We start from the raw sequence: 143,704 nt of genomic DNA, 5'->3' as shown, positions 1-143,704 counted from the left end.
TGGTCTGTGGTCCTCAAAGATGCCAGTGTCATAGTGGACAGAGACAGGAAGCTAGAGAGACGTGACAACTGAATGCCGCGTGTGATCTGGGATCCATTCCCTGGGAGCAGACAGGAGTCTCTTTAAAGGACATTAGAGGGACAAACGGGGCGTCTGTACACGGATCCAGCATTCGGTAAAAGCTTCAAGTCAATGTTGTAGCTCTTGAATTTGATCAATTGTTCAGGGGGAAGTGTCAGAAGATGGCCTGTGTGTGGGACATTCACCCTGAAGGAGTCAGGAGCACAGCAGCAAGAGGTCTCCCGCTCCTCCAAACACTTCAACAGTTAATTAAAAGAGCCCAAGAGTATATGGATGTGTGTGTGTGTGTGTGTGTGTGTGTGTGTTGTATGTTCTATATGTGGAAAGAGAGCAGAGTGCAAAACGTTAACAACTGGGAAATCTGGATGATTTTTTGTCCTGTTTTTATAAGTTTTCTGTGGAAGTATTTCAAAACAAAAAGTTTTAAGGAAAATACAGCGGAACATGAAAGCTGAGATTCATTCATTCAGCAGTTACTGCATCCCTACTACCTACCAGACTTCCAGGAGGTGGGATGCAGGGAACAAAGAACCCAGTCCAGAAGGCAGGACCAGGGCCAGGGGTGCCGAGGGCTCTGATGCATGCTCCCTACTCCTTGGACACGAGGGCTCTCATGTGCTAGAGGGGGCTGGGGCCTGCTGCCTGTGGGCCCTTCCTGGGAATCACCCTCACCTCAAGGTTACACCCTGTCCCGCATCTAACACCTGCTCACCTGGGGATGTGATTACAGACCTGGTTCCTTGCCTGGATTTAGGATAACTCTACAGGCCTCTGCCAAGGGCAGCTCAAACCCCCCGCCCCACCGCCCTGCCCTGAGACAACATCGAAGTTCAGGTTTTCCCTTTGCCCAAATCTCCCCTCCAAAACCTCCTCACACAACTCAGTTCTCCCAGTTTGTGTCCAATGAACCTGATCAATAATCAGAGCCCAACAGGAAAACAAATGTCATGGTCAGATGAGAGTCATTCAGGTGGGTGATAAAAGGGAGTATTTACAAAGGTGGGGGGTGTGTGGTGGGACCATGAGGGACAACATAGTGACCTGATGCTAGGAGCAACTAAGCTGTTATCACTTCTATGCCCTACGTACCAGAAGACAGGAATCTAAGGAAAGGGATTTTGGACGAAGGCCATCCTGAATGAGACCGGTCTTCCAATGAGGCACAAAGAGTCCAAGATGTCCCTGCTGGAAGGGAGCCATGGAATAAACACCCTCCTTCCTGCTCCTCCTCTCCCCTGACTCCCACAAGTGCTCTCTACCGGCTAACCCCAGCTCAAAGCCACCTGCATAAGCACTATTGATGTGCATGGTTTGTGGGTCAGCGCCTCAGGATACAAGGGGTAGCAATGGTGAGGTGGGTCTGGCAGCAGATGAAAGACACCGACCATAGGGTACAATGCTCCACCCCTTCCATAATCTGATGGAAGTTCTGAACTTCCCCAGGAAATGGAACATATTTTGCACCTAATTTTGAGGAACCCATGGATGCTCCCCCAGGGAAGCATGGCACCCCAGGTTAAACTACACAGTGCTGCGAAGGGGTCATAGTAGACCCACAAAACATGGAGGGAGATCAATGCATAAAGAAAGGGAGGGGTGACCATCTCCTTGTCTTACAAAACTGGAAATCAAGAGACTCCCAAAGTTAGGAATCAGCAACTGGTGTTGGAATAAGAGCTGTTCACAGAGGAACCAGAAATAGTAACAGAGAGTTACTATTCAAATGCCTGGGGGAGTGAGCTAAACCCTTCCCTTAGCCATCATGGAGTGAGTAGCTAGTGCCTAAAGATGGTAATTGAGGAGTGGAGGTAGAAGTTTGTGATTTGGAGTCTGGAGGAAAACCGTCAACAGGAACTGTTGAAAGATATTGTCTCTGGGATTCAGGACTGGGGGGTGAGTAGAGACAAGTAAGATGGGTAAGTGCAATTGCTTTCATTGTAGGCTTTTCTGATATATCTGAACTGTCGCCAGCATATTATGGCCATGTACTATTACTTTGATAAATATAAATATTTTAAAAACACAACAACCTTGCTTTATTGGTATCTGCCCTTACCTCTATGCCTACAAGCCCTGGGACCTCAGGTCTCCTTCCCTGATGGCTGGGTCCCTGATTCCAACGCCCAGTCTGGCTCCTGGGAATTTGATTGCTTCTCTCAGGAACTCCTAGCCTCAGGACTGGTAGAGTGGGAGCCAGTCTACCCACTGGCCTCATTGTTGACTACTGTCCACCATTGGGATATTTGACTTCTTTAGCTTGGCCCTGGGTTGGACCAGCCCTGGAAGTCCTTCCACTCCTACCCTAAGCCTGGCTCTGATGCCTTCTGCATGATATAAAAGATTCACAGGCGCATCCACACTCCACAAATATTTACTGAAAGCTTGTTATGTGTGAGGCACTGAGCCTAGTGCCCAAATTAGAACTGGTTCCTCCCTTCTGAGGCAAGGAGAGGGAACAAGGTGTCCTGAGAAGGCCTAACAGGAGATGTAATACTGCCCGGGATTTAGAGATGTGTTTTTGGAGGAAAGGGCTGGTAGATGAGACATGCAGCATGACAGGAAGCTGGTTAGGTGAAGAGGAACAGGCATGCTCTAGAGAGGGGGAATAGTACATGGCAGATAAGAGGAGTGGAAGGGAGGCCTCTGCGACAGGGTCCCTCTAGGTGAGAGTGGAGTGAGGTAGGCTGAGAGGAGCAGGGTCCAGAGCACCAGATCCTGTGGCCGTATAAGATCTTTCCAAGGTTTCTAGGCAAGCAAGGAACACAATCAGACAGACAGACACACACACACTGAACCACCCAGTTCAAGGTGTGCAAGCTACCCTGAGACATCTCCCTTGTGTTATCTGTGAAAGAGACACAGAAACCTGACACACTGTCTCCCAGAAGGGAAACTGGGTGTCTGCAGACAGGGGAAAGAGGGATACTCTTCAGTATATGCTTTCATACCTTCGGGGTTTTATTCATGTCACTGCATCAGCTATTCAAAAATAGAATAAAAATGAATCCTGCCCCTCCCCACCTGCCCCAAACCTGAATCTCCTCATGAGGAGCTCATTGGAGCAATCAGTCAAATCCAGATTGGGGGGCATTCTGCTAAACGAATGAATAAATACTAGTGTCACAAAAAACAAGGCAGACTGGAAGAAGGTTCCAGATCAGAAGAGACTGAGGAGACCCAACAGAGGGTGATGGCCTTGGTTAGGTCCAGGATCAAAGGAGGAAAGGATCATAATCAGGATAGCTGGCAAAATTTGAAGACAGACCATATAGAGAGAGACCAGATTTGTATCTATGCTAAATTCATTGGATGTGATAATGGTTTTGTCCTTATGAAGGAGAATATTCACCATCTTAGCAGACACATGCAGAAATATCTGGGTAAAATATCAGGATGCCTGTAACTTATTCTCAAATATTTCAGAAAAAAAAAGAAGGAAAGGAGGAAGGAAAGAAATATTGATATTTGTTTTGGACCAATGTATATGTTTCTAGAAAGAGAGATAAAGCAAATGTGGCAAAATGTCAGCTTGTCAGTGAGTCTCATAGCTACTATTGCAGGTTTCTGTGGTTTAAAATTTTTCTAATGACAAGTTGGGAAAACTAAGGTTAACATAAAATTAAAATTACATTTGGAGCACCCTCATGGCTCAGTCAGGTAAGCCTCCAACTCTCAGTTTCAGCTCGGGGGTCATGATCTCAGGGTTGTGAGATCCAGCCCCACATCGGGCTCTGCACTGTGTGTGGAGCCTACTTGAGATTCTCTTTCCCTCTCCCTCTTTTCTAAAAGAAAGAAAGAAAGAAAGAAAGAAAGAAAAGAAAGAAAGAAAGAAAGAAAGAAAGAAAGAAAGAAAGAAAGAAAGAAAGAAAGAAAAGAAAGAAGAAAGAAAGAAAGAGAAAGAAAGAAAGAAAGAAAGAAAGAAAGAAAGAAAGAAAGAAAGAAAGAAAGAAAAGAAAGAAAGAAAAAGAAAGGCCTAAACAACTGCTTACTTAAAACAACAACAACACAGAATGAGTTTGAAGCTTTCATATTTCAATCAAAAAGAGTCCCTCAGGACGCCTAGGTGGCTCAGTGGCTGAATGTCTGCCTTTGGCCCAGGGCGTGATCCTGGGGTCTTGGGATCGAGTCCCACATCGGGCTCCCCACAGTGAGCCTGCTTCTCTCTCTGCCTGTGTCTCGCCTCTCTCTGTGTGTTTCTCATGAATAAATAAAACCTTTAAAAAAATAAAACAAGTCCCTCCCCTTTATGATGGTGGCCAATTTATCTCTCATTGCACCTCTGGGTGATACCAGCAGTTAAAACGCTCATGCTTCCAGAGGCCCTTTGTAAAATACTTACTTTTGATGTCATAAAATGAGGGAAATGCCTCACCATGAAGGGGTGGAGGATACCACCTATTGAAAGAATTCTCAGTTCTTTTCAAGCTCATAAACATTTCCAACAGCATAATGTCGTAACCTTTTCCCCCTGCCAACCCAGTCATTTTTCTTTGAATAAGCTCATATTTAGAGAAAGAGAGCAATTATCCAGGTGGCCTTTAAAGAGTGAATGTTGTCATGAGAATTCCCAGCACTGTGATGAGAAGGGCTGGGGTGAGGGCTGCTGGCTTGGGCAGAGGGCAGAGGAAGCCCAGTGAGGACCCTCATGCAGGTAGTGGTCCGTGTTGCCAGTAGATCCAGAGCCTGGACTGGCCACATTGTTGCCTGTACTGTAGGAACTGGAGATAGTGATAAATAAAATTCATTACCTCCCATCGTTGCCCAGCAGCAAGTGGACCCAGTAGCCATGGGTCTCTGGAAAGTTCTGATGGTACCAGTGAGAACCTAGGAGAATGGGCTTTTGGCTAGCAGGGCAGAGCCTGCAGCGGGGAATCCCAAAATATGCAATGTGGTGTGGAGAACTGGGGATGCCAAAAACAACACTCTTGAGCTTGACCTTGCTCACTCGGGACCGCCCGGATCTCCCTTCGTGCAGCTGGAGCATCTTTGAGGCCCGTGGCTTACAGCTTTCTGATGACAGCATCGTAAGTAGCTAAGAGTTCAGGCCCCAGAGTCAGTGCTGGGTTCAAATCCTGCTATCCACAAGTGGCTTAATCTCTCCCAGTGTCATTTTCTTCTTCCCTAAAATGGGTGGTGTGAGAACCCACTGTGAAATGAGAGCTGATGATGAAATGAAATGAACCCTCTCAAACCCTCAGGATAGAGGAGCACAAAGTAGGAATCCCACAAGGGGTGGGTAGCCCACAGGGCTCTGGGCCAAGTGGATCAGGGTGGTGGAGGAGGGCGGCAAGCTGGAGGCTGGAGAGATGGAGCAGGCCGCATCCCCAGAGTGGGGGCAGCGTGGGGCACAACCAGGAGGCGCACACAGTGACCCGGTGGAGAAGGATCGGGAAGGTGGGACTGAGCAGTGCCAGGCACCATGGAGTTCGGCTGGAGAGAAGCCTCGTTAAGCGTGGGGCTTCTGCTTCCCTGAGTGGAAGTCTGGATTCTGGACTGAACTAGTGGAGAAAACAGAGCTGAGGCCCAGGCGTGCCAGCAGCCCGCCTGCCCTGGCCTCCCTGCTAAATATATGCCAAAGAAAGGGGTTTCATAACTCCTACCCCCGGAGGACAGACGGGTCATTCAAAAGATCGCGGTTCACTGGGACGCCGGGCGCCGCGGCCACGGGGGCAGGCGTCCCGCCAGGCCCGCTGAGCCGCGACCTCGAGGCCGGCCCCCTGCAGCTGGCCTGGGGTCCATTGTCTGCGCTCCGGGAACTCGAACTCGCGTCTCTCTGCCCCTGGGCTCCCCGCTGGGTCTCAGTTACGTGCTCCTCCTGGAAATTGGCATAGTGAAGGAGAAAGGCATTTTTCCCCGACCTCAGTCACAAATGTTGGCGTAGCTGGGGGGGGGGGGGGGGGTGACCTCAATGAGGAGGAGCAGGGGCGCTGCTGAGCTGGGCCAGCCTGGCCTGGGTGCCCACGGCCGAGCGGGGTCGCCTGCTCACCAGCTTGGCCTTCGGTCAGGGCCAAGCATCTCCTTCTCTGCCAGGCCTCCTTCCCCACCTCCCGGTTCCCCGCAGTAGGTGCTCCAAAGTCTCCCCCCCCCCCCCCCCCCCCCGCCCCCAGCTGGGTGGACAGGAGTACAGGCCACCGCCGACTCCCGCAGAGGACAGGAGGAAGAACGCTCTGGAATCCATCCTGGCTACAGCTGTTGAGAGAAAACTCTGAGGACGCTGAGCAAACACCCCAGGAGCCAGGGTCCCACGGGGCCTCCGGAGCCTCCTCTGCTCAGGGTCTGCAGAGCCTGGGCCCCACCTGGGCGCAGCCGCCCCATCTCAGGCCCCGACACAGCGTCTGCGGCCTCCCCGCTGCCTGCTTCCTCCTCCTGCGTGTTGACTTCCTGCCAAACCATTTCCCTCCTGGCTTCAAACTTTTGTCGGGAAAGAAATGAAATCAGCACTTGGAGACCTGGAAGGGAAAAAACAGCTGCTGTTAGCAAAATGGGATGGGGGAGGGGAAGCAGAGACACTGGATCTCGGCGGAAGGGCAAGAGTCCGGCGGGGAGTGGGCGCAAAGCTCCTAGCAGGAGAGGCTGGTGGGCCCAGCGGGCGCCATGAGGGAGGCTTCATCATGGCATCTTGGGCCACATTCATAAGACACAGACACATCCTGTGTCCACATTAATCATCCTTGGGCCCTGTATTTTCCTTCACTTCAGAGACGTGGGTACAAAAAAATCTCTCTCTCTTCTTAGCTCTCCGATAAGAAAAATAACAGTGTGCATGTTTGGGACACACGTAGAGAGTGGTGGGGACGTGGCATCAAGGCCACCAGGTAAAATTGCTCAAGTTGGGCAGACGCTATGATATCCACCAGTGACAGCCAGGTGGAGATGTGGGCCTCATAACAAATCTGACCTAGAGATTTGGATTTTTGTGTAAAGAAATAACCTGAGATTTAAATGTTGGCAACTAATTCAGGAGATTTAAGGCACCGAGAGGCAGCAGAGCATGGGCTAAGCAGAATGAATCTGTGGATGGAGCTGGGCGGGCAGGTCAAAGCCTGAGACCTCTGGTTTCTGAGTGAGCACTGATGTGTGGACCCCAGGCCAAGGCAGCTGGAGTGGGCAATGTCAGCCCTCCACCCACCCCTCAGATCTTTTTCTACCAGTTTATGCCCCTGACCCTTCCCAGCTCTGCAGTGCTTTTGCTTCCCAGAGTGTGTACCTGGTGATCCTCTTTGGAGGGCTTCCCTCAGGCTACGGGAGTCTCCCTGTCAGACAGTGAGCCAGAGGTGCCTGGGATTTTACATTGTCCTCTCATGCCCGCTGACCAAGGTGAAGGAGTAATGGCAGCAGGAATATGGGGGTCCAGCCCTCCTGCCTTAGATCAAGATAACCCTGAGCAGTGGCACCTGGGTGATTCAGTCAGTTAAGTCTCCAACTGGATATCGGCTCAGGTCATGGGTTCAAGCCCAGCAACTTGTGGGGGCTCTGCACTTAGTGGGGAGTCTGCTTCTCTCCTTCTCCCTTTGCCCCCTTAAATAAATTAATAAATCTTAAAAAAGATAACCCTAAGCATCCCTTATCACTAGAGCACCCCCAAAGGATCAAGCTGAAGCTGCTCTCTAGGGCTTTGCCTGAGATGGTCCCTGGTTCAGCCTCCTTCCTACCCAGACCTTCTTCCTTCATTCCCTCCCTAGTTTCTCCTGGGAGAACCTCCATAATAAATCATAGGCACCATGAGCCCCTGTCCCAGGATCTAATTCTGGAGGACACCTTCCATTCCCTTAGACACAGCCAAGGCCAATGGACACTCCTCTTGCAGTGCAGAAAAAAATACCTTTGCCAGGGGTTGATATAACAGTTTGAGAGCCTTAGAGGTCAACTCTGTAAGGAGATATTGTCTTGTCTGAGAATCAGTTTAGGATGTTGGGGCCCCTCCTACAGCCTCTCTACTCTCACACCCCACCTCAACCCTTCCTTTGCTTATCACCCATCATTTAGACTTGTGGTTGATCCCAAACATTCTCCTCCCCCACCACAAGGCAACTGTTCACAGTGTGTGTCCAGCCTTGCCCTAGGCCCAGGGTGAGACTTGACAAGTATCAGCCAGTTTGGGTAAGTCCTCATCCCCTTGCCTAGCCACTGATACAAGTAACCCAGGCCACCAGTCACCTAGCAAAAGGAATTCCTATGGAAAGTTACAGAGTGGTGTAGAGGTGATTTGGTTATCTCAAAACTAGAAATTATGGAACACAGATACAATCTAGCCAATGTGCAGGCTTAGAACAGGAAGGAAGCCTCTGAGAGTAAAGATGATCTACAAAAGAAGGCAAAGGAGAAAATTGAAGGGAAAGGAAGCCAGAGCCCAAACATGATTTCTGTTGCTTACAACCAAAAGCTTCCTGGTGCTTCCCAGGAGGTGAAGGTAACCAGTAGAGGCTGTTTATTAAGCCAGTTACTGCCATGGGCACCTGGGCAACCAGGGATAGAGATGACCCACAGGAGAGGGTCACATGCCTCAGAGTTAGCCCGACCAAGGGGAAGGGAGCTGGAGTATTTACCCGTCAGCTCCTACCAGCCACCAAGAAGTACCCCTGGGCCTGTGTGTCCAACCAGAGACATCAGGAGTTTTGTATTAAATAGTGATGTCTGGGCCCCACCTCCAGAGATCCTGAGTTAAGGAACCTGCGTTGGGGCCTGAGCACTGAGACCAGTAAAATCTCCCGAGGGAATGTGCGGGTGTGTGTGTGTGTGTGTGTGTGTGTGTGTGTGTGTGTGATAGTTTGAGAAGCCCTGGTCTAGCTGATTTCTCAGCTCCCTTTGAGCCTACAAATTTGGGGCCTCCCTGAACAAGTTCAGCTGAGGATGGAAACCCTGAGAAGGTCACCAGTGCAGCTGGAGAGAAATCACTTGTTGGCTGGGGTTGCAGCTGGTGGCAGCTTGAGAAATGAGGTTTTTGGCCTTAACTTCACTGTTCGTGCTCCCGTGACCATATTGAAGCCTGACCCGCAGACTTTCTTTTTAGAAAGGGGGAAAAATGTCAAGCATATTTTCCGAGGTTTAATTTCCTTCCAGTGTCCTGAAGAAACCTTCCTAAAAGCTTATACGGCCTCAACCCCAGTCTCTGGTAAGAACATCAAAGACTTTGAAACTGAGACCCAGTGTGACTTGGTTACAGTAAATAAAACCCAAGGGAGGAGGGAAATTAAAAAGAGTGTGGGTTTAGGAGAAACCAAACCTTGTCCAAGAGGATGAGAAAGAGAAGCTGGTTTGGGGCAGGGGAGGGAGGGGGGCCGAATTCTGAGTTGAAATTTCAGGAAAAGAAGGGAAACACATGAGGGGTGCCAGATTTAGCAACTAAAAATCTAGGATGACTAGTTCAATTTGCATTTCAGATGAACAATGAATAATTTTTTTAGTGCCTAGTGTGCCCTGTACAAAATTGGGGGCATATTTACATGAAATAGTGCATGGGGGCGCATACTTACACCACAAATATTATTCATTGCCTATCTGAAATTCAAATTGAAGTGGGCATCCCGGATTTTATCTGGCAATCCCCAGACACACAGACAGATAAACTGGTCTCAGCTGGTTAGAACGCCCTTCACCAGATGTCTGAGTTAAACTGAGCATCTCTGTGCTTAACTGGAGGTCTCCGGCCTTCTATCTGCGGCAGTGGAAGATGTTACGCCTGTTTGTAGGTGGAGTGAGGGATGTGGAAAGAGGTGAAAAGCGGTGGAGAAAGGAGGGCGTCCTTTGGGGTCGGGGTGAGGCTCCCAGCATCCGTCTGCCTGCTTCCCGCACCCCCATCCAGGGCGCCTCCCCACCACCTCGTGCTGTTCCGCCCTGAGAAGAGCTCCAGTCCCAGTCCACGGTGAGAGTTTGCCTTCCTTCCATAAACCAAGGAATCCGGTGGGGGAGGACTTGCAGCGCCCCGGCCCACAGGGACTGGAAAGGGGACCTCAGGCTTAACCAGCTCCCTCCCCAGCCCCCCATCGGGGCCACCCCCTTCCTGTCTCCCTGTCCCCAGCCCTACACTTTCCTCCCCAGGGCTGCCTCCCCCCACCCTCCTGTCTTTCCACCCCCTGCCCCCCATCGGGAGGCCGGAGAGGCCGCGGAGGGGGGCCTCGGGAGGGTGGGTGCCGCGGCTCCCCTCCCCTCCCCTCCCCTCCCCTCCGGGGACCCGCAGCCAGAGCGAGCCGAGCGCGCAGCTGGAAGCCCCGGCGGCGGCCCCGCCTGCCCGCGCCGGCCGAGGTCCGAGCCCGAGGCCGCCCGGCCTCCCCGCCTCCCCGCCTCCCGGCCCCGTCCAGGTGAGGAGAGCCCAGCGGGACTGCCGGGAACGGAGAGGTGGGAGGTGATTTGAGAGCGATCGCAGCGCCACAGGCTCGCGCCCAGGCGTCCAGCTCCCGGGAGCTGACCCAAAGAAAATAACCCAGACCAAGAAGGAGAGATGCGTCCGGATATATTCACAGCGGCATCGGGAAAAGGTTCAAAAAAATCTTGGTACATCAGCACAATGGAATTTTTTTTTAAATTTCTTCTGGCGTTAAGTGCTCACTTGGTGACCAGCACCCTAACAGCTACTGGGTACGCAAATGTGGGTATAAGTAGGTCTCTGCCCCACCCCACTGTCCCTGGGGTTTGCACACAGAATGCTGGCACTTGAGAGCACAGACTCTAGAACCTCGGAACAGAGGGTTTGAATACTGATCTGATTCCTCATCTGTGATTCCTCTTGGGGAAGAAAGGGTTCAATGAGGCAATGCCTGGGAGGCTCATGGCACAGTGCCTGGCACGTAGTTAAAGCTCTCAGCGGTTACCAACTGTTGTCGTTGCTATTACTATTACTGTAGAAATATGATTCGGTGCCAAATGGAAGGTCATCAAACCATAATCATGGAGGAAGTTGTGCTCAGTGCCGTAATAAAATGACACGTAAGCATTAGGAGTACACAGAAAAGGATGTGCTAAGTGCCACAAAAGAAGAAAGTGCAGGTTCTGAGAGCACGAAGAATGCTGTGTTTAGTTCTGCATGGCCGCCTGCAGATGTTAGCAGAAGCCACCCAGGTGCTAGCTTAGCTGGGTCCTGAAGAATGGGTAGAAGTTTGCTGGATGGACAAGAGATGAAAAGCCATTCCAGACAGAAGCAAATATGTGGCCAGAGAGGGGAGGAGAGAAGAGGCAGGGTGAGTTCCAAGAACGACTTCTAAGTGTCCTTTGGAGAATCAGAGTCTCAGGACTCTGCTTGCTCTTTACTCCTGCACACCTGTCCTCCATCACAAGCCGGCCCACCTGCTGTGGCCATCTAGACATTGGCTCTGCCCGCTCAAGACCTCACCAGGTGTATCCTTTATCCCTCGTGAGGCCCATATCCTTTTGGTGGCCTCTTGAAGCCACTCAAGATGCTTTGAAGCAGGGCACCTGGGTGGCTCAGCGGTTGAGCATCTTCCTTGGGCTCAGGTCGTGATCCTACTCCTGGGATCAAGTTCCACTTTGGGCTCCCCATGGGGAGCCTATATCTCTGCCTCTCTCTCTCTCTCTCTCTGTCTCTGTCTCTCATGAATAAATGAATAAAATTAAAAAAAAAAAAAGATGCTTTGAGGCCTACACCAAAAGGGACATTTCCAGGTCTTTATCCTTTTCTTCCTACAACGACTCTCAACCTCTTAAAAATTTGCCCACTCCCTTTCCAGCAACCTTCAAGCTCTTTATGTCAAAAGATGCCGGGAGAAATAGGGGTAAGCCATTGTTATGTCCACTGACTCAAATCCAAGTGAAAATATCCCAAGTTCTTGGAAGCAGAGACTGTGGCAATAATATTAATCATAATAGTTCCTCTCCCTCAAGCACTTTGCATACACCATCTCTACAAATTGCTATTCTTGTCCACTGGCTTTAGATAATGCAGCTGAATGGAAGTGATTTGCTTAGGGCAACCCAGCTAGTGACAGTGAATCTGAGATTCAAACCCAGGGCTGCCTTACTCCAGAGCTCATTTTCATACCACCAATCATGCTATTTGAGAAGCTAAACACGGGGGTGCCTGAGTGGTATAGTCAGTTGAACATCTGACTCTTGGTTCTAGCTCAGCTGGTGACCTGAGTCATGAGATAGAGCCCCGTGTGGGGCTCCACACTCCGCACAGAGTCTGCTTAAGACTCTCCCTGTGCCCCTCTCCCCACTTAAATAATTTTTTTATTTTTTTATTTTTATTTTTATTTTTATTTTTTTTTAGGGAAGCTAAACATGGCATGCCTGTGGCTCAGTTGAGCATCCAACTCCTGATTTCTACTCAGGTCATGATTTCAGGGTCCTGAGATTGAACCCCATGTCAAGCCCTATGTTCAGCAGGGAATCTGCTGGAGGGTTCTCTCTCTCCCTCTCCCTCTGCTCCCCTCCCCTCACTCACATGCTCTTCACATTAAGAGAGCTATAAAATAAATCTCTTTAAAAATCCTCTAAACAAGCCTAGTGAGGTTTTGATCAAGAGTACAGAGAAGGGGGCAGCCCAGGTAGCTCAGCCATTTAGGGCTGCCTTCAGCCCAGGGTGTGATCCTGGAGACCCGGGATCAAGTCCCACATCGGGCTCCCTGTATGGAGCCTGCTTCTCCCTCTGCCTGTGTCTCTACACCTCTCTCTCTCTGTGTCTTCTGTGGATAAATAAAATCTTAAAAAAAAAAAAAAAAGTACAGAGAAGGCACTACTCCTGACATCTTCACTTGGGAAAGGGGTTAGCTGGTGAGACTGTCACAAGCCCATAAGGGGCCACAGACCTGAGTGTCACACATTGAGTATCTTCTGTGTCAGACACTAACCCGCATGTCATGCCCGTATCAGTCAGGATTCCACACAAAACCAAAACCACATGAGGTCTTTCAACCAAGGGAATCTGTTTTGCAGCTTTGACTTGCTGAAGAGCCAAAGAGGGCGGTGAGGTGACCCAGAGGTTAGTAAGAGCAGGACGCCATTGCTGTCACCACTGGAGCCAGGACAGGAAGGGACAAAAGGAGAAGATAGGGTTACCAGAGCCTATGGTTGGAGGCTCCACAGTAGAAATGTAGTCACTGCTGGGGACACCACCAGATCTGTAACCCTGACAACCACCCCTCAAGGCCTTTATTTTTATCCTACTTTAGAGATTAAGAAAGTGAGAAAAGTGCAGAGGTTAAGAAACTAAACCAACCAAGACGAAGCACCTCTTCTAGATCAGTGAAGCCCTGGTTCAAACCCCGGTCAGTGTGTCTGTCTTCACAGCTCTGGCCAAACCAGTCACCTCAGGAACTTTGCGAACCATGAAGAATTCAACAACCAAAGAAGGCAGTTTCAGAGCTTCCAAAGCCTTGGCCACTGGGGGCTCAGGGATCAGGGGCCCTGGGGTGACAGCAGTGTTCACGTCTGCTTCCCCTCTTGCCCACCAAGTCCCAGATATAGCGGGATGGGAAAGTCAAATGAAGCCACAGCCAGGACTCTGGTGTTGGGACTAAGGGCGATTTCTCTTTTCTTCTTTATACTCTTCTGTGTTTTCCAGATTTTCCCTGAGGAACATGCACATCATCATCATCAATGAGAAGGACAGAAAATCTTCAGGTAAACCAAGCTGGTAGCAGGCTCCAGGTGAAGCCTTTAACAGGAAAAAGTTGGGGTGAAAGATGCTCGCAGGATGGCAGACTGGCCAGCACGGATGGCTTGCTGCCATCCTGCAGCCTTCTACCCTAGGAGGGGACAGAACCGGGACATGGTCTGGACAGAACGTGACCTGGGCTGTTCCTCACACTCACTTGTATACATGATACACATACATGTACACACGCACGGTCTTATATGCATAATACGCGTGCATAAATGTGTGTTTGCTCATGCACACACACGTGTACATGTGCCAAACAGCAGTCTCTCATACATCACATACATGTGCACACACATCACACCCGTGTACACATACAGACACATTACACACACACACACACCACATACACACAGCCATACACACATCACACACACAGGCTCATTCTGTTTTGCTTTTAAAATGGGACTTGGCAAAATTTTCCCAGCACAACCACCTCACGAGGCTCTCTCTGGACTCCGAGCGGCTCCGGTGACGACGCTTCCCAGGAGTGGGGATGCTTTCACATTTCAGCCTTAGCGCTGGCAACACGGCTGCCGTCTGAGGGATGGGATAGTCGGAGAAGCGCTCCGCGGAGCGCTTCTCCGACTATGGCCAGAGGCTCTGCCTGTGCGCTTGGACATGGAGCAGCCGTCAGTAGCTGGGCTCTCCCACCCAGAAGGGCCCGGGACCCACACCCTCCTAAGCAGCCCCACACTCGAAGGAGGGCCTGAAGTTTGCTTGCGGAGTCCACACTTGCCCGGGAGAAGCCTATGCGGCCAGAGCCACCTGGGCCCACAGAAAGGCCCTTCGAGTCAGAATGCTCGGGTCAAGCCCCTGCTTTTCTATGGGCCTCAGTTTCATCATCTTTGGTGGAAAGGGCCTCTCAACTCTAACATCCCAACACACATCTTCCTTGGGTGCTGCATGGACGGCTTGTAGTTCATGGTGCAGTCTGAGTCTCCTGACTTACAGACAGTGGGAGAGGGATTTAACTCAGAGCATGAAGCACACCCAAAGTCCTCAGCTTTATTTATTCCCCAGGCTCCCACAGTCACTGCCACTATAAATATGTATGTAGCTCACTCCACCAGAAAGCCCAGATGGCCTGGGGGCAGGACGGGGGTGGGGAATCCCCCAAGCAGCACATTGACTCCAGCGCCCCACAGGTTAACCACCACCGAGTGGTTTGCCAAAAACATCTGCCCACATGTTTCCTGGATGAAATATTGAACAGAAAAGGGTCTGGGATGGGAGGGGACTGCTGTGAGGCAAGGGCCTCCAGGGTGGTCAAGAACAGGAAGAGGGTGGCAGGCCCTGCACCTGCAGGTGTGGGGACAGGGTCACATGGGTGAGTCATGGGCCTGATGCTCTTGAGTATCAAGGCAACGGACCTGCTTGAGGCAGGTTAAGATGCCCCTCTGGAGCAAGGTAACCTTCCAAAGAGGATGCCACAGCAGAGACGGAATTTAGGAGCTTTGGTTCTTTAGACAAAGAGCTTGTCCATCACATCACAGGATGCTCAAGGACAGGAAATCAGCTTGACAGGACCTCAACTCAGGGGGAAAGAGCCCTCAATAGTCCAAGGAGTACAGAGTAGGCTCTGACTGAGAGCCACCCTGGCTCTCCGAGGCCATGTTCCTCCCTACAGGGTAAGGAATTGGTGAGGCCAAGAGAACACAATCAGCTGGATGATGCCACTCACCCCCTTCTCCTCGGGGAGCACCCATAGGCCCGAGGGGTGGAATGTCTGCAAGGTGTTTACTGTGGTAACTGCAGCACTCAGAGTCCCATTAGGAAAACAGAGCCCAGGCCAAGTGGTTTAATAGTGAATTAATACAAGAAAGAGAAAAATGACAGAAGAGCTGGAAACCTAAACAGGGGAGGGTAAAGCAACCCAGAGATTAGAAATAGCAAGAAACTGCTACTTCCCCAGGGTTGGAAGGACAAAGGAAGGGAGGGATTATCAGGGGCTGGAACCATGCCCAGCAGGAGCTAGGGCTGGAGAGGAAACACAGCCATTACTGGAGACACCACTTGAAGCAGAGAGGACCGGGGAGCCTTTCCCTGGCTTCTCCCTTCCTCCCAAATGCAGATTCTCACCAGGGCCTCCCATTGGCTGAACCTACAGGAAGCCAGAGTGCAGGGGAGCCTGGGAAATGTAGTCCATAGGGCCAGGCACCTGCCACACAGCAGAGCAGGAAAGGATGAGGCATGGATAGGACCGCCTGCAGGAAAATGACAGGCTCCACTGCCTTCACTTTATGATGGGGATGAAAAGATCCCCTGTGCCTACCCGAGGGGAGGAGATTGTCTCAGCTGACAGCTTTGAGTCTCTTCTCACCCACAGCAATGGAGGGGGTGAGCAGGGAGGGAGCAGGTTCTGTCTCCCGGGTCTCCATCAGGAGGGAGAGTGGGAGAATGACCGTAGGTGGGCTCTACGAGTCACTTGACCTGTGGCCTAGAGAGCCGGGATGTCTGGACTCCCAACATGACGTTCCCTGCACAACGCTTCTTGAGTGGCTCTGCCACCAGAGCTGAGGATCCGACTCCTTATTAGCAGGAGTGGCTGGCCAGCATTACCAGGAAGTAACAGTAGCAGCAGTCACTCTTAATGAAGCATCTACTTGTCTAGGCATTAAGCTTCATGCTTTAAGTGGATTATTTCATTTACTTCTTTTACTGACCCTCTAAGATAAACACCAAGGGTGTCTCCATAAAACCCAGAAAAAAATTATAGAAGAAGAAGGAGGAGGAGAAGGAGAAGAGAAGAAGAAGAAGGTCTCCCAGGTATCCACAAATAACTGAACAAAGTCAAAATCCTGAAACTGAAAAACGAGAACATCCCAGAAGGTCTGAATATGCAATGTGACTGCTTGAGGCCAAACGAGACCTTCAGGTCAACATAGTCTTTTATAGAAAACAGTTAACTTCTGGGTATGTTCTATGTAGTAAGACATGCATCATTACTACATATGTTTTCATTGAGTAGTTATTTGATATTGAATGTGATTCAACATTTTAAAAGTTTCACATGACATCACATAAAATCTGGAGGAAGAAGTGGAAGATCAGAGAGGTAGAGTAACCTGCCCAGGGTTGCACAGCTTGTCAATGAGACACATCGTATCACTCAGTGGAGTAACTGCTGATTAACCCTCTGCACACTATCGACACTTTCCCACCTGTCCAGTCAGGTTCAAAGCTCCTGATCCCCGGGCTGAGGTGGGTGGGGGAGGGAGGTGACGTTGGATGGGTATGTTCTGGCAGCATCCTGAGCCAAATACAAACTGGGAGAGAGTGTGGTGTTATCAGTGCATCCAGGTCAGTACAGTGAGTGTGCTGTGTGCTAACAATGTGGCCGCTGTGTTCCCCCAGTGGTACAGGGAACAGTCCATTGTCTGAAGTCTCTCCGGCTCTCCCTGGCTTTTCCCTTGAAACCAATAAAAAGACCACATTATAAAGAAACTGTGGAGCTCTTCGGTCTCCCTGGTCACACACAGGCCCAGAGGGGTTGGGTGACTTGCCCAAGGTCACACAGCTGGCCAAAGGGAAACCACCCAGCATCACCACAGGCACCTGCAAATCTGTTTCGGGGCCTGCTTCCTCTCTCCTTCTTCAGAAAGCCTCTTCGCTACTACCGAGTTTTGACGGTTTAAACCTAGAGGGTGGAATGGGTGAGATCTGATTTTTCACACACCCCTTCATGGGTTCTAAGCCAGGCTTTACCCTTGAACTGAAAAGTTTTAAGTTTAAAAAAGAAATTAAGTTTTAAGACATGGCTCTCTCCCCTCTCCCCACCCCAGATGCATTAGGACCTTCTTTTCCCAGCTCCCCCAAAACATATTTAATCTCTATGGTCAGAATATATTTCTATTCTATGGCCAGAAAAGACAAATGTGTGAGTTTCCCTGTTCCTGGTGGGACAGTTCCCAGGAAAGGCAGTCTTCACTGCTCAGGAGAAAAAGGGTAGCCCCCGCCCTGGGGCTGCATGGGATACACAAAGTCAGCAGGGGCAGGGGGTCTTGCTCATCTCAGCTCAGGTCTGCAGTGTTGGACACCAGGCCTCTTGTCTGGCCCTCTCATCCCCCAGACTCTATAGGAGCCCAGGCTGTGGTTCACTAAGGGGGATTAATACTCTGTCACAAATCCCTTGCCACGGGGGTCAGTGGTGCTGACACCTGGAGTTCTGACTCATGGCTAATAAGCTGCAGGGGACAGGAGGCTAATTCTACCTGACTCAGAGTTAGATGATCCAGACGAGAGCTAAGCTACTTCTGAATGCAAGCATGGTGTTCCATTGGTTAGCTTTTGCTAGGTAACAAACCACCCCAAAGCTTAGTGGTTTAAAACAACAACCATACATTCAGCTCATGAGTCTGCATGTTAGCCATCTAGGCTGGGCTCGGCTGAGTGACTCTTCTGGTCCCTGCTGAGCTTGCTCCTGCACCTTTGGCCAACTGCTGGGTTTGCTGAGCCTCACTGAGCAACAATGGCTGGGCTGCAACGGCATGTCTCTGCTCCATGTGGCCTCCTGAGTGCTCCAGCAGAGTACCCTGAGCTTTCTACATGCTGCTGGCTGGCAGGATCCAGGACAAGAGCAAAGGTACTCAAGGCCTCTTGAGGCTCAGGCTTAGAATGGTCATTTCCACCATATTCCGATGGCTATGTCAAGTCACAAGGCTAGGCCTGACTCAAGGATCAGGAAACTGGATGGGAGAAACTACAAGGTCATATTACAAAAGGGCCGGGATATAGGGAGGAAAGGAGGAGGGTTACTGTGCTCATAAGTGATCTGCCCCAGAGGTCCATCCTAAATTCTTCCATGAACAAAGTAGGCACTCAGGAAGAAAAAAAATCTGTATTTATACTGAATAGAATAGTCCATCCACGCAATGGCCCCAGCCTGGTGCTCCCCTACTAAGTGTAAGCCTTAAGCCTCAGCGGTGGGTAGAGGTGAGCTGGAACCCAGGAATACTGGTTCACAATGGTCAACTGCCAAATAGAGATGTTGTGAGCCTGTGTGAAGCCATCAGAGCTTGAAATTGGCCATGTGGGGTATTTCGACAGTAGAGCAATGGGTAACCACCACAAATCTAGGTGCTCATTCTCCCAGAGAGCCAGTGTGCCGGGACACCACCGCCTGTAAACCAAAACAAACATGTTCTCTTCCAGTCTCAGGGGTAAGGCAGGTGGACATACAGTGTTGGGGCATAGCACTGGAGTCAGCAAGTGACGTGTGCAGGACGGGAAAGCAAAGCGAGAGGCTGGGGACTTGGGGGAAGGGTCTCAGAGTGCCCCGCCCCTGCCCCAGGGAGATGGAGAATAAGTAAGGCATCCTGGAGGAGGTGACCTTTCAGCTGGGCCCTGAGGCATAAATAAAAGCTGCCATGGCCAGAGAGGGGGGCTGAGGCCACAAGTGTACCTACTACCATTTAGGTCCATTTGGCTTCCAGTGACAGAAAACCCTAAACACTGTGACTTAAGCAAGTCAAAAAGTCTGATTTTCTCCCCCATGGCAATCTTGGGAAGGCAGTGGCCCAGAGGCAGGCAGTGCCTCCTACCCTGCCCTTCAGCCCACCCCATGTTCTAGAATCTCAGAGAGCAGGTGCAGGACCTTCCCCCATCTCTCCCCTTCTTGGGATTAGGGAGTCATTTAACGGCCCTGGATTTGGGATCCAGCTTCCTCCCCTGCTGGCCAAGTGATCTCGGACAAGTTGCTTCATCTTTCTGACTCTTGGTTTCCACCTTGGTAAAATGGAGAGAATTCAATGCACGGGAACTCTGGGGCAGGGGTGGGGGGCATGTGTGCAGAACTCAGCACAGCAGCTGACCTAAGGAGGGCGCCCAGGGGAGACACGGTGTGAGTGAGAAAAAGACAGAGAGACAGAGACAGAGAGACTGGTTCTTCTTTCCAGACTTCAGCCAACCCCCCTCTTAGCTTCTCTCTCTCCTGTCTGAGAAGTGGGGCCACCCTTTTTGCCAGGCTTGGGTGGGTGGATGGTTGTGGTGGGAAGGCCCTGAGGGCCTGACCTTATGGAATTTGGTCTACGTGGGCAGCTTTGCTGAACCTTGACCACTTCCGTCTAGCCATTTCAAAAAAGGGTCCACGGGGGACGCCTGGCCCCAGCCTCCAGCCTGGCCACCTTCGCCTACAGCCTATGACCCCCATGAGGAGGTTAGTCCAGCCACACCTGCCTGCAAAGGCCTTTTTGGGAAACAGTGCCACCTCCTCCAGGGTCAAGACGTAAGGCAGGCTGGTTGTGGCAAGGCCCTCGTACAGCAGGGAAGGGGTGAGGACGGGAGCTCTGCTGGGTCAGTGATCCAAGCAAATATTTGGCAGATCGATGCTCAAGGTTGACCTTGACAGTTCATCACCTGGATCATCAGGAAGTGGCTTCCAGATGCTCTCCCCCACACTTCCCTTCGCTGCGGCCTTCGCCTTCCGGGACAGACATTTCTGGCTGGGGCCGGTGGCTCACCCATCCTCCCAGGCCCATTAAGCTAGAGCTCCTTGCTTCACCCACCTAACCATGGTGGTCCCAGGACAAATGACCTCCCCCAGAGTGAGCAGCCAGGGGTGGCAAGTGTCTGGCACCGCGCTGAGTCCCTCCCAGTGAAAGGCCAGCTTGCTTGCTCTCCCCAACCCACCCAGCCACACATCCTGGCCCCCCTCCATCTAGCAAGGACATCCCTTCCCCAGGCCCCAGAGGGATAGAGACTTTGAGGGAGCTGGACCCACATCTCCACTGTAGCTGGAGAGGGAGTCCGGTGCTTTCTCAGAAAGCTGCTGAGTGTTGCCTGGAGCCAAGAGCCAAGAGCACAGCGCTGCTTCTCAGAGCGCTTTGTTCCACTTACTGGAGGGCTAAAAATACCCTGGCACTGCCACAGGGAGCCCTCGAGAGCCCAGGGGAGCTGGCAGTGGAGACTAGGTATCTTGGCACCTGGCACAATTAGAAGGAGAAACACAGTCCCTCCTTTAACACAGAATTCACCAGCCCCACTAAGCCCCCGTGCCCATTTTGTCTCCAAGACTCTCCCTTCCTTTTCTTCTTGGACATGTGGGCTTCCCTGTACCCCCACTCCACCCCCTGCTTCCTTCCTCTTTCCCTAGCCTAGACCACCTTCATCCCTGGTGGGAGCCTGGGGCTGCCTACTTAACTGTGCTTTTACACATGTCAAGACAGCAGCTCTCCTGCAAAATGCCCAGGAAGCTTCAAATTCCTCTAGCAAAGCCACAATTAGCAGCAAGACTCAAAATGAAAATCTCCTTAGCAGGCAATGACCCAGCGGCTTAATTCAAGAACTATGTATTGACACCTGGCTTCAATTGGTTGTAATCTTTCCAGGACCTCAAGCCTCTTTGAGAATCTGGTGGAAGCTATGCACCCAAAAAAATTGCTCCTAAGCAGCATTCGCTGACCAATTTTAGGGTATTTATGAATAGCATAAGCTCTATCCAGGAGTCCGCCCCCCATCCCCTGTGCCACACACACACACACACACACACACACACACACACACACCTCCAAGCAAGGTACCCTTGGTTGCCTGGCAGCCAGGCCCTAAGCTGGACCCTGAGCTGGAAAGATAAGAGAGAGGGCTGACTTGCAGACACATAGCAGCCAACACCATGTATGTTCAGAGAGGCAGGAGCCAGGGGCCTTGGGATTGGGGAGTGGGGAGGAAAGCCAAGAGAATGGGGTATATCTGAATGGAGTTTTGAAGGACAAACAAGATTTTACCAGAAAGAAAATGCAGGGTTAGAGATTTGTATACAGAATTCGTGTTCTTAGCAGGACATGCAAAGGAAAATGTATTTGAAAGCTGGGTGGGCCTGAGGACTGGTAGAGGCAAGCAGGGCCAGTATGTTGGTTTTCTGTGGCTGTATAACAAACTACCACACACTTGGAGGCTTAACACAGCACATGCTAGGGATGCCTGGGTGGCTCAGCTGTTGAGCATCTACCTTAGGCTCAGGTCATGATCCCGGAGTTCTGGGATCGAGTTCCACATCGGGCTCCTTGCAGGGAGCCTGTTTCTCCCTATGCCTGTGTCTCTGCCTCTCTCTCCGTTACTGTCATGAATAAATAAATAAAATCTTAAAAAAAAAAAAACACACAGCACACTCTTTTTTTTTAATTTTTATTTATTTATGATAGTCACACACAGAGAGAGAGAGAGAGGCAGAGACATAGGCAGAGGGAGAAGCAGGCTCCACGCACCGGGAGCCCGACATGGGACTCGATCTTGGGTCTCCAGGATCGGGCCCTGGGCCAAAGGCAGGCGCTAAACCGCTGCGCCACCCAGGGATCCCATGTGCCACCCAGGGATCCCTACAGCACACTCTAATGATCTTACAGTTTCTGTGGGTCAGGAGTGAGCATAGCTATGTTGAGGTCTTCACTCACTCACTGCAAGAAGTGTCATCGGGAGCTGTGATCCCATCTGATGCTTAATGAGGGGGAAAAGGTGCTTCCCAGTTCACACACAGATGGTGGGCAGGATTCATTTCCTTGCAAGTCTGGGACCGAGAGCCCCAACTTCCTCCTGCCTGGGGCTGGAGGCTTTCCCCAGCTCCTCACCTCATGGCTCTCTCCATAGGCAGTTCACAGCACAGCTATGGCTTTTTCAAGGCCAAAGTCAACTAAGACAGACTCTTCTATAACATAACCTGATCGAGGGAATGACGTCCCCCCACCTTTGCCATATTCTATTGGCTAGCTGCAAGTCACAGGTTCTAAGGCACGTAAGGGGAGAAGACTATACAGGGGGCCACAAAAAGAGTGGGGGTTTATGGGGAATTCTCAGAATTCGGCCAACCACAGTAAGACTTAGTTGGAAAGAGGGGTAGAGCCCAATGGCGAAGGTCCTTGTAGACTGAAGTAAGGACTAAGAACTTTATTCTGGAGACATAGGAAGCCACTAGAAGGGGTGGAGAAGAATGATAAGAGCAGAGGCAGAGAGGCCATTGCCCTTTTGCAAGGTGATTACCTTGCCTCAGAGGCAGAAAATGAGGAGCTGTGGTCACAGGGATGGAGAAGAAAGACCCGATACCCGCCTGGCTGACCCTCATTTACTTGTGGTTTCAACTCACACATCACCTGATTGGTAAGGCTGTCCCTGTCCACCTAACATAAGGTAACTACCTTCCCTCCTCTCCCGACCCCTGGCCCAGGCCTATTGGCTCACAGCACTTACCACCATTTGTCATATTACGCACTTACCTATTTACCTATTTGTGGTCTTTCTCTCCCTTGTAGAACGTAGGACTCTGTTTGGCTTACTACTGTATCTCCAGCCATTAGAACAGTGCCTGGGGTGTAGTGTGGGTTCTTAAATGTCTGCTAACTAAAAAGATGAATAAACAAACAAACGAATGTGTTCAACAGATACTCTGGTCATAGGCCTGCTAACCTCCGTACAATGAAAATGTGGTAGCAGAGGAAGGATGTGTTAGTGATGTTCTCAGTTTTCTGCCTTGACAGACTGGGTGGTGGCCCAGTGACCTGTGAATGAGTAGCTCAACACAGGAAGGGGACACTGAGTGAGTTTCACTTTGGTTTAATGGTTCCTAGCTGGTTATGGATCAGCCACTTTGGGATATCTGGTGGGAAGTTGGAAAAGTGAGATTCAGAGCCCGTGAGGTAAGGAGGAAACAAGAAAATAGATCCCACAGTCGGTGCTAATAGGGGTAGATGAAGTAATGGGCTTAAATGAGAAAAGAGAACCAAGGAGCCAGGCTGAGAGGTAGAAGATGTGGAGGTGCCACAGGAAGAGTGCCAACAAGGAAGGCAGGTCATATTCAACGCTACAGTGAGGCAGAGCAAACAAGATGAGAATGTACAGGACAGACTTTGGTGATGACCTCGTGAGAGCAATCTCAGAGGGGTAGGGTTTCCAGGTCAATGAGAGGCTGCAGAGGATCGATCACTCCTTTGAGAAGGAACATGGTAATTCTGAGAGCACATTTGAGGGCGAGGAAGGGAGGAGAAGGAGAAGAATATTCCCTTCCCTACTTTGCCCCAACCCTCCCCTCAGTGGAATGGTGAGCAGGCCCAAGAGGAGCTGATGGAGGAAGAGACTGGGGAAGAGAACACGTTGGGGCCCCTTGAACCTGCCCCTGACCTTGGGCTTCTCCTAGCTGTTGAGAGAAGCTTAAAAGGGAAAACTCATTGGGAACCAAGGCAGTGGTGAGAGTTTCTGCAGGGCACATGGAGCATTCTACCATCACCTTTTCTCTGGGAGTGGAACTCAACATGGCCCTGTGGCAAGTGGCATTTCCTCAAAACAACGTCACCAGTATTTCCCACCACAAATGCTCATCTGCAATGTGGCTTTGATACTCTCTCATCGAGAAGTGGGGTCTGTGTCCCTTCACCTTGAACCTGATGGGCCTTTGTGACCTCCTCAACTAGTAAAGTCTGGCAGAAATGAGGTTGAGGGGCAGCCCCGGGTGGCTCAGCAGTTTAGCGCCACCTTCAGCCCAGGGCATGATCCTGGAAACCCGGGATCAAGTCCCACGTCGGGCTCCCTGCATGGGCCTGCTTCTCCCTCTGCCTATGTCTCTGCATGTCTCTCTCTCTCATGAATAAATAAATAAAATATTAAAAAAAAAAAGAAAGAAAGAAAGAAATGAGGTTGGGTGACTTCATCCTCATGATGGGACCTCACAGTTGGATGGGCCATGCAGCCTCCACAGGCCTCTCTCTCCTGAGACATGTATCTTTGAAGCCCTGAGCCATGGTGAAATACATCCAGTTATCCTAAAGCCACCACAAAAAGACAACCCCAGCCCAGCCTCAGTGAGTTCCCAGGCAACACCTGGGCTTTCAGGCCACACCTTTTACTATGACTCTTGGCTATAGTCTGCCTTGTTCTCTGGAGGTTTTCACAAGGGCCTGCCCCATCACCCCTGCTATGCATTCCCTGAGAAGGCCAACTTTATCCCCCCACATACACCCTGCCCAAGCTCCAGAGTAAGTGATAAGCAAACAGGCCATGGGAGGAGTTCACCCTGAGCAAGTCCTGGTGGTGGTGAGCCCAGGTCACCTGCCCAGCTCCCAGATCCCCACCCACTCCACTCCAGGAAACATGGAAAATCCAGAGACCATCCCAGGCCCAGCTGCACTCCAGGAAGAAACTGGGCAGGCAGCCCAGAATTGCACAAAATGGACTTTGGGCTGGTTGCCCAAGCTGGACTAACACCCCCACCTTCTTAGAAAGGGCACTGTTTCTGGAATCAAGGCCACGGCTTGTCACAAAAGCCAGATGTTGGCGGAGCAGGACTGATGGGGGTGGAGGGGCCCCTTGGGGTAGATGAGGCACATCTCTGATGCTTCCCACAGCCTGCCAATCAGGAGGGGGGAAGGAGACCCTCACACACATGAAACACAGATAATCCTCATTGTTGCAAGCAACCCAGCTGCTTCTTCTTCTTCTTTTTTTTTTTTTAAGATTTATTTATTTATTTATTCATGATAGACATAGAGAGAGAGAGAGAGAGAGAGAGAGAGAGAGAGAGAGAGAGTCAGAGACACAAGAGGAGGGAGAAGCAGGCTCCATGCCGGGACCCCGACGTGGGACTCGATCCCGGGACTCCAGTATCGTGCCCTGGGCCAAAGGCAGGCTCTAAACTGCTGAGCCCCAAGCCCAGCTGCTTCTAGGAATGGACTCTAAGGCATTGGAACTCATCCCCCTCATCCCAGCCATTGGCAGTGAGTCAGTTTGGAAGCATAACAAGATGGTGCTCCTTAGAGCAAAACTAATAAGTAAGAACCAGGAAAAAATTACTTCATATTTTGTATTTGTGTTAGGATACATGTAACCTGTACCCCTGAGGCATTTAAGATAGGATTTGACCGATCACTTAAGTTGCTTTATTCTCAGTTATCCATTTTTTTTAAGTTATCCATTTTTCAAGCAAAAATTCATTAAGCATCTACTATGTGCCAAGCACCACAAGTAAAAAACACAGTTTCATAAATAAATATGCATGTGGATATGCAAAGGATGCCTTTAGAATGGTGGTTCTCATCCAGGGCCCCTGGGAACATTTCTCAATGTCCTTGGCCATTTTTGACACCTAGTGAGCCAGGGATGCTGTTGAACATCCTAGTGCACAGGATAGCCCCACACAACAAAGAATCATTTGGCCTCAAATCTTGTTACTGCTAAGATGGAGAAACCTGATCTAGAAGGAGACACAAAAAACAGGTGTACAGTGGTTACCTGGTGGGGGAGGGGGACAGGGCCACCAGGCCTCATGGATGATCACTTTGCACTGCGTGCCCTTTTGAAGCATTTTGTGGTGTGCAGGTATTACTTTTTTTTTTCTTTTTTTAAAGAATAACCATGACTTGAGCCATAATTATTTACTGGTCTTCTCCTGACTACAGAGAGAAAAAAATTTGAAGAGGAGGGAAAAACAAGCACTGCCCAATGCCTGCTGCCTGCAGCCTGTGACCCTACCCAGCCTCCTCTAAACCAGGGTTTCTCGACATTGGCACCTCTGACACTAGAGACCAGATCATTTTTCCTTATGGGAGCTGTCCTGCACGCTGTAGCATGTTCAGCAGCTTCTACCCTGGCTTCTACCCACCAGATGCTAGTAGCACCCTCCCCCAGTCGTAGCAAAAAAAAAAAAAAAAAAAAAAAAAAAAAAAAAAAAAATATATATATATATATATATATATATATATATATATATATATATATATATATTTCCAGATTTTTCCAAATGTCCCATGGGTGCAAAATCACCCCTGGTGGGGAACCACCGTGCTAGGCCCACTCTGTGCAAATCCAAACATGAAGAAGTTTCCATTCACTGACTTACTGAACTTAGAGTCCAGCTGGTCCCTCAACTGGACACATAACCACACAAACAAGCCCCAGGACGTGGAGTGAGCAGACAGTATGCAGAGCAAAGGGTTGGGGGGTGCAAGCAGCCTGTGGGAAATGTTGCTCATGGATCTCTGAGTATAGGAAGGGGCCTCAGGGCTCCTCTGAACCATCATCTGCCCATTTCACAGAGGAGGGAATAGGGCATGGGGTGATGTGGCCAAAGTCACACAGTGAATATGGCCAGGTGAAGCCGGGATGACTCTATTCCCTGTAGCATCCCAAGATGTCCCTTGGAGATTTTCCTTGTTCCTCATCTACTCCCTGGCCCCGTGGTTACCCCAGGGTCTCCTGGTGTACCCCTCTTGAAAGTGATCACCTATGATGGCACATAACTAGCATCATGTGTCTTTGGCATTCACCCTGTCTTTCTAGATAAGCAATCTCTCAGCTGTTCCCTAGCACTGCAGCGGGCTCCTGCAGGAACCAGCTTGTTTATGGGCACACAGAGATGTCGTCTATGGGCTGGAGTATCACTCCAGCAGCTGGCTGCAGCAGACCCAAACGTGTAAATGTCCATCACTGTGGCTGTGGCCCCTTCTGCAGCCACAGGCAGCTAAGACCTGGGGAAACCCGGTTGACAAAACTCTCTGACTTCTCCACAGAAGAGAGCAGCAAGGAGTGGCATGAGAATCAAAATCCACCTTGTTTCAACTCCTTGGGAAAGGCAGGGCAGAGTGAGCCTGGCTTGAGGCAATGAAGCCAGTTAGTCCCTTCCTTCCTTATATTGTGAAAAGCTGGGTTGCCCTTCCCATAGTTAAAAACTCAGCCCAGACTGCCTGGGCTTGTAGCCCCATCCTCCTATTTGCGTGGTCTCAGACAAATTACTTAACCTCTCTAAGCCTGAGTAACAGCATCAATAAAATAGACATAGTAACAGTGAGCTCTTCATACTATCATTATAGTCAGCTGAGATGCAACATGTGATGTTCTTAGCATGGTGACGATCACATGGTAACTCAAGTTAACATGATTTCTGCTGCTATTATTTTATTACTAATGATAAATATAGTAATAAATACCTATTATGGCTCATGAGCTGATGAGTGGAGCCTGATACAAATTTACACAAATGAATTTCAGTCTGAGGTCAAAAGGGTCAAAAAACCAATGAGAATTTTGTATTGGTCATTTGTATAATATTCTCCTTCCCCCCTCCTCACTGACATTCCATGTTGGAAAATAAAAGGATTTTTAAAAAACACATTTAAATGGTGTTTTAGCTCATCTGAACAGCTAAGACATGAGGGCCATGTTCTCGGTTTCGGCTCTTTTCCAGTTGCGGTGTTTTTCTCATTGATTAGAGAGAAATCCCCAAGGTCTGGCAAAGGAAGCTTTTAATTGCTCTGGATGGACTGATTTTTGGCATAGCTGCTCAAGCATATAATTGAATGAGAGAGAGAGAGGGAAGAAGAATGAATCACTTTGAGATTGCTTTGAGATAAATACATAGTCAGATCTCTTTCTGACCAGACCTAAAAGACACCCCAGCCCAGCTCCCAGGAGCTCTGGGGGAACACGAGTGAGCTAGCACAAAGAGGGAAGTGCATTTTCCTGATTCTTATCAAAACAACAATGGGTGGTAGCAACTGTAGCTATCCTTTGTCATTTGTCCTTGCCATTGTTGAATTTCCCCAGAAGCAGACCCTGAGACAAGTGTTGCGGCCAATCTAGTTGACTTGGAGGGAATCTTGGAAGCACCAAGAAGGGAATAAGAAAGTGATGCAGAGAAGGAAAGTCAGCCAGTAAAGGATGCGTTATGAAGCAGGTTACTGCCAGGAACCTGGACCTTAGTCCCCTAGGAACTGTGGGGGCCTGAAGGATTTATACCCCAAGCCCTATGAGTCATTGAGTGAGGGCTGCTCCCAAAGGGTATTTATTCCAGCCATCACAGCACAGAAAGCCCTGGGGTAAAGAGTTGCAAGGAATATCAGGGCCTTCTAGAAAGGGGATGTTGCAGGGGGAGGGCACCAACAGTGCCCAAATAAAAGACAGTCTCTGAATGAGATGACTCCCCAATATCCCCATTCAAAATATCCGAAGGATTTATGACCTAATTGAATATATAATCTTTTTTAAAGTAGATGGAATAAATACCTGTCTTTTTTTTTTTTTAAGATTTTATGAGTTTATTCATGAGAGAGAGAGAGAGAGATTGAGAGAGAGAGAAGCAGAGACACAGGAAGAGGGAGAAGCGGGCTCCCTGGGGGAACCTGATGTGGGACTTGATCCCAGGACCCCAGGATCATGACCTGAGCCAAAGGCAGACACTCAACCACTGAGCCACCCAGGCATCCCTAAATATCTGTCTCTAATAATTAATTTATTATTTACTGTGCATGCCTACGATCACATATGTTATAATACGTTAATTCACAAGAGTTGCTTCCTTCACCATCATTCTCTGACTCTACTTTTTGCCAGTTCCTCCAACCTGTCTTGGTGCTCAGGGTCTTCATCATCATCAAAACTCCCTTCTGAGTCATCTGAGTGTCTGAGCACATCTTCCCTTCCCTCTTGGCTCTTGGCAATACAGCATTTTTGGAATCTGGAGGATGCTTTCAATGAAATTCTTTTTTTTTTTTTAAGACTGTATTTATTTATTCATGAGAGACACACAGAGAGAGGCAGAGACACAGGCAGAGGGAGAAGCAGGCTCCCTACAGAGAACCCATGTGGAACTGATCCTGGCACCCCAGGATATGGCCTTAGGCAAAGGCAGACGCTCAACAGCTGAGCCACCCAGGCGTCCTGAAATTCTTCATCCTAAACCTAGAGCACCTCTTTGCACACCATTAGGGCAGTTGGTTGTTCCATTCATCCTGGAGATGTTAACGCGCCATCTTCATAATGTAACCACTGACGGGATGGCTTTCCTAAGTGTCCTTAAAAGACTTGTTTACACTCCCCTTGCAAAGCTATGATGCCACACCTTTAGGAATTTAGGAACTAGTTCCAAATCTGGGTTAAACTTCTTAGCCTCCTTTTATCAGTTCCTTCAGATGACCTCAGTAAGAGGCCAGAGCGACCGCCAAGGGAGGTTGATTCAAGTTACATGTCTCACCCAAACAGCACATGGCTGTTCAACATAAAATAACTGAGAGCACCCCATGACATGAAAGACCTTGTGAGATAATTTTCTAAAGTCAAGAGCTTCTTATCCCAGGGATCATCCGAGGAATGGGGAGCTTCACAGAGAATCCAAGATAGTGGTCTTGGCGTAATGCACAAACTCATCCAATCTTTACAACCACACCACAAGGTGGGTTCTTTTACCATTCTCGTGTCACAGATGGAGAAACTGAGGCTCTATGTGGCTCAGACAGCTGTGGAATGACAGTGGTGGATATGACTCCAGCACATGTGTCAGCCCTCTCACTGCACTGCCAGCCCTGCCAGGTGAGCGTAGCTATACCCGTGCACTTAACTAGTAGACTCCCTTGCCCATCAAGAAACCCTCAGCAGACACAGCAGTGTGGCAAGGTCCTCTCTCTCTTCTCCCTGGTCTTCCAGGGAGAGCTAGAGAAGCAAGAGGCAACTTCCACCACATCAGCTGAAAACTTCTGTGAGGAAATGCAAGGATGGTTTTCTATCTGCAGGGATCTGGTCTCCTTCCAAAAATGAGGCCCAAGACCATTTCAAATGGGCAAGCAAATGTCCACAAGGGTTTTAAAAATAAGACAAAACAGAAAAACCTCGATTCCCCCTTTTGTTTCTGTCTTGTTGGTCAGTCGGTCACTGAGTGACAGAGTGACACTCTGTGACAGAGCAAAGGACAGGGAAGGATTGTGACAGGGAGATGGAACTCAGCGTGATGTCATAGGAAGACTGCGGGCCTTGGAGCCCCACAGGGTTGGATTCACCACCTTCTGGCTCGCTCAGCTTTAGTTTTGCCATCTGTAAAATGGGTACTAACCCCTACTTTGAAGACATGATGACTATTAAAATAGAAGGCAGGGACGCCTGGGTGTCTCAGCGGTTTAGCGCCTACCATCAGCCCAGGGCATGATCCTAGAGTCCTGGGATCGAATCCCACGTCGGGCTCCCTGCGTGGAAACTGCTTCTCTCTCTGCCTATGTCTCTGCCTCTCTCTCTATGTCTCTCATGAATAAATAAAACCTCTAAGACATGAAGGAATTTTCCTGGGGTCACACTGAAGTGGCAGTGGGGTGATTTGAACCCAGGTCTGGCTGGAAACAGAAGAGAGAAGGGAGGGATAGTGAGGGCCACCTACAGGCTGCATGGCACAGGCTGGGTCCCTTGAGCTGGGGGGTCGGGAGGTGTGCCTAGATGGAGTGAAGAAAGCCATTTCAGGAGTAACAGGGAGCCAGACACCTGGCTTCCTGCCCATGCCCTGGCAGGGGCATCTCTGCCAAACCCTAAGAGTCTCCCTTGGGTGGCCGACGATGTGCCTGTCTGCCAGAACTCCTCCTCCTCACTCCGCTGGGGAGCAGTCCAGTCCAGGCTGGGTACCAACAGTCAGGTTGTGTTGCGGGGGGGCACCCTGGTATCCCCAGGCCTGGGGATCGGGGATGTCCAATGAACTCACTTGCACCCCCAGGCAGAGCTTCTCACCTTCTGGAAACCGAAATGCATTGGGGCCACAGGCCTATGAACCCCCACACAGAGCTGTGGGCGTCCCAGGGGACCCGGAGTTCCCACTGGAAGGCTGCCCCTCACCTTGCTCTCACATCTCTTCACAGCTGTGATGTGCAGAGGCTTCTTAAGGGCAGGGTTTCAATTTTGCAAATGGATCCTCAGAAAATTGTTGCCTCCCAGCTCCCCGCAGCCGGCCACGTCAGCAAAACATACCCCTGGAAAGCGGTCTGCTGCCAGCAAAGCTGGGAAGTGGCCCAGAAGCCGAAGGCGACTCAGGCTGCTCTGTTTTAAATTAGCCGATGGCCGTGCCCTCCCCCTGGTGACAATAACCAGATTCGAGGGGGAGCAGGAGTGCCCTGTTTTATGAACGACTTAAGGGCAGTCCCCAAGGCACACTGTGAGACCGGGACCGTCTCACAGGCCACACAGAACCTGAAGCTCACACACAGCTCAGTGTCCTCAAGAGGAACCTAAGAGGATCATGTGAGGTGGCTTCTGGGACCCTGCCCCCTTCAGACACTCTCTACTTCCAGCTTTTCCCTCAGCCTCCTTTGTACTATCTCCACAAGGTCTGCCAGGCTGATGCCAGAGACGCCCTCGCCATCTAAACAAAGCAGTATGTGTACTTCACGGTGATGGCACTTAGGGACGTCATGATTGGGTTTCGAGTAGACAGCTGTCATCTGGGGCAGCCTTTTCCTATCTGGGGGAGAGGGACTCTCCCATCACACAGATCTGGGTGGGAGATAGGCTCCTGCCTCCTACCCTGGCAGGCCAGGTGGGGCAAAGGCATAGGTTTTTGCCCAGATGCTTGGATAACCCTGGCAGGCCTTCAGATGTTGAGAGATGAAAACGATCAGGAGCCGATCAGGAGCCAGTGTTCATTTCATGGTGGTGGCAGCTTGTGGCGAAGGTCATGGTCGGTGGCCACGGGCAATGATGTCCAGCAGTGGTGGGGTCCAGAGATGGTCTCCAAATGGGCCCATCCTGTGCTTTCACCTGTAGTCCTGCTTTTGCTCTAGTCTATTTCCCAAGTCCACAACTTTGGGCTCTCTGTAAATTCTGTAAGCTACCCGATAACCTCCAGTATATTCTTCTTTTTCTTTTTTTCTTTTGCTTAAAGTTAGCTACCATTGACTTCTGTTGCTTGCTCCCTTCCAATGCTGACTGATGCAGTGTGCCAAACCATTCTTTTGAGTTAAATCATGTCAAAAAATAATTTGGGGTGGGGGGCACCTAGGTGGCTCAGGTCGGTTAAGCATCTGACTCTTGATTCTGCTCAGGTCGTGATCTCAGGGTCCTGAGATCCAGCCCTGCATCAGGCTCCCTGCTCAGGGGAGAGTCTGCTTGAGGATCCTCTCTTCCTCTGCCCTTCCCTCTGCTCATGTGCCCATGCACTCTCTCTCTCTCTAAAATAAATACATCTTTTTTTTAGAAAGAATCATTTTGGTGAAAAAAGGAATAAATTATGACTCTCATAAAAGTATGAAAATTTTATTTAATTCATTCATGAATGAGGGATTGAGTTGAGGTGTTCTAACAGGTTCAAAGGATATTTCCAAGAACCACACACATACAGGTAATCAGAATGCTGACATGACTTTACAACAGATGCAGGAGTCTGTCCACAGGGCAATAATCAATTGAGTTCCACTGCACGCAATTAATTTCTATTTCTATGAACACATATCATTGGCATCATTATTTGTTTTCTATGACTAACAGGGTTGTAAAAATAGCTTTTCAAAGACAATGAAAGGCTGAGATAACCTGGAAGGGTGGCCAAGACAGGACATCCAGTGATCTATTTCTCCTGTCCATTTGAAAGTCTTTCACTGATTTTCCCTGACAATCATACAGGAGATGACCACATGGATGGAAAAGACAACGAAGGCAACCACTTCAGGGTAGAACAATGTGGAAAATTCTTGGAGGAGACAGAAACTGAACTGGGTCTTCAAGGCTGACCAAGAGTGAAGGGAAGGGCATTCTGGGTGGATGGGACAGTGTGAGCAGGAGTCTGGGAGCAATAAGGAGCCTGGCATGTTCCATTGGCAGAGTACACCCATCCCCCCAGAAAAGCTGCTTTATGAAGAAACTGACAGGTGACAAGTTTCAAAATATAAATCGGAACATCCTTGGGGCTTATTACTGTGGCCCTCAGAGCTTATTCATAGTCTTAGGGTAAGATAAATAAGGTGATAAAGTTAAAATAGTGTGCAAATACTCATTTGAAAGGGATATTTGGAGGTACCCTTTCCCTTAGTTTGCCCATAATACACAATTTTGGGGTGTCTTCCTAATGACTCTGTCTTTTGGGCGACTTTCCCCCCTTCTTTGCTGAGGATGAAGCAGCAGTTGAAGCAGATGACCCCACTCTTTGGAGAGGAGGAGGGGGAGTAGATTTAAACTCAGAAAGACCCAACCACAGTCAGGTGATGCTGACCCAAGAACATATACAATTGGGGCTCCAGTTGTTACCATGGCAACCCAGAGCCTGTCATACACAGAGTTTGGGGGAACAGAAGCACAGAACCTCAAAGATATAGTCAGTCTGTGGGGAAATGGGAGCAGGTTGGCAAAGAAGTGACCACAGCCCCAAGTTGTCTGGCAACCCCCAGTCATGAGCCAGCAAGGCTCCTCCTCCATTCCAGGTGCCTACAGGGGACCGTTTCTCCCTTGACTCCACCTGAAAACGGCTATCTGCTCTTAGCCCCCAGCCTGGCTTCCAGGAGTATGCCAAACCCGGAGCCATTTCTCCCCCAATATCCACTCTGTCTGTGCTGTGGGCAAAGTATGCAGGAGCATTATTGAATGAAGATCGAATGAATGAATGGACTATGAATTGTACAAAATTCTGTAATTTCACTTCTTTAGGAAGACCGAAGACATTCAACTTCACCTTTTTCTTGTTCATTAACAAAACATCAATGGTGACCTTTCACTGGGCCCTACTATGTGCCAGGCACAATGCTAAGCTCTGCGCATCTCAGAGGCAGCAGGTAATGACAGGTTCAGAGCTGAGCTCTGAGCCAACTGCCTGAGTTTAAAGCCTGGTTCTGCCTCTTTACCAGCTAAGTGACCTTAGGAAAGTTACTTAACCTCTCTAGTGTGGGTTTCCTCACTCACAGAATGGGAACAATAACTTATCTGCCTCAGGCTGTTGTGGAGATTCAGTGAGTGAAAACAGGCAGAGTATCGAAAATGACACCTGATACAAAGTGAATATTAAGATAATCTTCAAAATACTCTTCAAAGGTAAATACTCTTATTATGCTCATTTCAGAGAAAGAAAAATTAAGTTTAGAGAGGTGAACTCTTCTCCTGAGCTCTGACTAGCAGTAGAGCTGAGATTCAAACCATGGCTAATTCCAGAACCTGTTTACAGAGCAATTGTGTTGTGCAGCTCCAATGTTTATTGTGTGTCTACGAAGTACACAGCACAAGATCATAGAGATACAGATGTCTCCAAGACACATCCAGTCCTGGCCCTCATGGAACCTGCTGCTCCAGCCCCCAATGCTCACTGGAGGTGGAACCAGCTGGACCTTCAGGGCAGCCTTTGCTGGAAACCTGTGCACCTCTGCTCCCTTGATGTGCCACAATGTGCACCCAACCCAGCCCCCTCTGAGGACCCAGGTCTGTGGTAACATGTCAAGGAAGGAAGGGGAAATCCACTGCAGGAGGGAACCTTCTATGGGTGACCAATGTCTCCATGAGCCCACTGCTTCATTCATTGAAGATGGCAACATTCAGATCTTTTTTTTTTTTTAAGATTTTATTTATTCATTCATGAGAGACACAGTGAGAGAGGCAGAGACATAGACATGGCGAGAAGCAAGCTCTCTAGGGGGATCCCGATGCGGGACTCGATCCCAGGACCCCGGGATCACGACCTGAGCCAAAAACAGATGCTCAGCCACTGAGCCACCCAGGCATCCTGGCAATGTTTAGATCTTTTAGTAAAATATGGTCCGGCCTGAAGTCAAACTGGAGGGGACCCTGAAGTCCAGGTGCATGGCCCTGCCTGTCTCCCAGCTAGTTGGTAGCAGAGGCTTAGGGCCAGCAAGATGCACGTAGCATAGCCAGCCTCCTAGTCTCTAGCCCATCCACCTCTCAATCTGCTTCTCATTAGCTTCAAAAGTGAAGCCTGGCTCCCTGCAGGGCTGGGAGGGACAACAAGGGCTTGGCCTGGCTGTTCACTATGAAGATGGACCAACCCACCAACTGTCTGGCCTCCCTGGGTTTGGTTTTCTGTGCCCAACCCAGTCCATCAGCACAGCCGACCGCTTTGAGGCCCCTCTTACTCCCAGGACTAACTGGAATTTAGAGCATTAATCTTCCCAAGGAAGGCCCTGTTTTCAGGGACAGGAATTATGGTTTCGTTTTAGGATAGCACAAGGGAGTAGGAGGCTGGAGGGGCCTCTCTAGATATTCTAGATGCCTCAAAGGCTGTCAAATTCCGCAGTTTACATTTGTTCATTGAGCATTAGGGAGCACCATCCCCGTGCCAGGCGCTGTACGGGGGACCCACAGCCTCTGGCAGATCTAGGACTTCTCAGAATCCAGAGGCAGAAAGACACGTAAAAATAAACAATCACTAAGCAACAGATCGCTGAGGGCAATACGGAGGAGTCCAGAGCTCTGCAGAAAGGGAAGAGGAAACAATTCCAAGCTAATGGAGGGGTGGGGGTGGGGGGGTCAGTTAGGGAACCTCCCTGGGGTGACGGGGAGCTTGGTCTTAGAGGAGGCCCCCCGCGTGGACCGAAGGCACCCCTTTTCCTTAGCTCTGGGATGGGTGACAGGTCCCATTTGCTCTGCAAATGAAGCTCCATGCGGATAATGGAAAAGTAGAGGCCCTGAGCGAGTGGCGCCCTCCCCAAGAGCTGAGTAAAGGGGTGTTCCCTCCCATCCCCAGCCAGCTCTTTCTGCTTTCAAACTGGGTGGGAAGTTTGCCAGGAAGGGCAAGAAGACGATGGGGAGGAGCAAGGCTAGGACGATAAGTGTGGAGCCGAGCAGGGGACCTGAACTTTGTCCCATGCAGGCACAGGGAGCCTGCGCGGACGTGCCCACACTGCCACACTGCTCCCACAGTCACAAGGCCAGATTGTGTCCGTGTCATTCCTGTAACTGCCCCGAAGCAGGACTCCTCACCACTACATATAGTTTAAAACCCTGTGATTTTAGAAGGAGCCTGCTCAGGGAGAGAGGGGGCTGTCCCCTGCCTGGCCCCTTGCTGTGCCAGTGAAAGGAGTGGCTGGGAGGACCGAAGGGGCGCTACTGTTTACAGGACACTGAGCTAGCCAGGCCCCTGCTGGGACCTTCCCAAATATCCATCCCCTTCGCCCTTAAAAACCCCTGGGGCAGGCATCATCAACACCAAGCAGAATGGAAATATCTGAGGCAGAGTGGCCTGGAATGACAGTAGCACAGAAGCCCAGCTCTGTCTCAGCCATATGGACATCTCTGGGGTGAGGGGGGTGGATTTTACCCCCACCCCTCTGCTCAAGACTGCAGGAGGGCAACATGGGGAGAGGGCAGGCTAGAGAGGCACGGGTCCCCTGCTTTACTCTGACCCAATGAGTTGGGTAGCAGGACAGGAACCTGCTTGGTAAGGTTAGGGTCAGATGGAGCGGGAGGCACTGACCAGCTGCAGGGCAGCCGGACTGAGCAAATAAAAATAGAAGATGCCTGACTACATTCGAATTTCACATTAACCAGAAATGATGTGTAGTATAAGGTGTCCCACAGTCTAGGCCATGGCAATAGAGATGAAGAGAAAAGGCAAATATTAAGATCTGGTTTGGAGGTAGGCTCTGTGGAGACTGGCCGCGAATGGATGCAGATGATGAGGATGTGGGGAAATCAAGGATGACCCCCAGGCTCCAGACTGGAGCACCTAGTGGTTGATGGGGCCACTGGGTGAGAAAGGGAAACAGAGCAAGATCCGATTAGCAAGGTGGGGTGCAGGCCCTGTTTCTTCTGATGTTGAAAGGATATCTACCCAAGCCTTAGGTGGAGGTGCAGGGCTTAAGGAACAGCTTGCCTGGGAGCTACCTGCCGGGGATGGCATTCGAAGCCAGGGTTCTGGATGTGACAGCCTGCGGAGTGAGAATTCAGACAGCAGAGACACGGGTTAGACCCCGGCTTTGAAGATCCTCACCTTCTGTGGGTCACTCAGAAGAGGAGCACAGCTATGGAAACTGACTCAGAGCAGCCAGGGAGGCAGGAGGAAAATCCGCAAGATGGGTAAGAAGGCAACAGAGCAGAGAGTTTCTAGAAGGCAGGGGCTGACTGTGTCAGGTGCCTCAGGCAGGCCTGGAAAGAAAGGGGAGGAAACCAAAGACAGCCTGCTGTGGATCGAAGAAAGAATTCTGGACGAGCATGTAGAGACAGGAAACATGCCCGCCATCCATCCTGAAATCCTGCAGCGCAATGGGGCTGAAGGCAGGGTCTGGGCAGGTTTCCATTTGTGACCTTTGGGGGCACTGCCCTGCCGGGAGACGTAGAGATGGCTCTTGACCACCCTCTAACCAGCGGTGGGACCCCAGACAAATCAAATGGAAACCATAAACAAGGGCCTTTTAAAAACTGTATCTGGGGCACCTGGGTGTCTTAGTCGGTTAAGTGCCCGACTCTTCATCTCAGCTCAGATCTTGATCTCAGGGTCATGAGTTCAAGCCCCGCATTAGGGCTCTGTGCTAGGCATGGAGCCTACTTTAAAAATAAAAGCAGTGGAGGCGGGGGGAGTCTATTAAGTGACATAGAAAGATGTGAGGGAAAAACCCACCATGGTACCCACACACACAGTACGCCCGATACGCACAACAGTATGGATGGATTTCAAAACCATTATAGGGAGTGAGAGAAAACAGACTCAAAAGAGCATCTGTGGTATGAGTCCATTTATAAGAAGTTCTAGAAAGCAAAACTAACTGATGATAAAATAAAAATCAGAAGAGTAGCTGCCTCTGGGGGCAGGGTGGAGACAGATTGGGCAGGAGCATGAGGGAAACTTCTCGGTGATACAGTGGTCTGTATCTTTATAGGGACTGGATTCACACAAGTGTGTGCATTTGTCAAAACACAGTACATGGTACGTTTTGTTGCATGTGAATTCTACCTGAAAAAAAATGAACTACATTTATTCAACTCTACCTAATGATATATATGTTGAGGTGTTTAGGGGTGAAGTGTACTGAAGTTTGCAACTCCCCCTTAACAGAATAGAAAAATAATCTTGATTCTTGGGTAGACAGAGAAATGGCCAGATAAACGCTGAAGCAGAGTAAAACGTCATCCAGGTGGTGGGTAGAGAGGGTGTTCACTCAATTCTTTTCAAACTTCACTCAAATTTCCTGTATATTTGGAATTTTTTACAGCAAAATGTTGAGGGGAAGTAGAAAAAAGAATGTGAGAATACTCATCATCTAACCCAAAGATATATGTTGACAGAACGGTTGGTGGTTGCCCAAGGTGGGGTGTGGGGATGAGGGAAATGGAGGAAGGGGGTCAAACACTACCAACTTCTAGTTCAAAATTAAGTAAGTCTCGGGGATGTCATGTACAGCATGGTGGCTGTAGTTCACTGTATTTTACTGCATATTTGAAAGTTGCTAAGAGAATACAAATTCTCATCACAAGAAACAAATTATAACTGTGTATGGTGTTGGATGTTAACTAGACTTACTGTGGTGATCATTTGCAATATATACAGATACTGAGTCATGCTGTACACCTAAAACCCATATAATGGTATATGCCAATTGCATCTCAATTTAAAAAATAAAGATACACGTTGAGTGCACACTGTGCATCAGGTGCAGCAGACAGAGAAGTGGTGCTGACACAGATGCTCAAAGCTGTGCCACAAGGTGCCACCTGGTGATGGCCAGCTGACTCCGTAGACCAGAGAAATGTCTCCTTAGACCAGAGAAATGTCATTGTCCCTTCTCAAAGGAGAGAAGCAGGGCCAGAGGCCCAGGAGTGAGATTAGGGTAAAGGAGAAAAGTACACATAGGTCTGCCAGGAACAGATTTAAAGAAATAAGCCGCTGGATCCTGTGGGGAGAGCAAAAAGCCATGTGGCCTGACCCCCGGGATAGGGGATTGGGGTGTTCAGCACATCCTAAGAAAGTTAAATGCACTCAGGCTTGAAAACAACAGCTTAAACCCCACAGTAGAAATATGCCCCTATCTAATTTGCCTACTGCTTGGGGTTTTGAAGAACCTTCGGCCCTTCTCTCTATACAACAGGAGAATAGGAAACCCAGAATCTCCCACCATCCCACCAGGTTGTGTCCTTAGAGATGTTTGTCACAGCACTGTTTTAAGGGTGAAAGTTTGCCAACAGCCAAGGTGTGCATGGTGGGAGCCACTGGTTAGTTCCTTTATACTGGTTTATAAATGCAGTGCAATTCTATACAGCTATTGGAAATGAGTGAGGTAAATCTATATATCCTTCGAATCTTAATGTGAAGAAACAAATAAGCATATATATATTATATATTTATTAAGATATATATACGTTTTTATTTATTTATTTGAGAGAGAGAGAACACGAGCGGGGTGAGGGAGGTGGGTGGGCAGAGGGAGAGGGAGAAACAGGCTCCCCGTTGAGCCTGGAGCCCCATGCAGGGCTCAATCCCAGAACCCCAAGATCATGACCTGAGCTGAAGGCAGACGCTTAACCAACTGAGGCACTCAGGTGCCCCTATATATTTATTTTATGTTTAATATATATCTTTTTAAACAGCGCAGATTTTAAAGTTGTATATATGTGTGTGTATGTATCCCATTCATATACAAATTATATGGCTAACTATGTATGGATATTAATATAAATATAAATTAATTAACTATAAATTGCATGTTACAGACCCCAAATACATATGTTAAAACCCTAACCTCTAGTGTGATGGCATTAGGAAGTGGGAACTTTGGGAGGTAGTTAGGTTAAGAGGAGGTTGTGAGGGTAGAGCCCCCAGGATGAGATTAGTGTCCTTGTCTGAAGAACAAGAGACTAGGGGCTGCTGGGTGGCTCAGTACATTAAGCGCCTGCCTTTGGCTCTGATCATGATCCCTAAGTCCTGGGGTGGAACCCTGCATGGGGCTCCCTGCTCAGCCATGAGTCGCTTCTCCCTCTCCCTCCCTGTGCTCATGCTCTCTCTCACTCGCTCTCACTCTCAAATAAATAAATTAAATATTAAAAAAGAAGAAGAAAGAAGAAGAAGAAGAAGAAGAAGAAGAAGAAGAAGAAGAAGAAGCAGAAGGAGAAGGAGAAGGAGAAGGAGAAAGAAGAAGAAGAAGAAGAAGAAGAAGAAGAAGAAGAAGAAGAAGAAGAAGAAGAAGAAGAAGAAAGAAGAAGAAGGGACTAGAGCTGTCTCTCTGCCACGTGGGGAGAACACAGAGAAAGAAATCAGGAAGAGGGCGCTCACCAGACATCAAACTGCCCGTACCCCAATTTTGGAAAATACTTCTGGATAGAAGACAGCTAGCTCCATTCGACCTAACAGAAGGAGAGTCCGAATTAGTATCAGAATTTAACTCTCAGCCTCTGGATCTGTGAGAAATAAACATTTGTTGTTTAAGCCACTCAGACTAGGGCCTGTTTGTTGCAGCAGCCCAAACTAAAAGTACATAAGTGCACATGCACAGCACCATAGCAATGTGCCTCGAAATGCTAATAATGGATTTATATTATACATTGGCAAATTGAATTTAAATAAACTATTTTTTAAATAATAAGATTTTTAAAAATAGTTACTTTTCCACAAGTGAATTTGAATCATTTTTCTTCACTTTCTTCTTGATAGTTTTCTTACTGTTTAAAATATTCACAATCAGCAAATTTAATTTTAATGAAACCATCATTTTTAAAGATAATTTGGCGGGAGCTGTTAGAGTAAACAGATGTTTGTGACGTGAAGAGACTGTCGCTTAACCTCAAAGGTTGACAGAGACCTCCTCTAGTCCCACCCTGAGTCAGGGACTGGGGCAGGTAGTGACTTCACAGATGGTGGGTGAGCAGAGGACTCTTGCTGGGCTGTGACTCTGCTCCCCATCTGTCCCTGAGCCCTGAGACAGGAGCAGCTACATATTTTGTGGGACCCAATATAAAATGAAAATATAATGCCTCTTGTACAAAAAAAAAGAAAAATTAAGAATTTCAAGATGGTGACCAGTAAACTAAGCCAAATTAAGCCAAGTGCGAGGCCCTTCAGAAACCAGGGCCCATGCGACTGCATGGATTGCAAGCCTGTGAGGCCAGCCCCGCCTGGTGAGAACTTCTGAGCAATTACAGAATATTTGCTGCCAGAGAAACAGCCAGAGAGGAGGCCAGGAGACATGGTCAAGGAGGAGCTGGTCAGGGCCTCAAGACTCTGTGGCCTAAGTGAGAAAGAGTTCCACACAGGACACTTCAACTCACCAGGAAGTCACCGGAGCTAGCAGGATGAATATTCACAAGGTGCATTTGGAACCCTGGCCTTTTGAGATGGGTAAGGCTCCCAAGCCGGCTGCATGGGCCCCGGGTGCCAAGTCATTGTAATGAGTAAGGGGGGCAGTCAGGAGAGCCTTCAGGTCAGGCGAGGCATGTGACAGCCACCCCCCTGTGGTGTCCCCTGGCTGGCCCCAGAGAACCTTCCCCTGGGACCGCCCACACCCTGGAAGTGAAAGGCACTCCTTCCCGCCCCATCTGTGTGGGGCCTCAACTCTGCACACCGCTGCTCCACGGAAAACCTGTCTCAGAGCCTCCCATCCTCCTTCCCCACCCCCGCTCCCCAGCTCCTGGGTCCCACAAAGAGAGCCTGTGTTGGGGCCAGCGGCGCTGAGTGCGCAGACAGCCCACACCTCCCCTGTGCCACTCAGCACAAAGGCCGGTCTGTGCGTCCAGCCTGGAGGTCCCACCGCCTCCCTTCCTCTGCCAGGCACTGGGACACCGCCACGGGAGTCTCCCGGGAGGCTCAGCTCAGGGTCTGCAGCAGGCCCGGTGGCCCAGGAGCAGACCACGCCCAGGTGAAGCACACCGGATGGCCTGGTGGGGCTGGTGTGCCCAGAAAGCGGCAGCGGGCTCCAGGCTGGCTGGCAGAGTGTGAGCCGCCTCCAGCCTCTCTGAGACCCCTTGCTCTCTCCGGGTTCGGCCCTGCTGGCCGCGGAAGGCCTCTGTCGAGCTGTCCGCTAATCGGGATCCCCACCGGCAGCCTTCCCACATCCCCCCAACCCACCCTAAATAAGAGAGCCGTGAGGGATACAGAGACCTGCACAGGCCCCCACTGTCTGCGGACAAAAGCCAGCACGTCCCCTGGACACCGCAAGTCCTCATCTCCAGACGCACTGCCTCCTGCTGCCCCCGCCCAGGCCCCTGCAGCCCCAGCCCCGTTTGACTTGGAGCTCCTAAGCCACCTGTGCTTAGGGGGACCTGGGGGCCTCAACAGCTCTTAAAGGCCTTCCCAACCATGTCAACCATTCAAACCCAATGCCCCCCAGTATTCTCAATTCCCTCCGCCATGAGGAACATCCTCTCAATAAACCTTTACTGAGCACCTACTGTGAACAAAGCACAGTCTCTTCTACAAGGTCCAAGAGCGCTTTGCATCTCTGCCTTAGCGCCTCTAGGACCTGGGTGGGTGCCTCGTCCTATTCCCTTCTGTGCACCCACCAGGTGCTTGAAGGTGGGTTCTCAGCTGAAGACACCATTTGTCCTCCATGGAGCCTTTGGCAGCTCTTGGGCACCCCCCACCCCTCAGCCCTCCTGTGTGCTCCCCTGCGCTTAAGCAGACAGTTTCCAAGGAAGAGTGTTGCTGTCACCTCCGGCGCCTGCATGGCTGTCCTTCTCCAACTAAAAGCCTCTCTCAGCTGTTCAGCCTGTGCTCAGAACAGCCCAGAGGCCGGGGATTCAATGCTGTCAGGAGCCCGCCACCTCCCACAAGAGTGAGGAGTCGGTGGATAAATCCTGCAGCTGCCCCCTCCCAGTGAGACCATCCTAAGGTACGTCCTACCTGCTTCCTCAGGTGATCCCAGCAGAATGGACTCCCAGGTGCCCACGCTGGTAACCGCCCACGAATGCACCTGCCATCAGCCTCCCCCTTCCTGTCTCCTTTCCCCACTCATTTCCCCATGCTTCTGGAATCTTCTAGCAAACACACTGCCTGCACTCAGGTCACTGCTAGGGGTCTGCTTTGGCATAGAATAGCATTCCAGGCCTTCCCCAGGCCCCCAAGCTCCCCCTCCCCCCCGCCTGGTTCACATGGACTACAAACATTTGTCACCTGCTTGTTATGTATGAGGCAGTAGTGATTTGGGGCAAAGAAAACATTCTGTGTGCCCCCTGTCCCCTTTCCCCTAGCTCTCATTGTGAGGGGAAGGGGGAGGACAAAGAAAACAGAATCTAGGAGAGGAAGATGGGGGAGAAAGGGCAAGGGGAAGGGGAGGGAAGGGCCACATGGCAGGGCGCCACTTCCTGGGGGACAGGTAGGAGGATTTCTCCCTGGGGTGAGCCGCTGGGTCCTGGCGTTCAGGCACCCTGGCTGCCTCTCCAGAAAACCCCTCTGTCCTTGCTTGTACTCTGCCTCCCAGATCACTCCCCGCCCTGCTGGCACCCTGGAAAGCTGAGGCTGGGGGATCGTGTGGCCTGGGCATCCTGTTGTCTTGCTGTTGGATCCAGCCTGCAGGACACTCAGGCAGGAGATTGGCGGGCAAGGAGGCGGGGATCCTGCAGAATCATCCCGACCCCCCACTCCTCCGTCAGTCCCCACAGCCTGGCAGGGGCTTTCCAGCCCCTGACCCTTCAAGTGCAGCAGGTAACATCTCCCACAGCTGCTGGGGCACTCGGTGCCTGATGCTGGTTCCCTTCACTCAGCCCACCGGGCTGTCAGCCGCCCCCTCCTTCCTCGTCCCTGCTGAGCTGCTGTGCCTGTCCTGTTGCCCTGAATTACAGATCTGGGCGACTTCTGTCTCCAGAAAAGTGGCAAATGTTCAGCATCCAACTCAGGTGACCTTGGTTCGAATCACCACTTACTTCCAAGGTCTTGGCTTCTCTCCGCCTGTATTTCCACATCTGGAAAATGGGTATGATCAGAGCAGGGCTAATCGCCTCAGCATTCTCAGTGTGGCAGATAGCAGCCCGTGAGCGAAGAAGGAGGAATTACGGGAAGGCACTGAGCACCCGGACAAAAATAAGGAACTAGCTCGGTGCTCACCCCTGGTTCTTTTTATCTCTCTGCGTCCACATGTCTCTCCTGCTTCCCTTTCTGCTATGCCTCGCATGGGGTCAAATACATCTCAGCTCATGAGTTCCTATATTCTAAATAAATACAGACTTTCTGCGCAAAAATGGGCTCACTTGTATACCGCACTGCAACCTGCTTTCATTGGCTACCGGCGCGAAGCGGAGCCCCGCATCGGGCAGCCCCTAGGGTTCCTCCGACCCTGGGCCTTACTTCGGGACCTGTCCCTAGCCTAGCACCTTAGCATGTTTGTGTGGCAACTATCACTGGCGTCCCTTCCCCAGGGCCATCTCCCAGGATCCCTTTTAAAGCGGGGGACCCACTCACCCTCCGTCTCCATTCCCCCTTCCCACCCCCAGCCCTGATCTGGCTTTCGTTGGAAGGCCACCCCAGCCAGCGCGGGGGCAGACAGGGCATCCTCTCTTTCCGCCCTGCTTGGACTCACTCCAAGCTTTCCGAAGATGTCCCCCTCAGGGACGAGCCCACCGTGTTCCCCGGCAGCTGTGACTGAAAACGCAGTTGATTCCCGCCCTGAAGATAGGCACAAAGCCACTCTTCTCCCCTTCTCCCAGGGCCAGCTCTGCTTTTTAAGTTCAAACAACAGCAATTCTATTGAACACACGCATCCACTCCTCTCCTGAGGCCTTCGAGAGAGGGAGAGGATACCACAGGACTTTCTAAAACACTGCACAAAGTATGATTTCGAATATCACGTCAGTCACGGTCCCCGGGGACCCAGATGGCTGCAGTCAACCTGGACAATTTGAGATGAGTTTGAGAAAGACACCATTTATCAAGGTGCAGGGAGGATTTAGGGAACCAATGCAGGGACTTGCAGAGCCCGGGGGCAGCAATCCAAGGGTGAGGGAGTAATCACTGGAACCTGGAGAGGACAGCAGTGGGGAGGGGGCTCTGGACGGGAGCTGGGGCCTTCAGAAGACAGGTGCGCCCAACCTTGGGGTCCCAGACCCTAGCTGGGAGCTGGGGCATGGGGGTAGTACAAATACCGAGATGTCACTTTCCTATTCCCTCCAGATACCCTCCTACTGGGTGGACCCAACTGGAAGCGAGATGTGATGGCTGCCTTTGATACAAGCTATGTGTCCAGGACACAAGTCAGAGCAGACAGGGACCAGGGAGGGCTGGGAGGGGAGCAGGAAGGGAGAGCTATGGAAGATAATTTTCCACATATGCTTTGAAAGTATGCAATCCAATTAGAAATTATGAATTTAGTGAGCAGAAACTGGGGAGTGATTATTTGTGCAGCTAAATGATTTTTTATGGCTTTACAAACACTTTCAACTAGTTGCCTTTTTTTAAAAAATTATTTATTGATTGATTCAGGACAGACACAGAGAGAGAGGCAGAGACAGGCAGAGGAAGAAGCAGGCTCCATGCAGGAAGCCTGATTCGAGACTCGATCCCAGGACCCTGGTGTCATGACCTGAGTGGAAGGCAGATAGATGCTCAACCACTGTGCTACCTGGGTGCCCCAATTAGTTGCCTTTAAATAACAAACTTCCCTCTGCATAAAATATGGTTCCACTTATGGAAAATTCCGCTTATTCAGAGCTGTTCAGGACTCCAGACTTTCAGGTAAATGCAAGTATGGCACAAACTTGGGTTGGATTTCAGTTAAGGACATTTCCTGCAAATGTCCCCTCCAGCCACCTCCTTAATTGCCAAGTTGAGGAGAGCAGATAGTTCCCAAGAAGGACATGCAAGGGGAAGCAGACTCTGGAAGGCCACCGAATGCCAACCATCCATTCCACAAAGGCACAAATTAACCTGCAAAGGTCACCCCACTGTCAGTGCCTGAGCCCCGATCGAAAACAACAAGCTGTTCTCCCCAACAATTCTCACAGATATTCCAGGTGGCCTTCCACATTGAACTGTGATCTTTAAGCACCCAATCAGCAGGGGCCTTTCCCAAAGATGTTTTCTCTTGATGTTCCCATCAAGAATACCGGATCTACCATATGCACCCTCTGCCTAGGGTGACCTGGTACCCCGCAAGTATTTTCCAAGGCAAGTCTTTCTAAGGGGATATTTCTTTGCTCTGTTCTCAGAGTCCCAGACATGAGACATCACTGCAAAGTCATCCTTCACTGGTAATAACTGAGCATATGACACCAATGGGAATAGACTCCTCCTTCAGCTGAGCCTTCTGCTCCCATCCAAGGCCCGAGACACCCCTAGAGCCGGGGCTAGCAGACACATGGCTGAGCCCGCACCCCGGCTCCCAGCCCAGGACAGCATGTCAGCTAGCACTGTGCTGGACACAGGATCTCAAGAACAGAAGTCAGGAAGCAGACCAACCTCAGCGTGCCTGCCCAACTCCTTTAAACACATCATGCTCAGACCCACGCCTTCTGGTTCCGAATCTCTTCTGGCCTTCTGCTGATGGAGAATGATGGCTTTGTAAACTTGGAAAATGGATCCAACAAGTGCTGCCCTGGACCCAGCAAGGACAAACTGCAACCAAGGTCAGAAGACACTGTGTGTTTAAAAAGCTGTTTTGAACAATTGACCTTTTCCAACAAATCCCAACATTTAAATGTCTCCCTTGACATCGTCTCAGAGACAGCAGGTCAGGAGGGTGTGCAGGGCATGGTGGCTTCTTGCTGACCCGCTCAGCAATACCTCCTGTGCCCTCTTGAAATATCTATTGTTTCCTGACGTGGTGGCCATGGACTGGCTGGTCCATTATGTCATATTTCCTCAATGGAGACCATTGTCTCCTGCCGGCAGCTCCACGGCTTTGGTCTTCACAATGCACTGCCCTCACCCCAAGCCCTGCTCCATGGGCAGTGTAATGTGATCCTGGCAGGCTCAAAGGAGGCCTCCACTCCCTCCCAGCACGTGCAAGAGTCCCACTGGCAGGACCAAGGAAGGGAGATCTCTGTCCCGGAGATCTCTGGGCCCGAACTTGGCCAACTTGAGCGAGGGCAGATTTCACCACACCCTCCAGCTCTGGGCATTCCTGATTCTCTTCTGGCCGCCTCACACCCCCACCCACTGTTCCTGAGATAGCAGGCTTCCAGATGGACCCCACCTCCTGGCCATCCGGCCCTCCTGCGGTCACCTCCCACACCCCATAGGGCTGGCCTGTGTGATGGGCTGTGGAAATGCCAGCATGTGACCTGGTTTTAGCAGCCATTGAGGCTGCCAACTTGTTCTCCTGGGGGAGAGCCAGCTGCCCAGTTGTGAGGACACTCATTCCGGTGGTCCATAAGGTGGAGAATTGAAGCCTCTTGCTAATGGCAGGTAGGAAAAGCCGTCCATGGGAGTGAGCCATTTTGGAAGCCGATCCTCTGGCTTCAATCAAGCCTTTGGATGAGTGCAGAGCTACTGCATCTTGATGTCAACCTCGTGAGAGACCCGGGGCCAGGCCCACCCTGCAAAACCACTCCTGGATTCTGGACCCACAGAAACTGAGAGACATTAAATGATCATTGTTGTTTCAGGCCCCTATGTTTTGTTACAGGGGATGATTTCTTTCACAGCACCGGCTAGCTTAATATTTCTGGGTGATAAAGTCCAAAGAGGTCAGCCTCTAGAGGCTCAGAGCAGAGTGCAGATGGCAGAGAGCAGACATAGAGGGGCAAACTAATTCAGCATGCTTGGTTTCCTGATCCTTTACCATGTGCCTCTCATTTGAAAAAAAAGAAAGTGTTAAAAACTGAACAAAGTTGTTCAACATGCTCCAGCCAGCGGTGAGTATATACGACCATTCCCTTCTATGAGCCAGGCACTACCCTCCCCACAAAGAACTCCAAACTATGTCCTTATAAAAAACAACCCCCACCATTGACCACTAAAACCATTGACTAATAAAACCTTTTCATGTAAACTGCTGCCAGGCCAGACATCTTCCCCCAGTTCTGTGCGTGGGCAAAGGATTTCTCTTTAAAATCTAGCTTTCTTGGGATGCCTGGGTAGCTCAGTGGTTGAGCATCTACCTTCTGCTCAGGTTATGATCCCAGGGTCCTGGGATCAAGTCCCACATTGGGCTCCCTGCAAGGAGCCTGCTTCTCCCTCTGCCTGTGTCTCTGCCCCTCTCTCTCTGTGTCTCTCATGAATAAATAAATAAAATCTTTAAAAAAGAAAAAAAAACATAGCTTTCTCTTTCATGAGTTTCATCTCAACTTTATTCTAAAGTTCCAACCTCTCAAAATAACTTTCATCTTGATTCAGTCAGTTAAGCGTCCAACTCTTGATTTCAGCTCAGGTCATGATCTCAAGGTCGTGAGATCGAGCCCCACCTCAGGTTCTGTGCTCAGTGGGGTCTGCTTGGGATTCTCTCTTCCTTTCTCCTCTGCCCCTCCCCTCAAAAAAAAAAAAAAGTCAACTGAAAGAGTGACCTGGACAGAGCTAATGCCAGAGCCCCTTTGGCACTCCTCTGTGGACTCTGCCACTGCCCAGGTAACAGAGACCCCTTAATGATGTACACTTGGTACAGAGTTGTGGAGCCTGCCATAAATCTCCTGGAAACACTCTCATTATAAATGGGTTTGCTCAGCTTTTTTTAAGATGCGTTTACTCATCCCATCCACCAGCACTGTCTACAGAGGAAGTTCCCTTGGCTGGTGTATTAGCTTCCTTCCATTGCTATAACAAATGACCACAGACTGAGTGGTTTAATACAGGAGAGATCCATTCTACAACAATTCTGGAGGCCAGACATGTGAAATTTAGAGTGTCTGCAGTGCTGTGCCTCCTCTGGAGGCTCTAGGGGAGACTCTATTCCCGCCTCTTCCATCTTCTGGAGGTCACTGGCATCCGCTGGCTTGTGGCTGCATCTCCAACTTTCAAGTCCAGCACCTTCCAATCTTCTTCTGCTCTGTCTTCACATCACTTTCTCCTCTGCCTGAGTGTCAGGTCCCTTTCTGCCTTTTTCTTATAAAGATACTTGCAGGGATCCCTGGGTGGCGCAGCGGTTTGGCGCCTGCCTTTGGCCCAGGGCGCGATCCTGGAGACCCGGGATCGAATCCCACGTCGGGCTCCCGGTGCATGGAGCCTGCTTCTCCCTCTGCCTGTGTCTCTGCCTCTCTCTCTCTCTCTGTGACTCTCATAAATAAATAAAAATTTAAAAAAATAAAAAAAAAAATAAAAAAAAATAAAGATACTTGCAGTGGCATTCAGGGCCCACTCTTATAATCCAGGATAATCTACATATCTCAAGATCCTTAATCACATCATCAAATATCCTTTTTCCTTACATTTGCAGGATCCAAGGATTAGATCCTGACACCTTAGGAGATCATTATTTAGTCCACCACAGCTCGGTACAGCTCACCGCCTCCATCAAGCTTTCTCACATGGGCATGGTGTTCTTCTCTAAAGGTTACAGATAAACTATGTCATGCTCTGCTCTATCATCTTCCAAAAAGTTAACATATACATCACCTGTCTCTACTTCTTGGAATCCACTTGAGATCTGTATTTCCCCCAGGTCACATCAATGTAAAAATGAAAATGGGTTCGTAATAAGCAAAACCAGGGTTTCTCAAATTTACCATTATTGCTGGCTTTCTAGCCTCCTAGAAATGTCAGGAACCCTGGGTTGCCTGACTGGCTCAGTTGGCAGAGCATGCAACTCTTGATCTTGGGATTGTGAGTTCAAGCCCTATGTTGGGTGTAGAGATTACTTAAAATTTTTTTTAAAAAACCTTTAGAAATGTCAGGAACCCCAGGATGTATCTCTTAAGAGGAGGCAGCCTAGAAATTGAGGTCACAGTTTCTCAGCTCAGACTGCCCTGGTTTAAATCCTGGCCCCGTCACTGTGGCCAACTATATTTTCCAAAGATGGCCACAAAAATATCTCTCATCCTACACATTCTTCTGCATCAAGCAGCAGCACCCATTTCTCCACCCCCTTGAATCTAGTGAGCCTCTAAGTACTTTCTCCAGCAGAATATGATGCACTTGACATAGCCATGTCCATAGAACATGATGCACATGACACTGTGCCATTTATAGGCAATGCTTTTAACTAGCCTAGCATTTTCCTATTCACGCCTTTTAGAATGTTCATTCTTGGGATGCTGCTCTCTAAAGCCAGCCAGCATGCTGTAAGAAAGCCCTTGTCACACAGAGAGACCACTTAAAGATCTCTGGCTAACAGCGCCAGCTGATCTTCTTGCATGGGAGTGAGCCATTGTGGGTGTCCCAGCCCAATAGAGCCTTCAGATGCCTCCAGCCCCACCAACATCTGCCTGCAACCACACAGAGCCTAAGTGAAAACAAACAGGCTGAGCTCAATTGATCCACAGAATGATGAGTGATAATAGGGTGCTGTCTTAAGACATTGAGCTTTGAGGTGGTTTATTATATAGCAATCGACACTCAGATGAGCCACTTAAGAATTTTGTAACCTGAAGCAAGTGATGGGCGTTAGTTAAGAAGCAGACCTGGCAACAAAGACTTGGTGTGTGTCATTTATCTGAGTGGTGGTTCCTGGAACTACAGGTGGGAGAGTAGGGGAGTGAAAACAGAAAGGAGGAGGCAGGAAATAGAAAGAGAACATTTACGAGCAGGTTACCACTATGATCAGTCCTTCTGGGGACCCTCTGAGAGAGTTCAAAACTCATCTCACAATTGTCTCATCAAGAAAATGGTGCAGCCACCATGGAAAACTGTATGAAGGTTCCTCAGAAACGTAAAGATAAAATTACCATAGGATCCAGCAATCATATTTCTGGGCTTATATCCAAAATAATTGAAAACAGGATCTCAAAGAGACATTTGCATACCTATGTTCACTGCAGCATTATTCACAAGAGCCAAGAGGTGGAAGCCACCCAAGTGTCCATCAGTGGATGAATGAATAAATAAGATATAGAATTTGCCTACAATGGAATATTTTTCAGCCTAAAAAAGAAGGACATTCTGTCACATTCTACAACCCAGATGCACATGGAGGACATCATGCTAAGCGAGATAAGCCCATCACAGAAGGACAGATACTGCACGATTCCACTCATATGCTCTATGTAAAGTAGTCACATTCATAGAAACAGAAAGTAGAATGGTGGTTGTTAGGGGCTGGGAGGGAGGGGGAAAAGGAGAATTGTTCAATGGACACGGGGTTTCAGTTTTACAAGACGAAAAGTTCTAGAGATCTATTGCACCAAGTGCTTATAGTTCATACTACATACTGTAAACCTAAAAGCACTTAAGATGGTAAGGCTTATGTAATGAGTTTTTTGACACAATAAAAAAAATAGTCTTATCAAGGAGCAAACAAGTTGGGGTATCCACCATCAATTCCCTAGTTGAGAGTTGCTCTTGGGTTATTAACTCCTCACACCCCAAAGGACAGAGAACATCCCTGAAAAGAGATGCAGGAAGCTGTCAGCACAAATGGAGATCTTCTAGGGTGCCCTCCAGGGGGCTGAGGACATTGGGTGAGGCACTGGTGGGATCTGCAACATCACTTAGGTTGGAGTCTTGCTTTGTCTTTAAAACAGAAATGAGAAATACCCACCTGGACAGACAGTTGTGAAAGCTATTTTGGGTGATGCATGCTCCCTGCCCACCCCTGCCCTGTGCCCCCACCTCAGTCTGAATCAGGAGCCCACTTGGTCTCCAGCTGCCACCTTCCCACAGCCACACACCATGCCTTCATCCTCACTCTTATTTTTAGAAATCAGTAAAATATTGCCCAGCTCCAAACTTCTGGAACAAGCCTCTGAGTTTTGCAGAGATTGGGGCAGTGGCTCTGGGCCCTCCAATCCACCCCAAGGGTCTTCCCTGGGCTAAACTTTCCCCTTCCTGGCTTACAGACTTTGTCCTGGCTGAGTGAAGAGGACACGCAGGCAATCCTTGCTCCCCAGCCTTCGCTAGCATGACATCACCTACCCCAGCGGAGAAGACTTAGCTGTCCCTTATTTTGTTTCGTGCTCCAAGCACAGCTTTCAAAGCCCTTTCTGGAGGCTGAGAGCAAATGTGCCAAAATATTAGCAGTGATTACAGCTGGTTGTAGGGCTCACAGAGTAGGTATTTTCTTCTTTCTGCTGTTTGTGTTTTCTACAATAGACACATTCTATTTTTTATTGAAGGAAAAACACATTGGTTTTTTTGTTGTTGTTGTTTTGTTTTGTTTTGTTTTGTTTTTTACATTGGTGTTTTTTAAGCAAGCAATTTAAAAGCTTGTGCAGATGTCTTCAGGAGGTTTCATAGCCTCCACTGATTCTGGGCATCAGCTTTCCAGACAATACTCTCTCCAATGTTTCCCTCTCTGCCTTGAGTCCTCCTCTTCTGCACCTTTGCTCCTGTCCTTTGAAGACCTGAGCTCGTTGCAGCTGCTCATGCAAACCACACCAACCTCTCTATATGCTTTTTGATTTTCCTCCTCGCTGGGAATATTTATTAATCCAATTTGTTTTAAAATCTCCCCAACTAAGAAATTGACCTCCTTCTCCTGATATGATGTACAGAGAAGAACCTAACACCCCTGTCCTATTATTCTTGCCAAAATATGCAACGTGGGTGTACTCATGAGGAAATGTCAGACAGATCCACCTGAGGGGCTCTCTTCAGAAACACCAATGTACTGAAAGACAAGAAAGTCTGAGGACCAGTTCCAGCATGGAGAACAGAGTGGACAGTAAAGTGCAACATGTGATTAGGGATATTGTTTACACATGAAGGACATTATTGAGACCCTTAGTGAAATCCAACCCTGAATAAGGTTTATAGATAGTTGTATTGAATTGACATAGTTTCCTGAGTTGGGTAATTACACTGTGGTTACATAAGAGAATGTCCTTTATATTTTTAGGAATTATACAATTGGAGCTTTGAGAGGTAAAGGGCATCACATCTGCAAGTTATTCTCATATGATTAAGAAAAAAAATACACACCACACAGAATCTGGGTGAAGAGTAAAAAATTTCTTTGTTCTATCCTTACAGGTTTCCTATAAGCCTGAAACAATGTGAAAATAAAAAGTTAAAAGATGAAAACAATTGGGCAAACCTCAAACACCAGTGGCTTTCACCCCAGGGGACTGTCCTATCTTCACAAGTGCAAGGAACTCCATGTCAAAGACATCTCTGTCCTGTCTGGAGGCTCATCCTTCTCTCACCCACCACTCCAAGTCCCCACTGAAACTTCAGAGCTTCCACTTGGGGCTAAGAATCCCTTTCTCTAATGAAGACAAAAAGGCCTTTCCCATCCAGCTCTAAAGCAGGAGTCCCCCGCTGGCGATCCCCATCAGCTGAAACTGTGCGTCTCAACCTCTGGAGACGTTTACAACTCCAAAGCTTGGAAAACACCCTAGATCAAAACCTCTGAGGGTAAGGCCCCAGCACCAGGGCTTTTTAAAGCTCTCCAGGTAATTCGAGTCAGTAGGCAAGACTTTAAAAAATTGACCCTTCATCCCACCCAGAGAGACTTCAAAATGTCTGGGCAACATTCCAGATAAATCAAACTGGAAGCTCCAAGCACAGACCTTTTTTTTGAACTCCCCAGGAAATTATAACTTAATGATGCTGACTCCTTTTTTCTTTTTTTTAATGATGCCGATTCTTAAAAACAAACAAACAGGGGCACCTGGGTGGCTCAGTCAGTTAAGTGTCCAACCCTTGATCTCAGGTCTTGATCTTAGGGTTGTGAGTTCAAGCCCCCACATTGGGTTGTTTCACACTGGATGCGGAGCCTAGTTAAAAAAAAAAAAAAAAAAAGTAATAATACATTTAATTTAATTTTAAAAAAGAAACAACCAAAAACAAATTTTAAAAGGTAATCAACTAGAAACAGATGATTCCAAAGAGAAGATACGGGGATCCCTGGGTGGCTCAGCAGTTCAGCGTCTGCCTTTGGCCCAGGGCATGATCCTGGAGTCCCGGGATCGAGTCCCGTGTTGGGCTCCTGGCCTGGAGCCTGCTTCTCCCTCTGCCTGTGTCTCTGCCTCTCCCTCTCTCTCTCTCTCTCTCTGTCTATCATGAATAAATAAATTTTTTTAAAAAATCCCAAAGAGCAGATATGTTTTTGAATCAGTGATTGAGAACAGTGATTCTCAAACATCATCTGGCATCTGAATCACTGGCAAGGCTTGATAAAACACAGATCACTGGGTGCCAACCCAGAGTTTCTGATTTAGTAGGCCCAGGATGGGGCCCAAAGAGTGGGCTTTTCTACAAGTCTCCAGCTAAGGGTGTAAAGCTGCTGGTCTCAGGACCACACTTCAGAACCACTGATGAGACAAACTTGCTATTTAAAGTGTGGTGCTGGGACCAGCAACATCAGTCTCACCTGACAGAATACTAGAAATGCAGACTCTTAGTAACACCCAGAACTCCTGAGACAGAATCTGCAAATTAACAAGATTCCCAAGTGATCTGTGTCCACAGGAAAATTTGAGGAGCCCTGCTTTAAAGGAAATCCACATCATCTCACACACATTATGTGTATTAGAGCCTCAAGTACTTAGGACTCTGGATGAAATGCATGCAGGTAGGGAGAACCCCCAGGGATCCCCCAAAAAACCCTCTTGTCAAAGAGGTGACAAGTGGAAGCAGCCAATCCACTGCACCCAGAATGGGAGTTTTAGCTGGTACTGTTTGTCTGGCCCTGATCATGGTAAGGACACTGATGGGGAAGGAGAGGATAGAGCCTTGCAAGGGTCCACTATCCAGAGAACACAGGTGGGGGTGAAGACCCTGCCCCCTTGGAAGACAGCTCAGCCCCCTGGCTTGCCCCTGGATTTTGATCTCTAGATGAATGAATTTACATAGCAGCCTGACTCCTAGGTGACTCCTAGCCAATATTTTTGCTTGATATTCTTCTTTTTTTTTTTTTAAGACTTTATTTATTCATGAGAGACAGAGGGAGAAGCAGGCTCCACACAGGGAACCTGATGTGGGACTTGATCCCAGGACTCCAGGATCATGTCCTGGGCCAAAGGCAGGCACTAAACCACTGAGCCATCCAGGCTTCCCTTTGCTTGATATTCTTAACCTTGGATTGTGTCCTTACTCTGATATAGCCCCAGTAGAGACACTTAGCAGGAAGACCACCAGTTCAGAGTTGGGTGGTCTGTCACCATGCCATCATTACCAGCAGGGGCATCTGACTATGTGCTGGTGCTGCCCTAAGGACTGTCCTTCACTCACTTCTTGCTGTAATCTTGAGGTTGGTGTCATTATCCCCAATTTACAGATGAAGAAACTGAGTCACAAAGAGATGAACTCATATGCCCAAGAACATAACAGCTATTAAGTGGCAAGGCCAGAACTGACTCCCAAATTTCTGTGGCTCCACAGTCTTACACTAAACCACCCTGAAGTGGAATCGTCATCAGAGATATTGTTGAGAAGAGGATTTATTGGACTCATCTGCCCTGTTTCTGCATTTCCTCTCTTGTTTTTCCTTTGCCAAAATGATGGGAACAAAAATTATTCTAAAGCTGTGCTACCTGATACAGTGACCACTGGACACATGTGCCTATTTAAATTTAAATTAATTAAAATTTAAAAAGTTTAAAATTCAGTTGCTCAGTCACACTAGCCATATTTCATGGCCTCTGTGGTTACATGTGGCTAGTGGCTACTGACAGTGGACAGCTCAGATTGTAGAACAAATTGCCAAAAGTTCTATTGGACAATGTTAGTCCAAAAAAATGTCTCGCACCCTTCCCTACCCAACGTCTCTTCATTTAAAGTTACCTCTTTTTTAAAAACAAAACTTCAAATCCACAAAATATACTTTTATACTGTTCTCATATGTCCCAAGGAAACCAAAATTTTCAGCAGTAGGAGCATCAGGTGTTAGGAGGGAGGCACCTCCTGGCAGCAAGTGGGATTACAAACTAGCACAATCAAACACTGGAAACTGGCCAGAGCCGGGGGTCTGATAGCCATTAGCCAGGGAATCTACAAGTGAGGCCGGAAACCTATGCCAGGAAAGGACAAAGATGAAGTGCTGGGAGGAGAAACTGAGTCATAAAGTGCATCCACCAGACTGAAATCCCCAGTATTGTATCCCTCATGGCTAGCACCAAGGACATACATAATAAATGTCAGTTATTTAAATAATTAATTGATTTGTTGATTGATTGATTCTGGGGATTCCAGAACTGAATCACCGTGCATCTTATCCTCAACATTTTTTTTTTTTTTTTTTTTTTTTTGCCAGTTGGACACATCTCTTATTTTGAAATCAACAGAGAAATAGAATTTACTGGGGGTGCCTGGGTGGCTCAGTCAGTTGAACATCCAACTCTTGATTTTGGCTCAGGTCATGGTCTCCGGGATGTGGGATCAAGCTTGTGTAGAATTCCATGCTGGACATGGAGTCTGCTTGGGATTCTCTCTCTCCCTCTATCTGTCCCCCCGCCCCCCCACACACACAAACACACACACTCGTGCACACATACACACTCTCTCTGTTTGGCAATTTCTTCTCTTTTTTTTTTTTTTTTTTAAGATTTTATTTATTTATTCATGAGAGACAGAGAGAGAGAGGCAGAGGGAGAAACAGGCTCCATGCAGGAAGCCCGACATGGGACTGGATCCCGGGTCTCCAGGATCACACCCTGGACTGAAGGCGGTGCTAAACCACTGAGCCACCAGAGCTGCCTAGCAATTTCTTCTCTTGAAAGAAAAAGAAAGAGGGGATCCCTAGGTGGCTTAGCCCTTTAGCTCCTGCCTTTGGCCCAGGGCGTGATCCTGGAGTCCTGGGATTGAGTCCCACATTGGGTTCCCTGCATGGAGCCTGCTTCTCGCTCTGCCTGTGTCTCTGCCTCTCTCTCTCTCTCTATCATGAATGAATAAATAAAAATTTTTTAAAAAAGAAAAGAAAGAAAGAGAAGAAAAAGAAGAAAGAAAGAAGAAAGAAAGAAAGAAAGAAAGAAAGAAAGAAAGAAAGAAAGAAAGAAAGAAAGGAAGAAAGAAAGAAGAAAGGAAGATTGATTTACAGTTTCAAACAACTTAGCTGACACACAAGTATTCAATCATTAAGAGGGATTAGGACTTCATGAAATCATCAAGAACAAGATGTCAAAATTTTCGAGTCTCTGGTAAAACATGAAAAGATGGTCCCGTTTTTTCCTTTGGCCCAAGGTGGCACTAATGAGAGACAGATTGTCTGATTGGGAGATGAATCAGGCCCTAAATCACTCATTTATCCATTCAGTTCACAAATCCTGATTGGTCCACTTGGGAGCCAAGTGTAAAGCAGCCCTTGCTTTAAAGCAGCCTCCTGTGCACACAAATGAACATAATGCATCCAGAGTTAATCACCAGTCTGGAAATCACTCTGGGCAGGGCAAATGTTTACAAAGACCTGAGCTGGGGAGGACAGCCTGTGGTCTCTGAGGAGCTGTTTGGGGATCCAACCATCTAGATACCAGGAGACTTGTGCATTTGGATGCAAATCTTGACTCTCAAGAAACTGGAGTGTAGATAGTGATACAATCCCAGGGATGTGGAGGACCCCTGTTACTGGGGAGGTTGTTCATGGGACCCAAGAAGGCTGATCAACAGATCTTGATAGCAAGCTGGCAGCCTAGGGCCCAACTGAAGAAAGATAGATATATTGCCTACAGCACACAAGGGAAATGAGCGACTTGCTCTTACACACAATAATAGGGATGAATCTCAAAAACAATGTTAAGAGAAAGAAACCAGATATGAAAGTGCACATCCCGTATAACAGTATATATGAAGTTCAAGAACAGGAAAAACTCACATATGGTGATAGAGGTCAGAATAGTGGTCACCAGTTGGTGCAGTGGGAGGTAGGGATTGACCAGAAAGGGACTCAAAGGAACTTACTAGAATGAGGGAAATGTTCTCTATACTGATCTGGGTGGTGGTTACACAGATGTATGCATAGGTAAAAATTCATCAAACTGTCCACTTGAGATTTGTGCTGGATGTAGGTTAAGCCTCAATGAAAGAGGAAAAACAATTAAAAGCTTTGGGTGACCACGCTTGATAGAAGCACAGCTGGACACCAAAAGCTTGTGTGTAATACAGTGGACATGGTCATCTGGGGATTTAATAGGACAGCCTCCAATACAATCACTTCCCAAAATCTTTGGCCACAGTTTCAATCCTTACTGCTCTCTGGCACCAAAAGAACAAACAGATGCATTTCTTTCCAGGCAAGGAGGGTATGGTCCTGCACAGAGCTTGTGAGGGCCTCACTCTCCATGAGTTGTCCTCTTACTGCTCTCACAGCACCCAGGGCCAATCACATGCTGCCAGCCTGGCCTGGCATTCCAGAAAGCCAGGCCTGCCCAGAGCTCCCAGGAGGGCCCCACAGGTCTGTAGAGGGAATTTATGGTGATGTGAGCACACTGGGCACACAGAGCTAGCATACAAGAAAAGACCAGATGAAGAAAGAAGCCCTATGGGAAGATTCTGTTTTCAGGGCGCCACTTATACCACCAGAATTACACAGGTCAGCCCGTGGACCAGGAGTTACTGATCTCAGCTTCACATCAGAACCCCCGGGGACCTTTCAAAACATAGGCTTCCCCCAGGCTCGCCCACCTAGTCCAGGCCAAAAGAATCAGGACCGCCAGCACAGTGCTTCTCAAAGTAGATTCCAGAAACAGGAACTTGTTAGACCTGCACATTCTCAAGCCTACTCCAGACCTGCTAGATTCTGGAGCTGCCCCAGGAATTTCTGTTCTAATTGTTCTGACAGGCCATCCAATTTGATGCATGCTCCAGGGTGAGGCCCACTGCTGTGGTCAGAAATCTGCATTTCTAGTGGGCTTCTAGGTGATGCAGCTGTTGCAGCTCTGGGCACCATGCTTGGAGACCCACCACCGTCTCATGGGCAGAGCCAAGCTTGTGGACAGAAAGGGAGAATTAAAAGCTACCCAAATAAGTGACTCCGATGCAGACGAAGGCGAGCAAGTGCTTCCCTAGACTTTCATCCTGTAATCTGGCAGGAGGCCCACATCTGGGCAGGAAGCCCATAGAGGTAAGAATGCTACAGGAGAAGAAAAATGATTTGCTGCTCAGCGTGACCTATCTGGGGCCTCTTTTTATCCCATAAAACTGCAATGTGGGGTTCCTGGTGGTGAAGATTTACTTTCTAGGTGTCCATCCCTGAGAGTTTGTCCTGACGCTACTGGACCTAGAGAAATTTCTGGTAGGAGACTTCACAGAAAAGTAAATTTGCCCCCAAATTGGGAAAATTTCCCCTCAAGTTGGGGAAACACTTGATTTTACCCTTAAAGGTTAATCTGTTGTCCAAGATAGATGGAAATCAAAAGCAGGGGAAATTAAGGAGGAGCAAAGGCAGTGAACAAGAAGAGATTGTGTGTAGGGCTGGGTGAGAGGCAGGGAATGAGCGGGAATGGGAGGAGAGAGAAGACAGAGCACCTCAGGTGAGAAGGGCAGAAAGCTACTCTTCTTTCAGAAGAGGCCTGACTCAGTCTTTTTTTTAACTGAGCACTGAGAGAGGTTTTGTGTATAAGTGGATAGAGGAGCTGGGCAAGCCGACCTGCAAAGTAAGAAAGGAAGAATGTGAAGTCAATTGAGGGTAACCATCAGGAGTCAGGGGGTCAGAGAAGCCAGCATGCCATGGAGGGGTTCAGCCATCATCAGCATTACAACTTCCTGCTCTGAAAAGGCACACCAACTCCTGGGAGAAAATATTAACAATACATATATCTTTAAAAAGAAGAAGAAGAAAGAAGAAGAAGAAGAAGAAGAAGAAGAAGAAGAAGAAGAAGAAGAAGAAGAAGAAGAAGAAGAAGAAGAAGAAGAAGAAGGAGGAGGAGGAGGAGGAGGAGAAGGAGAAGAGAAGGAGAAGGAGAAGGAGAAGAGAAGGAGAAGGAGAAGAGAAGGAGAAGGAGAAGGAGAAGGAGAAGGAGGGAGGAGAAGAGAAGGAGAAGGAGAAGGAGGGAGGAGAAGAAAAGACACCTGGGTGGCTCAGTGGTTGAGTGTCTGCCTTCTGCTCAGGCCGTGATCCCAGGGTCCTGCCTGGGATGGAGTCCTGTATCACGGTCCCCGCAGGGAGCCTGCTTCTCCCTCTGCCTGTGTCTCTGCCTCTCTCTCTCTCTCTCTCTCTCTCTCTCTGTCTCATGAATAAATAAAATCTTAAAAACAAACAAACAAACACATGTTATCTTAAGAAATAAAAGGTTTGTCCAAAAACGTGCACTGCAGCTTTATTCACAATTGCTAGTAACTGGAAACAATCCAAACATCCAACTAAGAAATGGGCAAACAAAATTTGGTGTATCCACAGAAAGGGATCATAATATAAAGGATGAAATTACTCACAGACACCAGGTGCCTGGGTGGCTCAGCCAGTTGAATGTCTGACTTGATTTTGGCTCAGGTCACAAGATCAAGCCCCAAGTCTGGCTCCAGGCTCCACAGGGAGTCTGCTTCTCTATCTCTCCCTCTGCCCCTCCCACCATGCGCTTGCTCTCTCTCTCTCTCTCTCTCTCTCTCAAATAAATAAATCTTTTTTTAAAAAAAAAGGACCAAAGAAATTACTCATAGATGCAACAACACAGATGAATCTAGAAATCACTGTGTAGGATACAAGAAGCTAGATGCAAAAGAGTGCCTACTCCATGATTCCATATAAAAATTTTAAACAAGTAAAACTGATTTAGAGAAAACAAATCTGGGCTTGCCTGGAATTGAGGAGATTAAAAAAAGAAACTAAAGAACTTTCTGAGATGGTGGACAGGCCCTTTATCTTCGTTAGATTCTAGGCATTGGTCAAAATTCATTGAACTGAATATGTAAAATGCATAAATGAATCACATTGCAAGTAAATTATACCTCTAGTGAAATAGCAAAAAAATTTAATGAGGCGTACCTCAGTTTATTGCACTATACTTTATTGTGCTTCACAGACACTGCATGTTTTTGCAAATTGAAGGTCTGTGGCAACCCTGTGCAAAACAAGTCTATCGGAACCATTTTTCCAACAGCATTTGCTCACTTAATGTCTCTGCATCACATTTTGGTAATTCACCCAATATTTCACTTTTTTAATTATTATTATATTTGTTATGGTGACCTGTGATCAGTGATTACAACTCACCGAAAGCTCAGATGATGGTTAGCATTATTTAGCAACAAAGTATTTTTCAATTAAGGTACTTACATTTTTTTAGACATAATGCTATTGTTTGCTTATTAGACTAAGGTATAGTGGAAATGTAACTTTATGCACACTGGGAAACCAAAATATTCATTGGACTCACTTTATTGCAATAATCACTTTATTGCAACGATCTGGAACAGAACCTGAGAGATGCGTCCAGTGGTATGCCTGGGGAATTGTCCTTCATTTCTGTAGAGCGGTGTTAACTATAGTCATCGTGTTGTACATCACATCCCTAGAACTTATTTATCTTGCAACTGCAAGCTTGTACCTTTTGACCACCTTCACCCATTTCCCCTACGTCCCACCCCTTGCCTCTGATAAACACAAATTTGGTCTCTTTTTCTATGAGTTTGGGGTTTTTTTAGATTCCACATAAAACTATTGGAATGATACAATTTTGTCTCTCTCTTTTTGCTTTATTTAATTTAGCATAAAGTCCTCAAGTTCCACCCATGTTGTCACAAATGGCGGGATTCCCTTCTTTTTTATAGCTGAATAGTATTCCATTATATCTATAGTTTTATCTGTCATATTTTCTTTACCCATTCATCTGTCCATGGACACTTAGGTTGTTTCCATTGTAAATAATGCTGCAATGAGGAGTAATTCTTGAGAGAGATGGGTTGACAAGTAACAATGGGGGAGAAGGGAGCAGGGAGTGCACCTTAGCCAAGCAGGTTTTGTCAGGATGCTTGAGGAAGGAGAGAATGGGATCCTAACAGAGCTTGCTATGAGAGTCCCCAGGAAAACCCACCTGGTAGCCTGAATTTCCCAACATCTGTTATGTATCAGTTCTTCATTTCTACAGAAAGATGGACCTTATTTTAACTGCCACTCTGGGGCAAAGCATGTCAAAAGTCCCCATGCCCTTCCTCTATAAGGACTTATCCTATACTTGCTCTGAGAAAGGCTGAAGAAACAAGGTGAATTGTCCCATCTTGAGTTCCAGGGTTAAGACTGGCATGCTCATCTAGGTCTCCTTTCCACTCATTTGTGTTGCTGGTGGGAATATATACTGGTATATACTGGCACAGCCTCCATGGAAGACAGGTTGGCAAAAATCTATCCAAATTACACATGCATATACCTAACACTCCTACCTCAAAATATTTATTTTGCAGAAAAACTTGAACACATGTGAAACCATGCACGTCCATGGTTATTTATTGCCTCACTCTTTGTAACACTGCTTGGCCAGCAACAACAAAAATGCTCTTCAGTAAGGTCATTAAATAAACACTAATATTTATATAATATTGAATATATTATAATTGTATTCTTATGTTTATATTTATTATGTTTATATTTATTTCTTATGTTTATATTTATTATTTAATATATTTCTTTTTTAAGTATGGAACATACCAACAATGGATACAATTCTGGTTACCAAAAAAGTAGTAAAGATGCTCTCTATGTACAGACATTGAGTATTTCCAAGATACATTTTTAAGTGAGAAAAAAAGCAAGGTGCCTAACAGTTGTACAAAACCATTTACATCTAAAAAATAAATAAAAGGTACATAAGTCATGGAGCACCTGGGTGGCTCAGTTGGTTAAGTGTCTGCCTTCAGCTCAGATCATGAGCTCAGGGTTCTGGAATCAAACACTGCATCGGGCTCCCTGCTCAGCGGGGAGCCTGCTTCTCCCTCCCCCTCTCCCTCTGCCCCTCCCCCTGGCTCCTGCTTCTGCTCCCTCTCTCTTTCTTTCTCTCAAATAAATAAATAAAATCTTTTTTTTTTTAAAGGGTGCATAAGTCAGATTCAGAAGAATATATTTCTTTATAAATCCTCCCAAAAATATCATGGTCAGAGTCCTTTAACCTCTTAGGTTTAGTGCATGGGGGTCTGCATATTAAACTGACGAGAGACATATTAACAAGAGAAAAGATAGCTTATTAACACATGCAACATATATATATATACATGCATTACTCATTACTCATGCTCATTTCTCAATATGAGTGCCTTAAAGTGGTCATTAGACTTTGAGCCTTATATATACTTATATACCTAACTTCATAGGGAAAAGGAAAGGAGAGAATAAAGGCTTCTATGAGACGAGCAAATAGGTTTCTTTAGGAATGACAAATGGGTTTTGAGAACAAACTGGAGATCAGAAAGTTTGTGATGTTTGTTTATGCAGGTGCAGGTGGTCTTTCCCTATTCTTCATGGCCATAAAACTCTCCCAGAGAAGGGACTTATGACAGGCTTACTCTTGGTCTCTCTCCTGGACATAGAAACTGCTCCCAAGAGAGGATTTACAGCAGTCCTCCTTTCTCAGAAATTTCTACTTTTAGTCAGATAAGGGAAATTCTGAAGGCTTTTTCTGCATCTGTTGAATCTCAAATGCCTTCAGCTTAAAATAATCTTTATAACAACTCTGGGATTCTGAGTGGGTCCTCACACAAAGCTACACCAGAAACTGATAACAATGGTAATGCCTTTGTAGGGCAGAGCAGGGCATGGCAGTGAATAGGAACTGGGAGGCTGGGGACAGTGGTGTGGAGAAGACTTTTTGGGTACACTTTTTTATCTTTATTTATTAAATTTTAGCAAAATATGAATGTGTTGCCCATTCAAAAAAAAATGAGTTCTAAGTATGTTTCAAATCTATTTAAGGAGTGGTTTCCCACACACACTCTCTTTAGAAAAAGATAAGATTTTTGCCTCATTAGCAAGGCCTAATGGGATCCAGCCCTGAGGGAAGTGCAAAGATTTTTATCATTGGCTGCAATTTCTACCCAGAAAGGTTGTAAAACAGAGTCAGAGCACCCTTTCCACTTTGCTGAGAGGGACCTTACAAGCTGAAAGTCCCAGGACCCTCTCACACTGTCCCACTCCAATCTCCAGGAACACAAAGGCAACTGCAGAGGATGGAGGGTGGGAGGGACCTGGCCGTAGAGCCAAGACCCAGTGGACAATGGAAACCTGCCCCCTTCAAACAGATGTCAGGATTATTACTGGGGCTTTGCATGTGGTGGAAGACAAAAGGACTGTCAGAACCCTGACAAATGCCTGCATCTTATTCTAACCTTCTGACTCATTGCCCATAAAAGAATCAAAGTGCTTTCTAGCTCAGAGAGGAAGACATTCCTGATCTGAAGATTCCAAAATAAGAATTCGAGGTCAGTTGAATGTTTTTCAGATAGAATTCTTGAGCAGACACTATGACCCAGCAATTGCACTACTGGATATTTACCCAAAGATAGATGTAATGGAATGATGGGACACCTGCACCCCAATGTTCATAGCAGCAATGTCCACAATAGCCAAACTGTGGAAGGAGCCAAGATGTCCTTTGACAGATGAATGGATAAAGAATATGTGGTGTACCCTCTCCAACAGAAAGGACAAATACCTATCATTTACATGGACGTGGATAGAACTGGAGGGTATTATGCTGAGTGAAATGAGTCAACTGGAAAAAGACAATCATCATATGATTTCATTCATATGTGGAATATAAGAACTAGTGAGGGACGCCTGGGTGGCTCAGTGGTTGAGCGTCTGCCTCCAGCTCCGGGCATGATCCTGGAGTCCCGGGATCAAGTCTCACGTTGGGTTCCCTGCATGGAGCCTGCTTCTCCCTCTCTATGTCTCTGCCTCTCTCTCTCTCTCTCTCTCTTTCTCATGAATAGATAAATAAAATCTTAAAAAAAAAAAAAAGAACTAGTGAGAGGGACCATAAGGGAAGGAGAAGAAACTGAGTGAAGAAAAATTAGAGAGGAGGACAAACCATGAGAGACTTCTAACTCTGAGAAACAAACAAAGGGTTGCAGAAGGGGAGGTGGGTGGGGGGATGGAGTAACTGGGTGATGGGCATTAAGGAGGACATGTGATGTGATGACCCCTGGGCATTATACTATATGCTGGCAAATCGAATTAAAAAAAAAAAAAAGAATTGATGAGCAGATCTTAGATGCCCTAAAATTCTAAAAAACAAGCCAAACAGGGAAGGGATCAAGATTCTGTTCTAGGGGGCACATCTCAGTTGCAGAATATGCCAAGCACACTCCCACCTGAGGGCATCTAAACCAGCTGTTGCCTCCACTGAGAATGTTCATCTCAATCTTCTCATCCTGGCCTCAGCTTCTTATCCTGATCTCAATTTACACTCCCCCTCCTCGGGGAGGCCTTCTCTGATCACCCCAAATGTAAGTCCACCAAACACTCTCAAACACATACATCCCCATTTTCACTTATTCTCTTCATAGCCTTTACTATCATCAAATTCTATATCTGCTTGTTGGCTGTTTCTCCCAACTATAATGTCCTCCAATGGTATAGCCATAAGTAGCTCATTGTCCCCACATCCCTAATGTTTAGAACAGTTGCCTAGACCATAGTGGGTGCTCAATAAATATTTGTGCAGTGATAAAATCACTAAAAGTTAACTTGAGATGTCTGTGAAATATCCAAGAAGGGATGTGAAGTAAGAGAGTTGTTGAGTTGTCAGAGTGGAGAAGATCCAGGCCGGAGGCTCATATTTGGACATCATTAGAACAAATTCAATTTTTAAATCCATAGGAATTGATGAACTCTCACCCAAGGAGAGACTTAAAAAAAAAAAAAAAAAAAAAAAAAAAAAAAGCCAAGATCCTGAGCTCCAAGGAAGCAAAAATTGAGAGGTTGGAGAGAAATGGGAGCAAGCAAAGAGTGAGGAGAGACCAGCAAGGTAAAAGGAAAACTAGAAGCAGGTGTCCGGAGGCTGAGAATCCAGGGTTTTTCGAGACAAGGAACCAAGCCATCTGTGTGGAACGCTGCCCTCCCAGCTGCCAGCATGGATGCTCTCAGGACAATGAGGAGAGAGACCAGTTTGGGTGCAGTGATGGGAGAAGCCTGCCAGAACAGATTGAAGGATCACTGGTACATGAAGGAGTAGAAGTGCAGCTGAGTTGGATGGCAAATATGCTCCATGTATCAAGAGGGAAGCAGATATGGATCAAGGGAAGATTCTTAGTTGCTCAACTTTTTATTTTGAAAAATATCAAGTCTGTAGAACAGTTGAAAGAAGAGTACCATACACACCTCTTCACTCTTTCTCTTCATGCATCCTTTGTAAAGACTTTGCCACATTTACTTTCCACACACACCCAAATATATTCATTTAAGGGTGAATCATTGGAAATAAAACTACAAATACCTCTAAATACTTCAACATGCTTTTCCTAAGAAAAGGGCCATTCTCCTGTGTGACCTCAGTGTCATATCCCATCTGAAGAAATTTAACATCGAATCAAAAATATCATCTAATAAACCATATTCACATTTCCCCAACAGTTCAGAAATGTCCTTTTTAGCCATTTTCTTTTTCCCTGGCCTATTATCCAATCAAGTTTCATGCATTCCATTTGGTTGCCACATCTCTACATTCTCCTTTAATCTGAAACAGTTCCCAGTATTTTTTTGTCTTTCATGGCACTGACATGTTTAAAGAGTTCAGGCCAGTTGTCACGTAGCATGTCCCACATCCTGGATTTGTCTGATTGTTTCCTCATGATTGGATTCAGGTTAAATACTTTTGGCAAGAATACCTCACAGATGATGTGAACTTCTCAAGAGAGAGGGGGGTTTTTTGTTGTTGTTTTTGTTGTTTTTGTTTTTTTTTAAGATTTTATTTATTCATTAGAGACACACAGAGAGAGAGAGAGAGAGAGAGAAGCAGAGACACAGGCAGAGTGAGAAGCAAGCTCCATGCGGGGAGCCCGACATGGGACTCGATCCGGGATCTCCAGGATCACACCCTGGGCTGAAGGCGGCGCTAAACTGCTAAGCCACCCGGGCTGCCCAAGAGAGAGGTTTTTTAAAGGTGGAAAATACTCAACCTACTTAAACTCCAGTGGAAATGAGTCAGTAGATGCAGTAGATCAAAGATGGATGATGGGCAAGGAAATCAGAAAAATTAATGAAATCTTTGAATTGACAGGAGGGGGCTCAATTGGTTAAGCATCGGGCTCTTGATTTCAGCTCAGGTCATGATCTTGGAGTTGTGAGATCAAACCCCATGTTGGGTTCCATGCTGGATGTGGAGCCTGCCTAGGATACTCTCTCTCTGTCTCTCTGTCTCTGCCACGACTCCACACCCCTTCTCTTATTTTTTTAAAATATTTTATTTATTTATTTATTCATGAGAGACACACAGAGAGGCAGAGACACAGGCAGAGGGAAAAGTAGGCTCCCTGTGGGAAGCCCGATGAAGACTCAATCCCAGGATCCCAGGATCATTCTCTGAGCCAAATGTAGATGCTCAACCACTGAGCCACCCAGGTGTCCCTCATACCCCTTCTTTTAAAAAAGATGAATTGGCAGAAGGGTAGTAAGTGGAATTAGATGAAGAGATTTGTCCAGACTGGCAAATGACATGTCTCTGTGGTTATAGAAAACAGAAGAAGATGGTGTAAATGAATAAATGCAGTCAGACACAGGAAGAATGAGTGTGTTTGGACTTGATGACTTCTAGTCTCTCAGCAAAGTGAAGCAAAGCCAGCTGTGGAAGGGGAAAAAGGAGCTTTGAGGAAGGAAGATATAGTCTGATCATTGGTCATTGGTGGAAGTGGCAAAGTAGGCTTTCCCAGAGAAATATCCGAAGTTATGCAGTACTGTTGTGACATGGACAGATCCAACAGGACATCCGTATGTATGTCCAAATCAGTATGGATATAGTTGGACCAATAGCACCACATATCAAGTGGATATAAATGACATCCTTACACTACTTCATCCAACAATAGCACAATACACATTTTTCTCAAGCTCACAAGGAATATTCACCAAGATAGACCATATTCTGGGCTGTAAAATACACGTTAACAAACTGAGAATTGAAATCATAAAATGTCTGTTCTCAGACCATAGTAGAATTAAACTAGAAATCAATAATGGAAAGATAACTGGAAAATTTCCAAATATGTGGAGATTAAATAATACATTCATGAATAACAATGAGTCAAAGAGGAAACCTCAAAGCAAACTTAAAAATATTTTGACAATGAAAATACAACTTATTAAAATTTGTGGGATATAATGAAAGCAGTACTCACAGGGAAACTTATAGAATTGAATGCATATATTGAAAAAGAAGAAAGATCTTAACAATCTAAGTTTTGGGGCACCTGGGTGGCTCAGTCAGTTAAGCATCTGCCTTCAGCTTGTGTCATGATCCTGGGGTTCTGGAATCAGGCCCGTGTTGGGCTCCCTGCTCAGAGGAGAGTATGTTTCACCTTCTCCCTCTGCCCACCCCCCATGTTCTCTCTCTCTCTCAAGTAAATGAATGGAATCTTAAAGAAAAGAACAATCTAATTTTCTATCATTAGGAAACAAGAGAAAGAAGAGTTAAATTAAATCCAAAGTAAACAGAAGGAAAGAAATAAGAGAGCAGAAGTCAATGAAATTGAAAACAAGAAATCAATAGAGAAAATCAGTGCAACCGAAAGCTAGTTCTTTGAAAAGATCAATAAAGATCAGTAAGATCAATAAAATAAAATCTAGCCAGACTAAGGAAAAAAAGGAAGAAGACACAAACTTCTAATATCAGAAATGAAAGAGAAGGGCAGCCCGGGTGGCTCAGCGGTTTAGCGCCGTCTTCAGCCCAGAGCCTGATCCTGGAGACCCAGGATCAAGTCCCACGTCAGGCTTCTGGCATGGAGCCTGCTTCTCTCTCTGCCTGTGTCTCTGCCTCTCTCTCTCTCAATGTGTGTCACTCAGTGGGGGGAAAAAAACAAAAATGGGAAAAATTAAATTAACCTGGAAGAAATGAACCACTGTAGGAAACAGAAAAAAATTTCTCTATTATTATCTGATTAAGCATCAGAGAGATAAGGAAATAATGCAGGGATGCCTGGGTGGCACAGTCAGTTAAGTGTTCAACTCTTGATTTCAGCTCTGGTTGTGATCTCAGGGTTTTGAGATTAAGCCCCTTATTGGGATCCACACTCAGCATGGAGTCTGCTTATGTTTCTCTCTTCCTCTGCTCCCCCCTCACCATGCTCACATGCATGTATGTGCACATAATCTCTCTCACTCATTAAAACAAATAAGTCTTTTAAAAAGAAAGAATAAAATAATGCATCCAAGAAACAAGAACAGGATATCAGGGGAAAAGGTAGCCATTAGAAAACAAGAGAGTTTTTAGAAATTAAAAATATTAGAGCCGAAAGTTTTTTTAAAATATTTTATTTATTTATTCATGAGAGACACAAAGAGAGAGAGAGAGAGGCAGAGACACAGGCAGAGGGAGAAACAGGCGCCGTGCAAGGAGCCGGACGTGGGGACTCGATCCCAGGTCTCCAGAATCACGCCCTGGGCTGAAGGCAGCGCTAAACCGCCGAGCCACCCAGGCTGCCCTAGCTGAAAGTTTTAAATTCAATAGAAAAGACTTTTATTGCCAGGAAGATGGAGTAAACATAATTCTCCTTATTCTTCCTTCTGCATATAACTAAAACTCCTGAACATTAAATATAAAAGAAAACTGTGAAAGATAGAAGAAGGCACATGATTAGGGGACTTGGAACACAAAAAATGACATGGCAGTAAGTTTCTTGGTTTTTCTTTTTGCCTTATATATTCCATAGCTTCCTGAGAAGCCCACAACCCAGAAATGCAAACAGGTATACACCAAAAAAAACAAAAAACAAAAACAAAAACAAAAACAAAAAACAAACAACAACAACAAAAAACCTCTGCTCTTTAGCCAAAGGACTGGGGGAAAGTAGCCTTGCAAGAAATTTGGAAGATAGAACTGTAGAAATTACCCAATCTGAGGCACTTGGGCCCTCAGTTGGTGGTTGAGTGTCTGCCTTCAGCTCAGATCATGATCCCAGGATCCTGGGACTGAGCCCAACATTGGGCTTCCTGCTTGGTGGGGAGACTGCTTCTCCATCTCCTCCCCACTCATGCTAACTCTGTCACTACCTCTCTCTCTTAAATAAGTAAATAAAATCTTATTTTAAAAATGCTATAAATAGGGACATCTGGGTGGCTCAGCAGTTGAGTGTCTGCCTCTGGCTCAGGGCATGATCCCGGGATCCAGGATTGAGTCCTACATCGGGCTCCTTGCAGAAGGCCTGCTTCTCCCTCTGTCTGTGTCTCTGCCTCTGTGTGTGTGTGTGTGTCTCTCATGAATAAATAAATAAATAAAATATTTTTTTTAAAAAGTAAATAAGTCAAGATGTAATTCAAAAAATGTTCAAGCATTTTGAACATTTCAAGGGGAAAGAAAACAGGAACAAAAGACAGAGATAGCAACAGAAAATAAAAATAAGATGGCAAAGTCAAACCCTAGCATATCAATAATTATATTAAATGTAAATCATCTAAATATACCAATTAAAAGACAGAAATTGGTAGAGTGGATCAAGAAATATGACCCAACTATATGCTATCTACAAAAAAACTCATTTCAAATATGAAATACACAGAATATAAAAGAATGCATACCATCTTTAAAGAAATGGTAGTTCACCCCTATCATGGAATACTACTAAGCAATAAATAGGAATGAACTATTGGTACAATTAATAACCAGGGTGTAATTCCCCATTGTGTGATTCTATTTATAATTCCATTGTTGAAATGACAAAATTATAGAAATGTGTTAAACAAAAAATGGTTGCAAGAAGCAAGTGGGCTTCAATAGTGCTACCAGAGAGATCCTTATGGTGACAGATGTGTTTTGTGTCTTAACTGTAAAAATGTCAATGTCCTGCCTGTGATGTTGTACTATAGTCTTGCAAGACAGTGATGTGGGAAAATACATTATGGTTCAAAGCTGACGGCCAAGAATGAGTTCTTGAGACGTGCAAAAAGATGATTTTTGGTGCAGAAAGGTGATTTTATTAAAGCACAGGGATTGGTCCCATGGGCAGAAAGAGCTGCCCTCGAAAAGAAGAGTGACTCCTTTATACTTTCAAGTTGGGAGGGGGTTAGGGAAAGAGTAAGTCTCTAAGGAATTTTGGAAGCAAGGTTTCCAGGACCTTGAGGGGACTGGCTCTTGTTGGGAAAGGGTCATTTATTACTGTCTACTAAAACCTAAGTCATGAGACCCTTTGGATGTATGTCGGTGGGTCATATTCCTGGGGGATGATTGCCAACACGTATCTTGGGGGGTTTGAAGATAAAGGAAATTTCTCAAAGTAGACTTACAGGGGGCAGCCCCGGTGGCACAGCAGTTTAGCGCTGCCTGCAGCCCAGGTTGTGATCCTGGAGACTCAGGATCAAGTCCCACGTCGGGCTTCCTGCATGGAGCCTGCTTCTCCCTCTGCCTGTGTCTCTGCCTCTCTCTCTCTCTCTCTCTCTCTCTCTCTGTGCCTCTCATGAATAAATAAATAAAATCTTAAAAAAAAAAAAAAAAGTAGACTTACAGGATCCCAGGGGTCCGGCTAGGATTACCTGTTGCCCTTAACAAAGTACTAACACTGAGCAGTTGCCTCCCTAAAGGTAGGTCAGTCTGCCTGTTTCAAGGACTCTCAATGGGCTGTAGGCAGTAAGGAAATTTAATAATTTCTCTTCTGCCTTTGTTTCCTACATCAGTTACCAGTAGAGAGAAGGATAAAGGGTACGCAAGATCTATCTGTATTATTTCTTACAACTACAGGTACATTTACTTGAAAAAACAAATCCAATAGAAACATTAGAAAATGAAGTTGAGGTACGCCCCAATGGCTCAGCAGTTGAGCGTAGGCCTTCAGCTCAGGGGGTGATCCTGGGATTCCAGGATAGGGTCCCACATCAGGCTCCCTCCAGGGAGCCTGCTTTTCCCTCTGCCTGTGTCTTGCCTCTCTCTCTCTCTCTCTCTCTCTCTCTCATGAATAAATAAATAAAATCTTAAAAAAGAAAAGAAAAGAAAATGAAGTTGATGGGCCACCTGGGTGGTTCAGCAATTGAGCATCTGCCTTTGGCTCAGGGCATGATCCTGGGGTCCTGGGATCGAGTCCCACATTGGGCTTCCTGTGGGGAGCCTACTTCTCCCTCTGCCTGTGTCTCTGCCTCTCTCTGTGTGTGTCTCTCATGAATAAATAAATAAAATTTAAAAAAAAAAAAGAAAATGAAGTTGACGAGATATTCCAAAAAATAGAAGAGCAACAAAAAATGATAACCTAGAAACCAAAAAGAAAACATAAGAAAAATACAGCATTAATGCAGATGGTCTGACATCCAGCTAAGAAGAGTTCCAGAAAAAGAACAGAGAAAACAGTGGAGGGAGATTATCCAGGAAATTATACAATGTAACTGCCAGAATGGAAGGAAGTGATTGTCCATATTGAAAGATTCACATAAAGGTAAACCATCACAAAATGTCACAACTCTAGGGTCAGAGAACCCAGAAAGGAGAAAATAAAGGAGCCTTCTGTGGTGTAAGTCATGTCACTTGGCAACCCCCACCGCTGACTGGGGATCCTGTTGTCTCCTGTCCACTAAGTCTGTCAGCGACTCCTCCATGAGCCTTCCAGCTCCATTCTCTCCATCGTCGTTGAATTTTGTCTCTCTTTACCGTCATTTGAACCAAGATTCAGGAGGGAGCTACGACTGGATGGATACCTGTGCTCAATCGACCCTCAGCTCAGAAGTCAGATGTTAGAGTTTTCCTTTATGTTTGAATCTAAAATCCAAATTCTCTTTTCTGCCTCTGACCACCTCACAGGCGGCTCATATGCAACCAACCACCCAGTCCCTCTCCCCCGCAGGCTCCAAGGGGGCTCAGATGCCATCTTTTTCATGTGAGTTTGCCCTTGATACTTACTGTTCGTTCAATCCATATCACACCCACGTAGCAGAGTGCATCGTGTGTCCCTCTCTCGGGGGCTAGGGAAGAATTCAGGACATTTGGTTTCCAGTGTAACTTTGAGGGGCGGGGAGAGGCTTTTGCTTGCCTTAGATCAACCTTGCCTGGATGCTAAATTTGTTTTCATTATGCAAGTAATATTTAAATGCATTATTTTCATAAAAATTAAAGCATTACGAAAGTTTCCCTCTCTACCCACCACTCCTGATAAGCAGCAGCATGCATTTCCAGTCCCTTTCCATATATTTTCCTACATATTTATGTACCTATAGAAAATACCGAGTGTTGTTTGTTGTTGTCTTTTTTCACTCAATAATGTGTGTCAGCCACATTTCCATGTCAGGAGTCGTGTCTTTATGTCTTACTATTGCGTGGATTTTATAGCATGGACATAAAATGTTTTATGTATTGATAAATATTTAGGTTCTTTCTGATTTTGTTTGTTTTGCAAGCAACACAGCAGAGCAGCCCTACTCAAAGACTGGGGTCCAGCACCTGGTGATAGCCCCCGAGCTATTAATTAGCAGTCCATGATGGGATACGAATAGAAACTGAAGGCAAGGGGTGCCTGGGTGACTCAATTGGTTAAGCGTCTACCTTCAGCTCAGGTCATGATCCCAAGGTCCTAGGATCAAGTCCCACATCTGGTTCCCTGCTCAGCATGCAGTCTGCTTCTCCCTCTGCCCCTCCACTGCTTGTGCTTGCACATTCTCTCTCGCAAATAAATAAAATCTTTTAAAAAAAATGTTTTAAAAAAAGAAACTCAGGGTAAGCACTGAGAAACTTTTATTTGACAGAGTGATGTTATGTTGAATCCCATAATAAAAATCGCAGGCTTGTATTTTCTAAGCCTTGAATTTTAAAATTTCATTCTCTAGCAATTCATTGTTATTATAAAATAAAAAATGTACATGTTTGCAACCATTTGGAAATAAAAAGCCTACAGATGGTTGAGAAGTGCTGCTTTGGTGAACAGCCTCATGCATACCTACTTCCTTATGCTAGCTAGTGTGCAAGGGTCTCTCTGCCATAAATTTGAAGAAGTGATTCTCTGCATTTTGGATATGAACATTTTTTATTGTACAGGCATACCGCAAAGGTATTGTTGGTTTGGTTCCAGATCTCTGCAGTAAAGTGAGTCAAATGAATTTTTGGGTTTCCCAATGTATATAAAAGTTATGTTTACAATATTCTGTAATCTATGAAGTACGCCATAGCAGTATGACTAGAGAAATAATGTACATGCCTTAATTTAAAAATATTTTATTGCTAGGGACGCCTGGGTGGCTCAGAGGTTAAAACATCTTCCTTTCCTTTCTGGGTCTCTCATTAATAAATAAATAAAATCTTTAAAAATAATAATAATAAAAATGAAAAAATTTTATTGCTAAAAAATGCTAACCATAGGAAAGTTGGTTGGAGGGGATGAGTAAAATATGGGGATTAAGGCTATGGGGATTAAGGAGTCCACTTGTGATGAGCACTGGGTGTTGTATGGTATTATTGCATCACTATATTGTACATCTATAACTAATATAACACTGTATGTTAACTACATTGGAATTTAAAATAAAATCTTTAAAAATCTCAACACTTAAAAGATTAACAAAGGCAGGGATGCCTGGGTAGCTCAGTGGTTTAGCACCTGCCTTTGGTCCAGGGCATGGTCCTGGGATCCTGGATGGAGCCCCGCATCAGGCTCCCTGCATGAAGCCTGCTTCTCCCTCTGCCTGTGTCTCTGCCTCTCTCTGTGTCTCTCATGAATAAATAAATAAAAATTAATAAAAGTAAAATTTTAAATGCTAACCATCATCTGAGTTTTCAGCAAGTCATAACCACTGACCACAGATCACTCTGACAAAGTATCATAATAATGAAAAAGTTTAAAATATTGCTAGAATCACCAAAATATAATACAGAGACACAAACTGAGCAAATGCTTTTGGAAAATGTTGCCAATAGACTTGCTTGACTCAGGATTGCCACAAACCTTCGATTTGTAAAAAATATACCATCTGCGAAGTGTCATAAAGCAAAGCACAGTAAGACGAAGTATGTCTGTAATACCTAGTGTCAACTTGCTAGCTGGACAACTTCCCCCAAACTCCAGCATGTTTTGCATGTTTTCTTAATTCACCTGTTCCTGAATACCAGTGAGGTGGGGCTTCTTTTTATATGCTTATTGTCTGTTTACGTGTCTCTTGAAGCCTCAAGCCCAGGAAGCCAGCCAGGCCCTGGGTGGTGACAATCCCTTTGTAAACTCATCTGCTTTGCTGTTCTGGGCATTTCTAGGAGGTGGGCTGGGGAAGGGGAACGTCTCCTTCAACACTCTCTCGATTCCTCCCGGGGGAAACGGAGGCTGGGGCTGCGCATGTGTACTGTTGGCAGAGCCCAGGTCCCCTGACCCACCTGTCTCTCTCCAAACTCATAAGGATGGCCTAGGTGCAAAAGTTCACCAGGAGAACAGGCTGGGAATATACAGATGGTCAGGCAGTCAGAATAAGAACCAGAAACAGATCTGTGAGGGAAGAAGAGGAAGGGGGACAGTAAGAAATGGTGACACACCCCAGTGGATGTACTGGGAAATTGTAGCTTATGGAGATGTCAGAGGAACCCTGGGACTAGAGATTAAACAGGTTCTCTGTCAGCCCAGCAGTCTAAGCAAACAGGAAGCCAGGAGTTTCTTTTGTCTATTTGCCTAATCTTTTAACACAGCTTATTGGTGGGTTGATGTAACTCAAGCCTCCTGAAATAGTACAGGAGCTTGTCCCCATCCAAGCTAAACAATGCATGTACGATTACTAAGACATTAAGCCAAAGCATCACTCATTCTGATGGGATGTGACGTTGTGCAAATGTGCACCCATTTCCTAGCCGGTCCACCTTGCAGCAAGTGAGCAGGCAGCAGAGGAAGAATTTGCCAGAAGAAGCCAAGGGAAAGGGAGATATCAGGGTTGAGGGGAAACCTAGAACCATTTAATGCACCCAAATCACAGCTTTAGGTACCAGCCCTCAGTACCATCTCTGTGAACCTCAGTTTCTCCATCTGTAAAATGGGGATGCGCCTGTAGTGGGCGTTACTGGTGCCTCACCTGTGTCCTGGAGAAGAAAGACCCTTACCATCTCCAAGCACAACTCTGCCACTCTTGCCTGCATCTTAGAAGTGTTAGAGAATTATCATGCCCAGGAAGAGTCCTCAACCAAAACCTAATGGGAGTTGGTGGGTTCCTGGGTGGCTCAGGCAGTTAGAGTCTGCCTTTGGCTCAGTCATGATCCTGGCGTCCTAGGATCAAACCCCATGTCCGGCTCCCTGCTCAGTAGGGAGTCTACTTCTCCCTCTGCCCCTCCCCCAACTCGTGCATGTGCTCTCTCTCTCTCTCTCTCTCAAATTAATTAATTAAAAAAATTAAAAGTGGATATCTATAGATTTCAGGGGCTCTCATCACACACACACACACACACACACACACACACACACACACAAAATAACAAAAACTAACAGGAGTTGGTATATAAATACCCCAGCTCCTGAGGGACAGGATTACTCTTAAACACGTGTTCTATACTGTCTCCCTCCAGGTTCTACAGCTCCAGGGACGCATAGTGATAATATGCTTGATACTACAGTGACAGGTGCCCTCCATTTCCTGTCTCACTTCCCCACTCCCCACTGAGATCACATCCCAAAGCAAATACTTGCACTTGAATCCTTATAACAAAATCAGCTTCTGAGAGAACCCAAACTAAGAAACGTTCCAGCTTTCTCAGTTGTTGGTAAGAACAGGTCTTAGACAAGGGCCAAGGTTATCATCATAAAATCTTGACCCTATTCTATATGCCAGGCAAAAGGAGCTAAGGGCAGTATGAGTTGGGTATTCTGGGGCTTTTGAACTCTAGGCGTTCACTGTGGAGCAACATCCAAGCTCCAACTGGTGGGAATTTCTTCCAAAGAACCTGCTCTGCCAACACACCTCTCAACTAAGGAGTAGGTTTTGAACACAATCTGGCCCATAACTGATATCAAACAGAAGATGTAATTTGTGGCTGCAGTAGATCACGATGTATGCAGAACACCAAGAAGGATACTGAACAGGGTCACCTGGGTGGGTGGTGCAGTCAGTTAAGGGTCTGACCCTTGGTTTCAGCTCAGGTTGTGATCTCAAAGGCATGAGAGATTGAGCCCTGTGATGGGCTCTGCTGCCCGCATTCAGCATGGAGTCTGCTTCTGCCCTCCTACCTCGCTCTCTCAAAAATAAAAATAAAATAAAATAAAATAAAATACATCTTTAAAAAAAGAGAAAGAAGAAGAAGAAGGATCTCTAACAGCTGAGTGAGACCAGCAGCAAATCCTGGAACTCTGAGTGAAACCATATACTGAAAGAACACAGGAGCTCTCAGCAGCCAGGGTTGGAATCATCTGAACAATAAAATAATGATAGTATTAGAGTATAATCTACAGAATAAAATATCCATGAGTCCACGCTGATCTAAATAATTGCTGAAATAAATCGATGGAGCAGAAATGACAGCTCTTTCTTGCAATGGAAATGAAGAATAAATGTGGAAGGAAGGAGAAAAGGTGAAAGTCAGCACTGGGCAAAAAGATGACTGCTATGGACCAGATCTGCTGATAGATGCTAGAATCTTTGGAAGGTTTAAGAAGAAAAGGGATTCGAGTTGCCTCAAGACATCTCTCCTAGTTTGTTAACTAGTCAGGGAGTGGCAAGTAGATGTAATGCCATAGAAGAAAAACCCATCAGAGACCAAACTGACCGCAGATCCGGGCCATCAGTGCAGAAGACACATCAATGCCATGACCCCACAACATGACACATTGAGCTGCACACTGCCCTTGCCTGGGATGCACGACCTCCACCCAATTGTGAGAAGACCCAGACAGGCCTGTACTGAGGGACATTCAGCAAAGTAGTTATCGATACTCTCTGTGGGCATCCAGATCCTGAAAGACAAGGAATGACCCTTGCAGACAGCAGCACAACAGAGGGAAAAAAGCCAAGTAAATGCAAACATGGGTTCCTGAACACTTCCCTGGAACAAAAGGAGATTAGTGCAAAATCATGGGAGGTTCTTACAGGGGCTTTAGTTTGATTAAGGTGTTAATACCAAGGTCAATATTTTAGTTTTAATTGCTATGCTATGGTTTTGGAAGTTTGAGGGGAGGTTGTGGGCGGGACACAGGGTAACTTGGATTTTTGTCAATAAATACAGGTCAGGACCGTAAATGTATTTTCTCTTCCTTATGATTTTCTTAATAGCATTGTCTTGCCTCTAGCTTATTTTATTACAATAATACAGTATATAATACTGTATATGTATAACCTACACAATGTGTGTTAATCAACTGTGTATGTCATTGGTAAGGCTTCCAGTCAGCAGTAGGCTATGAGTAGGTAAGTTTTGGGGGAGTCAAAAGTTATATGTGGTCTTTGTGAGGGGGTTGGAGCTCCTAATCCTCCACTTTGTCCAAGGGTCAACTGTATTTTGAAATCCAGGAGTGGGGAGGAAAGAGCCAAGGCATTCTCTGAAACATGTCCCTGAGGTTCGAAGGAGACAAAAATTAGAAGATCCCTTGGGGCACCTGGGTGGCTCAGTGGTTGAGCGTCTGCCTTTGGCTCAGGTCATGATCCCAGGGTCCTGGAATCAAATCCCACATCGGGCTCCCTGTGGAAAAGCTACTTCTCCCTCCCTCTGCCTGTGTCTCTGCTTCTCTCTGTGTGTCTCTTACGAATAAACAAAATCTTAAAAATAAATTAGAAGATCTCATCTGAACAGATTTGGAAAAAATCAATGTTCAGTGACGTGTCTGAGGGCTTCACACATTTATCAGTGGCTCTGTGGCTCGAGTTCAGGTCTTCCTGGCCTCACCCAATACCAGGATCTGATTTCACAGAATATGATGCTCACGTCTTCCTCAAACCACACAGCCTTTCACCACAACGACCTCCCCATGGCTTGTTCAGACTTGGATCTGGAGTCGTGCTGTAAGCCTGGAGATTTGGGGAACATTTAGAAGGTTCTGAGTTCTGGGCCTGTAGTCCAGATGTGATGCGTATGGAGCCAGAGGACAGGTTCAGGGGGTCTCTGAGGGGAAGTGGAGTCAAGGGTGATGTGAGAAAGCTCTCTTCAGGCCTTGAGCCCCGTGCTGGAGCCAGGGGCAGAGGCAGGAGGCCAGATGATTCGAACATGTCATTTTTTTTTTTTTTTTTTTTTTTACTTATGATAGTCACAGAGAGAGAGAAATAGGCAGAGACATAGGCAGAGGGAGAAGCAGGCTCCATGCACCGGGAGCCCGATGTGGGATTCGATCCCGGGTCTCCAGGATCACGCCCTGGGCCAAAGGCAGGCGCCAAACCGCTGCGCCACCCAGGGATCCCTTCGAACATGTCAAAGACCAGGTGGCCCACACAGAAATGCCAGGCAGGAAGCAGAGAGCAAAGTTGGCCATGTCTGTTCCTGCCCTTTAAGCAAATACCAGGCTGCTGGAGGCTGGTAAAGAAATAAATATTGACAAAGGTGAGGAGCAGCAGGAGGCCTGGTGGCCAAGGCTGCAGAAAGAAGCTGGCCTAGAGAGGGTCCCCTGGAGGGAGCTCCGAGAAACGCCCAGCCACTGAGCTCCCCTTCCCTTTCTCCCCAAGGTCCTTGATGCCTTTCAGCTGATGCTCCTGGACCCCTGCAGACTCTGAATCAGGCCTCCAGGGTGGGGGGCCCATCCCCCAGGGCTCCGCAGCTTGTGTTTGGCAAAGGTGTAGCCCCAAGGGGCCACCTGTAATCTACGACGAGTGCCAGGGTTGGGAGGTCCTGGGTAAACAGTGTCTCTGCTTCAGTGGGTACTTGGTGGGTCCAGGTCCAAAGGGCCTGCTGGCAATCTCAGGGATTCAGGAGGAGCTTCTCAGGGCATGGGTGCCGGGTGGGCATGCACATTCCTGGGCTGCACCTACCCCACACCCACCCCTTGCAACACTCCAGGATGAAGCCCAGGAAGGAACCTGCAGTTCTAGCACCTTCCCTGGTGATTCTGATGCCTACAGCTGTGAGGCCTATTAGACCCATTTGATGGAACAGTAAGCCAAGGCCTACAGGGAGTGAGGGCAGTGAGGGAGGAGAGCCCCAGCACCCTGGCTTCTACTTCTCTCCACAGCCCCCAGGGAAGGGAGCAGTCAGATGTGCTTCTGTCACTTTGGCTGGGAATGCTTGCTCCTGCCTCCCACCCAGACTGTCCGGATAACCACTGCAAGCCAAGAAAGTCTCAGTCCCTTCCCCTAGGAAGGCTTCCCTGGATCCTGCCCTACCCTCTAAGCCCTGGGCTTCCCTCTCTTCTGGCACTGCAGTGTGACAAGCCAACACTTGGGTGCCCCACAGCAGCGTGGTGCCTGGTAACGTGGACACAGGTGCAGGGGCAAGGTCATCAGGGGTCTTGCTGCAGTGGCACTCAGGTCAATCTGGGGTGATGGCGCTGACGAGGCACGTCACCCAAAGGAGAGAAGGCAGCTGGTAGGCAGAGCCCAGCACACATCCGCATCCAGCCCATCTCCCCACCTCTACCTCCCCAGACCAGGGCCCATCCATCATGAGGGCTGTGCTAGTGATCAAAACTCTTCAGAATTGAGTCCAATCCCATCTCCCTGTCTCTCTTACACCTGCTTCTGCCCTTTTAGTGCCACACAGAACAACCATTCCTTTTGTTTAACGGCCCTTAAAGGGTCGGCTGACAGCTCTCCTGTCCTCCACCAACCACCCCAACGGCACTCCCATTGGCACTCCCATTGCATCGGTGTATCCCTGGTCCTGCACTTCCACCTCCTCTGCCCAAAACTCCAGACCTTTCCCCTGCCGGCTGCCTGCCCAACACTGGACACCTGCTGTTCGTCACACAGGAACCACTCCCCCGGTCCAACCCTCAGTGTACCCCAATACCTGCCATCCCAATCCTCACTGTAAGAGCCATCTAAACCAGGCCCCAAATAGAACTGACAGTCATTATGCCAGAAGCCGTTCTGATTATTTATAATGAAAAAGGTGAATATCTCCAAATTCTCTGACCCTCCTAGAGACTGGACCCACTCGTGGGCACTCTTTTCTTGGGCAAGCTCCCAGGACAGCACGTGGAAGCTCTGGGGAGCCTGCCTGACTGCTGAGAGCACAAGCCTGGCCTCACCCACTGCGGGGCAGGGGATCCCATGGAGCAGAGGTGAGCTCTCCCAGTTTGGGCCATTCCAAACCACCAGCCCCAGCCCACCTGGCAGGTGACCCCAGACAACGCAAGGGAGCCTCGCTGCCAGAACTGCCCAGCAGAGCCTGCCCACTGAAAATAACCAGTGCTATTTTAAGCACCAGGGTGGTTTGTTATGTAGCAATAGCTAACTGATCGCACAGAGAAGTTCCCTACCTCAAGACCTTTGTTCTTGCTCTTTCTTAGCCTGGAATCTACCTGTTGGTCAATGTCATGGTTCCCTGGTCCCTGCTCAGTGATGTCATCCTGGCAGGTCTATATAACATAACAGCTCCGCCCCCATTCACTCTCCCTGATAGATACCTGGCCATAGCACGGGTCACTTCACCTCTTATACTGGCTTATTAGTGTATTGTCCCTCCTGCCTCAACACTCCCAGCAGAGTATGAGCTCCATGAGAGGAAAGATACTGTTTTCTCCATGCAAGTCCTGGTGCCCAGCCCGTAGTAGGGACTCAGCTGCTTGTGGAACATGATAGAATGAGTTCATCTCACAGACTGATGATTCTGGGAATAGTCAACCACTCAGTAGATTTATTCTGGGCATCCCCTCACCTCCCACCTCGCTCTTGGCCCTCAGCTGCCCTTAATCACAGTGGTCCTTGCATTTAAATAATTCCGTTAGCATGTAAAGGGACCTCCACATTCCTCTGTTTGGTCCTCCACAATCTGCCAGTGGGGGACACTCTCACTCCTCTTTTTTAGATGAGAAACCAAAGACCAGGCTGCTTGGTGTACTCTGAGGCCCATCTTGCCTGGAGCTCCCTCAGATCACGAGACAGAGGTTCTTCCTGCTACGGCCCCCACCCAGACTCCCGGGCAGGAAACCCGGCTCTGAGCCTCTCTCCTCCTCCCAGCAGCACTGGAGCCTGCCTCCTGTGCAGACGAATGCCCAGCCCCCAGTAAGAAGCCAGCTGACACCCAGCCCCTCATTTAATGCCAAGTGAGCAAAGGAAATGGGAACAATAGGCTAACAAGTCTTGGCTGTGGGCCACTCCACTCAGAGCTTGAGAGACTAAGAGAGGAAAGGAAGGGGCTCCCCTGCAGCCTCAGGCTGCTCCCACCTTGCACCTCAACCTCCTTCACTCCCTGGTGGGGGCCTCAGGGAAAATGCTGGGAATTTGGGAGGGAAGCCGCAGAGAGCAAGTCTCTGGAACTTGCCGATGCTTTTGCCTTCGCGTGGGCTCCTTCCAGAGTGGACACTTTGCTTGGGAGGTAGCCTCAGGAAGTCTGGCAGGGGGCATGAAGGTACAACCGAGTCCTTGAGGAGGGACTGTGTAGAATCCACCTTCAATTCATCCCACTGAGGGATCCCGCCTCTCGCCAGGTGAGGCTCACTTGTGGGTGCCACAGGCAGGTGTGCCCTGGGCCAGAGAGCCAGGACCTGAGGTAGAGCCAGCCTGTGCGTGCAGGGACCCCTGAAGTGGCCTCTGTGTCCAGGGCTCCAGGGAAAACTAAGAAGCCAGAGTGTGTATCAAAGAATGGTTCCCTGGTGAGCCTTTCCACAGAAAAGGCCAACGCATGGCCTGGGCAGGGTCTCCTGTCGGGGACTCTCCGCCTTCAGGCTGGGTGGGGCATTGTCCAGGCTGGCCTGGCCAAGCAGCTTGGCCCGCAGAGGCACGGGTGCAAAAGCAGAGCAGGGCCCTGGCTGCTGCGGGAGCTGCCTCCCAGCCACAGAAAGCCATGACCCGTTGCCTCTGGTTATAGGCTGAGAACTCTTCTTTGGCAGAGATGGAATTCCTAGAATCATCCCCCAGGTAAATGGCTCCAAAGGAAAGCGCTGTGTGCACACAGCCAGCAGCCAGGAGAGGGGCAGGGACCAATCATAAGACACAGTCACTTATTAGGCACTGACTGTGTGCCGAGCACCATGCTTATAAGGCTTTACATGGACTCCCTCGAGCCCTCAGACTGGTCTGAATTATCTTCATCACAGATGGGACCGATGCCCCAAATGCTTCTAAGGTGCAGGCACTGGGGCCAACCACTTCACCAAATAGACCCCTTTATGGTGCTGGGAGTAGGTTGCCCCATGCCACCAATGCCCAAGCAGTGAGCTCAGGAGTGTGCACTGTCACCCCTGCCTGGAAGTGAGGCAGAAACCTACTCCTGCAAGGCCTGGATGATGCCAGGACCTCACCAAATCCTTTCCTGCCGGAGCCACATTTCAGTGGGGTAAAGGAGACCCAGAGGAGGGTGAGCAAGAGAAGTTCACCCCAGCACAAACCGGTCACCGGAGAGGTGACAACCCGGAGCTAGACGGTGGCCCCCAGATGTCCTAGCTGCTCCTGCCCTGGTGGTGGGCCCCCTGTACTCTTTACAGATTCTGGGCAGTTTCTAATTAAGTGTCTGAAAGACTTACAAGTGGCCCTAGGTGGACAGAAGGGGTTGCTGCCTTCTACTCTGCAACATTTGCCACCGGATTCCCGCCCCCTCCTCCCCCCAGGGGGGAAGGGCTCTAGGGCTGCAGTCCCTCCCCCTCGGGACAGGCTGGAAAGCAGCCCCTTTCAGGAGGCCAGGGAGGGGCCTTCCACCGGAAAAGGAGCCCCAGGCCTGGGAAACTGCTGAGGAGGCAGTACAATTAGAGGGAAGGGCGGCGAGCAAATTACAGAGGGGGAGCGGGCAGGGCCAGAGAGTCTCTCATTAGCCTGATGAGCTCGGAGGGCCTGGATGGAGGGAGGATGGGCCCTGGAAGAGGTGGTTCTCGGCCTCCTGTGGGATAGAGGGCCTCTCCCAAGCCCAGGACAGGGCTCGGAGGAAGGCGGGGGAAGAGGGGTGCGCCCTAGCCCCAGGCCCCTGCCTTCTGGGGAGGGGAGGACCAAGGGACTGCCAGATGCAGCATTTCTCACCCTTAGCTTCTGGGTACACAGGGAGCTCTGAGCCTCCTTGTCCTCATCTGTAAAGTGGGGCTGGCTCAGAGGCAATAACCAGGATTCATGGAAACAAGTGCTTTTGTTATTTTTAAAATTTTATTTATTTACTCATGAGAGACACACAGAGACCTAGGCAGAGAGAGAAGCAGGCTCCCCACCAGGAATGCCATGCAGCACCCAATCCCCAGAACTCCCGGGATCAGGTCCTGAGCTGAAGGCGATGCTCACCTGCTGAGCCACCCAGGTGGCTACTTTTTTAAAGTATCCTCCACCTCCACATTGGGCTTGAACTCACAACCCTGAAGATCAAGACCTGAACTGAGATCAAGAGTCGGATGCTTAACCGCTGTGCCACCCAGACCCAAGTGCCCTTAAACAAGTGTTTCTAATCCTTCCCTATCTCAGAACAACCAGGTAAATTCTGTGAACTGCCAACACTGGGGCGTACCCTGTACCATCAAAAGCAGAACCTGTGGAGGTGGGCCCAGGCACCAGCATTTAAAAGAACTTCCACAGTGACAGGTTGAGATGAGACGATGCCTGTGAAAGTGGCTACAGCTCCTGTGTTCATGTCACAAACACCACGTTCAATAACGAATTTGAGGGTGGCCTTCCTGACCCTAATCCTCTTAAGAGAGACTACCTGAGGACATGGGCACCTGTCATGGGGACCTCTGTATCCCCAGGTCCTGGGACAGTACCAGTACCTGGCGTGGAGTGTTTGTTGAATGAATACTATTAACAGGGAGTCTAGGGACAGTGAGTGAACAGCACAGCCATATATTTTTTTTTTTTAGCACAGTCATATTTGAGAGGCATCTGGAAAGATGGCACCTGCTCATCCACTTAACACTTTGTCACTCATCCCACCAGTATCTACTGAGTACCGCTTGTGTGAAGGGCACTCTTCTCAGCATCTGGGGCACATCAGAGAACAGGGAAGGTGAAGACCCCAGCCTACCCTCCTTGATCTCATAGTTGAACAGAAATAGACGGAAAATAAGCTATATATAAAGAGTCAAGGTGGAGAGGTTTGTGAAACTTTTATATAGAGTAAGGTAAATTGAATCAGGAATTATATAGGGCGGGGTCAGGGAAGGCCTTACTGAAAAGTGAGCTTTGAGCAAAGATTGGAAGCAGAAGAGGGAATGAGCCAAGGGCATAAAGCAGAACATTCCACCACGGGGAGGAAGTGAAGCAAAGGGTGGAGGCAGAAGTGTGCCTGGAGTTCCCTAGAGTGGAATGAGGGAGGGGGCCTATGGAGGGAAGGTCGGAGAGGTCAGGGGAGTTCCACTGCTATTGTTGAGAGCAAACCCCCACAATTTCAGTGGTCATGCTTCAGGACAGGGTTTAGTGGGAATGGCTTGTCTGTGTTACAAAGTTTGAGACTTCAGATGGGGAGACGTGACTGTCTTGGGGTGACAGAGGGACTGATCTGGAGCTCTCTAGAGTGCTCACTGTAGTAGCCACCAGGCACTTGCAGCAAATCAAATTAAAATACAAACAAAATTTAAGTCGCTTTCTCAGTTGCACTAGCTACATTCCAGGTGCCAGACTTAGCCAGTAAACATGCAGGAGGCCCAGGGAATTTGATTTCAGATACACAATGGATAATTGTTAATGTAACTATATTCCAAATAGTACATAGGACATACCTACACTACAGAAATATTTACTGATTAATTTAAATTCAAATGGAATAGGGTGTTGTGTTCTCTCTACAGCTTAGCTAACATACAGCTAACAGCCATCTTATTGGACAGCACAGGTATAGAACATTTCTATCACAAAGTTCTATGGGACACTGTTGATCTAGAAGCTTCTAGAGACTTGTCTGTTCCTGGGCTGGGATGACTGGAAGGCTGGGCTTAGCTAGGACACACCCAAATGAGGCCTCTCCCAAATGAGGCTTGGCTTCTCCCAGCTTAGCAAATGGATTGAGAAAGAAGAGACAGAAAGAGAAAGAGGCCCTGGAGAACAAGGATCATCCAGAAAGCAGGGCTTCCTCTGGTCTATACTGGGAGGGGACCTCCCCACATCACTTCTGTCTCCTTCAATGGTTTAAACAGGTGTCACTAAAGCCAGCTCAGATTCAAGGAGGCAATTCCAGTGACAGGGCAGCGGCAAAGTCACATACAGAGCACAAGGGACTGGAAACATCATCTTGGAAAGTTTTGGAAAACACCTCCTTTAGGACAGGGATGGCTAATCAGGCAGGACCTTGTCCTTTGAAGAACTTGGGCTTTTCTGTTGCATCAAACGGAGAGTCATGGAAGGGAGAGAAGGGTCTTAATCAGACGTGGGTTTTAAAATAAAGCATAAGGGGTGAAGGCAGGAGCGGGGGTGGGTATCTAGCACAGAGCCAGGCTGCGTACCAGCCCCTGGCAGGACCCTTTAGTAGGTGCTGCAGGGCCGACCCGCGCTCCTCCCAGCCTTCCCCATGGACCCTTGCAACACACCACAGGGCGTCTCCATTTCCAGGCAAGTCACTTCCGGTCAGGTCCTGTCCTCTGCCCCTCCTAGTGGGACGAGGGCTTCCCAGTGCAAAAGGGGTGCAAAGCACTGCAGACACAAAGCAGACCTTAGAAAAACACTGTGCAAGGTCCGTAGGGACCCAGCAGATATTTCCAGCATTTTCCTCTCTGCCGCCCAGACGGGATTTCCTGTCTTCTGGGGCATTCGCTGAGCAGGCCAAGATCAGCTTCACGGAAGGACTGGGGCTTTATCCTTCGCCTATCTGCGCACACTCCCTGGCTCCTTCTCCTCTGGCTCCCGGAGGATCCGGTTTCTGTATTCTTCCTCCTCCTGCCCCTTTGTCTGCCCCCAGACACAGGCTCGGCCACCTGGCTCCCAGCATGACCAAATTATGGGCTCTGTGATACAGCCAGCAGCTCCAAGGAGCAGAGGCCCTGGGAGCCACAGCTGGAACCAGCTGGAATCTTGAAGGCTGACTCTGGCTCAAAGTTTCCACACTGAGCAAACCGCTTTGCAGAAATCTCCCTTGTGCTGGCAGGATGGCAATGGGAGTTGTGACTTCCACCAACTATGCTAAGGATGACCCTGCCGATCAGGCCGAAATCAGGAATCACTGGTACTAGCCTAACGCCCCCAGCAGCACTTTCTCTTTGCTATTCTGGAATTTTGCCTCGTGTCTTGGGTTCATCATCGGGGTGTGAAAAGTTCCTTCTGTGGGTTTGTGTGGAGGGGACACGGCAAAGAAAGGACAATCTCTCTTCCTCTGCAAACAACTCTAAAAGTGACGGGAGAGATCTGCGACGTGGCAGCTAAAAAAAATATGACCTGTCACAGTTCCCGAAACACAAGCTGCCAGCCAGCTCCAGCCTCCACTACGTAATTCTGGCAGCAAAGTTCAGTGGGAGTCCTAGGCCCCGACCTCCAGATCCCCCCCCCCCGTAGTTTAGGGGGCACCAGATGAATTAATCAAGAGCTGGAAGGCAACCGTCAGAAAGAAAAATGGCCATGGGCCTGGAGTCTCCTTTTCCTGTTTTCAGTATTACAGGTCCCACAGTTTAACAAGCTGTAAGGAAGTTTTGTAAAGCGGGAAACTAAGACCCAATTAAAATTAAAATCCTCTAAAAATGGCCACTGACTTCAGTCTAAATTAACAAAACCTGTGCGGGGCGGGGCTGCTGACAGGGGGCGGGCAGTGGGAAGACAGGATGCCAGAGGTGTTCAGGCGGCAAAACCATGATCAGCCCAGAGATACTTAGCAGCTAGGAACCTCCAAAAATCACAACTCTGGCATCCCTAAATTGTTTTCCATAAACAACACTACATGTATGGCTCAAAAACAAAACAAAACAAACAAATCCATCTAATAACTTTTTAAAAAGTCTTTTGGTAATCTCTATACCCAACTCAAACTTATGACCCCAAGTCCCACACTTCCAACTGAGCCAGCCAGGCACCCCTAATAACGGACTTTTATAATATAGAGGACGTTCTAGTTTATACATACATGTATTGCTCAGCATGTATGACCATTATAGTCTGAAATAAAGATCAGAAACAAAAAGCAAATACCTTTGGTGACAAAGCAAACTTCAGATGAGCAATCTGCTCTGCCCGCCCAGGCAAAAGGATCCGTACATTCAGGGGAGGAGATGTGAAAGGGTTCTCCCAGCCTTCATTCTGGGTAGGTCACTTGGTCCAGCTCTGAACCACCTCCCCCATGCTCCCCTACCCCCGCACATTACCCCACAGCTTTGTGCGACACCAGTCCCGGAAGGCAAATTCCCAGAACCGGAGCAGCTTCAGCAACAGACATTGTCTTGGGTCACCAGGGACCAGAGGCCCACGTCCTGAAGAGGACTGCTGGTCTGGGAACACACCATCCAGAGTACTTGAAATCTTTGGTCCCATGACATTTCTCTTCCTGCCTCAAGATGATCCTTTGAGCAGCCCTGCAGGACCACCAAGCTCTCCCCCTCAGCTGCCCTGAGGCCCCACAAGAGGGTGTGTGGCTGCCCTGGGAGCATCTGCCGCCTACAGGCGGAAGCCTGATGGTGCAAGGTGCATAACTTCCCAGTCTGCAGGAAAGAGCTTCCAAGTGAAGTTTCAGGGCTGGGTCTAGGCATTCTCTAACCTTGCAAACCCAAAAGGTGGGCAAGTTTCCAAGTGAGTTTCAGGGCTGGGTCTAGGCATTCTCTAACCTTGCAAACCCAAAAGGTGGGCAAGGCAAATGCTGACACTCAGAAAAACAGAGGTGGGTCAAGTGAACCTGTGGGGAGGCAGCTAGCCCACAGATAGCGCTTAATGACCAAAATTTACAGACTATGGTGGTCTTCCCTGGTCTATCTGTAGGGAGGATGCATCACCTCTGAACAGTGGCTGCATATGCTACAATGCAACATCCCTGCAATCACTAGCGGTCAGGCTCACTGAACACCCCCACAGATCATTCTGAAGTGACCCCAATTCACCCACTGGGCTTACATTTTGAAATGCCCAAAGCCCACTGTCCCTCCTAGGTTCCTCAGCAGCTAGTCTCCCCCTGGACTTTCTCCCTGCAGAGACCCACACACAAGTGGCCTTCCCTTTGCTCTGCACCCCTCCCCCCAAGCTCTGCAGCTGGTGGGACACACCAGCACCCAGCACACCGCCTGCCTTCAGGTTTCCAGGTGTCAGCTACTGCTGCCGGTCGGCCTGGTTCCTCAGGAATACTGAGCTCAAGACAGCACAAAGGCAGGGTTGGCTCTGTGGAAATACTCAGAACCCAATGGTTTCATGGAAAGGACTGGCAGATCCAATTGCGACTCAACTATCCTTGAAACCAAGAGACTGCAGAAGGCGCACACCTGGAAATGTACTCAATTGTACTTGAAATCATTGGTATAAAATTGAGAGGTACCTGAAGAATTGCTTCACTCAGCATGCAGGGTCAAGACTGAGGACCCCAAGTGTCCTGGCTGCTTATCTGACACCCAACCAGACCTAGTTCAAAGCGCAATAAGGCCCCAGTGAAGCATGGTGGATCTACAGCTGGAGCTCCTTAGACAAGCTGTGACCCAGGGACAGATACCCACCTCAAGCACACATAATAGCCTTTGTGCTACCATCAACAATATGGGGCTGCCAGGTAAGCAGGAAGACAAATGCACGCGGAAATCCAGGCCAGAGCTACTGCTGTATATAAATCCACTCATTTTGTGTACCAAGCTGCCTAAATATTAATAGAGAAGCCAGCTAGGTCTGGCCCGTTTAGTACATTTAGGTACCTGGCCAATTTTAGTTAACTGGCTGGGTGGGGAAGCAAGGCTTGAATGCCATTTAATAAAAAATGTTCCTGGTCGTGTTCAAGTATCAATATTCTGGTAACCCTCCTACCAGTTACAACTAATTAAAGAAAAGGGTAAAAGTGGTAGGTAAACACCTTTTAGTTTCAAAGATCTTCCCAATAGTTACTTACAAAGGCTAAGATGTGAAACTTCACAGGGAACCCCTGGCAGGCACTACCTTAAAAAGGACAGACTGAACCTCTCTGAGGACACTTACTCTAAGCCTGTCAAAAATGCAAACTTGAATCAAACTGAAAGCAAACAGACAAACCCAGATCTGGGGACCTTCTAAAAAACTGGCCATCGACAGTCTCAAAAAATGTTAAGATCAGAACAGAGGCTAGGACAATGGGCAGAGACCTCAGAGCTGTCACCACCATCAAGGTTTAGCACCAGCTGCACGCTTGGGGCACACCTGGGCTTTGTTTTCCACAAAAACACTCCATATGGTAACATGATTATTTTATTATACACTTTTTATAAAAAGTCCAAACACACACATACCCTCCCGTTGTGATCAGGAAGGGGGCTCACATCTTTAATGTAGACTGCCCATCTTCTGAAGTAGGCCATATATTTGTTTTTACACAAGATACTTCTTTCTCTCCCCTAAAATATTTACAACCCAATTACACGCACGCGCACGCACACACACACACACACACACACACACACACACACAAAATGACCTGTAAAGGGTATATAAAGACAAATGAGATTTTCTTGCTCTTGTTATAGTACAATCACTTAAGATGTCTAACATACCATAAATGTAAGAAGGGGGAAAAAAAATCACCTTAATTAAGGAATGGAATGTTTATGTTACCTGCAACTAGCAGCAGGCATATTCGTTGTCATTGGCACCTACTCTAAATTAACTGGTTTGTAGGGACATGAGCACATGAAACAGTGAGACAACATGTGCCAGGCATTGCTTGTACTTGTTTCCAGAAGGCACATGTTTCCTGCACTCTTTAATAACTAAAGACAAGTTACAGGAAAACTTAGCATTTAGATTCTGCCCATTTTGAGGTATTAAATGCATAAGGAAAATATTAGTTATGTCCAAGTAGCATGCAATAGAAATATTTTTAAACCAACATGGTTAAGTGTTAAGATTTTAGAAATCAAAATATTTATTCACATAATTTTTAACTAAAGTGAAAGGTAATAAATCTTCTGTGGTAATGATTTAAGTGCAAGTGATACTGGCTTTCTTTCACATTCGTGTCCTTCATTCATAGAAAAGGCAGATCAGTTGTTCTTGAACAAGTCAATGCAGCTCTGCAGGAGGGAGACATTGTTCTGAAAGAAAGATAAAAGTCAAGGTAGACCAATGAATCTCTGGAGTCCAGACCTCCTACATATCTCTTTAAGAATTCAAATCAAAACCACTGACAAGCTTTTCACAAGAAATTTTTTTAAAGCCAGTGCAAAACTGGGTTGGTCCTTTTCTTCATTAAATCACAACTGAACGTCAACCTACGACCTGTACCCTCTCCTTCTGAAGGTTTAAGACTGCCGCCTGGAGAGGCTCAGAGCTCCACCCAGGTTTGTTCTCAAATGCATTCACACTAATTTTGCTTATTGTGACTTAACCTAAATGCTATTTAAGATTTGCGTTTTGAAGTTGAAGGCCTTGAGAAGACCAGATAAAAAGGTGCTAATTTTAAGATTATAAATGATAAACATCCATACAGAACTTAGCACGAATACCATTACAAAATTCTCTTTAAAGGAATTGAGAAAACTCAGAACACCCAGAACATTATGGGTACGATTTACGTATACATGACACTCTAAAACCACAGATGAAAAAGTCGTAAGACAATAGGACTTGGACTTAATCAAAAAGTAAATGTTGTAGTCAAAATAAATAAATTCTAAGTACATATGTATGTTCAAAGTCTTTCTGCGTAAACAAATGTTGATTGGCCAGTGACAGTTCTCTCCTACAGCAGCTTCCTGCTGATCCTGCTGCCCTGGGCCAGACAGCACTTCTAGGCTCCCATGCACTATACTGCAGGAGCCATGCCCAAAAACTGAGTGAATTGGTCTGTGCACCTAAAAGTCCTTAAAATTTCCTTAGTTTTAGTATGTACCCAACACTGAAGACCATTTTTCTTCATCTTTTCTGTACCAAATTAAGCTACACACATTAAATATAGAAAGTTCTCCCTTTCTAAATAAGAAATCGGTATTAGAAGACACTAGTATGCTCTTCTCAAAAGCAGTATTTCATCATTATCTTACAGAATTTTAGTTTGCAGCAGAAAAAAATATTCCAACAAGTAACTCCCACCTATGTCACAGGAGATTAAAACCACAAAGGAAACCCCATCTGCCCAATGACATTGATATGGTGAACTGGGAAATAACTTGGGAAGGGGGAAACCTAAAGTTTCTGGCTTAATTTGAAGGAAAACACTCACCCTGGCATGCTTTATTTCCAGTTCAGACATTTCAATTAGATTCTTTCTAAATGCTGCCACTCTCTTTCGTTTGAAATTGATTAGTTCTAGAAAAGAAAGTTTACCAATAAAAGCTGAACAATTCTTAGGCTTAACCCCAAATATCATTCTTGCATATAATCTCCAGAGGCAAACAAGTTAAGACCCATTCATCACAATGTTCTACAGAATAGTGTACTTTTAAAAAATAAAATATACCTAAGTTTACATTTTTAATAAAGAGTATAAAAATCTAACACAGGGACAAATCTTAGGCAAGAACGACAGGCCTAAATTGTGCATTCAACTTTGCTTTGTTGATTTTCTTTAATCTCCTCTCAATTTGTCAGGGCTACAAAACTCTGGCCTGTATAATAACCTAAGATTTCAACTCAGTAGTTTCAAAGTCTGTTCTTTTCCTTATAAATCTTTCCTTTTTGGTGACACATCCGAGGGCCGCTGAGAATTGCCAAGCAGGGAGACCCCATTCCCCAAAGAGAAGACTACAATTTAAACTCCTGTTGTGAAAATGAAACACTATCTCCCAGATAAAGTCAAGACATATTCCCTTACTCTGGACTAGGTTAAGACAAGAAACTCCAGGCTATGGACTTGGATTTGGGTTACTACCATGGACTCATGATTTCTGAACAGAGTGAGTTAGTTACACACCCCTCTATTTCCTCAAGGTCCTAGAAGCAGACATATCCCAGGAAGAATGAGCAGAGCACTCACATCTTGTCACAATTCTGTTAAGTAAACAGAATGTGGGCTTCTGGAAGAAATGGTGATATCCAGGGCTAAGGAAGGACAGAAAACCTCTCTACTCTGTTCAAAACACTGGTGGATATATCATAAGCACACACCAACCTAAAGGTGCTTCTCTTTAAGTCTGGACAAATTGAGCACCAACATAAAAAGAGTACAATAATGAATTTAAGAACTATTTTCAAAAATAGAAACCCACGACTCTAATAATGACAAGGAATGGAATGTGGGAAAGAAGGGAAGGCTTGTGCTTAAAGGGTAATGATGCCAAGGGCTTGGAAAGAGAATGCTAGAACTGGCGAAGGGGAATCACCTCTCTCCAGAACCATCACAGTAAAGGCTGGCTAGGGCAAGAATCAACACAGACTAAAATTTAGGGAGAAGGTATGAGATCAAGGGCAGGCTATTGGCAAGGTCTTAAATTATCTCCCCATACATTGTTGATTAGTGACATGGGGGAAAAAAAAACTCACTACCTAGTGGAGAAACTGGGCAACACCTTGATTGGGTAATCAAATTTAACACCACAAATAAGAGGAAAACGGAACAGAACATGCCTTCAGATATGACACCTGAGAGACACATCACTCATTATTCTGCTGGAAATGCTTAAATACAACCTATTCATGAGAGAACAGCGCATCCAAAAATGAGGAACACTATTTGAAGAGAAACTGTGGTCCCTAAGAAGGGTTCCTTTCAAATTAGAGACACAAGAGCTATGGAAACCTAATGGGAACCCTATATGGGAGAATGTTATTGGGATAAACAAAATGAGACTATAGAGAACAGGTTGGAAATGTATTGTACCAAAGTTTACCAAAATCAGTAACTGTTTAGGGATCAAAGAATGATACACACAGCTTAACTTCAAGTGGTTGGAAAAAAAAAAAAAAAAAAACCCATGCCATGCATTTATAAATACATACGTGGCACCACGTGTGCATGTGCAAGTGGTGAAACAGAAAAGGAAACTGGACAGCTAGGGGATTCGAATAAAGAATGTATGGGTGTTCTCTGCACTACCTGCGCAACTCTTCTCTGTAAGCTTAAAATTATTAACTAAAAAGCAAAAAGTAAAGAATAGCCCTGTTCAACCTTCTTTCGCAGATTCAGAAAGCTGTTCAAATTTCTGGCAGCATTCCTGCTGATGTGACTCAGCCAACTTGACATCTTTGCTTTTCAACCGGGCCTTATCCAAGGCTTTATTTGAGTTCTCATAGTCTGTGAGGGCTTTGGTGCGTCTATATAAGAGATCCTGAGAAGAAAATTAACAGATATGACATGGTAGTTAAACTTATCCTGGAAAACCGTCAGAGAACAAAACAGGAAGACTAAATATCTAAACTACTCTATTAAAAAGCAAACGATGAAACAAGGCCCAAGTACCACAGAGTCAATGCACTGCCTGAAATGTCAGAAGGCAACATCTAGTTCACTTCTATTTCCCCCTTCCATTATGAGATTTTTTTTTTTAAATATCAAGATTAGCCTGGGAACAGCAATCCTTACCACACTGTTGAGAGCTTTTTGGAATTCTTTATATGGACCAAAACAAAGACAAAACAAAACCCCAACAACTGAAATCTCTAAGGACTAAGTCATTTCCATGATTCAATCATGGAAAGCAATTTCAGAAAATTAATCACCTTATACCGAAAGCAAAGCTGGCCATGTCAAATGATGCTGCTAGAATGCAACTGGGCAGTGAGGCAGAAAAAAACATTCTACTAACCCCAACAGCCACAAGCCCATGTCTGAAATCTGTCAGAGGATTTCATCTGAAATAAAGACTATTTGCAGTCTTCAACAAAGTACAAGTTACCTCCGTATTTAAAGTAAATATGGGAGTTTGACATACAAGTTACGTGTTTCTGTGTACACTCAAAAAACTTGTGCATCATCAGCTCTCAATTCCATTACAGTACAAAATAAGAAATATAGTCTAAAGCACATTTAAAAAAATACCCAAATAGAAGACTAAGGAAATAGACCAAAACGACAAATTAATTAAAAATGAAAACTATGAGGAAAATAATGAATTTCTACTTCCTAATGACACCTCTAACTTTATGTGGCCTGATTATATACATTTCATAGGAAAGTAATTTAAAGATTCCTGTTCAGGGCAGTGTTATCCCCTGCAAATGCAGGTTTCATCCCCCAAAGGTCATCCTGCTTACCACTTCGTCTTGTTTTTGGTAAATAATGGTTAGACTCAAAAACTGCAATTCAATAAAAACACACAAACCCTATCTTTTTTTTCCCTCAGAAATAGTCCTTTAGGAACGTATTCCATTACACCCGTATACAGTAAAGTCTAATTCCCCAAATAAGTATCTGTCCACTTAGCACCACCCCCTACTGATGATACAAACTAGAGAAACAATGCCACAAAAATGTATGTTACTATAGAAAGCTTTCAGTCTGAAAATGGAACCACAGGCTATGAAATGGAGATTCTCATGCACATGCCCTCCAAAGAATGGAACCTAAACTCTAAAGGACTTGTTTACAAATGTCCAATTTATAGGCGACCCAGAAGAGAGACTTATCTCCTGATTGACCAGATCACTCACTCACTTCTTGGTACAAACATCCTCAAGCCAATGATTGTACTCATCAGATTCTGGCTGGATGTCCCTCTCTTCACATTCCTAAACACAAGCCCAGGCCAAACCCTTAAACGCACGTGCCCATAGCTGATAGCATGTGTTTCGGGCACTGCAATTCCTTTGCTATTCCAGAATCAACTCAATTTCTGGTCAAACTGGCCTCAGTTTACCTCTTTATTCATTTATTCAATCAGAGTTTGTTATACAAACAATCCTGATAAATTCCTATCTTCTTTCATTTTTGACAAAAAGAATTCCTCTGTAACATGAGACCTCTTCTGGGTCACAGCAAGGTGGTCCTGCCATTACTCCAGCAAGTTATAACGACTCCTGCCTTACCTTAGCAGCCTCTATGTTGAGCATATAGTATCGGAGAAGCTCTGTCAGCTTTAAGTCTTCATCTGAGGAGACTCGACTTTCTACTTTCTATTTAAAAAGAAGTAAAGGATAAATAAATAAATAAATAAATAAATAAATAGATAGATAGATAGATAGATAGAAGTAGTAAAGGTCACCATCATCTAAGCAGAAATCTACAGATTAAATATTATGAAGACCAATATAAAAATGCTTACCCTAAGTTTTTCAAATAGCTCAGCAACCTTCAATAGGTACCTGAAAATATATACGTGATTTTGGTTTAAGGTCTTAAAATAATGTATGAAATAGGACCTTACAGGACCATAAGACATGAATGAGTGAATGTAGGAGTCCTAGCCTTTGGTGCTTTAGAATTAAATTATCAAAGCAATACTTCATCATCAATTGGCCCAACCTAGTAGAGATGATGGTAACAGAAAAGAGCACATTTACGTAAAGTGCTACACCTGCGGCTATCAGCCTCTCTTGGTAGCTAGCCCCTCATTCACCTTGCCATGCAGTGTCCCAAAATGGTCTTTAACCAATGTCAGCTATGTTAACCAAGGACAGATTCTAGTGAGCTGTCAGAGCTGTCACTGTGGGTGTCTCAAAGACATGCTATTTAAATGAAAATAAAAATTTTTAAAAAGCTGCTTTAATTTGGGTTTTGATGGGACTTCCACCTTCAAATCAGAAATACTACCACCACCTGTTATACCAAGTCCTAGGTGTTAGGTAGAATGCAGCTTCACACCAGAAATGCCCAGGATGGAGAAACTATGAAAAATTCATATAAAAAAGATCAAAAGCAGATGGGGTCATTGCATTATCCTTAAGACCATGGCATTACCAAATGAAGCACCATTTGACAGAGAATATATAAGGCAAGCCTCATAGACAACTCCAGAATTAAATCAATAAAATAAAGGCTTTGACAACAGCTATCCTGTTTGGTACAGAAGTGCCCCCTGATTACCCTACAAACACCTTCAATGTTTCTATGTTCAGAGGGTGTGCAAGATTTGAGTGCTGGAGACTATTATCTAGTCTTGATGAGCTGATACTCAAAAGTAGAAGTGAAACTATACAGTCATTCCTCATTATACCACCCAGGAATTTTCAATTAAGGGAGAAAGGAAATGCTTTTCCATCAAAAACCTACTTTTTGATGACTGTTGGCTCTTCTAAAGCCAGGCTATGCAGGCAGGCTGCAGTGTGGATATAGTCATCTGCAACATCTGCAGAAACAAGGACAGCCCTTTTTATATGAACAGAGCTAGCACATTAGCAAAGCTAAGTGGCTGGTGGGTGAATGGTATTTACTTTTATGAGATCGAGTCATTTTGTCAGCTTTTGCACATGAATCCTTGATCCTATTATAATAGTTAATGAGGAAATTCTTCTCTTGCTCAAAGAAGTCATCTACCTCCTAAAAGAGGAAAAAAGAAATTTAAGAAGCCAAACTTTTAAAAATATGAATGTATTTTGTATTAGAAGGAACATTAAGGAAATAAAATAAGTTCATGCATAAGAACTTGAACCTCTATGGACCAGGGAAACCCAAGCTGACGAGACAGCATTTCATATCCAAGATTAGGAGAACTCAAGTGCTGTCAGGAAACGTCAACAGAGAAAACCATTTTCAAGAACCATTCAACAGTGTCCCAGAAAACTCTGGTATTCTCTGACATCCAGCAATCCTGGCAGATAAGTGATTCTGCCTGGTAGGCTGCAACCTAACGGTGGATACCCACATATGTGCATATGGGTGGGGGATATACTTGGTGGGTGCCAGTCAGGGACGGATATACAGGTGGGTACAGGACAGCCCCATACACCTTAAGAAAGCACCAAGGAGAAATTACCCTCCAGTTTCCAAATTTCTGACAATGGCCTCTACTCAGGAGCACCTGTATTCTGGGCTCCTTGCTCAAGCCCTCAGCAAGTGGCAAAATCAGACACAAAATGGTAACTCAGTTAAAAAGTGGCTGGGGGCTGAGAAGTGAGGAATTTTCACCTATGAGGGTAATGAAACACTTGTATAGTAATTTAGTCTTTTAAAACAACTCTGTCCAACAGAAATAGGTAAGCCACATGTGCTATTTAGAAATTTTCTAATAGCCACATGAAAAAGTGAAACTACTTTTAGTATCTTTACATTCTTTTCTTCCTTAACATTTTACACATAAATAAAACTAAAAATCTGGTGTGGCTTGGACTACCAAAATGGACATTGTAGTTCTGAAGAATGGTATGAAATATTAATCTTGTAGCTTTTCTTATTAAAAAATAATTGAATAACCACTCTATTCACAGAAAAGGAGAAAACAAAGAATTAAGTGTGAGAATGTTATCCCCTTCTCTTAAAAAAAAAAAAAAAAACACAGGGTATTTTAAGCATGTAAGTGAAAACTCAAGGAATAGATAATAACTAAAATTTGGAAAAATTATTTTTATTTCTGTGAAGTTTTAATACCATATTTCACAAACATCTCTTGTGAAGAAATAAAAAAGTCACGTATTCACATGAAGTCAAAGTTTCCTATAACAGCTAAAAGCCCTTACCTTAACTCCAGAAAAAAGGACCTCATCCGCACTTTTCACCACACTTTTGAAAAAGCCACCAAACATCTCTTTGGTATTTTTCCGCCTAACACTTAGCTGAAAAAAAGACATAATAATACTACTAAAAAAAATCCCCAAAGAACAGTTTATGGTACGCATGTTTCTCTAAATACTTTAAGCCCGAAGTACCTTCCAAGTGATACTGTCTACTAGCATAGGCACACACATGAGACACCTTTAATTTAGCCACCAGGTCTAAAATACAAATAAACAAGAGTGCCTGGGTGGCTCAGTCAGTTAAGCATCTGCCTTAGCTCAGGTCATGATCCTGGTATACTGGGATCGAGCCCCACATCTTTGCTCTCTGCTCAGTGGGGAGTCTACTACTCTCTCTGCTCCTTCTTCCCCCCATGCTCATGCCAACTCACTCTAATAAACAAAATTTAAAAACAAAACAACACAGAAAAAACACCCCACACTACAACAAAACAAAACAAAACCACAAATCAACAGCAAAACCTAAGCACAGTCTTAATTCTAAAAGCACGATCTAAAGGTATTTTGGAAAAATAGTTGGCACCAAGTCTCAGTGGCTTTTTTAAAAAAATCTTTTAAAGTAGGCTCTACACCCAACATGGTGCTTGAACTCAGATGCCAAGATCAAGAGTTGCGTGCTCTTCCAACTGAGTCAGCCAGGCGTGTCTTAGTGGTCTTTAAAACCTTGGCTGAATTATTGTACTGTCCTATGCTGTTCACTGAACTTCATGGGTTAGAAGATACTGAGGAAATTTTTTTTTTTAAGTAAGAGCTTGCCTTGGGACGTCTGGGGGGCTCAGCAGTTAAGCGTTTGCCTTCAGCTCAGGGCATGATCCTGGAGTCCCAGGATGGAGTCCCACATCGGGCTCCCTGCTTGGAGACTGCTTCTCCCTCTGCCTAGGTCTCTGCCTGTGTCTCTCATGAATAAATAAAATTAAAAATATATATATAAATAAGAGCTTGCCTCAAACATAATCTTAAAAACATAAAAAAAAAAAAAAATAATAAGGCAAAACCCCTCCCAACAAACAGGTAACCAGGAAGAAAACAAATGTGACCTGAAATTCCTCTTAATCCCAAAACTGGGTTGCTTGGGTGGCTTAGTCGGTTGGGGATCTGATTTCAGCTCAGGTCATGATCTCAGGGTCCCGACACTGCACACCCACCTCAGGCTCCCTGCTCAATGGGGATTCTGTATTCCCTCTGTCCCTCTTCTCGCTCTTTCCCCCTCTCAATAGTCTTTAAAAACAAACAAAAATCCCAAAATCAACAGAGAGCAAAAAAACTGGTCCTTAGAAAGGAAAACAAGTAAAAATCTTTAAGCAGCATTTTATAAAAAGGTCTTAAAATGTATCTATGGGGGAGATGGAAACAGTATCTAAAAAAGGATTCCATTTGCCATTAAAAAATCCAGTTATTTTAAAAGTCAATTTTCCAGAAAATGTATCAGGTCATCAAGTATGTATTTTTATTTATTTTAAAACAATCTCTAAAAAAATAAAAAAAAAATAATAAAACTATTATTAGCACCCAATGTGGGGCTCAAACTCAGGACCCCAAGATCAAGAGTTGCATGTTCTTCCAACTGAGCTGAGCCAGCGAGGGACCCCCTCAAGCATATTTTTAAAAAATAGTCATGGAGGGGGTGGTTACCTGGGTGGCCCAGTTGGTTAAGCATCCACATCCAGCTCTTGATTTCAGCACAGGTCATGATCTCAGGGTTGTGGGATGGAACCCAGCATCATGATCTGTGCTAGGAGGGGAGTCTGCTTGGAATTCTCTCCTCCTCCCTATGCCCCACCACCACCCTCCATAAGGGAAAAAAGGAAAAAACTACAGTTATATACATTTTCACTGGATCATGAAAATGGGAACAAAAATGCCTTACATCCTGATCATATTCCAGGAACACATGGAAGTTGCGATCTTTACTGAGAACAGGGTGAGAAGAGAGCCGCTGCAGAAAGACTTCATGGGAAGATACAGTCTTCTTAAAGACCGCAAGATACTCACTGGAAAAGAAGCACACAAGGCCATCAGCTGGCACCACTTGACTAAATGACCAGTACTGGTCCAGGTTATCACCACCGTTCTGCTCATGCCACTAAGCAAAACACCTGAACCAGACCAAAACATTTTGGTAGAACTTTTTGTCTAATTAGTAACAAGGCATCTGCCATTTGGGAGCCTATGGAATAAATCAAAAATAGGGAAAAAGTAGTATTATAATTGGAGTTCAGACAGCAAGTCTAAAAGCCCAAGCCTACATGCAATTATTACTAGTATTTAGCAGCCACAGAACATTGGTTTCTGTAGAACAATGAAAATCCCTTTGTCCTGCAGTCACATACACAGCAGTGAAGTCTATTAAGGCTTGTAATTAACAGACATTATTAAAGTGACTTTATCTCAATCTAGGCATTGAAAATCACTCAACTTCTCAATGGTAGGACTTCAGTCTGTTGCATTCAGTACCTTATCCTCAGAACAGGCCAATCAGGTACTACAGCATTTTACAGGATGACTTAGTACCTGGAGGCATGTGAACACTGGCTCTACACAATATGGAAGTGGGGCGCAGCACAGAGGACAACTGCTGCGATGGATACCACGCTGATGGTATAGAGGGGAGGGAGTACAAGGAGTACAAGGCAAATTTCCTAAGCAACTTTAATGCAAATCCCAACTGGGATACATTTTTGTTTGAAATAATTATAACCCAATTAAAATATGCTTCCTAGGGACCTGGACTTCTTTCAAACCATCACTATGATTATTATTCAGAATGCTTCTTTGTGACAGCATCATTGCAATCTAGTTTCAGCTATACTCCTGGTAACCAAACTTCACAGAATAAGCCTTTGTACATTAGCAGCAGCCTGAAGAGTTCTTTATCTATAAAGACACAAAGGCTTACTTCTTCACTATGACAGACCAGCATTCCATAACAAGTATGGTCCACGTGGGGGAAAACAATCAGTCTATGCAGTATAAGTAGCCACCAGGGAATTAACATCTGAAGTAAAACTGCAAAATACAGTTCTACAAGAAAGCACTAGGCAACTATTAACTTCCATACTTTAAGAAAACTGCCAGGCTTTCCTGATTTCTGTACACATCACTACTTGTTCTCAAAAGATACAGCCTCATCAAGAAGATCCACTTACGCTTCCAGCTCTTGCTTCATCTTAGCAAATTCTTCTTTGGTCATAGATCCTTCACCCTCTCCCAACTTCTGCATCTTTTCTCGAGGGCCATCGAAGTCAGGCTTTGTAGGAGCAGGTGGGATCTGTAGGAGAGGCAGGTTAACTCGCGAGCATTCCCGCTCCAGCAACCATCTTCCAGTCAGTGCCAGTGTATAAGGAGGCAGCCGCCAGCCCAGTGGGACTAACAAGTCAACCTCTGTTTTTCTCTTAACTTTATCCCTTTTGGCCATTTAAAAGAAGTCTCCTCCACACAACTGGGCACTCAGATTATAATCATTTGTTCAGGTCACCCATTATGGATGATTTTAAGGGGATAACCGTGTTTTCAGCCTGGTCAATGTCAGTTACATATATACATATATGTTTTATATATTATATATTAAAATATTATATATTAAATATTAAAATATATTAAATACCAATAATTAAAATTATTAAAATATATTAAATTACATAATTATATATTAAAATTATATATTAATACACATGCTTTATATATTATATATTAAAATATATAATATATAAAACAATCAGTGCTAAAATGAAATCGAAGCACCATTAAAATTTGTCTCTGCACACGAAGGTAATTTTTAATTCCAGAGGATAATCAAAAGATTCCAATTTTAAGTGAACACAGTATTCTCAAACACAATCTTTAATACTACTCTTTTGTACTTTTGTCAGCACGACTGCTTCCTTTACTCCTTGAGCAGACTACAACACTTTTAATAAATCTATTGTACACCATCACCACTACTATTGTTTCCATAGAAATCAATTCTACTTGACGCCTGAGGTAAAGTACCAGAAAATATCAAACCCAAAGGTAGAGAAGATTCAAACTATGAAACCATTTAGCCTCTTATATTGTTCAGGTTGTAAGACTATGTGCTTCACCTCACAGCTATAACCCAATTCTTATGTGTTTCAGCCTTTACCAATAGCACATGCTCTAGCTGGTAGATGAAATCAGACAGTTTTCACAATCTATCATAAAAAATGTTTTGGTAAAAGTCTGTTTAAACAAAATGAATAATAAGGTAGAAGAAACTGGCTTCAGTACTTATTTGATTTTCCAACATACACTTACAATAAGCCCAGCATAGTCTGCAGTTTCAATAAGAGTGTCATGTAGCCACACAAAGTCTTCATGTTGCCTTGTAACAGAAAACTCTGGGCTCTGAAACGTGGGCAGCGTGGTCTGTAAAGAATAGAGTTAAGAAGTTAACTGGTAACCACCACTTTTTGATAAAGTGGGTTGGGTTTCCCGGGCTGCCCCATGGGAACACTCTGCATAACAAAACATTTCAGTGAGACCCAGTAAAGAACAAAGCAACACATGATCTCCCCACTAAAAGTCATCACAAAAGATTCAACTTGTTCTTTTAAAGAATTCTTTTCACAAAACTCTACCTCTAAGTCAACTCAGGCAGATACAATCACGTAGCTAATCAAGCCACCAAGGCATTAAGAGAGGATCTTACAGATAGCAGGTCCATATGCTGGATATGGCACGTAAGCCAAAAGCTTTGTATAGCATCAAACTGCCTAATTCAAATTGTGCCTCAGCCATTTATTTTACTTAAACCTGAGGATAATGCAGTATCATCACAAGGTTATTATAAAGAGAAAATTAATCTTTTTTAAAGATTTTATTCTTAGGAGACAGCGAGCGAGCGGCAGAGACACAGGCAGAGGGCAAAGCAGGCTCCCTGTGGGGAGCCGAATACCAGAATCAATCCCAGGACCCCCAGATCATGATCTGAGCAGAGGCTTAACCACTGAATCACTCAGGTGCCCTATAAAGAGAAAATTAAATCCATGCAAACCTTTTTAACAATGTCTGGCATAAGACAAAGATTCAATACATTTAAATTACATTTACTCTCCACATTTTTCAGATTGGCATATTGCCTTCCTCAAAAATGTCAATTTGTGTATGGGATACTTCGGTGGCTCAGTGGGGGAGTCTGCTGGAGATTCTGTCCCCCTGCTAGTGCTCTCTTTACCTGAAATAAATAAAATCTCTAATAAACTTTGGAGGGACGTCTGGGTGGCTCAGCGTCAGGTTAAAGTGTCTGCCTTTGGCTCAGGGCGTAGTTCCAGAGTCATGGGATCAAGTCCTGAATCGGGCTCTGCTTTTCCCTCTGCCTAGGTCTCTGCCTCTCTCTTTCTGGGTCTCTCATGAATAAATAAATAAAATCTTAAAAAAAAACTTTGGATAAAGAATAAAGTGTTTTCAATCACAAAAAAAACAGGAGGGGGCAAAGGCCAGTAACTTACTAAATATGGGAAAAAGCAAGCACTTCTCACTCATGCAAATAAAAACAAAGGTGGAAGATTTCAGCTGTGCAGGTAGGTGGCTCTACACATCACTATGCCTAGTTTGTTTCCTCATGGAGAAGAGTATATATAAGCCACACAAACATCAGCAATACTCACAGCCCTAAGGCTTCACACAGTAGAAAATGCTGAAGCAAGAGCTTATCTGATGCTCACTACAAGCCAAGATGAAGATGAGGGGTGTTCTCACTCAGCAGTAGTGCCATACTGCAAACAAGCAGCAACCATTTCATTCAAGACATCTCTTCTTGCCCACTGTGAATCATAAAGATGCAATGCAGCATTGCTTTAATTATTTAAGTCATTCTGTCACTTACCTTGGTGTGCACTGTAAATTTGACCTTATCTCTCTCACTGAGTGCATCAGGTATGTCAATCTGAAGTGAGGGATCAACATTCAGGTCCACAGATACAGATCTCAGCTGAAATACATTTTTTGGCTATTAGTCTCAATTTTACTGTAGTGTTAAACCACATGATTCTATGTCTATGTGAAAAATACATTTAACCAAACAAATACTTCAACTAAGGTGGCTTAGAGCCAGAATGAAATCTTAAACTTCTCACATATATGCCCCAACTACAAAGAATATTCAAGAAGCATTACCAGAGAGGACACCACTGAAAGAAGTTAGAGAAGACAGAACAGTCATGTGGTATGGGATTCTGGAGAAGAGAAGAAAAACTAGCTCAAGAAAACCAATTTATATTCAGGAATTGTTTCAAAGAGAGGAAACTAGACACAAGGTGTGGATTATAAAAACAAAGGCCTCAAAATTAGAGAATCCCATTGTGGTGACACAGGAGGACAAGTGTGAACACTGCCCTGAAAGCAAAAGCAACTGATTTTGTGATTTGGTAATTCAGAGGAAAAGAATACCCAGTTTCTTTTTGCCAGTTTAAGTATTTTGGAAGAACTAGACTGTTTGGGGGGGAAGGAATGTTAAAATGATTTTCCTACTAAGTTTAAAATATGATAAATTTCCTAATTCTTTTTTTTTTTAATTTTATTTATTTATGATAGTCACACAGAGAGAGAGAGAGGCAGAGACATAGGCAGAGGGAGAAGCAGGCTCCATGCACTGGGAGCCCGACGTGGGATTTGATCCCGGGTCTCCAGGATCGCGCCCTGGGCCAAAGGCAGGCGCCAAACCGCTGCGCCACCCAGGGATCCCCAATTTCCTAATTCTTAAAGCATATAAGCTGATGGTCACTCTGAAGATCTGACACACAGCATGACAGTATGCAGAACAAGCAGCTCATCTCCCTCTCACCCAACTAGTAAGTAAGTGTCACAACTTTACATTACTGAACCTAGAGAATGCCAAGTGAAGACTGGCATTAATAGGATTACAGAACAGGAAATATGAAAGTATTTCCCTTTGGATTCTTTGCTTCAAACTTAGAAGCTCAACACCAAGGTTTAACTTCTGAAACTAGAGTATCTGGTTCAATCAGGTCTATAAACATATTCATATACAAAAAAATGGATTACTGCTCTATCTTGGAAGTAGTCAGTACTCTCCTTTTCCTGAGAGCACTGCAACTCAACTTTAAATTGCAAAAACCACTCAGCCCTAGAACAATAACTAACTCTCCTCTAATAAGCCTCACAGAATAAAGGATAAGTAATTCTTATTCAAAGAAAGACTTCAGGTATTAATAGGACCATAGCATACTTAACAGTCCCTGACATCTGAACCTCAATACACCTTCTAAATGGATTCTTGATGACTTCCATGAAATATTTGCTTGTTTGGCTTAATTTTCACATGTCCGTTTATGAAACCTCTGCAGAGATAAAGCCTCAAGGTCAGGGATACTTAATTTTACCACATCTGTGACTCTAGCACTGACATATTTCTGATAAAAGCTTCCTTCCTTCTGTTCATTTCCTACTAGGCAAATACGTGTTGGAAAGAAAACACCTCAAAATACTCACAATTTTTTTTAAAAAGTACACACAAAATTTGATTGCAGAGAATACTGACCATCCCACCTATCTTATGTTTGTACTCTGTAGACCAGAAAATAAAGTAGGCCAGATGTAAAAGAGGCAAGAGACACTGCTGGAAAGACAGGGTAGCCCGTGGGACCGGTCAAAGGTGCATTTAAACAACTGCTGTTGGGATGCCTGGGTGGCTCAGCGGTTGAGCATCTGCCTTTGGCCCAGGGCGTGATCCTGGAGTCCTGGGATCGAGTCCCATGTCGGGCTCCCTCCATGGAGCCTGCTTCTCCCTCTGCCCGTGTCTCCGCCTCTCTCTCTCTCTCTGTCTCTTATGAATAAATAAAATTTAAATAAAGAAAAAAAAAAAACTGCTGTTTCCTAAGATTCATGAAGAATCCCAAAGAAGTCACAAATCCTGGTTTCTAGCCAGCTCTCAATTTCTGAACACACTGACGATCCCATTTTAGCTCACCACAAGTAAAGCCTACAAACTCCACACGAGCTTTTTGAGTTAGGATTGACGAGAACCCAAGAGGAATGTAATCTAGGAAATGGGGTTCAATTAAGCACCACAGTCAAAGCTGCAATGGACTTTTCCAACTGCTTTTTGTTCCACTCAAATTATTCTGGTTTCCTCTCTTCCCATACTCTCAACCAGAGAGGTAAAATCCCAGACTATTTATTACTACCTTCCTTTCTTGTCAGCATACAGGTATCATTTTTTTGCAGTGAAGACAAACAGTGAAAACTACCAGAGGTTTCAAGGCTTTCCACCATAGCAGGATATCAAGCATCCAAGCTTCACCAGCCAAGTAATCATTTTTGCCAGGACACATCACCCTAGAAAGGGATTCAAACAAAAACCCAACCACCTGATATGATAGTCTTAGCCAAACACACATACAAAACAAAAAACACCAAACAACAACAACAAAAACCAAAACACACCCAGACAATACATTAAGTCTGCATTTGAGCCTTAAAGAACTGTTGTCTGAAAAAAAGATTCTAGCATAATTCTAAGCATTGAGGCCATCACCAACTCAAGAGTCCTCCCCCCCCCCCATTAAATGAACTTTCTTGTATTGAGGAAGCATAGAACTCTCCAGATAATAAAGCAGATACATCATCAAGGAGTAAAAAGTTCTGAAATGTTCAAAGCTCCTAAGTCAGCATTGTATCCTAACTCCAGAAGCACAAGTATGATTAAAAGGTCAGCATTCCTTCTTCTGCATAGTCAACAAAACACTCCACAGCCCCATGCCACAGTACTTGCTAAATAAACCACCAAGATGGAGGGTATAAGGAGATGGCATCTCTCCATAAACTTTCCCCCATTCATCCACCTCCACCCCCTATTCTAAATAAGTATTCAGAGTACTGCTTAGCAATGCAGGCCAACACTGTCAGTCTTTGACTTGAGCCACAGATGTCAAAATACCTAGAATGGCTGTATTAAATCAGCAAGGAAACAGACTTCAGAACTATCTGACCTAGGCATTATTTTTTGTTTCCCAGTTCCCTTAGGTACCTGAGAATGGAATTTAAAATGTATCTACTCTCAAACAATGTAGTTTTAAAACTTTCTTTTGAAAAAAAAAAGAAAACAAAACTTTCTTTTGTAGGTTTCTACTGCATCACATATCCAAAGTTACAGACAGGAGTTTCCGCCCCCAAAGTGCTTCCCTACCAGATTCTTTTTTTTTTAAACCAGATTAATTCTTACAGTTAGGATTACAATAATCTTTATGAGAAGGGTAAACAAGCACTGTTCCATTTAGAATGCAAATTTTAGCTGTTTTTTTAAAAATCGGAATGCCTAGTAAAAGAACCTAGAAAGGAAAAAAACTGATTCAGAATCCCTGTGCATTCCCTCACCTGCTCCTCACCTTTAGAACTGGGGTGATGAGCCTGACACTGCTACAGAACAATTCTGCAGAGTCCTGAGATGCTAAGGACTACTTTTGGTCCAAATCTTACTTATGATTCACCCTGGTACAAAATACCACCATCTATCTGCAAAGCTCCTTCCTCAAATGGTTTAATGGCTTACAGATGGCAAAGGGTACCTATGTGACTGGACAACACAGAAAGCTAGATTCTGAAATTCAGAACCCATAGGGCGAATAGGAGAAAATACTTACAGAAGTTATAATAAAGGTTAGGGTGACTACAGATTCCAGTATACATTAGCGCCATACAACCAAAACGACAAGACAACACAATGGGAAGAAATTATCTCCCAGTAACTGTTCTGCTAGAATGGGGGCTAGCTGAAAGCCATTTATTACATGAAACTCTGTTGGGGGCAGGGGATGGGCTAAATAAATGATGAGTATTAAGGGAAGGCACTGGAAGGCACTTGTGAGGAGCACTGGGTGTTATTCTAATCGATGAATCACTAGATTCTACTCCTGAAACCAAAGTTACACTTTATGTTAACTAACTACAATTTAAAAAAAACTTGAAAATTAAAATAAATAAAACCAGTTTAGCACACAGGAAGAAGTTGAATATGCTAGCATATGTGACATAATGTATCTTCTCAAACTGTTTATTTCTCTTAAGGATTTTGCTTTATCCTCAATAAAATGGTCTAGGAACTAAGACCTGTATCAGGGAGAGGGTCAATATGACCCATCACTCATGAATGATCTTTTAGCAGCATGGAGCCAATAGAGGCAAGAAGCCTGCCTTGTAAACCAGATTTTAATTTTAATCACGAGAACCAAGAAACAGGCTATTTCAGCTAGAAAAGTATGCATACCTTGACTAACCCAATACTCAGTAGTGAGGAAATAAATCAAAAAATACTCAGCTGCAGACTTATTCTAGATTTGCATTAGTTCCAAAAACAAGACTCACATGATCATACTTATAGACGCTTTGCTACCGTTTCAATTCATTCATAAGAAGTACTGTATTAGAAATTCTATTACCATACCCTCCTTGAAACCCCTCTTTAAGATTCAAGTATTACTACTCCCAAGTGTTTGTTACGGTTTTCTTCCATCCTGAAGGGTAACTAAAACCTGCTTATTATCTGTGTTCAGTTCCAGCTTTTTATCATAGCACTGGTGCATGAAAAACAATTCAACCAACTGTAAGCAATGTATAAGCACTGCTTTTACAGATACTTGTCTTCATCTCCTGGATCTCCCCTTCCTGGAATTCAGGGCTGCCAATATTAGTCCTCAAAAATAAAGGAATCGAAGACTTCTGGAAAATTTCAGTCTATGAACACAGGTAAGAAGTACGGAAGTTAGTCAAATGCTTTCAAAAGTATATAAAGGGCTGCAGCAAGTGATCAGATTTCCACCACTCATCTTGGTGAGATGGGACCCAGAGGGACCCCATCCCTACTGACACCAACCATTCTAACCAGTAGTCTACCAACACACAAGCTGTCCACGGTAGAACACCGCAAACTGCAGGGCATTTGGAGGCTACGTAGCCCCGAGTTCCTAGAACAGGAACCAAGGCTTGGAAGAAGGTCAGTACAGTGCACTCAGCGAATGGATAAACTGAATCATCACTTCACAAAGCTGCAACCCTATGAACAAGTCAAATTCCAACAAGGAATCAGAGATTAAATTGAAATACTGGCGTAAATACATTCATTTCAAGAAACCCACCTATGTGCCAGATACCTGAATTATTTTTCAAATTAGTTCACAAAGCAAATGGGTTGAACTGTATGATCTGTAATGATCTTCTAGCAGAGTCTACTCAGAAGGCAATACACAAATGCTGCAGAGGAGGAGGTAGCACCAACAACTCCATTCAAAGCTCAAGTCCTCTGCCTCCCCACCAAGGCTGGGTCCAGCAGTTCCCAGGTCTATCAAGTCTAGGGCCCTCTGAAACAAACCTGACATTTTATACATTAGTCCTGTTGATGAGGGTGTTTAGAAACATTCATTACCCAATCCTCAAGATCTTACTTTATGATCAACCCAAGATGAAATGGACATAGGTTTAAAAATAAATTTACTTTCGCCACCACTGAAGATGGTTCAACAGGGGCAGAGCTGAGTTAAGCTTGTGTCATCTAAATTTGAGATACAAATGCTAGCATACAAAGAGAAGGCAAAGGCAGCCTGTTTCATGGTTGGATTTCTGCTTTGAGTCAGAGGTAAAGCACATTTCCCAGATCATTCAGATGTAAAGTTTACAATACCTTATTTACCAGCTCCGTGTTTCCATCCGCATAACGTTCAAGCTTTGTAGTGCTCTCCACGATAGGTCAAGCAAAAGCCTTGGAAACTGGGGACATCTGCATTTGTACTCTTCACGATTTACAGACTAGAATGAAAACTTACAGGCCTGCCCCCCTTCCCCCAAACAAGCAAATCATAAACTCTTCAGGCAGAAAATGCACACCACAGGTTAACATAAGCACCTATCTTGAGAAAATTACCCTCTCTCTCTCCAGACCACAAGCAGTACCTTAAAAGGTTACACCAAATTTGTGAAAGGAAAAGCAGGAGGGATCAAGCCAAACACCCAATTTCTTGGGACACTTGGGTGGATCAGCAGTTGTGTCTGCCTTTGGCTCAGGGCATGATCCTGTAGTCCCGGGATTGAGTCCCACATTGGGCTCCCGGTATGGAGCCTGCTTCTCCCCTCTGCCTATGTCTCTGCCTCTCTCTCCGTCTCTCATGAATAAATAAATAGTCTTTAAAAAAAATTCTTTTTTTTTCTCTAAAGATTGTATTTATTTATTCATGAGACACAGAGACAGAGAGAGACAGAGAGAGAGAGGCACATCCTGGTGGGTCTCCAGGATCACACTCTGGGCTGAAGGCGGCGCTAAATGGCTGAGCCGCCCAAACCGCTGGCTGCCCAAAAGACCCAATTTCTAAAGGGAAGGAAGTTCAGTCCTTTCTCTGTTCCTTAACTACAACTTACACAATCCCAACCCCCCCCCCATGTATTTGCAAATGATTTGCATTTGGGGTATGAAACCGCAGACGAATTCCACATCCCTCTCTTAGGGGGAAGATCTCTTAAGAGTAATTATTGGCCAATCATAAATAGGTGTTAAGAGATGAAGAAGCAGCTTTTTAGAAAGCTAGATCATGCAGAGAAATTTCAGTTTATACTTGTGAGGGGCAGCCCCGGTAGCGCAGCAGTTTAGCGACGCCTGCAGCCCAGGGTGTGATCCTGGACACCCTGGATTGAGTCCCATGTCGGGCTCTCTGCATGCAGCCTGCTTCTCCCTCTGCCTGTGTCTCTGCCTCTCTCTCTCTGTCTCTATGAATAAATAAATAAAATCTTTTTAAAAAAAAATTTATACTTGTGAGAAGTTTGCCACGTTCACAGGAGACAAGATGTCCGGTCTTCTTACGGTTTCAAAGACTGAAGGCAGAATTTTATAAAGCTCTAAAATACTTTTCTCAAAAAAAACTGGGTTCATTACAAGTTAGGTTGCTTCCTTAAATACTACCTAACTGCATGAGCCTTTCACCATAGCCATTTGAAGCATGGAGTGCTAACCACCTACAGAACTACTCTTGTCTAATTTCCTCAAGCATTCAAGCCCCGACAAAGCAAAGATTTTACCCACAGCACACTTCTCTGTGAGCTTGCATCCGGGTCCACAATGCTCTGAGAGCAAGTGCTGTGTCAGAGCCTTTGCAGTCTCAGGTTTCCAAAATGGTATTGAACTCCACCATGGTAAACACACAGCTGACCTCATAACCTTCAATTGTCCAGAACCTGCTAAGAAAACCATATTTTACCATCTTTTGGTAAATATGGTTCCTCAAAACTGAGGAGAAAACTAATTCCAGACACGGTCAACAATGCTTGTTTCATACAGCATATTATTTCCTTAGGATTTATCAATCCTAAATCTGACAAAATTTGAAATGGATTAGCCTCTGGAACATGACCTAACCCACACACACCATATCATCTTAGGGAGAAAAATTAACAAGTGATTCTCAATCAAGGGACACTTGACAATGCACAATTTTACTCACTACTGGAGGGAAGGGAGCAATCACCTAGTAGAGGCCAGCAATACTGCTGAACACACTGCAATGCACAGGACAGTTCAGAACAAAAAATTATCAAGCCCCAAATGTCCACGGTTATTTAAGTTGAGAAACACTGCTTTACACTAAAGCTCTATATTAGATGTTTAGGTCTCACCAAATGAGAATTTAATCTCAAAATCTAGATAATTCTCCCTTGACCATTTCTTTTCATAGCCAAAAAAATTTGAGCAGATTATGACCTGCTAAACTAGAATTCACAAATAAGGGTAAGACATGATGTACAAGTTACTGATCCAGAACTAAGGTCTGGGAGGCTCTGATTAAGTCCTACTTCTGGAGCATAGAAAATTAAGGGAAAAATGATGTCAACCATTTACGTATTAACTTCAAGTCCACAAAAATTAGTAAATGTGGACTTGCTATATATCGTTCAAAGTTCAAGACTGTTCCTTTTTGTAACACAAATTCTAAGTCACTCTTCACCAAAGCTGAGAGTAGGGTCTCTACAACTTCCACACCAGTTAAACACACACACACACACACACACACACACACACACACACACGGCACCTGGGAGGCACAGTCAGTTACACGTCTGACTCTTGGTTTTAGCTCAGGTCATCATCACAGGGTCCTGGGATCAAGCCCCACACTGGGCACCACACTCAGGGTGGAGTCGGCCTGAGATTCTTATCCCTCCTTCCCTTCCCCATCTAAGATAAATAAAACTTTTAAATAAGTAAAAAAATAAAAATAAAAAAACAACTACCTGCAAGCTAGAGCAGCACCATAAACATTAATGACTGGCTGAGGAGACACCATCCACCCAAAGTCCACAAAACCAACTAGTGAAAAGGTCAAGCTATAATAGCGGTAGTGGGGAGGGGGTATCACCATGCACAGCTTTTCTTAGGTGTTAAAACTTAACCACTCCAGCAGCAATTTAAGATTAAAAAAAAAAAAAGTGGAGAAGCAATCAGGACCTACATTCAATTTACCATAGGTCTGCTAGACTAGCAGGAAAGAGATTCATCACCTTAGAAAGATATACAATGAATCTGTTAGTAGAAACTCAAACATGCTGCCCACCTATTTTAAGGACTTGGGGGGGGGGGGGGAAGGCGGCCCAGGTTAACTTTCTGCAGAAACAACTTTCTGCATAATCTTCAATTGTATTCCCCTACCCACAAAAAACTCCAGATAAATACAATCTTTCCTATCAGTAGAGGAGTTAAAAAAAACAAAATCAATCCTGTATCTTTTCTCCCAAACTGCTTTCTGGGAAAAGAGATATATCCTTACACCCTCAACTAATGGATATAACTAAACGGAAACGTCAGGCTACCAGATACAAACCAATATGCCTTTTAGTTTTGCTAAACAAGCAGAAAAGAGTACTTACTACTCAAGCATTCAAAATACTTCATTATGTTCCCTACTTTATTAGTGGATCTAAACTCCATGAACCCCCATCCTCATGTAAATCCCTAAGTAATTAGGGGGGAAAGTTTATACGTAAGACATTTTTTTGTAAAAACATAAAATAATTCAGTTGATTAACAAAGCTATATTATGGAAATAGTTTGCCGAAGATTTGACTTCCTGTTATTTCACATTTGTCCCAAACTCCCTTTTGCTGAAGAGTGAAAACCACCTAGACTTGATCCACAGCAGAGCTACTAGCATCAGACACAAGAAAGCAAAATGAAGCCTAAGAGTTAGAGTAATATTTTATTAGGCTTCATTATTTCCCGATTTCTATAACTTAAAAAAATAATCCTTTCCTGTATCCACTAAAACAGAAGGAAATAGCCTTTACAATCCTTCAATTCTGTTGGGAGCATCACAGTGGTAGGAAAGTTATTTTAAAAGCCAGCTACAGGGGGATCCCTGGGGGGCTCAGCGGTTTAGCGCCTGCTTTGGCCCGGGGCGCGATCCTGGGGTCCCGGGATCGAGTCCCGCGTTGGGCTCCCGGCATGGAGCCTGCTTCTCCCTCCGCCTGTGTCTCTGCCTCTCTCTATCATAAATAAATAAAAATAAATATCAAAAAAAAAGAAAGCCAGCTACAATATACTGTGGTAACAAACAGGTCAGTTGAAGGAGTTAAGTCCTTTCAAATAGCTGTATGAAACAGATTCCGGATCAAGAGGAGAGGTTACCAGGTGGGGAAAAAAAATACTGCTGTCAAAAATCCCTGAATTTTTTTTTTTTTTAAGATTTTATTTATTTATTCATGAGAGAGAGAGAGAGAGAGAGAAGCAGAGACACAGGCAGAGGGAGAAGCAGGCTCCGTGCAGGGAGCCTGACGTGGGACTCGATCCCAGGTCTCCAGGATCAGGCCCCGGACCCAAGGCGGCGCTAATCCGCTGAGCCACCAGGGCTGCCCCAATCCCGGATTTTCTATAGAGAAAACTACAGACCGCTACAAAGAATCATGATCTCGAGTTTCCACTTCTAGTTTGGTCAAAAACAAAAAGCAGAAAACACTACTTCCTTCAACTTGGGGTGTTTAGATCTCCTTCGCACATAAGGCTGCATCTCCAGAACGCAGCACGGATACTCTTGTTGGAAGAATCCAGCTGGCTGTTACCCGCGGCACCCACTACACGTGCGGCGGATCAAAGGTTGCTTTTAACCTCCAAGTAGATGTAACTAAAATGCCTCCCAGATTACTCGCATTTGAGAACGCTCTGTATTCTTAAGATTTTTTTCATTTTCTGTCAGAAACACTTTCCTGGTGATGATTTTGCACTAACGTGGCTCGTACCCACCTCTATCAACTGTGAAACTATCAAATGTAAATGACCAGTGAAAGTAGAGACCTCTCCTAATCGTTAAGCGGCTACAGTAACCTAAACTTACTGCATTAGTTATCTTTCAGACCTCAAGATTTAAGGGGCGTGCGGGCAGCTTACATAAGCAGTTTTTAGAAGGAAAAAAAAAATAGTTCAAATATCCGAGCACCTACTAAGAAATGGCAGAATTCCCGCAGTGACGCATCTGGTGCTTATAAAGTTCTAAAGATGTTAACATGCTTCAGATTTGACTTGATGTAATTTCCCCAGTATTTGGGCCAAAAAGAGCTTGGGGGGGGGGGGGGGCACAGCTCGAAGGCAACAGAACCAAAAGCTGCCATTTACTGCACGTCAAGCGGGTTTCAGATTCCCCGTCCAGTCTTTACAAAGCCGGAGGAGTTTTCACAACTTTCTCCGTGAGAGCACGTCCTCGAGCCCCCGAGAGGAGCTCCGGGGACTCGCCGCGCGCCCTCCTCAACCGGATCCCCGGCCGGTCCTGCGACGCCGGTTCTCGCCTCGGGTCTGCGGCCCTCGAAGAGAAGGGAGCAAAGGGCGCGCGGGGTCCGGGGAACGGCCCTCGTGGGGACCCAGGGCCGCACGAGCAGCCCCCGAGCGACGGGGGAAGGAAGGCGAGGCTCCAGGAGGTCGGCAGGGCCTCCCGTCCTGGAGCATGAGGGCGAGGAGGGCCTCACCTTGCTGCGATCCTCCTCTTGTTGCTGCAGCAACTCGGGAACCGCGGCCATGGCGACGCGGGCCTCGAGCGGGGGCAGCCTGGCTGTGCGAGGAAAGAAGAGGCTGGGCCGCCGCCGCCTCCGGAGAGCCTCACGGGGGCGGCCGCGGCCCCGCCTCCGCCAGCCTCCCTGCCGATGGCAGCAGGAGGCCTCCGGACTCCGCCACCATCCCAGCAGCCCCGGGAAAGGCCCGCAGCGCGCGCCACGTGCTCCCCCAGAGCGGCCTCCCCTCCCCGCAGCCGTCCATCTTGGAGCCGGGCAAAAAAAGCTATGCGTGGCCTACCCTCGCTCCGGGCCACGCGGAAACCGCCGTCCGCAGGGCCGCGAGAAGGACTCGGAGCAAGGAGCACTCCAGCAGCACGGCGCCTCTCAAGAAAGCCCGCGCTCTCGGGCGGGGGAATTTATCACTCAGCCAGAGTCCAAGATGGCGACGGGCTGTGACGTAAAGAAGATCTCGTGAGAGAGTGAGGGCGCGATTTGGAGGAGCCCGCGCGAACGCTCGAGGGGAGGGACTCCCCAAGGATCGCGGGAGCGTCTCCAGTGGTGAGGAAGAGGCCGGCAGTGGGGCGTGAGCGCCGCAGCGCATGCCGGGATCGCCGCCCCTTAGGCGGGGCCTAACTCGAGCTCGGAGCGCGGGACCGAGGAAAGTACGGGTCCCGGGAGGGTTGCCGGCGCTCTGGAAGTCGCGTGAAGTGTGGTGGCTCTTGAGGTACCTCCCCGGGCCGTGAGCGGTCTCTTCCCTAAGCCTGACTTCCACACGAGGGGCCCGGCCGTCCTGTCCCGCCCCGCCGCGCTTCCGCACGCAGGGCGGAGCGGGAGGGCCCTCCCGGGGATCGCGACGGGGGGCCCCTCTGACCCCCCCCCCCCCCCCGCTCCTTCCTGGGCGGCCCTTCTGAAGCTCCGTTTCCGCGACTGTAGCGCGGTGACGGCGCGGCCCTCGGCGAGCCCCCTGCCTAGGCGGACTGAACACCGGGGACGTCTGGCCCCGAGCGGTGCTAGTTCTCGTTCAGCAAGTGCTGGTTCCTCCGGCTCTTTTTTTCTTTTTTTTAACTTATTTATGATAGTCACAGAGAGAGAGAGAGAGAGAGGCAGAGACACAGGCAGAGGGAGAAGCAGGCTCCATGCACCGGGATCCCGACGTGGGACTCGATCCCGGGTCTCCAGGATCGCGCCCTGGGCCAGAGGCAGGCGCCAAACCGCTGTGCCACCCAGGGATCCCCTAAAGATTTATTTCTTTACTTATGATAGAGAGAGAGAGAGAGAGAGAGAGAGGCAGAGACACAGGAGGAGGGAGAAGCAGGCCCCATGCCGGGATCCCGACGTGGGACTCGATCCCGGGTCTCCAGGATCGCGCCCTGGGCCAAAGGCAGGTGCTAAACTGCCGCGCCACCCAGGGATCCCTCTCCGGGCTCTTAAAGAGAGTTTTGCTTTGGAAATAGCTTTGTCCAAACATGTCGAAAAATGTTAATGGAATGCAGCTGAAGGCACCTTATCGTACTGATGCGGCTACATTTTCGCCGTTCACATATCTAATACATCTGGTATCTAATAACATTTTTCTCTTTCATAGGAGTGCAAAAATAAAACGCCTTCGATATTGCAAGTAGATTAGAGGGAAGTGAGAAAGCTTCTAAAGATGAAGGCGTTTCCGACCATCTGCAGGCAGCTCAGAAGCTCAAGGAGGTTTTCTCTAGAACCAACCGCCCATGTGGATTTCTCCACTTCTTGCGCATGTAGCCGAAAGAAAAAGGTGAGCCCTTATAAAGAAGTGGACCAAGGAAAGTACTCCGATTTAGTACAGTCTGTCTTGTCGTCCAGAGGCCTTGCTCAGACTCCAGAATCCTTGTTTGAGGAAGATAATTTACTGTATGGCCCTGTGAGTAAGTGTAAGCCCCCAAAGCAAGATGAGAAAGCAAGAGTTCCAGGAAACTGGTGTCCTCTCTTCAACCCAGAGAGAATAAAGCTAAATGCAACAAGTACTCCTACAATTCCTTTGAAAATCCCTCTGCAAAGAAATATGATACCAAGTGTGACCAAGATCCTTCAGCAGACCATGACATCGGAACAGATTTTCTACTTGGAGAGGTGGAAAAAGCGGATGATTCTGGAACTGGGAGAAGATGGCTTTGAAGAGTATTCCTCAAGTAATTTTCTCAGTCCTGGTTCTATATAGTTACTGTGTTTTCTAGAATATAGAGCACCAGTGTCAAAAGAGTAAGGGTGTTTTTTGACCTGAACTAGTGAGGCGCTACTTTCAAGTGATAATTAGCATTAAATAGCACTCTGTGCATATTAACTAAAACCTCATGAAAGCCCTATAGGTATACTATTCTCATTTCACAGATGAAACCGAAGCACGGCGAGCAAGTAATTTGACCAAATGATGTAGAAAATCCTTTTATAAACTGCAAACTTAAGTATTAGAGCTGATTGTTTTCTTTAAGGAAAAGAATCAATCACCTGATAATGGAATTCTACTTGTTTGCCAGGCATTCTAGTCAGAAGGTAGTAAATACCCCTTGCTCTACTTGTCCTCATTGACATGTAAATTTAAACACTAGCGATAAACACGTGATTTGAGATAATCTGATGCTCTTGATTAGTAACCATAAACTTCAGCTTTCAACTCCTAATTTACTAACTTGTTAGGCAAGGAGAATAGCTTCCTTTAAACAGGTTCCATTCAAAAACAAGGTGAAAGACCATTGGTACAAGTGAATTAGCTGGTCCCACTCAGGATTATATGGTTGTCTTTTGTTAAAGCTAGGTTTTACATTGATCAATCCGTAGCCCCATGCTTCTCGGAGTGCAGTATGTATACCCCTAGTGGTTTGTACAGAGCACTTTTAATTTTAAGAGAAATGCACTTATTTTGTACCATCTTAGAAAAAACTGTGGGTAATACAGTAAATGTGTGGTCACGTGTTTTAAGTATTTATGTAGACAGCACCTGGATATGGCAAAAAATGGTCAAGGTCCGAACATTCCTCAGCTGTGAGGAGGGAGGAATCTATGCAGGAGCTAACTGCCTTTAGGTATTAAGTAGCAACCATTAAGCTTTCTAAACAACATAAAATGAAATCTTTTAATGGCATCTCACATTTTTTATTTGTACCTCTAGGACTTAGAATTGACATTGGTTCCTCATGGGAAGTTGTTTTTGAATTTCCTTAAAGCTGGATTATCAGAACTTGTGGAATCCTGAGATCACTGAGAAGAAAAGTAAAGGCAGACATCTACTTAGGACTTTGGGAACCTAGGACTTGTATGTAGCCCGTGGCACAAAGCAGAAAAGTACTCTGGAGGCCCCCTTGATATAGAGAAAGAGTTTCTTTTAGTAAGGTGAAGGTGCTCCACTATCCCAAGCAGAGAGAAAACTGATTGTTTTCCATATAATCAACCTTGTTGATCTCAATGATTTCTTTGATGTGTTTCTCAGTTAACTCAAGATCAATTTTAAGAAACGGGCAGAATCACTTTTTCCCCCCTGTAAGAGGCAGTCATAGGAAGATTAGTATCATGCTCTTCCCCAAACGATAAAAAAGGGAAAAAAAGAAAAACCATGCCACAATCCACTAAATTGATGAATAGGTCAGGAGAGACAGGTTTTAAAATACTGTATTGATAAATTCCTGTCCTCCTGCTCTCCCCAAAGGCTAGATAGAGCATAGAGATGTGCCCAGAGCTGGCATTCTCGAAAATTTTAGTCAGTATCACAAGCATCAGCTTACCTTCTGAAGATTGAAAAGAATAAGAAAGTCTGACTTTGATTTTATAAAGTGTTGATCATAGTGGAAAGGGCTTGGGTTTATTTTTTGTTTTTTACTGCAGTAACTTTTTAATCTTGAAATCTCCATCATGCCAGTTTATCAGAATCTTGGAGATTAATGGAATATTTTTTTATGCACTTTATAATGCTGGGACTGGAAAACATTTCACTTTCATTCCTTTTATTGAATGAGTATTCTGACTTGATGCTATCTGCAATAAATCTTGTGCCTTTTAAATTTTACTTTGATAAATTCAGTTATATTTAATGTTCTGAGCCTTACAATGTCGCAGATCCTATAATCTAGATTCTAATGTTTGTTGCCTCTTATATGTGAAGGACCCAGCCAAGGGTTAAGCCTGCAGTGGAGAATGAATTGTTTTTTACTTGGCATTAGATAAAGCAGTTTGTTTTCTTCCTGTTTTGACTATGTTTGTGTTCTGCTTCATTAAGCTAGTTTATAGATGAATACTGTACTTTTACTTAGGTTTTAATTCCATCTGTCTTAAATTTTTTGTAGGCCTTTCATGTGCTAATAATCCAATTGAGCCAGGTAAATTTGGAGTGTAATAATTCAGTTCTTTAGTTGAATTTCATTTAAGTCCACAAGAAATTTCCCAGAAGTGGTTCCAATTTTTTGCCAGTGGTAGAAGAACTGACCTTTCAAAATATTGGTAAAATAGTATTTGACAAATGTAATGTGCTTGAAATTACCCAATTAGATGAGATTTTCCTTATTTTCTGGGGGTCTTTTTCCCTGCATGAATATTTCCTACTCTGCTTTTGTGTATATGTAAATGATGGTCCCTAATTTTGCCATCCTCACTCTGCTGTATGATGGACTGGAATTGAACATGGTCTCTATTGCCAGGCTGCTAGTCTATCTTTTTTGCTTTCGGGCAAATTAAGAATATTGTGTGGGCCTCACTCGTTAAACTGGGAGTAATGATTCTTATCTTGCTGGATTGTTGTGTTTGAAAGTTAAATAATATTTTGAAAGCGCCAAGATCACTGTTTAGCACAGTGCCTCCTCTTTGTTTCCTTCCCTTTTCAAGGGTCAAGTGAATATGTAGAATTTCTTGGATTTGTTTGTGTTGTCTTCAGAGTGTATGAGGATATACAGATATCAAATCATTTTGTTGTATACCTGAAATAAACACAATCTCATGTCAGTTATACTTTAAGTTTTTTTTTTTTTTTTAAGATTTTATTTATTCAAGAGAGACAGACAGAGGCAGATACATAGGCAGAGAGAGAAGCAGGCTCCATGCAGGAAGCCCGATGTGGAACTTGATCCTGGGACTCCAGGATCACACCCTGAGCCAAAGGCAGACGCTCAACTGCAGAGCCACCCAGGGATCGCTCAAAAAAATTTTTTAAGCATATGAGGAAAAATTTCAGGACAGAGCTACTGTTTAAGCTGTTCTAGTCCCCTCGAAAAGTACAGAAGAGTGTTACATATTTCCTCTCCTTGCCCCCAAGTCCCAAAACATCCAATTTGTTTTTAATTTGTATAAGCCTTGATTTTCATTCCTTGTTTATTAGTAAAAAGATTCCCTCTACCTATGTTCATTAACTCAGTGTTAGTCATAAAAAGAACTGTGAACAGAAGCCCTGTTCCTTCTTTCTAATAATTATCATAACTAGTTAAGTTACTAAAATGAATACTTAAATTCATAGTACCATACATTACGTGTGGTCTTGTTATCCCCAGATCTTCAACTGTAGCTTTGGCCTAATTCTACTAGAAATTCTTCATTTTAACTTATTTTTTTTAATTCAAACCATTTTAATCCCTTTGGTTTTCTTTCTTTCTTTTTTTTTTTTTTTTTTAAGATTTTATTTATTAATGAGAGACACAGAGAGAGATTGGCAGAGACATAGAGGGAGAAGCAGGCTCCATGCAGGGAGCAGGACACGGGACTCCATCCCCGGTCTCTAGGATCACACACTGGGCTGAAGGCGGCGCTAAACCGCTGAGCCACCCGGGCTGCCCTCCCTTTGGTTTTCAAAGTGCATTCTTAGATTTCACAAAAGGCTAAAATGTGGTATCTTAGCAGTTATCACTTAAAGATAATTTATGGAGGCAGCCCGGGTGGCTCAGGGGTTTAGCACCGCCTTCAGCCCAGGGCCTGATCCTGGAGACCCAGGATTGAGTCCCACATCAGGCTCCCTGCATGGACCCTGCTTCTTTTTCCCTCTGCCTGTGTCTGTCTGTCTGTCTGTCTGTCTGTCTCTCTCTCTCTCTCTCTCTCTCTCGCTGTGTCTCTCATGAATAAAAAAAATCTTTAAAAAAAAAAACCTAAACATCTAAAAAAAGATAATTTATATAATTTCTAATTTTATTGTTCAGAGGGTTTTAAGTATTTGTTTTTTAGTACTAGCTTTTTGTTTGTTTTTCTTTTTCCCCTGATTTCTTTTCAGACCTATTTTTACAAGGGAAACGGTTCCATAAAGCCTTAGAAAGCATACTTTCACCCCAAGGGGACTTGAAAGAGAGAGATGAGAATCTTGAATGTGGATATGTTGAAAGTGTCCAGCATATTCTGAAAGATGTCAGTGGAGTGCGAGCTCTGGAAAGTGCTGTTCAACATGAGACCTTAAAATATGTGGGTCTACTGGACTGTGTGGCTGAGTATCAGTAAGTATCAGAATTTTTTTTCCATCAAAGTGTGGAGATAAATTAATGCGGGTAGGACAGATGATGCCTGTCAAACAGTATTTTTTCTTCTAACCTGCTGTTTCAAGATATAGCCATGTGAAATAAAAACATATGTGATAACTATAAAAGAGTTGGGTATGGGGCAGGAGGTAAAGACAGATACAGGAGGAAGAGCCTCATAATTCTTGTAAATCTGTGTTCCAAAATCAAAGTGTGTGTATGGTGGAGAAAAGGTATAATTTTTCAATATCCAGCATGTTCCTCCTCCCCTAACCCCAAGCAAGCTACCAACCACTAGATCCAATTTGCTGGGGCACTTGGGTGGCACAGTCAGTTAAGTGTCCAATTCTTGGTTTTGGCTTAGGTCCTGTTCTCAGGGTCATGAGATCGAGTGCTGTATTGGGCTCTGTGCTAAGTGTTGAATCTACTTAAAACTCTCTCCCTCTCTCTCTGCTTTCCCATGTACTTGTATGCACACACTGTCTCTCTCTCTCTCAAATAATTCTTAAAGATCCCTTTTGATTTCTGCATTCTCTTTCCCATTTCCCTAAAAATAGCACCTTGATCTGTTAGCCCTGAAAATAATTTCTTTCCCTGGCTTCCATGCAGCGTTTGCGGTGGATAGGAACTCTGAGCTTACTTAAGCTTCCTGTGGTTTGTAAATTGCTGCTGTGTTACTATTTTTCCCACATACTCCAGATTCCAAAAAAAGGATGTAAGCCACACACCATGATAGGTTAAAAACCTGTGAATGTAACTCTTGGAACTCCAGTTAAAATTTAAACTAAAACAAGTTGACAGAATATGTATGCATTAATCTAGAAACTCTTCAAGCCCCCTAACAGTTTTGTGCCATAGCTGCCTCATATCTGAAGAATTCTATGTGCCTAGAAATTCAATAAGCTATTTTTAGTTGCCCTGTAACCAAGGTGGCCATACCATCCGTTCTACCCAAGGCCTACAAGAAGTTTGTGACACCAGACACTTCACACAGTGCTGTCCACAGTACCAATGTTTGTTTTCTGCTTTTTTTTTTTTCTTTTTTTAATTCATGAGAGAGAGACAGAGAGAGAGAGGAGGCAGAGACACAGGCAGTGAGAGAAGCAGGCTCCATGCAGGGAGCCCGACGTGGGACTTGATCCCGGGTCTCCTGGATCACATCCTGGGCCAAAAGCAGGCCCTAAACCGCTGAGCCATCCAGGGGTCCCTGTTTTCTGCTCTTTAAGTGGAAAGTATCAACACTGAAAATATGAACATTAAACATTTTAAAAAGTAAGGTTTCAGAAATTTTAAAAACATTTTTAACAGATAACATGTGTTTAGTTAATCCAAGCAATTAAGTCTCCCATCTCTACCTTTTCTTTAAAAAAGATTTTTAATGTGGCATTAAATTTATCATAAACTTCACCATTTTTAAGTATATAGTTATCATTAAATACATTCATAATGTTGTACACCATCAACACCATCCATCTCCAGGACATTTCATCTTATAAAACTGAAATTCTGTGCCCATTAAACAGTAATCACTGTATTCTTCCTCTACTTCCAGTCCCTGGCAACCACCATTCTATTTTCTGTCACTATGACTCTTTATACCTCATGTGGGTGGAATCAAAATATTTGCCTTTTTGTGACTGACTTATCTTTATCCTGGCTTTTGATGCATAATTTTTAAAATTTTTGCCTGTAAGCCAGTTTGTCTATTTTTTTGTTGCCTGTGCCTTTGGTGTCCTATCTAGTAAAGAGGAGGCAGAGACACAGGAGGAGGGAGAAGCAGGCTCCATGCCAGGATCCCAACGCGGAACTCGATCCCGGGACTCCAGGATCGCGCCCTGGGCCAAAGGCAGGCGCCAAACCGCTGAGCCACCCAGGGATCCCCATATAGGTCTTTAATTTCTTTCAGCAATGATTTGAAGTTTTAATTGTATAAGTTTCAGGATCCTTGATTAATTCCCAAGTACTTTTTTATTTTTGATGTTATTATATGGAATTGTTTTTGTAATTTCCTTTCCAGATTGTTCATTGTTTATGTATAGAAATGTAGTTGACTTTGTATCCTGCTACTTTGCTGAATTTATATAGTCCTACCAGTTTTTGTGTGGATTCTTTAGAGTTTTTAACATAAAAGATCATATCATCTGTGAACAGAGATAGTTTTACTTCTTCCTTTCCAATTTGGATGCTTTTTTATTTCCTTGTCTTGCCTAATTGCTCTGGCTAGAACATCCAGATGCTGTTGAATAGAAGCAGTGAAAGCAGACAGCGTTGCCTTGTTCTTGATCTTAGAGGAAAACCTTCCAGTCTTTCATCGTTGAGTATGATGTTTGCTGTGGGCTTTTTATATATGGTTTTTATTATGTTGAGGTAGTTTTTTTCCTAATCCCTAGCTTGTTGAGTATTTTTTTCATAAAGGGTATTTCATTTTGTCAGATGGTTTTTCTTCATCAATAAAGATGATTATGTGGTTTCCTTCATTCTGTTAATAAGGTATATATCACATTGGTTGATTTTTGTGTGTTGAACCATGTTTTGAATTGAAACATGAATTGAAAACAATTCATTCCAGGAATAAAGTTCACTTTATCATGGTGTATAATTCTTTTAATATGTTGCTGAATTTGATTTGCTAGTATTTTGTTGAAGATTTTTGTATCAATGTTCATAAAGATTAGTATTCTGTAGTTTTCTTGTAGTGCCTTTTTTTTAAAGATTTATTTATTTATTATTTATTTATTTGATAGAAGGAGAGAGAACAAGTGAGAGAGCACAAGCAGGGGGAGTGGCAGAGGGAGAGGGAGAAGCAGGCTCCCCGCTGACCAGGGAGCCCTGCTGCGGGGCTCAATTCCAGAACCCTGGGATCATGACCTGAGCTGGAGCAGATACTTAACCAAGTGAGCCACCCAGGTGCCCCTCTTGTAGCATCTTTGTCTGGATTTGGTTTCAATCTATGCTGGATTCATAGAATGAGTAAGAATGCCCTCTTTTTCAATTTTTTCAGAAAAGTTTTAGCATTGTTATTAGTTATATCAATGTATGGTGGGGTTCCCCCATAAAGTCATCAGTCTAGAGCTTTTACTTGCCAGGAGATTTTTGATTAATGATGAAATCTCTTTCTAATTACAGAGCTGTTCAGATATTCTATTCTTCATGATTTAATTCTGGTAGGTTTTGTGTTTCTAGGAATTTATTTCATTTAGGTTATCCAACCTGTTGGCATATGATTTTTCATAGTGCTCTCATCCTTTCTATTTCTGTAGAATTAGTAATAATGTCCCAGTTTCATTTCTGATTTATGTAATTTGAGTCTTCTTTCTTTTTTCTAAGTCCATCTAGGTAAAGGGTTGTCAATTTTGTTGATCTTTCCAAAAAAACAGTGTTTAGTTTCTTTCTTTTTTTTTTTTCCTATCGGTTTTCTCTCCTGAATTTCATTTGTCTCTTCTCTCATCTCTTTTATTTCTATTCTACATGCTTTGGATTTACTTCTTTTTGTTTGTTTTGGGTTTTTTGTTCCTTAAGTTGTAAGGTTAAGATGTCAAATTGATTCTTCCTTGCTTCTTAATGTAAGTATTTATTCCTATAAAGCTGCCCTAATACTGTTTTCACTGTGTCCCATAAGTTTTGGTGTGCTGTGTTTTCATTCTTGCTCACCTCCAAGTATCTTCTAATTTTCCCTGTGATTTCTTCTTTGGTTGATTTTGTTTATTTTCACAAATTTGTGATTTTTTTTTCCAGTTTTACATCTTTTATTAATTTCTGACTTCATCTTGTGATTAGAGAAGATACTTTGTGTGGTATCTTTTTAAATATATTGAAACTTAATTTATGGCCTAATGTATGGTTTGTCCTGGAAAGTGTCCTGTGTCTACTTGAAAAGATGTGCATTCTGTTGTTGGGTAGAAAGAACTATATGTCCATTAGATCTAGTTGGCTTATTGTGTTGTTTTAAGTCCTTTATTTCCTTACTTACCTTCTGTCTGGTTCTATCCATTATTGAAAATAGGTATTAAAATCTCCAACTAGTATTATAGAACTGTATTTCTGGGGCACCTGGCTGACTCATTCAGAAGAGCATGTGACTCTTGATCTTGGAGTTGGAGTTAGAGTCCCATGTTAGATGTAGAGATTACTTAAATAAAAATAAAGTTTACAAAAAACCTATTTCTCCCTTCAATTTTGATGGTTTTGCTTCATATATTTTGCTAGTCTGCTACTAGGTGCATAAATGTCTATAATTGTTATATCTTTTTGATGTAGTGAACCTTTTTATTAAATATAATGTCTGTTTTTGCCTCGTCTTTTTTTTATTTAGACTGTTTTGTCTGCTGTTAGAACTATCTTTGCTTTCTTCCAGTTACCATTTGCACAGAATATTTTCTGTCTTTTTACATTCACCCTATTTGTGTCTCTTGTAGACAGCATGTAGTTGTTGAATCGTGTGTTTTATCCATTCTGCGAATCTCTATCTTTTGATTGAAGAGTTTAATCTATTACATTTAAAGTAGTTAGTGATAAGTTCTGTCATTTTGTTATTTGTTTTCTATAGGCATTCTAGCTCTTTCGTCTCATTTCCTGTATGTTACTGTCTTCTTTTGTGTTTTGTTTCCCTTTTTGTAGTGAAACATTTCAATTCTTTTCTCATTCCCTTTATGTATATTCTGTAATATATTCCTTGTGATTTCCTTGTGATTACCATAGGGATTACATTTAGCATCCTAGTTATAATGCTGTAATTTGAATTTGTACCAACTTAACTTTGACATACAAAAACTCCTTTAACAGCTTTGTCCCTATCCCTTTTAATTATTGATGTTACAAAATTGTCTTTATATATTATGTGCCCCAAAACATAAACTAACAATTTTTTAGGCTTCTTAGTCTCTTATATTATGTAGAAAACAAACCACTGACCCTCCACTCACCCATCCATGGGCCCCTTCCTCTCATTGCCAGCAACAGAATACTACTGGTAGGATAAGGTTAAAAGTTAGAAAGGGAGTCAGTATGTCTTCAAAAGTACTTTGGAACATGTCTAACTCAGGATCTTGCAAAAGTGGCAAGAATTTGCCTGGTGGATCCAACAGAATGTGTAGTTGGAGTATGGATATACAAGTGTAAGGAAATGGACTGGAGCAACTGAGACAAAAAAAAAAAAAAACTTGGAGCATAAATGAGAACTAGCTCTGATGGGGCAGGAAATGATGCAGAGACTCAAGTCAGAGGAGCTCCAATTTCAGCAGCAATAGCTGATACTCCAGCTGGAGTTGAAAGTGCAAGAAAAAGCCTAGGAGAACTGCAGAGAGCTCAAGAACAATTAGAGAAGGAGATGAGTGGGGCACCTGGCTGGCTCAGTTGGTTAAGCGTCTGCCTTTGACTCAGGTTATGATCCCAGAGTCCTGGGATTGAGCCCCACATCAGGCTCCCTGCTCCACATCCCTGTCTGCTTCTCCCTCTCCCTCCACCCCTACCCATTCCCACACTCTTACATACTCTCTGTCTCAAAAAAATAAAATCTTCAACAAAGAAAGGAGGAGATAAGAATGAGTATAGAGGGATCCCTGGGTGGCGCAGCGGTTTGGCGCCTGCCTTTGGCCCAGGGCGCGATCCTGGAGACCCAGGATCGAATCCCACGTCGGGCTCCCAGTGCATGGAGCCTGCTTCTCCCTCTGCCTATGTCTCTGCCTCTCTCTCTCTGTGACTATCATAAATAATAAATAAAAAAAAAAAAAAAGAATGAGTATAGAAAATAAGAGCTAGAGCACCTGGGTAGCTCAGTGGTTGAGCATCTGCCTTGGGTTCAGGTTGTGATCCTGGGGTCCTAGGATCGAGTCCCACCCACATTGGGCTTCTTGCAGGGAGCCTGCTTCTCCCTCTGCCTATATCTCTGCCTCTCTCTCTGTGTCTCATGAAAAAATAAATAAAATCTTAAAAAAAAAAAAAAAAAGAGCTAAGGTGTTTCCCATAGAGAGGATACAGCAGCAGAGTCTGGCCAAACACTAGTTGAAATTTGTGATATGGGGCAGCTCACTTGAGCAGAGTGGAAGAATATGATGAACCAGTGCTATCTGATGTTTCATTAAACACTGATCAAGATTTGTATGATCAACCAATCTAAGAGTAATAAATTTTTCTCCTTGTTTCAAGTTTAAAAAGAAACTGTAGAAAATAAAAAGTAGAGTTAACAAATCATTGTTAGGGCAGCCTGGGTGGCTCAGTGGTTTAGTGCCGCCTTCGGCCCAGGGCATGATCCTGGAGACCCAGGATTGAGTCCCACGTTGGGCTCCCTGCGTGGAGCCTGCTTCTCCCTCTGCCTGTTATCTCTGCCTCTCTTCCTGTGTCTCTGCCTCTCTCTCTCTCCTCTCTGTGTTTCTCATGAATAAATAAATAAAATCTTTAAAAAAAAAAATCGTCGTTAAAATAATACTCGCTTTTATAATTGCCGATATATTTATGTTTATTGAGGTCTTTGGGCATCTTTAAGACGAAAAAGGTCTTTTTCTAGTAGATCTATCACATCTTTTTCAGGGACAATCTCTGTTGATTTATTTTTTTTCCTTTGAATGGGACATACTTTCCTGTTTCTTTGTATGCCTTGTGATTTTTGTTGTTGAAAACTGGCTATTTGGGATGCCTGGGTGACTCAGTGGTTGAACATCTGCCTTCGGCTCAGGGTAGTCTCAGGGTCCTGGGATTGGGTCCCACATCAGGCTCTCTATGGAACCTGCTTCTCCTTCTCTCTGTATCTGTGTCTTTCTCTGTGTTTCTCATGAATAAATATATAAATTTTAATTTTAAAAAAAACCTGGATATTTGAATCTAATATGTAACTCTGGAAATCAGGTTCTCGCTCTACCCTACGGTTTGCTGGATTTTGTTCATTGTTTTTGTTCGGGGTTTTATTATTCTTGTAGGCTATCTCAGTGCTAAGGATCAGCCTGAGGTATAAGCGTAAGGTCTTCTCAGGTCTTTTTTGAGCCTGTGCCTTTCCCTGGACATGCACAGACACTTTCTGATTTTCCCCATATGTGCAGTTTTTTTTTTTTTTTAAGATTTTATTTATTCACGAGAGACACACACAGAAAGAGAGGCAGAGACATAGGCAGAGGGAAGAGAAGCAGGCTCCATGCAGGGAGCCCAATATGGGACTTGATCCCGGGACTCCGGGATCATACCCTGAGCCAAAGGCAGACGCTCAACCAGTGAGCCACCCAGGGGTCCCTGTGCAGTTGCTTTTGGATGTTGTAGTCTTTAGTATCTAATTCCCAAAAGAAGAAGAAGAGAAAAATGAAGGGTTAGGGAAAAAATGGGCATTGGTCCTTTAAATCTTCTGGAAGTCATTCAGCTGGAGGAAGAGGGGCTTGCTGCAGTGAGTGGAGAGGTACGGTAACAGTGGCCACCCTGCTCTGGTCTACTCTCTGTGAACAGAAACATCAATCAGTGATGAGAGCACAGATCCTTGACATTTGGAGAATGGGGTCCTTTTTGTCCACTCTCCTTCCCACAAGTTGTGTGCATGCTGCTCCAGGATCGTGTGCAGAGCTACCAGCCCCATGAGAAGAGGTGGGGAGATGGGTAGCTATTAAGAGCCGAAATTGACCAAAATTAACCACAGTTTACAATCCAAACCTTCAATAGGCCCTAGATTTCCAATAATTATGTCAGACATTCTGCCATTGCCGTGTTATTTAGGTGGGCCTACAGATTTCTGGTGCTTCCTAACTCTTCCATCTTCCCAGAATCCTCCACTCCCACTCTGATTTTAAATTATTGTGATCTTGGAGTTCCTGGGTGGCTCAGTCAGTTAAGCATCCAACTCTTGATTTTGGCTCGGGTCTCGATCTCAGGGTTGTAAGATTGAATGCTCCATGCTGGGCACTCTCTCTCCCCCTCACTCCCTCTCTCCTTCCCTGTCTAAAAATAAAGTTCTTGTGATCCTTTTTTTTTTTTTAAGATTTTATTTTAGTTATATATTTATTAGGGAGGAAGAGAACACCCAAGGACATGAGTAAGACAGAAGGAGAAACAGACTCCCCGCTGAGCAGAGAGCCCCATGCAGGCCTCAATCCCCAGACCCCAGGATCATGACCCGAGCCAAAGGCAGACGCTTAACTGACTGAGCCACCCGGGCACCCCAGTTCTTGTGAACCTGAGATATTTTATGACTGTATGTACAATCATTTGTCCCCACCCCCACTTACAACAGAGTTCCAAACCCTGCTTTTTATCATTTTGAAAATATTTTAGAGGCCTTTCCTTATTAGTATATAGATCTGCAGTATCCTTTTCTCTTTTAATAATTTTCCATTACTCAAAATTAATAGCTATTAACAGTCACGTTTGCTTCCAATTTTTTTTTTTTAATATTGTAAATTAAGCTCACACACTTGTAACCATAACCACATCTTCCCTCCTCTCGCAGTCCCCTGGCCAAAGACAATCACTGTGATAAGTTTGCTACTGTATCTTTTTAGGCTACTTCCTATACTACTAAATACACCCACAACACTATATAATGCACGCCCAACACATTGCCAATCTACTTTCTACATACACATACCACACTATAACACACATACACAAAATACCATGTATTGTTACCTGCATGTCTATGAGAGTCACAATATATAGACATTTCTCTATGCATAGTATCACAAAGCTGGTAAGATATTAGGCTCTAGAGCCTGGCCGGCTGGGTTTGGTTTCTAACTTTTCAGCTTAGCCTTAGACTAGTTAGCCTCTCTGTACTTCTTTGTTCCTCTGTAAAATAAAACAAATAAAAGGACTTACCTCATTGAGTTGTTACAGAGATTAAATGAGACATTCTCTGTATAGTACTTAAAATGCATACTATATACTCAACAAATGTTAGCATGATGATTTGACCTTGTCCTCTCTTAAACAAACAACCTTAACTGTTGTTTGGTATTCCTTTATATTAATGAGCCATATCCATTTCCCTTTTGGGAACATTCAGTTTATTTCTAGTTTTTCACAATTACAAACTGTAGCAGTGTTCATGGCTCCATATATACAGTGTTGTGAGAGTTTTCTGTAGGCAGGTGCACTGGTTCATTTGTTGGTTTGTTTTGGTAGATGATATATATAGTTTGGATCAATTCAGTTGGTCTGAAATAGGCCAGGATAGGAATACTTAAATTTTTCAGGTACTTGTCACTTGCACCCAGGGTATCAAACCATTGCTCTCTGTGCATACCTAAAAGGGAAATTGCTGGGTGATGAAAGGGTATGAGCATTTTAATTTTTCCCAGGTGTGAGTGTGCTGATTTGGGCACACCTTTAATGACACAGTGTTAAACACAATTTATTAACATTGTCAAGACTTCAGTGGTTTCGACTGCATTTGACTTAAGTTAGGGTGAGCATCTTTTCATTTTTATGAACTAAAATGTTTTAATTTGGGTTTACACTAAAATCTCTTTTCCACATTATTAAGTTCTGCAAGTTAGAATATATTGCAAGAAACAGTGGTCCATGTAAGAAATCTTTATTTTTAGGGTATTTTGATATATTTTAGGTTGAGAATTAAGAAGCGTCCTAGGGATACTGGGGCCTTCTCTTTATTTGTATAGATTATAATTGTTTTGTAATATTACAAAGTTTGACAAAGCCAATAAAACTACCTCTAGACCTGCACTGTCCAAGAGGGCACCCACTAGCCACATATGGCCATTAAATACTTGAGCGTGGCCAATCTAAAGTATGCCACATTTATAACATATAAATATACAAAATAGTTTTCAGTGCCTTAGTACAAAAAAGAATGTAAAGTATCCCATTAATAACTTTTTTACATTACATAATGAAACGATAATATTTTTGGTATGTTGGGTTAAATAAAATATTAAAATTTCACCTCTTTTGATGTGATTACTAGGAAATTTGAAATAACATACATAGCTTGCATTTTCTTTCTTCTAGACAGTGCTACTCTAGGTTGACTTTATAAAATACCTTGCATAAGTTGTAATTCTAGAGCCAAGTTGATGGTGGGTAATGTGCATACTTTCTACAAAATATCCCTCCAAAATGGTTTTGAAATTGAATTTCATGAAAGCCAGAATGAACAGATAGTCACCAGTTATCAGTTTGCTCACCCTGTGATCCTTCTGATAGCTGCACTTCACAAGTATAAAATCCTACCAGGAGACGGGTAGTGAAGAGGAATGTACTAGTTACTTGACTTTTTTAGGAAGTGGCAGGAATTTTTTTATTTTCCCAATATCCTTCATAGTAAGACACCCTACCCTGTGTGTAAACTTTTAGGGCAAGGACCAGGTCTTCTTATTTGTATTTCTGCATATAATTGGTGCCTATTAAATGCTGATAGATTTGAATCTCAGCTTTGATTTCTGAGCAAGAAAATTTCTGAAGCACCATGATGCTTTGTCCTTTGTGATGGGGACTCTGCTACTGGTCTATTGTGGTTCACCCCGATAGATACTTTAAATGAGATCAACTAGGATAGTGATAGACATAGTTTCAATTCCCATGTCAACTGTTAAAGGAAACAAGGCCATGGAGGTCCAAAGGAATTTTAAGACAAGTTTAGAAACTGGACTGTGGAAAAGTTCCTCAGCACTTCCACATGGCCATACCTGTAGTTCTCACCAGTGTACTTCAGGAAGCACTTCTCTTCGTACCCCTGACAGGCCCATTACTGACCTCAATATAGGGCTCAAAGGAACGAGAACATCACACTTCCCTAATCCTCAGAAGTAAAGCTCAGAAGAGCTGTCTTTTTGAAAAGTGGAGAAGAGAAGCAACAGTCATTGGGTGATAAGTAGTAAACCATACCTAAGATGCTTAACCTATTAGAGTTTCTCAGTTTGAACTATTACCTATGAAGACTTCTTTGGTGTCTCTTTAGGGGCAAGCTGTGTGTGATTGATTGGAAGACATCGGAGAAACCGAAACCTTATATTCGAAATACATTTGACAACCCACTGCAGGTTGTGGCCTATATTGGTGCCATAAATAATGATGCCAACTACAGCTTTCAGGTCAGGACACTGAACCTCTACTTATGTAAAGCTTTGCTTGATGCTTATTTATGGCTACTTAACTCCTTGTGGTTTTTTTGGGTTTTTTTTGTTTTGTTTTTTTTTAAGATTTATTTATTTATTCATGAGAAACAGAGAGAGAGAGAGAGAGAGAAGCAGAGACACAGGCAGAGGGAGAAGCAGGATCCATGCAGGGAGCCTGAAGCGGGACTCGATCCTGGGTCTCCAGGATCACACCCTGGGCTGAAGGCAGTGCTAAACCGCTGAGCCACCGGGGCTGCCCACTCCTTGTGATTTTTATTGTTTGTGTCCCACTGCTTACTGTTCCTTGACTTTCTACCACCTTAAAAAGCACTTCCCCCTGTTGTGAGCTTTCTGTCCTTGCTAATAGTGTTTTGGTGTTTACAGTCCAATCTTCAATATCTTCCTTGTCATCTTATATATGTTCTTATATATCCTGGTGTACCTTGTCATCAGTCCCTCTTAGAAACAGTCAGGAGATATTACTGTAGATTGTTTTGTTCTGAGTTTGCCCCAGAGGAAGAAGGAAATGAACCTCAACTCGGATCCTACTATAAATATTGGAACTGTGCTGTGTTTCTTCCTAGGTTCAGTGTGGCTTAATTGTGGTGGCCTACAAAGATGGATCTCCTGCCCACCCACATTTCATGGACACTGAGCTCTGTTCCCAGTACTGGGCCAAGTGGCTTCTTCGACTAGAAGAATATACACAGAAGGAAAAGAACCAGAATATTCAGAAACCAGATCAGGGGACAGAGTGATGTTTGGGAAGCTCTATTGCTGTTTACTATAGAGATGCCACAGGATCTGAGAGCTACATAACACAAGTGGAAGCATTTGTTGAAATGTATTACAACTAAAAAGTTCAAAAGCCAGAAAAGTTTAGATCTTAAGGATTGGAATTGGGCACAGGAAAGAAGCACAAGTAGGCAACGTCTATCATTTACCTGGAAAAGGGCAAGCAGGCACTGGTGGCTCTGGGACTCCCCCTTAGAAGTTTCTGTATCCCAAGCAGGATGCTCAGTCCTTGAATTGAGATTGGAGGGTGGGAGGTTTGGCATGCAAGGAGTTCCCCAGGGTACCCCAGGAGGGAAGGGTCTGCACACCCCCAGGCTATGTATAGAGGGAGAACATAGGCCAACTCCTTCTGTCAATGTGGTTTCCTAAAACTAGTTTTATATGTTGAAGATTTCTATATATTTGGGGAAGGGGGAAGCTTTCATTTAACATTTTTGAAAAAATTCATTTTTTTCATATTTAATGTGATTCTTTAGCCTTAAGTAAACATTGTTCTCTGGGAAAATTCAAATTCTCATATGAATTATGAGATTCATAATTATGGATATTTTAGTAGCTCTATTCTGGTTTGAGTCCATGAGCCATGTACATAAAGTAAAAGTATCACTTGTGAGATTCTTCAGCTAGGGGGAGCAATAATTTTTGTGTTTTTGGTAAGTAATAAAAAGTATTAGTTGTCACTGAGATGCCCATAATAAATCCCCACTATAGCTTTGGGGAAAGGCTCCCTGTTTTATGGAATGGGATAGCATTTAAGTTACAGTTGTGGTCTTAGAATACTAGGGTGCTACAATTAATTTTGTCTTTAATTAGCTATATTAAGAAATAAAATACAAGATGTGAGTAAAGTAATGAGGCTTTGGTTCTGTTTCTTTGTATTTGGATTTGTTACATATAGAGTGATCCCATAAACCTGGAAATTGTTTACATTTTGTATTTAGAAGTTGAGAATTCAGTTTTGCCACTGGCCCAGGAGCATTGGTGTGTGTTCTACATAAGCACATACAAGAAGAAGGCATCCTCCACCAGGGTCACCTGGCAAGAAAAGTTAAGGTTCAGATGGGAGAGAGGATTATGGGGGACCTTTTACTGACTGTACACCTCTGCATTCACTTCAAGCAGCAGGTACTCATGTAGCCTGTAATTTCCAAAGCCAGAAATCAAGTGAGATCATTAAAAGTTGTAACAGCAGATTTTTCCATACTGCTTTTAATAAGTCTCCCTCCAGAATTTAGGAGAGTAGGCTCCGCAAGACTGCGTTTTAATACAGTTTTCTAGGGTTCATATAAATGCACCTTGGACCTGTCACTTTGTACCTACTCTTCCAAGCTAATGGCATGAGGAGTTCCATGTAAGACCCTCAGAGTCTGACCAGGAAGACAGGGTTGTATGAGAACAACCAGAGTTAATCCCTGGGCAGGCTTCTCAGAGACAGAAACACACCAGTTTCTCACTATAATCTTGACATTCCTTGGATCTCACCAATTAGAGAAATCTCAATCCTTTTAAGAGGGAAATGTCAATGAAAAGTTATTTTCCCTAGAAAGGCATAGGAGGAGAAAGCCAAATCTGAGTTTCTAAGTGAGACAACTTTTCAAGAATTACCATGTATGTTACTAAATTGTGGGTACTTTTTCCCCCTAAGTGATATGGCATATTAAACTCCAGTGAAATGAAACAAGATTTATGATGAGGGATTCTCTAAAATAATTTTTTAAAATTTTATTTGAGAGCACAAGAGGGAGGAGGCCAGAGGGGGAGGGAGAAGCCGACTCCCCACTGAGCATGGAGCCTAACATGGAGTTCGAACCTAGGAATCGAAGATCATGACCTGAGCCAAAGTCAGATGCTTAACTGAGCCACCCAGATGCCTCCAAAAATTTTTTAAAAGGAGGTAGAAATTGCTTTTGTGGAGGAGGCTCCCTCATAGTATAGGACATAGTATTACCATTTTGGGCTTTGAGACAATCCATTAGGTTCAAAGCTATCCACATACGCTTTTCCTCTGCAGTTCCACATTCTTAGTGCATTCAGCAGCTGACAAAAGCTCCATGCCAGCCAGCACTAAAACCAATTTTCGAAAAACTTAACACCTTCCGCCCTCCCATCCTCACCCCCAGACCTGGCCTCTTGCTCAGAGCCATTATCTCCTTTTAATCTAAGAGCATTAGCCTCTATAAACCTATTATAGTTCTAGGGAAACTTGTCAGCGTATGACCTCTGGTTTCATATGTGTTGACTCTAGTAAATACAGGAAGAGAGTTGGTTATGTCATTGTGCTTCTAGGTAACCAATTTGCCTACTGGCTTTAAATGGAATTGGAGAGGGGTAATTTGTTTGAATCACAGTGTCTTTCCACCTGAACAATTACACATTTGATTATAACCTGCCTTCCCCTCCTGCACAACACACAAAAAAAAGTGAAGCAAGGGAATAGTCGGAACTTTACCTGAAAAGAAACACTTCATTGTTTGGAGCTGGTGTCCTAAGGAGAACCACTGTCTTAAATCAACCACTAAGCACAAGGCAGAACTGAGTCTCCCTGTCTCTCTCCCCCTACCTTCTTTCCAGCCTCAGAGGCCTACTGGTTTGCCTGCAGTAGGAAGTTTGATGTAGGGAACCTCGAGTGATTGACAGCAGGAGCTTGAGAAAAGTGCTTTGGGGAGATGCCCCTGATGGAGTAAAACATTTGATGGTTGCTTGACAATAAGAGTTGCCAGGTTTGAGGAATGCACTTATGAGGATCCAATCATAAAATGATATTCTGTATTAGACTAGGGTTGGAGCTTTTACCTTTTTGCCAAAGAGACAGGTATATGACAATAATACAGATACAAGCCCTTGTCTGTTGTTTGCTGTGTCCCATTTCCCTCACCCGAGACACCATCATAAATTTGGTATGTATCTTTCCAGTGTATCCTTTTATAGTTTTATAAAAGGATACACTGGAATTATAGTTTTACTTTTGCTGGTCTCCATGAATAATATACAGTTTGCTTCCTTTTTTATTTTTGCTTGCTTTACTTTATCTCAACATTTGTTTCTGCCGGTTGACTACTTCTAGATCTAGTGCATGGCTTTAAACTGCTCTGCAGTATTCCCTCAGGTTTTTCTGTCTCACTAATACAGTTAGGCTAACACTGTTTTGCAACTACAGACACTGCTGCAGGGAGCACCCTCCTGTGTGTGTGTGGAGGGGGGGTGTCCAGGTGTACACGAGGCATGTGCAATATAGTGGAAGCAGGGTGAGTACTGGGGCTCCTTCACTGAAGAGCTCTGTAACCTTGGTCAAGGTGCCTGACCTTTGTGTGAAAATTGGGAGGGAAATAATTGTACCTGCTGAGAGCTGGGAGGATTAGATGAGGCAAGCACTTAGAGCAGGTCCTGGCACATAGTTGGAACAAAATAAACGTTAGCCACCATCATCATTCTCAGATGATCAAATCCAGACCTGTCGGGGCTGGGTCACACTGTGCACAGCGTAAATGTTACTGCAAAATTCCTCCAAAATGGTGCTATCAACTAAGGCTTCCACCAATGCTTTCTGAAATTCCCTGCTTTCCCACATATTCACTGACACAAGAGTTTTAAGACTTTTTTTCCATCAACATGATGGGTGAAAACAGTTACAGCTTTATTGCTTGAATAAAATGTGCTTTAAAACGGGATTGCCATCTAGCGGTAGGAAAAGTAGACTGCACTTACATGGCACAAGCCAAACCCGGTGGACCCACATGTATCTTGGCATAATCTGGCATTCGAGTCACTACCTCAGGTTTGGTTGCCCATAAGTCCCCTGTGTAGAGGTTTTTCTATTATCTTCCCCCTTTTTAAGCAGCTCGTGATTTTCTCCAGCGTGGCAACATGGAGACCTGTCTGTACAGCCTCCTGTGTGTGGCTTCCCAGTGGGATGAATCTGGGTCACTGGCTCAGAAAAGAGGAGTGAGATAAATTAGGAACGGGGCTATTTACAAACTGGCAGGAGACTGCGGCTCCCAGCAGGGCGGGCTTTCCCCAAAAGTGGAGAGGTGGTCAAGTGCCTGCATCAGCCACGTTCCCTCAAACCTCCAAAGAGGTCTGAGCAGAGTCCCAGTGAATGTCCTTCCAAATCAGGGGCTTGGACTGTCTGCTGTGAAGACTTAAAATCATAGTCTACAAAGATTTAAAAGTACATGATAGTGTTAGATGTTAATCATCAAAGACGTAGGTATATTTTTAAAGATCTGTACAAAACTGTTCCATGAAAGAGAAAGAGGTATAAATAAAGCAATATTATTGGAAAGCTTATACATCATGTGTTTAATTAAGTACTGTTACTAAACTAATGGGATATTAAAAATTAAAGAAAAGTCTCAGTAAAAACAAGCAAAGGTCAGCTGTGATTAGAACACGGACTCAGGAGTGCCTGGGTGGCTTAGTTGGTTAAATGTCTGCCTTTGGCTCATGTCATGATCCCAGAGTCCTGGGATGAGACCCATGTTGAGCTCCCTGCTCAGGGGGGAGCCTGCTTCTCCCCCTGGCCCTACCCCGCAACTTGTGTGCACATACTCTTTCTGTCTCAAATAAAATAAAATCTTAAAAAAAGAAAAGAGGGCAGCCTGGGTGGCTCAGTGGTTTAGCGCCACCTTCAGCCCAGGGCGTGATCCTGGAGGCCCAGGATTGAGTCCCACGTTGGGCTCCCTGCACAGAGCCACAGAGCCCGCTTCTCCCTCTGCCGCTCTCTCTCTCTCTCTCTGTGTGTGTCTCATGAATAAATAAATAAAATCTTTAAATAAATAAATAAGAAGCCCACTCAGGCTGATCTGACTGTCCCTCAGCACCAGGCTCATGCCCATTTCTAAGCTATTATTCATGTGCCTTTGCCTAAAATAACTTCCCTTCGTCCCTTTGTTCAGCCAGATCTTAGTTTTCTAAGTGCTTGGGCCTGAACCCCAGTCCTCCCTCATGTCTTACCAACAGGAAAGGAGATGGTGTAGTGTAGAAGGCACGAGTCTCAGAAGCAGGCAGACCTTGAATCCAGCCTGCTGCCTGTTTCTGTACAATCTGAGCTAACACTTATTTTCACGTGTTGAAACGGTTGAAAAAAGTTAAAAGTAGACTATCCAGTGACACAAGAAAATTATAAAAATTCTAATTTCAGTATCTAAAGTGTGATTAGAGCACGGCGTCACCCACTTGTTTACATATTGTCTGCGGCTGCAGAGTTAAGTGATTGCAACAAAGGCTGTAGGACCCGCAAAGCCTAAAATATTTGCTATCTGAACTTGTTCAGAAAAAATTGGCCAACTCCTGGTTCGGATGAGAGCTGAGGGTGGCTTGGGCAAGAGAGGTGGCAGGAGATGCTGGTCAAGAGCCAGGTCTGAGATGTGGCTAAGAGGGAGCCCTGCCTGGCTGTTTGATGAGTAGGATGAGGAAAAGGTAGGTACAGAGGTAACTCCTTGGTTCGGGGCTTGAGCAGGTGGGTGTTACCTGCTGGAATGGGAAAGACAACTGAGAGAACAAACCAGGCAAAATCCTAGCTCTTCCCCTTGCTTACGCGACCAGCTAGTTTTGCTGTGTTACAAATCACCCCCACATTAGTGGCTTAAAACTTACTTCTCATGAGTCCAAGGACAGGCTCTGCACTTCTGGTATGTGGGGGGGACTCAGCTGGGGCAAGATGATCTAGGATGGCCCACAGTTAGCTCAGCACCAGCTGGAGCCATGGAGATGCCTGGCCCCGAGTCTCCTGTCCTCCACAGGCTAGCCTGGCTGGCTCAGAAGGCAGTGGTGGAAGGGTTCCCGGGAGCAGCAGCAGAACAAGCCCCAGAGCACTGTGCTTTTCAAACTTGTCTGGGTCATGTTCACTGCAGCCCCAAGGTCCAAAGCAAGTCATGTGACCAAAACAAGATGGATGGAGGGGGACCCTTAATTCCATTTATAGCCTCTAGGTGAGAGAAGCCAAAAAAGTCACATTGCAAAGGGGTGTGGCTTATTTACACAATATTTTTCTTTAAAGACGTTTACTCTTTATTTAAAGAATTTTATTTCAAAAGCAAACTTTATCTCACTACCACAATAAAATAGGCCATGGCTTATCATAAATAGAAGGCAACCATAATATACAGTAAAAACATAGCAGTGCTCTGATTTCAGCTTAGGTCATGATCTCAGGCTTGTGAGATCAAGCCCCTCATCAAGGTCTACGCTTAGTGGAGTCTGCTTTCGATTCTCCCTCTCCCTCTCCCTCTGCCCACAAACTCTCAAAAAAAAAAAAAAAAAAAAAAAAGGGAGGGGATTCAAGAAATAGGTGCCAAAGAAAACCTACAGAGGTTTTCTTCTCCATATAACCAGCAGGATGGAAGACTCTCACTGTGTGCCCCTGTGTTATCTCCAGAGCAGCACTTAGAATGTGCAGTACAGGAATGGTCTGAAGTCATTTAGGAAACACAAGGGCAGACCAGAAACAAGAGGAGAGAATTGTTTCCCACCCTCATGAAGGCCCATAGGCCTCTGAGGCATAGCAAGAGGAGGGAGACAAAAGGGATCTGGGGCAAAGACCCAGGTGTGCTTCATGGACCTGCCACTTCCCACCCATATAACCTATGGGCATTTGGGGAACCTTGGTTTCCTCAACTGAAAAACGCAGTAGGAACATCATACCTGCCTCATAGCGCTGCTGTGAGGCTCAATCATGAGCCTCTGTGTCATGGTGCTTCTCAGTCTACAAAGTACCATATAAATACAGCAGATGATAAGCCTATTCCCTGAGGCGAGGCATGACGTGGGCACGAAGAGGAGGGTTGTAGAGGAAGGGAGAGGTTATCAGCCACCAACAGGGCAGATTACCACGTGTTGGCACATTCCCCTCCGACATGGTCTCAAAATCAAGGAGCCAGCCAGTTGTAGAGCAGGGGTGGTGGGAGAGGGCAGGGGCCTCCCCAGCCACCTCTCAACTCTGGAACCCTCTGATTCATCACCGGGGCCATCAGCCAGCTGTCCCTTGTAGCCTGGCATCTTGGATGTTACCAGAGGACATGGTGGTGACCAAGTAGGCCTTGGTAGCCTTCTGTGCTGAATGTCCAGGAACAGTTTACTGGTTAGGAACTCCAGGTGTCCGACATCACAGAAGGCAGCCACCACCTGAGTGCAGTACTAACCGTGTGTAACCCCAAATTCATATCCGGCTCTCAAGATGCCACCCACGTTCCCTGCTCTGCAGAGGTTCCGGGACCCTCAGTGGTGATCTGCCCCCCACAGCATTTGACCCAGGCGTCTGCGTCAGTCACCAGATCCACTGTATATCCATCTCCCCCACTAGACCACGAGCCAGGGTCCAGCTTAATATGCGTAGCACCTGACCAGGACAGGCGACAGTAGGCCCTTGGCACTCACTGTTCCAAATGATGGTGCAAGGCGCTGAGGGTTTCTGTCCCCCCAGATTCATATGTAGAAATCCCGACGTGATGGGATTTGGACATGGGGCCTTTGGGAGGTGATTAGGTCGTGAGGGTGGAGCCCCGTGAGTGGAATTATCAGTGCTCTTCTACTTTAAAAACTTTTTAAAGATTTTATTTATTTATTCATGAGACACACACACACACACAGAGGCAGAGACATAGGAAGAGGGAGAAGCAGGCTCCGTGCAGGGAGCCCGATGTGGAACTCGATCCGGAGACTCCAGGATCATGCCCTGAGCCGAAGGCAGATGCTCAACTGCTGAACCACCCAGGTGTCCCCTATCAGTGCGCTTCTAGAAAGAAGCCAGACAGCTAGCTTGCCCTCTTTCCATCAGAATACCAGAAGTCAACAGAAATCTGTAGCCTGGAGGTGGGTGCTCCCTAGAACCTGACCATGGTGGCTCCGTCTTTCAGCCTTCCAGGCCCCAGGACTGTGAGAGATACAGCTCCGCGGTTTACAAGCTGCCCAGGCTATGGTGCATGGTCCTAGCAGCCTTCTTCTGAGAACGTGACAACTGCCTGCAGGTTTGGTCTGGCTGCAGGGGAGGCCAAAGTGCCATGAACTAAGGTCCTCCAGGCCACCCTTGGCCAACAGGAGAAACAGGAGTTGGTGGATGAACACATTTGGATGGGACAGCCCTGTGCGTGCTGTGCACAGCCGCCCCCAGTGGTCACTTGCCCGCCGACACGTCCGCCCGCACCCCCCCCACATCCCGGCCCATGTTGCCTTGCTTCCCTCCTGTTTCCCCTCCTTGCCACTTGTCTCGGGGTCTGCTTCTGGGACAGTTGGTGAGTTGGTTGATGGAATGTAGAGGATGTAGCAGCAAAGGAAGAAATGGAAGCCAGCTTGCCCAATGTCCCCAAGCACATGCGGCTGCTTCCGCAGCGTCTAGACTACGCCGGAGCACGCGCACAGCCAACAGCTCTGGCACAGGAAAAAGCACTTCTCAGCTGTCCCCACCATCCTGCTATTTGTCATCCCATCCATCTGCTGTCCCCACGAAACGCTCACCCACGTCAGCTAAAATGGTGCACTGTGCTTGGAATCAGTTGAGAAAATGTCAGGCCGACGGAACAGAGGAGAGAGAACCGAAATAGCAACTGCACGGACCGTGGGGACGGCGCAAGTCTGCCCCTTCGCCCAGCAGGCGGGACTCCTGGAGCTCAGAGGCCTCTCCTGGGGGGCTGTTATGGGGTTGGGGTACAGGGCGGGCCCTGAGAACCACGAGGAGCAGGGGCAGGTCACTGGGTCCTCCACGTGGCCCCCGGGTGCTCTTTGCTCCTTCCTAAGCCCGGCTTTGGGTCAGCTCCTGCTTCTTGCCCCCTCTTGGGGGCCACGGGTACAGCAAGGGAGGGGCTGGGGGGGTTCCCCAAACACAGAACTGGATTTGTTTAAAGTTGCTGCTTATTTTTCAGACGTTCATGTTAGTCTTTCAGAGTTCCACGGAGAAAAAGTTCATTCGGTAAAGATGTGTAGATCGCACGCCCAGGGGCCGCCGCCAGATACGTCTCCCAGAACCGGGCGTGCCCTTGTGCCCCTACGTGCCGGGCGTCGGACGTTCTCTCTCAGGGCAAGAGGGCCCTTCTGAAGGCAAGGCCATCCTGACCTCGGAAGGGCGGAGACTTCTTACGTTCATTCAACACATTCATTCACTGTCATCCGTTCCCGGTTATTCGTTCATGGGGCTGCGTCTCACCAGCTAGACCCGGTCCCGAGCTCCGGGAATAAAAAAGCAGGGAGCAAAGCCGAGCTTCCCCACCTTGCAGAGATCATAGTTGGGCGGGAGAGATGCAGTCAACAAACGCACGTAGCAACGTCAGGAAATGTGAAGTGGGGTGAAGGGAAAACAGGGCGAACGGGACAGAGGCCACAGCTGGAGTCGGATGGTCACGGAGTGTTGCCGGCAACTACCGCCGCGTGACAAGCCGCCTCAGAGCTAAGTGCTTGAAACAACTATTTTTTTTATCATCTCCC

The 143,704-nt window shown here is 45.5% G+C and overlaps 2 protein-coding genes, 1 long non-coding RNA gene and 1 other non-coding gene across 11 annotated transcripts; 2 read left to right on the top strand and 2 right to left on the bottom strand.

The window, feature by feature from the left end:
* The first annotated feature begins 72,899 nt into the window (after nucleotides 1-72,899).
* LOC111092191 lies at nucleotides 72,900-88,028 on the top strand. Its single transcript, XR_005377513.1, has 4 exons — nucleotides 72,900-73,214; nucleotides 81,349-81,488; nucleotides 82,235-82,472; nucleotides 87,056-88,028. It is a non-coding gene; the product is annotated as an uncharacterized LOC111092191 (long non-coding RNA).
* A 2,619-nt stretch (nucleotides 88,029-90,647) lies between these two features.
* Nucleotides 90,648-116,449, bottom strand: SNX5 (sorting nexin 5). 7 transcript variants are annotated; one of them, XM_038571528.1, is made up of 14 exons: nucleotides 116,303-116,445; nucleotides 115,981-116,063; nucleotides 104,861-104,965; nucleotides 103,291-103,401; nucleotides 102,162-102,283; nucleotides 100,883-101,006; nucleotides 98,959-99,054; nucleotides 97,717-97,822; nucleotides 97,556-97,631; nucleotides 96,609-96,648; nucleotides 96,373-96,459; nucleotides 94,517-94,676; nucleotides 92,633-92,718; nucleotides 90,648-91,505 (listed from the first exon to the last, which is right to left on the bottom strand). In XM_038571528.1, the coding sequence occupies exons 2-14, from the start codon at nucleotides 116,029-116,031 to the stop codon at nucleotides 91,455-91,457; spliced, it is 1,215 nt and encodes a 404-aa protein (XP_038427456.1). In that variant the 5' UTR covers nucleotides 116,032-116,063; nucleotides 116,303-116,445; the 3' UTR covers nucleotides 90,648-91,454. The 7 variants fall into 7 exon arrangements, with proteins under 7 accessions (XP_038427456.1, XP_038427457.1, XP_038427454.1 ...); XM_038571529.1 differs by having other exon boundaries at nucleotides 115,981-116,059; nucleotides 116,303-116,430; XM_038571526.1 differs by lacking the exon at nucleotides 115,981-116,063 and having other exon boundaries at nucleotides 116,303-116,449.
* Nucleotides 109,795-110,032, bottom strand: LOC119865807. Its single transcript, XR_005378159.1, has one exon. It is a non-coding gene; the product is annotated as a small nucleolar RNA SNORD17 (small nucleolar RNA).
* On the top strand, nucleotides 116,264-135,142 carry MGME1 (mitochondrial genome maintenance exonuclease 1). 2 transcript variants are annotated; one of them, XM_038571532.1, is made up of 5 exons: nucleotides 116,264-116,728; nucleotides 117,590-118,163; nucleotides 122,213-122,429; nucleotides 133,339-133,471; nucleotides 134,080-135,142. In XM_038571532.1, the coding sequence occupies exons 2-5, from the start codon at nucleotides 117,656-117,658 to the stop codon at nucleotides 134,251-134,253; spliced, it is 1,032 nt and encodes a 343-aa protein (XP_038427460.1). In that variant the 5' UTR covers nucleotides 116,264-116,728; nucleotides 117,590-117,655; the 3' UTR covers nucleotides 134,254-135,142. The 2 variants fall into 2 exon arrangements, with proteins under 2 accessions (XP_038427460.1, XP_038427461.1); XM_038571533.1 differs by lacking the exon at nucleotides 116,264-116,728 and adding an exon at nucleotides 117,012-117,032.
* The last annotated feature ends 8,562 nt before the right edge of the window (nucleotides 135,143-143,704 follow it).

This window comes from Canis lupus, chromosome 24 (assembly GCF_011100685.1).
Source record: "Canis lupus familiaris isolate Mischka breed German Shepherd chromosome 24, alternate assembly UU_Cfam_GSD_1.0, whole genome shotgun sequence".
NCBI classification, from domain to species: Eukaryota; Metazoa; Chordata; class Mammalia; order Carnivora; family Canidae; genus Canis; species Canis lupus.
The sequence above is the reverse complement of the archived record's forward strand: the minus strand, read 5'-3'. Positions and strand labels throughout refer to the sequence as shown.

Coding starts and splice junctions, on each gene's coding strand:
- SNX5 (XM_038571525.1), bottom strand. CDS start 112,189: ATGAGGTCAGCTGTGTGTTTACCATGGTGGAGTTCAATACCATTTTGG. Junction 97,632..97,716: donor AATGACTCGATCTCATAAAA/GTAAATACCATT, acceptor TTGTTTCTGCAG/ATGTTGCAGATGACTATATC. Junction 92,719..94,516: donor TTCTGAATCTGCGAAAGAAG/GTTGAACAGGGC, acceptor TTTCTTTTCTAG/AACTAATCAATTTCAAACGA.
- MGME1 (XM_038571532.1), top strand. CDS start 117,656: ATGAAGGCGTTTCCGACCATCTGCAGGCAGCTCAGAAGCTCAAGGAGG. Junction 118,164..122,212: donor CTTTGAAGAGTATTCCTCAA/GTAATTTTCTCA, acceptor ATTTCTTTTCAG/ACCTATTTTTACAAGGGAAA. Junction 133,472..134,079: donor ATGCCAACTACAGCTTTCAG/GTCAGGACACTG, acceptor GTTTCTTCCTAG/GTTCAGTGTGGCTTAATTGT.